Raw genomic sequence first — 142031 nt, 5'->3', positions numbered from 1 at the left:
TGGGCTAAATTGCCATATGCTGATTCTAGTACATTTACAAGGGGACTTTATTACATTAGCTTGATTTAAAAGGATTTGTTTTATTTTATTTTATTTTACTTTTATTTTTTACTTCCATTCCTTTTACTAGAAAGAAACCAAAAGGCCCTACTGTTATCCCAGTTTGGTGCTGGCACACCACCAATGGAGTGGTAACTGTGGGAATCAGATATGATGTTTGCAAAATGGAAGAGGCAGAGATGCTATTTACATTTTATCTAGCTCTTGGAATATGCATGGTTTGAAAGAAGCCATTGATATAATTTTATAGTACAGCTGGTAGAATTTATTTTCAATAAATTTGATTTTCATTAATATATGCAGTTAAACTGAAACCATGTTTTTGTGCATTTCAATGAACTTCTCGGTGGGATTGTTTCTGATGTTTAGCATGGTTTCACCTGTCTTTTCCAGAGAAAAGAATGAAAGTGAGAAAAAGAGAGGAAGACTGTGGAAGTGAAAACTCCACCATTCTCAGTTTGAAAATGAATCGCTTCTTTGCAACTTAGCCTTACTAAAACATTCAGAACTTTTTTTTTTTTTTTTTTTTTTTTTTTTTTTTTTAATTCAAATACAGAAAACACATTCTGGAGCCTTATAAGTCACCATCATTGCTATCATCATCAGTTCATCAGCTAGCCTACTAATTAAGCAGCTTTGGGATTTTTTTTCCCTCTTTCAGTGTATACTATTTCCCAAGTCATTCATTAGGGTTAAATGCCAGACAGCTTGTCATCTGAGATTTGAGTCACGTCATATTTGAGGACTGGTGTTTGCTATGTAATTCTATTGCACTAGAAGATAACTTCTCCAAGTTTATCTTAACCCTAACTTAGACTTCACGGTCACAGAGTGATTAGCTTTTGCGGCATTGGTACTGACAGGAAATCAAGTAGCCCTGAAATTTAGCCTTACCATATCTTCACCTCAGTCATTTTGGGAATGAAATGGTGACTGCACAAATAGGACACCAGAGAGTTTGTGCACACAAACACATTGTGTTACATAATGTGTGTAACATTTATTCGGATATATCGTGTATTATAAAATGTCAGCACTGTGTAATGGCTTTACTCACCATCACCAGCAGTAGGGAGGTGAGGAGGATTGTATGCCTTAGCAGCAAGGAAGGCAGAGCATAACCTGGCTTAGCAGAAATTCGGTAGTAGCCCTTTCACAGGAGGTGCCATGAACAGACGACCACAGTGCAGCCAGCACTGCAGAAAGAGGCCCGTTATCCTCTGTAATCCACCACCTTGGTGAGGATCCTCTATCCATAGAATAAGGCCTGAAGCACTGGTGGAAAAGAAAAGTTTCAAGTCTTTCTTCTTCTTTGCACCGGGCCAAGTATATTAAGAAGTAAAACTGCAGACTCTCGTGAGAAAGGATTCGGGCTTATTATTATTTTTTTAACTGCAGAGCTGTACAAATATAAAATGAATGCTCCAAGTTGTTACTTATTCTGTGGTTCCACCTAAAAGGTGTAAGATTCTTTCCAAATGAAAGTGGAAAGCATTGACTTTTTCCCCAAAAGCCAGTATTACCAGGTATAATGATTATTATTTTTCTGTTTTGTAGACCTTCACCTTAGTTATGTACTCCCTCATACCACAGGACCACTGTCAGAGCATGATCTGGATCATTTTTGTATTGGAGAGTCAGGTAAGTTTATGATATGAGTATGCAAGCTCAATATAAACTTACTCTAGGTACAGAATATATGAGGAGTGTGATGCCTTCACCTCACAGCACTAGGTCACTGTGACACCAGGTCATGGGGCAGATAAGATAAGCAGTGTATTATTCCCAGGGAAGGAGCAAATAATACATTGCCAGTTCAAACAACAGGCATTGACTTTACCCTTGAAAAAATGCAAAATCACCTACCAGTATGTAATCAATGACTTTGACTTCCAAAGATTCAAGGGTCTAATCATATAAAAATGAAAACATGATTTTGTTTTTAAGTTAATATGAAAGTTAATTCAGTAATAAATTGAGCACCATATGTTTTGTTATTTTGAAAGAAAGTTGCTACATGCTTATTTCTGCTATAGCATATATTAATCATAATCCCATTCTCTATATAAAAGAGTTTTAGGTTAGAATATTAAACGGAGCACTGATGTGCATATCTATTTATCAAGCAAGCACATACCATCTACAGTGCTATGTTTCCACATTGCTCATAAATGGCATAGGACAAAACTAACTCTTGAATATACCTTTGGATAAGACTATGAAGAATTAATTGTTTTTCTTTCCAATATAAGAAATGAGGTCTGAACAAATTCCTATATCTAGGAGGTGTAGGATCTAGATGTGGATCCAGGTCTGCAATTTACAGTTGACTGTTTTTCTTCTACTTTAAACAAATGCATTTCTCCCATCTTGCGGAAAATTTCCTGCCCACTTGACTTTGTGTTGGAACAATTCTGACTTTTTGTGATGAAGACTGGCCTTTGCTGCAGAAGAATTTTACATGGCCAGAATGATACAAATTTCATTCTGTAGCATGGTGCGTGCAGCCTTAATGTTTAACAGCTCAAATTCTATTTTCAAGGCTTTTTAATCTGAATACAGGCAAAAGCTAAAGGCAGATTCTGGCTCACTACCCTCTGTATCCCATACTGAAGTTAATGGGATCTGTTCACTGACTTTAACTGGAACTACATATAGTATTACTGACACTAATTTGCTCTTTGAGTAATCTCTATAACTTTATTGCTAACACTCTAGGAATAAAATAGTTCTCAATATGAATAGGGCTTGAAAAATTTGCTGTATCATATCTGAGAGCATTTTTAAAAGTTCTTTAAGACTTTATTTCAGAAACCATCCAGTTTCTTAACTACATATTTTTTTTCAGTAATACTTAAATTCATTTCCTTTTGCTCATCTCCGGAGAAAACACTACGAAGATTACTATTTCCTTGGTGTGTAAAGGCAAATCACAGGGAAAGCAACTTCTGATTCTAATTTTCAAGCAATTCCTGCATTGATCAGCAAATAACGTTGGTATCAAAACTGAAATGAGACATAATTATTCAATTCTTTAGTTCTTCAGGGAAGGCATTGGAATAAAGCCAGCCAGAGAGATACCCTACACAGTTTCTATAGTTTTGTCCTGTTGGCTTTCCTTCCTCCTCTGGCCAGTTAGTTGTGATTCACTCACAGGCCAATGGTTTCTTCTGGGAGAAACTCATGTAGCTTAGTTAAAGCACATGGAATTGGGTCAGTTTACTTCAGCTGAATATCCAACCCAATATTTTAATGTTTTAAATTAGGAAGATGTTGGTTGATATTACCTTTTATTTTTCTAGTGGTTTTCTAAAAACAACTAAATTCCTTTGAACTGATTATTAGTGTCTGAACCCTCTAATTGTTCCAGAGAGCTCATGCTGAAAAATCCAAAGAAACGCAAGAGAAATCACACAAATATTGTCAAGTACATGCTTCCAACATTTATAACATTTTCCCCAGAGTTTTTGGACACTGTGATAGTAAAAACAAGGAATGGTGGAAGTAACAGTAAGTAGAAATTTGGCATCATTTAAAGTCAGAGTTAGGACCTGTCCTACAGCCAGTAAAACTATTTGGATCCATACATCTGTGAGCTTTCTGAAGTAAATTCGTCAACTTTACAACTCCACTGTATACGCATACCCTTAATAAATAAGTACAGCATATAAATATCACAGTATAATAAAAATATCCATTTAAACACATATATTTATTTTAACACCTAAGTAGTTATAAAAACATCCTGTACCACTTTGTCTGAGGACCACTAGCAATTTTCTATAGCGCAGGTACCTGTGGCTGCTGCCTAATGTGCAGTTAAAGCAGAACTGCCAGTTAACAGAACCAAAGAGTCTTAACATATTTTTTTTGTGTATGTATGAAGCTCACATCTCTCTCTTAGCGAAACTGTCACTTCAGAAACATCAATGATTTTTTGAAATCTAGCCATGTTTTGGTTCTGTGGACAGCTTCTGGGTTTACCCAGTGTGCCTAAGCCATTGTTTTAATAGATTATAGCGGTGTCATTGTTGAACTTAGAGTCAAAAGATATTATCATTTTAGGTAGAAGAGTTGGTACTAAATAATTCAGTGTCTTTCTGGAAGGTAACGGCCCTATAACCTCTTAGTTCTCCTCATCAACCAGTCTACAAAGAAATTTTGCTAGGAGGAGCTGTGGAGAAGTGTGGGAATAGCTCGTCTTCCAGGCATAGAAGTAACTGCTGGTAACAACAAAGGGAAATTAAAATACGAGACACACAGCTGTAAAAGAAAATATGCTCTACATGAAAGCACATCAGCAGCTCCATCTATAAATTTCCATTCACCCAACATGTTGAGAAATGTATAGAAAAAGATAAAAGGGAGTGACAGCAGTGCATGTACCAAGACTTAGGCAATGTCTGAGGAGAGAGTAACAAATGCTCTGTCTTAATGAAGCATGGAAAAGAAACTGATCTTGGAGTACAGTTTGAAAAGCCAGGCCAGTCACCTGGGAAACAAGGGAAAAAAGGAAACACAAGCAAATAGGCTATCAGCTTGAGCCTCACAAAGCATTCACTAAATAAAACTTCCATATACATACAAGTTAGTGGTTAATAGGCTCTAAAATTACAGAACAGTCTACACTATACGTGGAACCACATATCAAAGAAGGTAATTACTGAAGCAGCCAGTTCAAAGTATATTGAAATGAAGAACATTAAAGGTGTTTCTGGAAATGTCTCAGACTCAAAGGAACAGTTTAGTGATAGTCTTAAAATAATCTGCCTTTTCACCTTGAAATCAGAGCAAATGGGAGTATGCTGCCAAATAACAAGTAAATTGCCTCTTACTCACGGGAAGGGCAACACCTCTACACAGATCTTCAAAGAGGACCTGGATTAAGTCCCCAAACCTTTGCTGTGAGAAATAAGGTGCCAAGAACCACCAACAAAGGCAAAACGAGGCAGGGTGTTTCTTCAAAAGCAGTGGGACGGACCATCATGGAAGTTGCCTTGAATGGCTTGCAAGGAAATGGTAGTACAAGGGGGAGAAAAAGGGTCCATGAGAGCTGAGTGAGAGAGCAGGTTCAGGTAAGCTGCCAGATTTTTCAGTTGTTCAGCCAGAGTGCACCTTCACTAAAGAGCACAGAGGGAAACTCTCAGGAAGCCGACAACATCTTCAGATTGATCTGGAGAGTAGGGAAGAGACAGCAGTGCTCCCAGGGAGGGAACCATTTGATTTCTAATCATAGCATTTTGCCCTCACTGTCATTCATTTCACTCTGGAGCCTTATAAGAGCTTCGACCCAAACCAGGTGTTTTTGTTCCACTAATGATGTTTAATTGGAAACCTATTATTTTTATAAAGAGACTCTCAGATGTCCTCAGTAGGCAGACTGAAATAGTGTGAGGAACAAAGGGGTTTAAACTGAAACACACAGGTGTTATTTTGTCGATTGTATTACCTCAGCATTAAGCAGTTTATTTTTGGCTCTCTGTCTTGTGAAAAATGATTTGGATTAGCCCATGTAAACAAAAGAAGATATGGAGCACTTAGACAAATCAAATAAATACACAACAAAAACTACTTTAGAGTAGTTTTGAGAATAATTTGAGAATAATTTGAAGCAACACAATAAAATATTTATATACTGATATCTATATCTATCTATATATATAGATATAGAGAGATTTACACTTCTCCAATTTGAAGCCCATTTAAAATTCTTCAGAGGAGAAGGCTTGAAGTCTGGAGCAAGTGTACAATGCAGTAAAAAAAGGAACCAAAAATAAACTTTTTCTCTTTGATCCCTCCCTGCATCCCTCTGAACAATATAACAGCTCCAGGTATTCTCTTTTTCTTAATCCTGCACTTCTGGAGGACCTTGATATACCCTGTTTTTCCCAACTGACTTTTCTCTCTTATCCAGAACAGGTATTGTAACATCGCTTACCATTTTCAGCCTATCTCTTTACGGCATTATAGACACAGTGACTCTGTCCCAAACTCAAAGCTAAATGAGAAGCATAATTCAACAATATCCCTCAGATGGTTCCTTTATATCTTAACCAAGTCATGCTGTAGTTCTCCAAGCTGCAAGTAATTTGCTACACAGAGACTTAAATTGTCCTAACTATGAACAAGACTGAACAAAACCAGAGAGAGAGGAGTACTCCTCAGCTGTCTAGAGGATGCAGAGGGAACTCTGCTTAAAACACCCTTTAGGTGCTGCTGCCTCCTCCTGCAGCGCGCTGACTACACCACCAGTCAGATTTTAACCTTGCCCCTTCCCTTCCCTCCTTTATACACTCAAAGATATGGGAGCCACTAACTTCCCAAACCTCTCGCAAAACTGTACTTGTGTTTACCATAGACATTGCTAGCACACAAATAAACCAAAAAAGCAGAACTGTCTGTATGAAACCATCTCTGTCTTCTTTGCGTGCATGCCAATTACCAGGTATGTTAATGGCACCCTAGCAGAATGTAAATGCCTGTCACTAGAAATACGTTGTGTTTATCCCATAGGGACTCCAAATGGGAAAAAACCCAACTTCATTCCAGCATTTCAGCATTAAGAATCAAGAGAAAGTGAGAAATGGCAAATATATAAGAAGACAGTCCAAGGACCTGATTCTCTTGTGGCAGCATGCAACTTAATTCACATGCTGTGGTGGGAGGAAAGAGCTGCAAGTGGGGATACAGGGGGAGAGAAGTGAACACTGACTTACGAGCTCCAAGTGCCTTGCTCTTACAAATAAGCCTTGCTGTTTATGTGTGAAGTACCAAAGACAACAACACTTAAGGCATATCTGCTTGGAGGAGGTTAACAGGAAAGCCATCTCTCCACATTTCTGTTTCTTTCTATATTTCATTAGGTAAGAGCTCTCTAGCAACAATTTATCTTAACCTCATTAGCAGTCTCTGGCAACTGCTTTCTCTCCAGCTTTGCTTCCCCCAAATGTTCATGATCAAGAAAGGCAGAGTTCACAGTTTACTCTTTCCTGATTTTATTCTTTTTTTTTTTTATGAAAGCCTGCAGTATGTAATGAATGATTGCTGCCATGAGCACACTGCAAAGTGTCTATGTGACGATTATGTGAGAGGTTCAGAGTCTTTCACGTTCCATAGTAAAGAAGTGAGCCTTTGGGGCACCTCAAAAAGTTTTAAAACACTTGATTTCATTCAGGGAAGAATCAAAGTGTTGCAGTAGAAGAAATTGTCTTTACACACATAAAAAATGAGGTTTCTAAAGGGATCTTTTAGTTAGATGACAGAAAACCTGCATTTTGTAATACCGCAGGGGTTCTTTTAATAAGTCACTGAAAAGTTCCATTTGACGAGTTAAACCTTGAATTTTTTTCATACTTATTATAGCCAAGGAGGTGCTAACTTAATACAATGGGCAAAGGAGTGTTATCACAATACAATAGAGCAGACAGAGTTAGTACAATACTGGGCAATAAGGGATCTCACTTTAATGAGTGAGAGAAGCAGTGTCTCCAACATAAGAAGCATGTTTCAGAAAAGAGAAAAGAAATGTGTTTGGTTTGCTACTGGTCATTTTATAGCTGCAATTGTAACCCAGTGGAATGACCTCAAGATACTTAAGATTCTTCCATAAAAAGCGGAAGATCATTTCAAAGGTTCATAGGCCAAAAGAGACCATTATGACATCTAAACTAGGGTCCTCAATAAAACAGGCTATAAATTTTTGCACAATGTTGCCTCTATCTAACCTGGTAAACTGGAATTATATCAGTAGCATTAAGCTGGGGTTTAATTTGGCCCTGTGTTGCTCATATTGATGCACAGTGAGGACCACAGAAGTGTTTAACAAGCCTGTTGAGAGAGTTACTTCTAGCTCCCATTTAACTGTATTTGACAGCAATTCGCATAAATTAAGAACATGTCTGCAATCACTTTTTATTCTTTGGGCTTTTGGTATCCATTTCCATGACCTTTATTATACTCATGGCCCCCCAAGTCACTCTCTTCCATTTATATTCACTTCCCAGCTCATGCTCAAATTTCAAGTCTACAGCCAGCATCAGGATTGTCCTACTGAAAGCATGAAATAGAGGCGTATTTTGCTAGAAGATTATTCTCATCCACCACATCACTGTAAAGCACAATGTGGGCAAAGGCTTCTCAAAAGAAATTCATACAATGTGCTATATGTAAATATCCACGGGTATTCAGCAAACTAAACTCTGCAAATTTATGTGACCTACTTTTTCAGATTGTTTAGCACCTAATAGCATCCCTGCTGCCAATCAAACAGCAACTGCAAATATAATGTATGCCCTTGATCTGAGAAGAACCGAACTGTCTATGGATAACTTGAATAATACTTGGGCAAGGTGTAGGAGAAAATAAGATGGGTAAGAGTTCAATTTTACAGCACTGTTGTATATATGAATGCTTTGCTGGGGAAAAAGTGCTGCTCATTCCCTTGATAAGTGGCCAGTGAAGTATGTGGGGTGGAATGGTGACATTGAGCATAATTGTAATATACAGAGATACAATTTGGGATCACTTAAATATTCATGTGACAGGCATCTGAAAGTCCAAGTAGCACCTTTCCTGAGTGATTACTAAAAAGCCCTAATACAAAGCTTCCTACAAAACAGTGACATGCTTGAAAATACCTGTCAGCAATCATAATGTATGATGCACTAGCTTTTCTGATGTAGATATGAAAAGGAGGCAAGCAAAGTGCTGTTGGAGTTACTTAATGAAGTACTGTTTAAGGAGGAGTGTGCTTACTTCTGGACCTGAATTTTTAAACAATTTGAATAGTTTCATGTTGAGGGAAGAGGGCATTCTTATCTAGCACAGAAAAGCTCCTCAGTAGTGTTTAAGCTTGAATTCAGCCATGACAAAACACAGCAAAGTTAGAAACATCACTAGAACTGTATAACCCTTTTGGCTTCAGTAAGACCCAATTTATAGGTACTAAGAAAAAGAAACTGTGAAATATTTCTGAGTTCTGATTGCTAAATAGCCTGCAGGAGTCAAAAAGCTGGTCTTATGGTTAAGGCAATGAATATGGCCTAAGAAGTGGTTTCAATTTACAGTTCCATGTTGCTCCTGGACAAATTGCTCTTAATATAAAATGTGGACAGTATGTTATCCCTATAGGACTATAAAGTTTTAAGACAGGGAAAATCTCTCACTAGGTGAAGACTCAGCATCTACCTCAAAGGAATATCTTTCTTGACTGAGACATGGAGGTACCCCTATATTAGAAACACAAACTAACAACAAAAACAAATATTTCTGTCTCTTCCTCACCTCCCCTGGATGCTGGAATTTCTCTCAGATGTGAGATTAGATACATGGATTGTCTTCTGCACCTGGCTTACTTGTGATGTTGAGGGCACGCAATACTTACTTGTTAAAGGCAAGGAGGGTTGGTAAAGAAGAAAATGAACCAGAAAGGGAAGGAAAGGTAGAAAGGAGGAGGAACGCATGGAAGAAAACAAGCTGGTCAAGATATTCTAGTGGGCTGCAAGTGAACAGCAGTTGCTCCTGAAGGCACTGTTGGGATAAAGGAAGAGCTTTGGGTGAGCGATGCTTGAATCAATGCTACTGAAACACAAGATGAAGTGCTAGCAAAATAGAGAGAAAAAGGCTTATGTGAATCCCATAGGCAGCAGAGATCTTTTGATCAGCAGGGTGAAAGGTATTCCCTTGTCTACATGTTTACAAGCCAGGAACAAACACGGGTTTCGCAGGTCTTCTAATGTCAGTAAGGATCAATGCTTATCCCAAATGATTTCTGCTTCATAGTTTGGCAACAGCTAGATCACAAGGTTCTCAGGGAATTAAAAAATGTTATGTCTTCACCTGAAAAATAATCCAGCTATTGGAGTAATGACTATGGGAAAAAACTGATTATTAAGGCAAGCATCCACAGTTCCAAAAGAGTGCAAAAGAGTGCATATCAAACCACAAGGATCAGAGCACCCTTTTTTCTAGTCAGCACTCAGTGCAAAAACTAGCCCTTGCTCTGAATTGTCTTCTTATGCCTGTTTGATACTTCATGTAGACTTCACCATCCTACTTTTCTAGTCCTTTTCTTTTCTTTCGCAGATCCCTGTGTCCACAATACTGCTCTGCTTTGGGACATAAGCTGACACATGGAATAAGGGTGAATGGTTTCAGTAGATGTAAATGCTTTCTATTCACTGTGCTGAAGGCAGAGGGCACAGGTTAAAGAATGAACTTCCCCCACTTCAGCCTTATTCTGTCCCCTTTTTAAGGGGCATTTGGGGTGTAATGTGCTGGAAAGACATGTTACAGATGGATAAAGCATGGTGAGAAGTTGTTTTTATCTGCCTCTAATTAGACATAGAAAGGACAGCAGTTTCTGGACATTAGGGGGAAGGTTTGTTTGGGAGGGGGGTTTGAAACTCAGTCACATATTTTTTTTGTATAACAGCTTACAAAAGACAGTGTATTCTAAGACTGAGTGAGTGTCTATGATCTGCCCTGGAAAGGGCCTATGAGATGAAGGTTGCTGGTGAAGACAGTTTCAGATTATGCTTGAAAGGACTGGCAAGAATGGAGGAGGCAATATTTAGCTTGGCCCTTAACCTTGGAGAACTCAAAACTGACCACCCGATTTCTGTTCCTTAGCTCCTTCTGCAGAAGAACAATAGGTGATACCATTTCACCATGGAAATTCAACACAGTAATTATTACACTCCTGTGCTTTTGGTGGACGACAGCAACTTTCTTATCTTTATACAGGCAGATACATTTATTGTTAAGGGAATCCAGCATCCCATTAAGTGCTTCTCTACTCAAATAGCTCTGATATTGTTCTGTCTTAAAGATGTGAGGCATGCTTTTTTGTGAAAGCATGTATAAAAGACCTATAACACCAAAGACAACTTTTCTTGCTTCTTATCCTTTAAAGGCTTTGCAAAATGTTCCTATTTAATAACAGTTATCTTTATGTAGTAGCTGAATCTTTTCATAAGCTAATAGTTGTAAAGCACTACTTTGCTTAATGATACTATTTTCCCAATAAAAAACAGGGCTAATGGGTGTCAAATGTGAAAGCAATATTCCTGCAATTTATCACTTAAGCCTTCTTTCACTCTTTTGGGGTGAATTGTTGTATTTTTAAAGGGGGATTGATTGCCTTGAGTGAATTCTTTTATTCTTCTACATTAACAATTCATGAATGAAGCCAATAGCTGCAACACAATCTTCAGTTCCTTGTCCCACCAATAACCTCAGCTGTGTCCTGGAGGGTAAACTCACACTGCATCAATCAACCGTCTTCGTGGTCTGTAGCACAGACGTGAACTGTGGCTTACACTATGTTCTTGTTTGCTCTCTTGACTTCTGGCAGTTGGGAACTGCACAAAAATGAATTAACTGTTACAAAGTTTCCTGGCATGCTGTATTTTACATGATTGGAAAGCTACATTACAAGAAAGAACAAAGAATACAGATATTTACTCTGAGGTTCATAACCAAATGTCAATGGTCAATAATCCTCCTACACCTTTCTTTTCTGCTGTCCCTCTGTCCCTGCCATTGTTAAATGATGGGCAAGTCCAGTTAAACTAAGAAAGATTCTAGGAGAACAAAAAGATCTCCATAAAGGGACATTTTAGACTACTTGTTAAAAAAAAAACAAAAAAAAAAAACCCAAAACCAAAATACCCCAACCAAACTATAAAACTGAACTGAGGAAGGCACAAGCCAGCAGTTTAAGAATACATTAAGACTGCACCTGCAAATGAATTCACTGCACTTCTTTCCATGAGCAAACTCTGTGCTTCTATTCCCACATGACAAGTAAACACGTGAAGTTGGGCAGGCAGACATCCAAATACCTGAACTGAGCATAGCTATGTGCCTACAAAACTTGCGCACAGAAAGTGGAAGCTGTGATTATGGTCTTCACCGTAACTTGTGAAGTCAGAGCTGTTGCAGAGGCAGACTAATCGAAGTGTTTATGGAAATAGCTGGCTTTGAATCACTGATAAAACTCATTTCTAGCATGTCCATCTCCTCTCTGCTGCTGCCTTCTTTCCTGAAAGCCATTTTTGCTCAGACACAATTACCTCCTTTACCTTGTTTTTTGGCCTAAAGTGCCCAGATCAGCATGTTTGTGCATATGTGTGTGTGGAGACCGTCCTCTCAGGCACCTGCCTTTCTCGTCGTGGCTCTCTCCAGGCTGACTCAGAAATCCCTGCCACCAAGGGCACATCTACATGCAGATGTTTGGGCATGTGTGCGGATCTCACTCTGAAAGGGAAGGAAAAGCTGAGGAAAATGTGTTGTTGAGGTACCCTGTACCCCATAACAATGCTCCAATATACTTCTCCTGAATGGGGACGATGTTGGGCAGCACACCCTAGGCTGTACTAGAGTAGGTTCTATTTAAGAGTATTCTCTTTGACTTTATGGACACCTGAGCACATTTACCTACTCAGCACAGCATTATTAGTGTCACTGCACAAGAGGTCGCTTCTAAAATGTGATTTTCAGCTCATTTATACCAGATCTGTACTAATTTAAAACTACTATGTTTTAGTGCATGTCTTAAAAAAAAAAAAAAAAGACACAGATATGCACACATACTGCCTAGTTATGATTTTTCAGGTTTCTGGATTTTGACATACGCTGCTAATTCCTTTCATCAGACAATTCTTTCACACCCAGCTTCACGATGGCACTTAGTATGCCTGATTACATTGCTTTGTACAGCAAAAAAATGATCTCATTTACTAAAAAATTCTTAATGCTTTCATTAGAAATAACATTTTTGATTATCAAAAACTAATAAAACTTAAAGTGCTACTTTTTTTCTCAGAGAAACAATGAATGAAGAAGCAAATAAGTGGCGCACCCTTGTCATTGAAGCTATATTTAAAAGAAACTGTTATGGCTTCAGTTCTGAAGCATTTGATCTTCTTGGGATAGATGAGATATACAAAAGATATTTATTTGCAGACTGTAAGATAACAAGCAGTACAACTGAAAACATAAAACCTGAGATGACTGAGATGACTCTTCTCACAAATGATCTTAAGAGAAGAGGAGCAGGTATGAAGAAAAGAACAAAATTAAAGAGGCAGAGAAAGGAATGATAGACATGCAGGTTATATGAATAAACAGCTAAGAAAAGACCTGTGGACATAATTGATTTTTTTGATTCACCACTGCCACTTCTTAAAAATGCCCAAATAATTTGATGTCCACCTGAATCTCATTTTTTTTTTTTCCTTCAGAATTATCCACAATTGAAACAAAATTGCTTGGGGTTAAATAAAGGTGTTTCATTTTCCTGATTTTTTTAAAACTTTGATCTGAGGTATTTTCTGAGACTTTAAAAAGTAAAATAAGAAGACCTTGAAAACAAGGTGTTGAAGTCACAGGGATATAAGCAGCACTCACAAAATCAAAGAAAAAGATGAAAAAGTTATGATGGTGCCATTCACAAAATGGAGCAGGAATGAGCTTCAAGATGCGGAAAATCTTGGCTCAGATTTCACCTCTATCAAAGATGCAGCACAGATGTTAACTTCGGTCTCCTCTCCTGCCCCCAAGCCACTTAATCAGATAAACATTCAACAAGATTTTGATGATGTGCTCATTAGTTAGCAGTTTGTAAAATAACATTTACAGATCTGAGCTGAGATCAGGGCCCCATGTATGCTAGACAGCATTCAATAGACAGCCTGACTCCACACTGCTGACGGAGAAGATCTGCACCCTGTTTCTAAGCAGTGGGAGAGATGTTGAAAGGCTAAAAGTTTCTCATCTGTCCAAAGCAGTCCCTAGAACTGAGCTCAGAAATCCCAAGTCCTGGTTCAGAGGCTCTTCTGAAAAATACTCCATAATATGCACTATAAAGACTCTCTCTGATGTCCCTGCACCTCTTTGCTCTGTGAACTACTGGTGCTGAGGCTCCAGGAAAGCGCGGACCACATAACCTTGATTGACAAAACATTTTACGCAGACAAGGGCAAGGTAAACTTCCCCAGACTAGTCTGCAGTGTCATAAATGTTTCCAGGACTGACGATTCCCTCCAGAGGCAGACCCATGCTTCGTTGTCCTTGCTGCATACAAACTAATGTTAAGTCACTCAACAGCACAATTGAGTGCGTGTGCTGTGGTGTGACCTCCTGTTTTGTGACATCCATGAGTGAAATGTTCTGTGGTAGTGGCTGTCTGAAAATTATCTGGTACATGAATTTTTACTTTGATTTCACTAAAACCCAATCAATAAGGGCACAGAAGTTTAGTCTTCTCATATACCTGCTCTGTGAATAAAGTGAATTAAATATTTGCACAGCTTTTTCTGATTCATTTTGAAGGGTCTGACCAGCAACTGGAACATGCCAGTGGCTAGAGGGAGGGGACTACTGACAACCAGCATTGCATGTGCATGAACTGCAAAAATCACTACTTTTCCTGAATATTCCTAGAGAGAAAAGAAAATCAATCAAAAAAGAATGCATACTTAGAAAAAAATCTTGAAAGATTCATTTGGCATAACTTAGTATTCTACTCTTTGATGCTGGACACCTAGTGAACATGTAGTTCTGATTAAAGAATTATAGACAGATGTTCAGCTAAGTGTATATCTTAGCGGTACCTAAATTTGCAGAGGAACTTGTTGAAAAAGTTCTCTGCATAAAATACTAATAAAAGTATTATAGGGAAAATTGTTTTTTCTTATAAACAGAAGAACCATAAGCCAATCTGATTACTTTTTAATTATGGAAATATTAGACAGAAAAATAAAACAATTGTTCATCGTGTCATGTAATAAGAAAACTGGGCGAAATCAAAAGAGCAGGTAGCAGTTTCAAAACAAAAGGAGATACTTCTGTACTGTATATGTCATTAAGCTCTGGGGCGCCTTGTCACAAGATGTTGTGGCTATTGAAATTTTACATAAATTCAAAAAGCAACTGGAAAGTTTCTGAAACAAATATCCATTAAGACTATTAAATTCAGAGTTACCACAACTGGCTCAAAAAAGACCCAATGCCTCTGGTGGTGGCACTGAGAAAATACCATGTATGCTTTTTATTTTCTTAACCTCATTCCTAGATATCCTCTTTTAGTTAGTGTCACAGACAGGACATGTGGCTAGATGAATAATAACAGTACTGCCTAGGTGAGGCAGTACTATTATTATTCTGAGAGGTTATGTTATTGTTCTTAAAACATTGTTCTGCTAAAACAAAGCAACAAGAGAAATACATTCTCATAAGAAAAAACTGGCTGTAAAAAAAGCTCTAGGAGTTGCAGAGGAGATTTTGCAAAAGAGCTCCTAGTCTTTTTAAATACCAGGCACAGTATTTATGATTTGGTTTGCAATGGTTTACACAGGACTGAACACACAAAATGACTGAGAGTGGAGACCATAGCATTTAAATGAGGTATTAGGATGTTCACTAAATTGATACATATGTTGCATCAGGAACATGTGACAGTAACTCCTTCTCTTGTCCAACTTTTTATCCTGACAAAAAAGTGGGTAAAGGCTACTTTTATTTCCTTCTGCTCATGTTTTTTACTGTTTTAGTGAGAAACAGACATTTGATTAAAACAGTAATCTAATTTCCAGCTACAGAAGTAATGCGAGATGCTTGAGTGTTCAATAGGAGACTGTTATGTGGTCTCAGGCACTAAAACGGGTTGAGGCTCTGTTTTAAAATCCTTCATCTTTTCTCCAGTTCTCTTATTTTGCTCCTATCTTTTTCCCTTCTTCTCCTTTCCAGCTTTCCACAATTATAGAAGTAAATGATTTCAATATGATGCAAAAGAGTAAATAAACCCTTACCCTGCAATTGTTCTAGGCACTGTAAAAGAGCAAATAGTCATTTTGACAGGTAGACAGGAGACAGGTCAAAGTGATCTACTAAAAGTCTGCCTTCAAGAAAGGTCAGCAATGTAAGTAAAGCTTCTTTCCCCTTTCTTTTGTCTCTTTTCATTTTATTTTCTCTTTAAATTTCAGGGTGACCCAAGAGCATTCACAGATACTGAGCTAAAATAATCAGTGACTTTGCTCATAGCATAGCTGCTTGATTTCTAAGGCAGGTGTTCCAGAAGTTTATTATCTTTTCTGTATGTGTTTTTTTTTTTTTTTTAAAGCAGAAGTATGAGATCCCCTTGCTTTTACATAAAGCTGTAGAAAGATCATTGTCACTATAAAAAAAAAACACAATAAAATACACTTTGAACAGTAACTTCTTTGAGAATTATAAAGGAAGAGACTGTAATCAGTTTTTTTTCCAAAAATCACTGTAGCTTGGACACTGAAATGGGAAAAGCCAGATTCACTAACTTTTATCTTCTGCTTCTCACTGCTGCAGGGAGAGCACCAATGCTCTGGAAGGAGAGTCCAAAGGTCCATGTTTTGAAAGAATGATCCAGAGCCCTACAACATGGATGGTAGCTTAAAAACTTATGCAAATACTGCAAAAATATTTATATATACATATAAACACATTACATGTATAAAAATATATTTGTGTATATGTGTATATATGCATAATCATACTAATTTATACATGTGTATATAAATACACATCTAAATCTATGTATATACACTAATTTATATAAAAATGTCTATATATACATATGTAATTCATAAATTTTTGATTATTCTTAAGTACCTTCTGCTTTGTAAGCCTTTTTTGGACACAATGTTTTCAAGCTTTTTCCCCTCCCCAGGCTGTGAAGATTAGGGTTCCTAATGAAAGCTGGCACCATCCTGCAGTCCTTTGTTTCCAGCAACTGCCCTGTTTTAGGACAACTGCCAATGTGGGGACAAGGGGCAGCCAGGATGTTTGTTCTGGCGCTTCAGGGGCCTTGTACGGTTCATGGGGGGAGGCAATGAGAGCTGAGGCAGCAGCGAGCTGGGTCCTTGCATCAGAGCCCTGGAAGTGGGATGGCGGCCAGGGGTCCTGCAGCCCCTCAGACCTGGGCAGCCGTGAAGGAGAAGGACAGCATCCGAGCAGCCTGATGGCCTGGTCCTGGCCACCACCCATTACAGACATGATGGGGACGAGGTCCGTTTCTTCCGCAGTGCCCTCCTTACTGAGCGAAGCCAACGGAGGGAAGCCGCTCCGCCGATCCCACAGCACGAAGGGGTGCCTGCAGCACGCAGCAGCAGGCTCACGCTGCCTTATCCACACAAGCAAGAACACCGACGCCGCGCGGGTGCACTGACGCGTTCAAGGACACACCAGCAACGCACATTGCAGACCCTTTTATGTTGGTAGCTAGAGACTATGCGTTTGCTTGTGTTATTGTTTCTCATACTAGCTAGATTAAACTAACAAGGGTAATTCTAGGACAGGCTACAATTACACTTTCTTTATGCTGTGTAGACATGCCCTTTGACTATTTGATTGCAACTGGCTTTGGATCAGGGCCCTCAGCCAAAGCTGTGTCGCTAGCATAACATGCAACACTCCCTGCAGAGCCTCCAAGTATAAGCCATCACCTCTCTGATCTAAAATACACATAATTGCAATGAGCTGGGAGATCCTCCAGCATTTCACAGCACATAGAAGAGATTTATTAACAAAGATTTTCTGTTTGCAGATACAGAAATACACTGAAGGCCAAATTCTTAGCTTGTGCGAAGCAGTGAAACTCAATATATGAGGAAGGTATGATCCTCTGGTGTAAGAGCACATGCCAAGACACACCATTTCTTTGTACCTCTTGGTAATTCTTTGAAGGTAATTCCACCAAAGGAATTAAAAACTACAACAAAGTGATTGTGGCTTTGCAGTCCAGTTTAGGTTAAACCAATTTCCGTCCTTCTCCCTCCCAAAAAACTGATTTGGACATTGCATATTCTACTAATAGATAAGCTTGGGTCCTTCTTCTAACATACAGCATCATGGCAAACTCTTATTAGTAAGGCATACAAATGTCACAACCACAGTTGTGAGTTTTCGGAAAAATCATGGCTAACACTAGCTCAGTGACCAGAGAAGTATGGGGGGTATCTCACCTTCAGGTGCAGCATGGGGATGTCTGGATCAGCATCAGAAATCTCTGCCTTTGGCTCTTCCCTGCTGCACAAGCCAGGGGACATCGTAGTTTGACCCTAATGGTACTGGGGGTGGGTCTGTCAGTGGTGTACTTCAGCTAGCAGCGGCACTGAACCTCGTGGGAGTGATCAGCATCAAAAACATCAATCCCCAAAACGCCTCTCAAAAGCAATGGCCCTGTCAACCTCCACATAATCTGACTCATCTTTCACACTAGCTTTGTACAAGTATCAACCTGTTACTTTCACTAGGGTCAACATCACACTCACTAAAAAGGGAACCGGACACAATGAATAGGTCCGGGTCAGGCATGGTACAGTATTTACAGCATTCTCCCCTGCCCCTTCCAGCAGTTATAGTGCAAATGCATTTTATGTGAGTGATCTTGTTAGACAAGCAAAACCCCGAAAGTGCAAGAGGGCATGATGAGTAGACTTGCACAGAGGATCTTCTAGCATTGGCTAGGCCTTGACTGGGCAGCGCATTTAAACACCAGGTTAAATCCTGTTTAAGTGCAGTGCCCCACAGAAGTTTTCCAGCAGTGCTCTTAGTGTGTGCAGAAAAAGGAAACAGAATGAAGTCAGTTCTTGTTTTTTTCTCCCTCTTTCTGCTAACTACTCTCAGAAACCTTACCCTCATTTTTTGACACTGAGGTGAATTCTGCGCAGACTTAGAGGGGAATATTTTTTCCCTTGTCTAACCAAACGTCACATTCCCTGCTGCTACACCACCAACACGTGTTTGGCTTTTGGTGGCCCCTGCGGAAAGGTAAGCGTGCTCGGACAAGGCAGAGGACGCGGGCAGCGACGCTAACGCCGGGTGCGCACAGAGCGGCAGCCGCAGCCCGCGGACGCGACCGTGCAGCCGCGCGCCGCCCTGTGGTGCCGGCGCACCCTCCTCGGCGCGGCCCCCGCGGGCGCGCTGACGGGGCCGGGCTCCGCCACGCCGCCGGACCGGTCCCTTGCGGGCGGCCCCCGGCAGGTGGCAGCCGGGCACCGCCGCTCCCGCGGAAGCGCCGCCCAGGCCGGGCCCGCCGGGGGGGGAAGGGGCGCAAGCAGCGGCCGCCGCAGCCCTGGGCCCGGCACGGGCACGCGCCGGCTGCGCACGTTAACGGCCGCGGCGGTGGTTCGAGAGGCTTCGCCGCCGTGTCCCGGCGGGGGGGAGGGGGTGTCACAGGGGCGCACATGTGCCCCCCGCCAGCCTTCCGGGAAACGCAGCTCGAAACGTGTGCGCTGTCCTTGGGGTGGATCTCGCCGCACTAAGGGGATATATGTGCACACTGTGACTGCTGTTAGTGTTAATGGGAATTACGTGTGTAAATCCCCAGATGCCAGTGTACAAAGATGAGAGCGTCCCCGTAAGGGTCTGAAATATGCATTTGAATTAAGCCTGACTGTTGGGAAACTCATAATGCTGTGGCTGTTTTTATAAATTTATACTTACTAGGACTTAAGTTTCACCTGAAACAACAGCGCCCGAAGTGTTATTTGTTCCAGCAAATTATTTTGTTAGATGTGATAATCAGTTCACAGCGGGACAGCAAGAGGCTACTCAGATTGTTGACAATTCTGGGCCTCATCCAGCCTCTGAAGCGGCTCCAAAGGCAGCGGAGGGCCCCGGCAGCTCCTCCGTGGCCACAGCTGGGATGGGTCTGGCAGGCGGCAGTGGTGCCCTGGGACCCCCCCCTCTCCCAGGGGGCAGAGCTAAGGCTCTGCCAACCAACCCCCCAAGACACACAGGCTTACGGGGCACGCTGCTGGTCCCCACTCCTCTCTATTCTACCAAGGGGATAAGATTTTTTTTCCTCGTGAGCTAACTGCCTAAGACAAAGGCCGAGGTGGAGGAGGAGCTGCAGATCCATTCTCCTGGACTCACTGGTCTGCTTTGTAGTTTATTTTACCTAAGGGTATGCCTTCTGTTAACATCACCTTTGGATTAGGAAGGTGCCTTTCATATGAGCTGTGGTGCCAAATTTCAGATCAGATTTAATCCTGAGGTATCCTTTTCCTCTCTGGGTGGCAAGTTTTCTCCCAGGGTTGCGAGGAGTGTGAGGCCCTGCCGCAAGCCTCAGGCGCAGCCAGTGGTGCCTGGCCAGTGGGGGCAGGGATGCCGTGGGAGCAGGGGGAATACCTCAACTAGGAAATGGGCCCAAAGAAGCCACTTCTGTAGCCTCAGCCTGGCCTATGCCACCTTCACCAACTGTCCTTACTGTACAGCACAATGTCACGAAAACACAGAGGACTGGGAAGCGACCAGCTCCATGCACGAGTGTGGTAGGGAGGGACACTTCCCTCGCATAGGGCTCAGCTGCAGTCATGGCAGGAGTGCCTGTGAAACAGCCCCTCCCAGCCTCCCACACTGTCACATTTCCTCCTCCTTCCTTTTTCTTTCATCTCAATGCCTTGGCTCCCCTTGATTAGCCTACCAGAGAGCAGCCGTGGGCACTCTTTAATCCTGTACAGTCCCAGGGATAGGCAGATGCAGACCCTTTGCGTGTAACACTGGCCTAGATTTAAATGCCGCTCATAGAGACAGCGAGTTGCTTTATTCTGAATGATTCCTTAATCTGTTGAAGTAATTTGGAATCATGCAGTTAATTATTTTAAATGCCAATCTCCTAGTTTGAGCTGGGTGTGACTCCAACAAATTCATTTTTGAATCTTGTAATAGAATAGAAGTATTTTCAGTCCTCAAAAAAAAAAAAACAAAAAAACAAAAAAAAACCCCAAAAAACAAAGCTACAGCACCATCACTGTGTTCTTTGCAATGATTTGTTTCACTGATAGATCAAATAAGCTGTTGACAGTGGTTGACTGCAACTGACAACCTTTTCTAATAAGATTAAAAAAATTGTACATTTTATTGATTACAAGGCAAACTGAGTTTTTGTCTCTTTAAATTTTTTATTTGCTACAAAATGGAGGACTTATGCCTTTGAAATTGCAGCTCACCATGACATTACAATGAATTATAATCCTAACCTATTCATGCTTCCTCAAAGGCCTAACCCATTTGCCTGCCTAGTGAGCATGTTGTAAAATGCCCTGCATTTACATATATATTTTCAGGAGCTTTTTTATTCAAGAACTGCAGCAGACTTGAGAAAGGGAAAGGGGCTGAATGGGCAAGAGTTATTGAGATGCTGGAATTTTAAGAGACTTTATCATCACAAGTTATGAGCTTGAGGCAGACATTTTTGGATAAGGTTCTTAGTTTCTCCTTACACAGGAGGTGAAGTTTTTAATCCCTTCTGGCTCTGAGGATCAGTGTTCCTGAACAACCTGGGAATGAAGCTCATCTTGCCAAAATAAATCTAACAGAATCTAGATCAATATTTAGGGTCAGATCTAGATGCCTGAGGTACCTCAAACAGCACTTTAAATGGTAGGCCACCAAAATCACGCCCCCCCCCCCCCCCAAAATCTACTCTCAGCATCTCTCTAGCAAACCTAAATACCTCCCTGCCAGATCTTAATTTCTGCAGGTGCTTTCAGCAACATTTGTGCATCTGTGCAAAGCGGAGCCATTACATGGGGATCTTGACAGAGGTTATGGTGATGGAGCATCTGAACTGTGCCTGAGGTCTTCCCAGGGCATCATTCAAAGGGGGAGTCCAGGGAACACCTACAGCCACCAGGACAGAGCTCCTCAGAAATGAAGTTGTGTCAGCTTTGCTCTTCTAAAATAGCTAAAAAAGGAAAGACAGGAGGACAGAGCTGTTGCTTGTTCTTTCTATAATCTGGTGGTAAAGCACTCAGCACAAGAAAGACCCCTTCAACCCTTTCTTCAGCTCAAGCAGGTTGAGCCCCACGTCATTTGCCTATCCTGTGACTGTTCAAACCACTCAGCAGTAGGCACTGTCCCTTCCCCCTGCCATGTCTATGCAGAAGAGAAAGCTGGAGCCCTTTCTTGAATCTGGCTCTGCAGCTGAGTTGCTGGGATACTGGGAGCAAGGAATCCCGAGTTCTGGTCTCTAGTCTTGGGGCTATTTCTGTTCTTTTTTCCTCCCCATTTCCAAAATCTTGGAAGGAGTTATCAGAATACAGGCTTCCACCTCCTGGCTCTATGTGCTTCCAAAGTGAGAGGAATTCATGCCCTTTTTAGACCCTTGAATTTACAGTTTTGGTAGCAGAGATTTGTCACGAGAACATGCCCTACTCTGAGTCCTAGCTAATTGACCAGCAAATACTTCTGAGAAATAAGAGATGTAGATCTGAGTCCCTACAGGATATGGAGCATGCCCAACCCAGATTCACTGCTCCCAGCTCCTAGGCACTTCTATGCATGTGGATCAGTGTCCCCATAGCTGTTGGCAGTGAATTCAAAAGAGGGCACCCTTACTCTAGTACTGAACAACTGGATACAGGTTCCACCTTTTAGGAATGCTTGATCCAGCATGTATTACTGTAGCTATCTGCAGCTTTCCTGGCAATCACCTCTGCTCCAATAGGGCAGATCTATCCCCATGTGCCTCCTTTTTCCGCCTCGTTCTTATATATAGGAAAAATAGGATAATATGTCAGATACTATACCACCCTGAAAAACATAGTTCTGCACTGAGTCGTTTATCCAAATGGCCCTTCACAAGTTGTCATCTTCAGGCTCCTTTAGTAAAGGTGGTGGTGGTGGTGGGGGAAATCACACAGATGCACACAGCAGGTGACAAAGGAAACTCTATATTGAAAAATCTCCATTTCCGAGTGCTTTAGGATGAGCTGTGTACAGATAATTGATCAGCAGCTCTTGCTAAATGGCAAGGCATTGTGACCAGATGCCACCAACCGCGGGGCTCTCATCTCCCAGTTACTTCCACCACCGTGCCGAGACCAGCCTCCAGAACAGCATCTGGTCTGTTAGTGTCGTTCTAGTGGTTTGGAAAGCGGATCTAAAATGCAGCTCTCTAAAGTGGCAGTCACTTAATTCCAATGTCTCCAAGAGTGGCAACTGATTGATTAAACCCATAGTTTGGCATTTATATACATTACTTTTTTTTTTTTTAAATTAGTGTCTGAAGTGGCTTACTGACCCTGAATCTCAGACCACTGATTTCATTGCCAATGTTTGGGCTTAGGAAACTCTGTGGTCAAAAATGTTGGCCCAAGTACATGGTTTATTATCAGGTAACAGCCATTCATTCCCAAAGAGGATCAGTTAAGAGAAACTTGCAGTGCAATAGTTCATGCTATCTCTTCCCTACAGGGATTGAAAGTCCTTTGGTTTCCTGTTTGTTGATGGGGTGCTTTTACCAGTGCTCAAGTCAGTCAAAGGAGAAGAAAAGAAAAAAAAAAAAGAAAAGAAAAAAGAACTTCATAGAAATATTGCATTCTTTCCTAGAGTGGAGGCAAAGCAAATATAAGTTTAAAGTAAACAGTCTCTAGCAGCAGATCTTTCCCCCTTTTACTGCGTGAGTTAAAATGCCCTTCAGCCAGCAGAAGAGAAGGAAAGTTCTGCCAGGAAAAAAGTTATTTGAAAGAGTTTAAACTTTTGTTTGCTTTGCCACACACACAAAAAAGGGGAGAAGAGAGCCCCTTTCTTCCAACTGACTTTAGTGCTAGATGGGGGCAGGGAGGGAGGGGGAATGTATTTCTCATTATCAACTGATATAAGGCCAGCAGAAGTAAGGCAAATTTCCTCATGGTCATGCCTTTTTGCTCAACCATGATCTGTAAGAACATTATAAAAGATAAAACAGGACTGCCCTGTTCACCTAGGACATGCATACTGTAGTGAAAAAACACAGGTGTCTCTGATCATTCCACTGATATGAACTAGCAAAGAGCTACCAGAGCCAAAAGATAGCATCGTTTTATTCTAATAAATCTGCTGAATAAGTCTTTTTTCTTCTAAACCCCTGTCCCTTTTGTGAAGAAGACAAAAGTTGCATTCTGATTTCATTCACACTGCTGTAAATCTGAAGTAACTGTAAGTCTACTGGAAGAGAGCTTTTTTTTAAAAAAAAAAAAGCTCTGTAGTTGCATAGAATAGAGATTCTAACTGAAAAATAAAGCAGTCTCAAAACAACCATCACCTTTTGTGAAAAATGTTCTCATTTTCAAGCAGTTCTAATGTTTCCATTTAAAACAGACTTCTTGATCAGAAGTTAATAAAAGAATGTCATGTGAAATGTACAGAACACTTTATAAAACATATAGGAATAATAGGGTTGTGTCCTGAAGATGTTAACACACAGAATAAGAAACAGAAAAGAGGCAAAGAAAGATAAAAGGAGATTTCTAGTAATATATAAGCAAAGTGGGATAAAGCTGAATAGCAGTTGGATTAGTGCAACATGAGTTTGTTTTTAAAGTACATCCATTCTCTGCACTTCCACCTTCTCCCCGTCTGCCCGACTGCCCTGACCTTGTTCCTCCCCATTTCAAAAGAGCCGTCCCTCCTCATTTCCCTTTTGACCTGCATTCCTCACTGCTGGCTGTAATGTGGCGATAAAGATACCAGTAAACCCAGCCAGCTTGCCTAAGATCAGAAGATATGGAGGGTGATGTTAGCAAATTAACTGATTGGTATAAAACAAAAGGGGGGAAAAAGTTGTCAGGAAGCTGAGAACTTTTGAACCCATTTAGACAAATAAGTGACAGAGGAGCAGGCTTGTCTGTCACAAGAATATAGTTTGCAAGAGCCAAACCAAACTATGGAAACTAGAACAATCAGATGGAGTCTCCAAAGCAGCCCCTCTTAGGGGAGTAGAGCTGTTTAAGAAATAGGAGTTCCTGCCTTTCAGGAGGCAGGACACATGGGCCACATTCTGCTGCATTCCCACTCATCGCAAGCCTGCACTTACTATCTTCTATTTGCCCCAGGCTTGGACTGGGCAAAGAGACAGTGAAGCCTCTTTGCACACTCCCCTTATGATTACACTTTGAAGGGCCATAGACTGGTAAAGAACATGTGCTACACTGAAAATAGTTGCTATAAGACCTTGAGATATGCACAGTCTCGTTTATTTAACAATGTTAACTGGCATTCCTGCTTTTCCATCAGCACTAAGAGGGTTAATACCTTCCTCCTGGGCTGGCCTCCAGAGATTCTGCTCCCTGTGGCTCCAGATGGCTTTCAGAAATCTCTAAAGTTTTGCTGCCCTCATTAGTGACAGATGTGGTAGTTATAATTTGGAATTTAGGTCCACTAAAGCATTGTGAAATCCCAGGAACCTGCAGAAGAACTCTTAAATGCATCAGTAGTATAGATCACAGAAAACATGCTTTCTTGTAATGCTGAACAAGAGACTTTATTACTAACATCATCATTTTCCTTTTCCTCCCTCCATTTTATCTCAGTCTTCATGTGCAGTCTTCCCTTAGAGCCTCCTACTTTGCGTTTCGTGGCTATCCTAAAGCAGCTGCCCACAAACTGTCACAGTTTTACTGCTTACAATGATGGGCACATTGGTAACAAGCCTCATGGTGTTTTCTCCCTTTGGGCTGAACCTTGCGTGCCCTCTGCCATCACTGCCTGCACAGCATGTGCCTCCTACTACAGGAGGTGCTCCTTTCCCTGTACAGCTGAACCCATACTCTAACTCTAGATTGGTGTCAACCTTGTTATTTCAGTAAACTTCATCAAGCACCCAAAGTATCCAGAACCAGAATCGGGCTCAACCACTGCTCTTGTTGTGAAGGTGGACCAAATTTTTCATAACCTCCTTATGGTGCATTTGTGAACCACAGTCACAGAAAGCTTTGGTTATAAACTCCCATTTACTCTTCCTGCTATAAAAAGGGGAGATGCAAATCATGAGTGCTCCCTTGGAGGGGATGTTTGCTTTCACAACCATCATCCGCCAACCTGATGGGTAAAGCCTCAGAAGTCAGCTTGTGTTGGCACTATACAAGGCCTGGAGAAGATGCCATCGCTTCATTGTCATTATGCAAAGCCCTTCACCAGGAGCCATTGTGCGTGGAAGAGACACCATACAACTGTCGCTTGTAACACCCTCCTTCAGTATTGCTTGAACTGTGGTATGAGGGAGGAGGCCTAAAATAACCATTCAACAGTCATTTCTGAAAGGGCTTGAAGTAGATGGTATGTGGAGAATCTAACTCTGTGGTCACTCAGGTAGTTCAGATAAACATTGACTGCTTGAAAGGACAGCTTACTTAAAAAAACAAAACAAAAGAGTTTATGTTCCTTTTGTACACTGTATATAAATACAGAATATATTTCTGTTCAACCTTCTCATTGCAGACACAGAACAAGTGCAGAGAAGAGTGTATCTGAGATGGATGCACCCTAAGGTTGTCAGACCCAGAAGAAAGCTATTCTTTTGTGGCTTAAGACATAAGTATTCCATGCACACATGCAATTTCTTTCTAAAAAAGCAATAGTTTTAAAAAAGAAAAAACAAGCATGATCGTTCAAACCACATGACAGTATAAGCAAATCTCATAGGCTTACATGGTTTCATGGAAGCTGAGCAGAACCACAGGACCTTTTCCCCTTCCTCTGTTATTGCAAACTTTTTCCTGCTGTTTCTGCAGGATTATGCTGTCTGATTCAGTAGCCTGTATTATTTGCAGCCTAGAAGTGTTGCATACAAATCATTCATTAAAAAAGTAACATATAGGATATCATTGAGAGTTGCTTTAAAAGATTTTGTTGATGCCTTTTCAATTTTGTTTAGCTTTAGGGGAGACATCCTTGCAAACTGCTACCATTTGATGATCTCTCATCTTCCCAATAATCCACAAATCTGTTTGTTGGTTTTTTCCCCCCCTTTAAATGCCTCCTCACACTCATCATTGCTCTTTTCTTTTGTCAAGTTCAGTTATTCAGACAGAGAATAAAGTGGTTCTCTAGATGACAGCTCTCCACTATCCATTTTGTCCCAGAATTTTTTTTTCCCCCTATGGAAATCTCACATATTGGAGTTAGCAGATGTTTGCGCCTTTGTTTTGTTACTTGCCAAGCATCACCATTTTACCTTTGTATCCCAGTTACCTCCCTTTCTGCCTCCCTGTTGCAGCATTGAGATCATTTTCTCACCTAGAAGTCAGATGTTGCGTGCCAGTCTCCCTAGCTGTGTGATTAGACTGCAGGCTGGAGAGCAACTTCATGTACATTGTGAATGGCAGGTATGAGGTAGAGAAGGGAAGAGTGTACAGATATGTGTCCTCATTAGTGCCTGCCAAAGGAGGGCATGCACGTATATCGTCATGGATACATGTCTCTACCCCATCCTTGCAGGGTGGGCTGTATACATCCCTGCTTTTGAGGGTAGTGAGTCAGACCCTGAAGTTTATACAAGTTAAGTATAAGTAACAAGTATAAGTATATACGAGTAAGGGCATTAAGTGCTGATTACAACAAAGCAAAGAAAGAGCTGAGCATAAGAAGGAGGGTTGTCACTCACTGGGACATGCACTGTAATTGCAATGAGATTATATTTTGCTTTTCACTGCTTCCATGCAACTCACCAACTGAAGAGATGTGTATAAGCAGTCTCTCCCTTAACTGGCATATATACTAAATGTGTTACAGCTGCTACTAATTTCATTTAGAGCCTAACTCCTTGATGACAGAAGCCATGAATTGCACACAGGAGTTTGATGAATCCTAGCCCCATACTTGCACATGCTATTTCTGCAGCTCTCGAGTACTCCAGCATGGAATGTATTTTCAGCTAACGAAGTGTGACCTGATCTTTCATCACCAGCATAAATGAGTTATTACTAATGTGGTTAAGGTGGGCATTTATAAGCATGTTGAGGCAGGGCAGGGGAAACATGTACATTAAGGAAGACAGGGATGAAATCAGCACTGGCTCACAGGTGGTAAGACAACCAACTTTGATTTCACCTTTCCAAAACAGAGTTCATAACATCAGTGAAAGAAAAACAACTAAAACAATTTCACTATTGATAATGAGCAGGAAAGCCAGGGCTTGGAATCATGAGTTTAGGCAAATCTATTATTACTGCAAATTGGCATACTAAGACCGCAATCAGGCAAGACTTGCACATATGCTTAACTTTATGCACATGAGCAATTTCATTAAGGCCAATAGTGCATAAAACTGAGTAAATGCATGAGTGTTTGTAAGACTGGGACTTAAACACAAGGGATAGAAAACAAATTTACTGTATCATCAACAATTATTTCTGAAACCCATCAGAAACCAAGGTGATGCCAGAAGTCTGGATAGTGTAGAAACATTCAAAGAGAAAGAGGAATGGGATTTTGAAGATTACTGCCTTTAACTCAATCCGTTAGTCCCCATAATAGTCAGTCAAGCATGCGTAAAAACCATCCCTACCCAGATTAAAAATATAACTGATTTATGGGTATTAGAGACAAAGTAATTCCCACAACATTTTATAAAATAAGCTGTGTTGCCTCTTAAAAAAGAAAACAGAAACAACAACAACAAACCAACAACAAAAGACCCAAACATTAGCATGAGATTTCAAACTTGTAAAGAAGAACTGGTTATAATGAACTTGTATTTGACGAAATTATTCAAGTGTCTTACAAAAGTCTTACAAAATCAGTTTAAATGATGTTAGGTTTATGTGAATTCAGAGTTGACTGCAGCATTTATATGAATAGTTATGATAAATACAAAGGATTTCTTTGGAGGGAGGTACTGCAGTAAAGACTGATGGCTAGTCTTAGAGCTAGTTTTAATTAGAATATTCAGCAATTCTTCAGAAAACAGAACTCTCTTATGTTATGAAACCTGATTAAAATCTACTATTTCCTTAGGAATCTGAAAGAATAAATGCAATAAAATTTGAGTACTTACCAGCAAGATGAGAAAAAACAGAGAACTGTAAAAACAACTTCTGTAGAAACACAGCTTCTGCCATATTTAAAGGAACAGCTCTGGTAGAGGAATTCTGGGAAAAGGGCAACCAACCCTACAGTGTGAAGGTGTAAAATTCAGGCCTCCTCCCCCAAAGTTAGGTCTTACTGTCATAAATAGAAATAGTCAGAAAGCATATTTATATTTTGTGATCATTTATGTGTTTTTGGCTTATTTTTGGTTCCAGATTGCAGAAAAAAAATAGTGTGTTCTCTGCTCAGTAGTTTTACTGTTACTTTTTGTTGCTTTTTTTGTACTTTCTGTTCTTTTTGCTCAGTAAAATTGCTGCTGTCAATTTTGCTGTGTAAGAGTAAAGTTGACAGAATTATGGTACATTCAACAAGTCACATCTTTCAGCTTGTTTTGAAGCAGCAGTCCCAGGACCTCCAGGTACCACATGGCAGGATATCTAATTCTTGGCAAAGTCTGGATATTGAAAGGACTCTTGGTTCTTGGTTCATTTTTGGGGGGAGAGTTGCCATGGAGATACAGAGTCTGAAAAAGGCAGTATGGTCCCTTACTCTGCTGCAGTCTATGTGGATGGGCTGCCCTCAGCAATGGCCCAGGGAAGCTGAGCTGGCAGGAAGCCAGGCAACTTGTGAAAATACTTATGCACATTTGCACTCAGTGTTTTGCTTGTGGTTAAATGGAGTATCATCATTGATGACCAGCTGTTTTCAAGTCTGCATCTTTCCTAAAGGCTTAATTTTATATAAAAATAGCTTTGGAGGATGACTTTGGTGAGGTGGCATCTTCGCTTCTATAATCTTACAGCCCTGCATGTCCTGAATGTATTAGAACAGAGGGAAAACAGTAAAACAGGCTGGAGTGGGAAGTTGGCTGGGACCCCTTCCTCCTCCTCCTCCCACTATCTCTTTGCCCAGAGGAAAGAAGATTTGAATATTCTTCACAGATTAAGTTTTGGCTTTTTTATCTCATCTATAGGGATTTCAAAGAAGGAACTTGGACTTTTTACATGACTAACTGGCATCTGGCAAGAGTGTGATTTGGAATTGGGCTTTAAAGACTATCATGGTAAAGGTGTAAAAAATAGTACTATTGGTGAGAAAAGTAATTGTGGAACTGTGGCAGCTGGCAAAGCCAACATTGCAAGTATTTGGTCATTTTGCCTAATGTCACCATGTGCAACATTGCTTTTTATGGCTGGTCTAAAAGATGCACAACTTTGCAAATTCCTGGCTTCTGGGCATCGACATGTTCTGAAGTGAAGGACTGTGACCTGGTTACCCTATTTTGAGGCTGAAGAGCAGTGTTGGGTAATTAGTAAATTAAATAAACAGAGGATTGAGAGATTTCCTATGTAGACAGCAAATTTCACTGCAGATACTTGCCAGTATGAGAAGAGCTATTGACAGTGGGTAAAACTGTGTGCCCATAGAGAACAGTTCATCGATACAAAATTGTCTCTGTGTGTATGTGTGTATTACACAGAATGTGATCACCTGGAACTGGGATTTAGGAGGGCCAAGCAGAGAATCTGCAAATATAACTTTGCCCAAGTAAGCAACATTTGCATCCAGAACAAACAACTGACTCTACAGTTACTATTGTACATGCTAAAGCCTGTGACTACCAAGCATGTTTAAGTGGAAGAATAAATGGATTTACTACAGTGTTGCCTTTTATAAGACAACTGGAGACTAGAAAAAAACCTGAAATGAATTTGAACAGTATTTATGTTGGTGGCAATACCTACGTGTCTCATCCCAGTAAGTAAAGGCTTACAGAGGATCTGTGCATCAGCACAGCTCTGGCAGACCGAAATGCCCAAATCTTTGATGACTGTGATGATAATTAACTCCTAAAAGTTGCAGCTTCTCTGAAATGCACTTCCAATTCTTTGAGGAAATAATTATTTCTGAATAAACCAGTCTTTCTTAATCGAGACCTTGTTTATTATATTGTGAAGCACACCTTGAAATGCAACACTGAACACAAATTTCTCTTTGATTGGTTTAATGGAAACAATTTCTCTGTTCAGCAAGCACTTGCTTTCAGAGTGAAACCTTAACATTTTATTTTTATCTGTCTTGTCAATCACTGATTATTTTTCTCCTGCTGGCCCCACCTGGAGATGACATATACCTCTCAAAAGCATGTAATCAGAAAAGATGTGGAGCAAAGTTTTTGTTTTCCAAATCAGTCAACTAGCTACCAGATGATCTGACAAATAGGTCACAGATTTCTTTCTGGAAAAACAGTTTGTTCAGCTCATGCATGGCACTTGAGTACAAATTTCTTTAGCAAAATGATAACCAATGCCCAACTGCCATTTTTCCAATTTGATATTTCATAGAGTCATAGAATCATAGAATAATTCAGGCTGGAAGGGTGCTCAGAGGGTCATCTTATCCACCTTCCCGCTCAAAGCTATGAGACCAGGATGCTGAGGGCTTCATCCAGTTGGACCTTAAAACCTTCCAAAAATGGAACTGCACAGTCTCTCTGGGCAACTGTTTCCAATCCTTGAACATCTTTAAATTGAAAAAGTATCCCACTGGAACCTCTCTTTTTTTTTCAATTTCTGTACATTGTCTCTCATTCTCCTTTTTTCTGGTGGATTCAGGCTTATGTTACTAAGGGCTGTGACAAACAAACCCTTTTATTTCCCTTCAGTATTTCTACTTGCATACAGAAGGCAATTACAAGATTCTTCAGGCTCTAAGTCAATGAATCGAAACAAAATTTTTCTGCTCCTTATGTGCTGTATTAAAAGATGAACACTCATCTTTGCATGTACAGAAAACAGAGTTTCAATGAAGATCTGACCCAGAGACCAGAGCACAGCTCTTGTGTAAAAGGTGTTCTTTCATTAAAAGACTGTTGTAACCTAAACGCTTTATGATATATTCTCTTTCCAAGGAACTTTCTCAGTCTCACTGAACATGCTGAAGTCATTATACAGTTACTGGAGATACTTCTTTGTCCAGACAGCCTTACTATAGGTTATATTTCTGCAGGAGATTAAAAATGATGTATTCGTAGATATCCTTCTAAATATACTCTTTTAAGTAATATATAGCTGCATTTTCCCAAAGAAAATATAACAAATAATTCATGGCAAATAATATATAACTGTGAGAACATTTACCACTGTATTTATTTAAATGAAGGGAAACATACTGAAATACAACAGCTAAGCATTTCAGTTTATTCACATATTTTACAATCAGAGGACCAACAGCAATGATTTCTTTCAAAAAAAAGAAAAAGAAAAAAAATCCACTTGTGGTTTCCAAAATTTGACAGATACATGGAATATACTTAATAAAGCATGTCTCTGCACTGCATACTATGAAAGCCTTGTGTATATGGAAAAAAGATAAAATCAAAATAAACTTGACCATTACTAAAAAAAAAAGTTTCCTTTAATATAAATAAAATTCATAATGCTTTATTTCAACAGGCAAAACAACAGTGGGATTTATTAACAACTACATATTTACAGTGTTTCACTGATAAAAATACTGGGCTTCATCTGAGATCCTAGACACTTCCTGAGAAGGCAACGTGGACTGTGGATTGCTCAGCACTTCACACAAGCTAGGTGCTAAAAGGATGAAATTATAGCATACTTTTAAAGTGAATAAGATGGCAAAGTTGTAACTGCTGATGCAACATGTTTTTACCCTGATCCTGCAAAACTTGCACCACAAATAGTCCCTTTGATTTCAGTAGATCTACATATGCTCCTAAGGTTAAACAAACGGTAAGTGTTTCAAAATCAGGAACCTGGGAGGAAGACAACTGCTTGACTCAAAGATGCTGTGAATAGAGAAAACTGCTGTAATTACAATTTTACATGGAATGGAGGCACATGACCTTGAATTTACATTAGTATTCTTCTACATAGGTGATGTCTACTACTTTGCTTTAATTTGATCCTAAAAGGTCTGGATTATAAATATCTCTATCAAGTGACAAACTTGTGAAAGCATCTCCTTCCCACAGCCTCCAAAATCATAGTGCCAGTTGAGCAGATCTCAGTCTATTTGGCAATTAAATAAAATAAGAACCAGATTTTTTTCAAAATATTCACAAAATAATCTTTCACTTACAAAATGGCTGTCCCACCATTCTTGTATCAAACCTGACATCAGTTCTTTAGATCTAAACAGTTCCTTAAAAGTTATAAAAATAAAGAATTGATTAATATACAAATATATATTTCAGAGTGATAAGAGAATAATATTAAACAAATTCCTTTTTTAAGCTACTTTAAATTAAAAGAAGTGTTTTCAAAAGTCTGGGATGAAGCAGATCTTTATCTATCAGCTCTTTAATGGAACCCATTCCCTGCAGATGGCCATATACAACTTAATGTCAGAAGCTCATTACTACAAAAAGACAGTGGGCATGTTTCCACTAGCAAAGCAATTCATAAAATTTACTGTGCCAGTTGGATTCTCGTATCTCTCTTTCAAGGACTGCAGATATTTCTAATACTAGAAACAAAACCTAAGTCATAAAAAATCTTGTACTCTTTTAGAAATTTACTCCTTTCTCTGGTCTGCATTAGTATTTGATTTCCAATAATCCAGTTTGTTCTGTATATTGTTTGTGTGCAGCATAATATAAATGCTCTGCATGAATGCACATGTATGTACAAAACCAGTCAGTTATTCAGTTAAGAGATATGCCTGCTCACTGGGTCATTTCATACTTTCATAATGCCATATTTTTCTGTAATAACCATAACAACTGCCATATTTTTCTGTAATAACCATAACAACATCATGTAGGTTGCTTCCTTCTTCCACTGAGATGCTCGTACAGGTTTTACTTCTGTTTATCTTAAGCAGCCAAAACAGCAAGGAACATTTTTGAACAATCTATAATACTCTTCCTGAATCTGAAATAAAAATATTGAATTCAAACATGAAATAGATTTATTAATAGGTCTATATATGTTTTAATTCATTTTCTACTGCTCCATCTACTTAATTTTTTAAGGTAGGGATGCTTTTGACTTTAAGACAGGATACTGCAGAATGTGTTGTCTCAGAATAGCATGAATCCTGCCTCTAACTGCAAAGACTGAAATTAAGTTTTATTACACCTATGGTGTTATTTTATCAGGTTAATGACACTATAATCAGTTTTACAGTCTTTTAAAACATTATTTACTGTTTCATATATTGTTTTTAAAACCTGGAGAAAATATCTGAGATGGGAAGAATCCGGGCAGAAGTTCTGTCTCTGCTGAAGTCAATAGTAAAATTTCCTCTGTTCCCTCCTGACCCCCCATCAGTGGCACAGGGATTTCTGCCCTTGCTCTGATACAACATTCGGGCCATAAGCTGCCCCCTTCAGACCCCAGGCCTGGGCCCTGCTTGTGTGATTACGTGTGACCATCTGCCTAAATCATTTCCCACAAGGAATGGGACACTTACCTTTCTAGACAACACACAAAGAAATATGAAGATGAACATCCCTTGAAATGCATTGAAGATTGTAAAAAGATACGCAGTAACCACTGATCCCTGGACCACATGGAGGACCCCGAAGATCCAGGTAGCCCCAAGAAGGAACAGGAGAGCAAGAGCACCTCGGGCACAGGACCTAGTCAGGAGGGAAACACTGCAAACAACTTGCAGACACATGCTATTTTCTGTCCTTAACTGCTTTGAATGAGGAATGCTGCACAGGCAAGTTTTTCCAGCTGCAAAGGCCTGAGAAGTGCAAGTGCATGGCCTGTGCTTTAGGGTGTGCTGTAACACTGTGGCACGAGTAAGCTCACATAATCACTGCAGAACAGCACAGGAGTAAAACTGGAGGACCTTAAAACACTGGCTTCTTTAATCTTCAGATATGTTTTCTCTGGTGTACTGCAGCACCATATGATTTGATTTAAATCTACTGTTAGTGTAATTCCCCAAGGAAAAACATATGTCTGTTATGAAGTATTCCCCCCACTTCTCCTCCTCCCCCTTCTCCTCCTCAAAAAATAACCCAGAAAAATGTACAGTGTGCTCTTAGGTCAGTCCATGCGCATGACATCAAAGGGTTCCCAGCTGCCTCTCAGGTTCACTGCAGAAGATGGTGCCAATTGTAAAACTAGACTTTGTTTCTTTCATTCATTCTGTCTCTAAAAAATATTTTTGTTTTTAGAACACAAATGCTCTCAAGTATTTCCTGGGTCAGTGTATTGATGCTTTAAAATTGTATGAACTGATTTGCTATGATTTTTTTCCTAACATGCTGTAGAGCCCTGCTCACAGACTTGAGCAAATTACAGCATGTTGTCTTGGAAATGAAACCACTGATTACTTTCTTATTCATTCTTAGCCCAGTCATTGCAGGACTTCTTTTGAGCAGGAGACATTTTTAGCACTGTTCCTCTGAAAATGAATAATTTTCGACTTCATTAAAACCACCTCACCACATGAAGCTACGAAGGGTGAGGAATAAGAGAAAGTAATCAATCAAACAATTGCTAAATCCTAACTATAAATCTAGTGCAATGCATTGAAACTGCAGGAGTGTTCCTAAGCAACACAAACAGTAAGTTGTTTTCAATGTTCCCTGTAGTACACTTCAGCTTTTCCTGCACAAACGGTTTTCAAGGTCCCTATAAATCAGTTTTAAAGAGAGTGAGTTGATGGAAAAATCATAGCAGCATGCAAAGTAAAAATCTTGGAGAGACCCCCCCCCCCCTCCCCCAACTGCCACAGAGGAACAATGTCCTACTGTAGTCTTTTTACAAATAATGTGAATCACTAAGAAATCACTTTGATTTTGTTATCAGTGTATTACTATACACTTTGTAACTTCACAACAAATATTTTTGGTCCCAGTTCAGGCACAAGTTTTGAAACCTGCTTTGGCTTGCATAGAGGCTACAGAAAGTACTTAAGTAGAAAGGAAAATTACTTCTTTAACCTTCCCATTAGTCTTTACCCTCTTGTTGATAAGGGGCCACACAACCTCACTGCTCACTGCATAAGGCACTGTTTAGTGGGAATAAAGATTACAAAATCTAGCCCCAAATTAATATAAAGGATAGGATGACAGAAAAATCTTTCCTTTTCTAAAAATCTTCCAAAAGAAAAAAAATATTTTTGAATAATCACTTTCATCTCTGGCTCTATTTAAACTTATGGAAGAAGAGAATTTGTATTAAAGGGCAAACTTACCTTATATTTTCATAACAACTAACTTCTGGCTTTAACATTGCAGTGTGTCGAAATACTTTATAAATAATCACTCCGAAAGCCAGCAAATTAACCTGGGGGGAATGAAGAAAGGATATTCTTTTTTAGTTCAAACCAGGGTGCTTTTGAATTTCAATAACTGATACACATTTAAATGGAACAAGTCAGATAAGGTTTCTGTGTATATGAAACCAAGAGAATCCAGTGCCGGGAGGGGAAAAAAAAACCTTTCTGATCCACTTCTATTAAAAAAATATGAGTCCTGTAATAAACATTGATCAAACAGGGCTGTAACTCTACCTTATCTCAACAGTATCACTACCAACAGTCTGCAAATGTTTATTGATTTTATTGGTAAATCTCTTCTATTTCCTGCTGAGATTTTTTTCTCCAAGTAGAGATCTTTAAAAAAAGAGAAAAGAAAAGAAGAGAAAGGAAAAGAAAGGATAAGAAAAGAGCAAAGAAGAGGAAAGAACAAAAAGAGAAAAGGAGAAAACCAAAAAAGCCCTTCCCCCATGGATTTTCTATTATACTATATCACGTAGATCTTGACAAAATGTATGTCTTCTGTTGCTGAATAACATTAATAACATCGTATGCTCTGATGTCTTTTGGGTGTGAGAACTTTCAAGTGGTAGAAAAACTTTGAGGTTTACACAAAGAAAATTTTAAAAAATAACTTTGGTTGAAAGGTTCTTTGCAGAGTATTCTCTCTTACATTTTATGTTTGTTTCATAGGTGAATAATTTAGGGTTTTTTTAAACCTACCTTATAGTGGCACCATTACATTTGAGTTTGAAACATAAAAATACAACTAAAGGAAGCAGTTTTGCAAATGATGCTCAGTTATGGTTCTGTTTGCTTGGATAGGCTTCACTGACCTTTCATTGAAATTTCTACTGCATTCCTTATACAATAAGGATGGACTTTTTTTCTGCCTTTGAAAAATTTCTTACTTTGCTTTGCAGCATTTAGCATCAGCATCTAACAAATGAACCAAACTCTAGCTGGATTTCTTCCATTCTATTTGTAGATTCTTGGTTGTAATACCTTACTTGGTACCTGTGGGCTTACAGCTGTCTTTCCCAACTTGTTTCTCCAGAAAGACTGTGGAGTTTTCCTCCCTCCTCCTTTTTCTTGAAAGAAAAAAACAAACCTCCCCCCACAAATGAAAACAAAAGCCTGCTACAAAAGTGCACCATCACTTAAAAAATCACTTTAATTTGTTAACATTTGTTATGTATGTCCTCAGAACACTTTTGTTAGGTTTTGGGGGGGAGTATCTGATATTAAATGCAGGCTTTGCTTTAATTAGCTGCATGCTCATACTTTAGTACAGCATAATGTATTTACAATTTGATAAGACAGGAGACAGAGCTGATTAGTAGTTTAGGGAATTAATCCTTCACTGAATACCTTGTACTTGCACTGATCGTGAGAGCTATTCTGAAGCTCCTTATATTTAAAATTGTAATCTATAATATCTCCTAAACCAGCAATTTTTCAAAGTTAATTATAAGTCAGTCAGCAGTTGTAGGTAATTATATGCAGACTTACTTTTTATCTTATATTTGTTGGTGAATAATATATCAAATAACTCAGTGCATACACTGTAATCTGCATAACCCACCTCATGTACTTATTAAAATAATCTGCAAAAGGTAGGGTGAAATGTGATCAAAGTATCATGAGCATGGAGAATGCACACAGTTCCTGCTTTAGAAGGATCCAGCAAAATCGCAGCACAAACCCTGTGGCCGATCTTCCCTCTGCCAACTCGTAACAAAAATCATTAGTGTCAGCGATCGCCTTCCTGTTGCCCTTAATGGGCTCTGTGTAAAGCTCTGGGGCCAAACCCCATCCGTTACCGCGTGCCCAGGTGATAGCTGCAGAACTGGCGAGGATTCGTTGAACGGAGATGGGACAGGCCAAAAGGGGCCACCAGCAGCGGGCGCATCTGGGGCTTTGGGGTAGAGGTCTCCGTTTCACTCCCTTCCAGTGGGACTCTGTTGCCCAAATACTATTTACACAGTTGTACAGGATAATAGGATTTGGCCCTGTGCATTAAAGTAATACCCATTAATGATGATCTTTTCATTCATCAGTTCACTCTAATGGGAATAATCTGTATGTATCAAGGGAACGGGAGAGGTTAACATTGGCTTCTTGGAGTCGGCTGTCAGAACACAATTATTGTACAATATGTCTCAGGTAGCCTCACAGGAGGTAGTGTTACAGGGTAATGAGGGTGAGCTTAACTTCTGAAATACCCAGTCATTTCCAAGATTTATTAAAGTCTTAAGTAGGTTTTTGCCCCATTTTGAAGCACTGCATTAATAAAATATAGCAAAGTGCATAGACTGCCTTTATACAATGTTCAGTGTCTCAAAACAGTAGCTTTTAGGCAATTTACCATATTTTTTTTCTTTTCAGCCTAAGATAGAACCCCCTGATTTTGTGTTTTGGAGGACCTCAAATAGGAAACAACAAAATATTTGTCTTGTGATGCTGAAAATCCAGCAAAACTTGAGGGAAAACAATAACATGAACTCATGGGCAAATCCAGGAGAAAAAATTGTTGTTGACAATCTGTGAGGTGTGGTCTTTGGAGAAAGCTGGTAATCTAATAAGTATCCTGGGCTTAAAACCCTGTGTTTCTGCCTGTTCCTGCATGTTCTGTAGTATGAGCATACTAATAGCCCCAACTACGTCTGGGGAATGTAAAGTAAAAAGTTCACGTTGGACAGCTGGACTGAGTAGGAATGAAAGGGAAATGGCCTTTTATCAGTATCAGCAAAGAGCCATACACATCATTTAAATGGATAGGAGGGGAGGTCAAAGCACCCAAAATACCTGGCACCAGATATCGCTTCAGGCATTTGCATTTGTATCCAAAACTGAGCTTCAAATGAATATATATGGAGGTAGCAGGCTATAGAAAACATCTGAAATATAGACAGCCACCAGGAATTCTGGATCCCAAATCTTCCAGCTGGAACATACTGTAGGAGTTCTGGATGAGAGATACCGAGACATCTAAAATGGCTCTCGCTGCAAGCTATAGCCAAATATTGTGTTTTATGCTGAGTTCGATTGTAAACTTTTGTTTTTGTTTTTGTAATTAAAGCGCGGTCTTAAGATCTTGTTGAATAAACCTTTGATGACATTATAATTAAGCCTGCCTTAAGGTGACAGGCAAGGTGAATGAGAATGAAATGACAAACATAAGGTAAGCTGTCTCCAGAGAGGCAGCAAACTGGAACAGAGAAACATGTGCAGGCAACTGTGAAACGAAGTTTGGGGCAGGCTTTCCACAAGCCTGGAAAGAGCCAGTCTGGGGACTGCTGCTGCCACGTGCCGGCTTTGGGGAGAAGTTACCTGTATAATGAGCAGAGCCACTCTGCAGCTTGGGGCAAACCCAAAGCAGGAGACGTTGTGGAACAGCCACAGTTTTATCAAGTGAATAATGATGTTATGGCATGACACGCTAAAGTCTTGTGCCTTTGTTTTCAGGGTTATTACATGGCTGAGTAGTTAGAGAAACTGCTGCATGTCCTGAGAGGCGGTTCTCTAGAAGCCTAATAGGCTAAAGGGGAATTGCATTGATTCCAAGACCTGAACTGAATCCTGCTTTTTTTAAACAAACAACCCCAAACTGCTACTAGGTAAACAGTAAACTCAATTCTTATTATTTCACAAAGAAAAAAAACCCTCTGACTTTCTCATTTCAAGCCAATTCTGTGAGGTGCTGAGCAACCTCAGCCCTCTTGAGATTTCAGCGGGAGTCAGGTTTCACTCAGAGTGCTCAGGTGCACTACAGGACTAATTTTAGTAATTACTCTATTCCTTTCTTTTAAGTGGTTAATCAAAGACAAGGGCTGATATAGGAACAGCCTCCGTTCATAGTATCTTTACGGAATCATTTCTCCTTAAAGATATTTGTAGAAGTATTTTTAGCTTTCCTAAATTCTAGCAGTGTTTTGGTATATTTATGAGCAAATGACAGGAAAGTAAAAGTACGTTTAAGCAAAATAGACATTCAATAATTGTAATTATTAGGATCCCATGAAATTAAGATTTTGTAGATATAGGTAGCTACATTTATGTTTCTGTGTAACCCAGAATAACCTCGAGCAAGCCACAAATCCTGATGAGCTAGGTTTTGCTGTACATCCCTGACTGACTTTAAGGGGAAGATGGTAGATGTCCAGCACACCTCTCTCTGAGAGATCATCTGTATGGAGGACCAGGAGGATTTAGGACATTGGAGTAACTTCTGGCCCCAATAAGCCACTGTCATACTTATACAGAATAGTGGTCTCCAGAGATTCAGAGGCAAGAATGGACACTGTCATGGGTTTCACTCTCCAGATTAGCATTTACTAAACATACATCGTGGATGTATGCTGTGATAGAGGAGGATAGTCAAATTTTCCTGAGGTTGTATTTCAGGGATCTCCATGGTACAGTTCCTGTGTTTATGACTGTGGTCTTGGTGGCTCAAAGCTGCCAGGAAAGGTACAAGTCCTAGGGTCAGATCTGGTCCAGAGCCACCAGTTGGACAGCATTGGTCTGGATAATTTCCTCTTGTCCATAAGAGAGAAAAAGTGACTGCAAATTCACAGAAGTTTCCTGGTGCTTACCTAATCACCGTGTCAGCAGTAAGGAGGTTTTGCCAAAGGGATTAGCATGGGCAGCTCTGTTCAATACAGCACACACACATGCATTTTGGGGCAGCATGGGAAAACCTGTATGTAGTGGTAACATACCCCTCTCCCGAGCTAGGATGACTGCCCTGTAAACCTGGATGCTGAGGCCTTCCTCCCTCTGTGTGGATTCTCCCAGGGCTGCAGAGCAGAGCAATGCTGCCCATGTGGGCTCCCCTAATGTAGGGAAACTCTCCAACTAAAGGCACGGGTAGAGCAAAGATACTGCTGTTTTGGCTTTTCTACTATCAGTTCTGGGACCATCACAGTAGAATTTCATTCATCCACACTTTGTAGAAGGAAATAGTAGACCTGTATACATATCAATCCGTAACAATATTTCCTAGGTCCTTTTTGCTAAGATGAGGATCCAGAAGAGCACTGAAAACCAGTCTCATCTATTGTCTAAACAAATTATGAACTTGCTTGTTGATCACTAACTGTATTTTGCAAACTAAGTAATAACATAAAAATGAGCACGTAGGTCCTAAAATGCTAAATGTTTCAAGCTGTTGGAATTCTGCTAATAGCACATTGCTTAGCAACTGCTAAATTTTAAATAGGTCCTTAATTCCACTGTTAAAATGTACGTATTTTACATACTGGTAGAATAACTTAATGTTCTATCCTCAAGTAAATATGAGTACTTCACACTGCATGAAACATTTTCTGTGTAGGTACAGAATGATAGTTATTTTTAGTTGAGCACTGAATGGTATGAAATACACAAAATTTTATAAAACATGCAAAATATCTACCTGCAAATAAAAATATTTGCACTCATGTTGAAGAGTTGTAGTTTCTTTCATAATTAATTACAATTAAACTGTACGATACTGAGTGAAGTGATATACCATCATTTTGCTCCATCAAGATAGCTGACAGCTGTCAAATTTTGCCACTGACAAACCTTTCTTTCCTTTCTCCTTTTCTTTTTTTTTTTTTTTTTTTTTTTTTTTTTTTTTTTAAGTGATACACAAGAGCATTTGAATGAACAGAGGGAGATGATCCATTTTTCATGATGTTAGCTCAGTTAGCACCTGGACATTTGGTAAAATGAAACAGATAAGGACAAGAGGTGCTCAAGAAATTTTGTGTAAACATTTTTTGTTGAAAAATATCAGTACATCAAAGCTGAACATTCACTGTTTTAGCTTATACTTTCATCAGGAAATGCTTCCTGACTGGGATGGCTTTTCTGGTTAAAACCAGAAAGGACACTCACTTCTGAACACTGAAAATCCCACTAGCATGTTGGAGGCATGGGCACACTTCTCTGTTGTACTTAATATTCAGGCTAGGATATGGCCCTTAGTTTCTGCAGTCCCTGTACCAGCTATTCACTGGTATCGCTTCAGCAGCCCTGCTGGATCTGTTCCATTCTGTATAATTAATTAAATATTCACTGGAGCAGGGAGATCTGGATCTCCCACACCCCCGAGTTTCTCAGGCCAGACTATCTAAACACAATTCCTTTTTTAACCGTGAAGTAATTGTTTAATATGAGACTGAGTTTTTGAGGCTATTTCAAGTACATATGTATTTATAGAATGAAAAAGGAATTGGTAACTTCACATACAATATTCTTGTGTAAAAGATACACTCTAGGTTTTCAAAAGTTATTAAAACACTTTAAACACGAGCCTTTTAAGGCTCTCTAGTGTTACAAAGGAGAGCTAGTATAAGAAAGAAGCAGCTAATTCTAAAGATTCAGACATACTAGTTCTGATTCAGTCTGAGCACTTTACATTCAAACTTCAAAAATGAAGCCCCCAAATCATTCCCTTTTCCTTTCTTGGTCTCTGTCTCAATAATTGATGAAACCATCTATATGCTGATGTCAGATCTCACAAAAAAGAATGAGAAAATTTCTCCTGCTGCTCTCTTAGGCATATACTTGAATTTTTTACATATATCATATTGAATTTGGCTCTTTCAAAAAATGTCTGAAGTTCAGAGCAGCTGTATCAGCATCAGTCTTTACAATGACCCTCATTATGAGTGTTTGAATTAATGAGCTTGTGATGGTCTGAATTCTGCCACAAAGAGCAATAGCTTTCTGTCTTTCTGTCGGGCTGGCTCATGGCAGGGTAAAGTGACAACATTCAGTGGGTCATCGTTATTTCAGTCAGGGGAGAACAGAGTTAAGCTATTAACAATACAACAGTTTAAGCTTCAAAATGAAAATATATGCCATATTAATTGCATGAAATTGGACACAAGCTGGCAGTCAAACAGTCTGGGTTTGTCTCCTGACTGATTTATCTCATTATCATGTCCCCAGTGAATATACTTTCTCAAATGCTTAGGTATACAACAGCAGTCTTATCTAGGAGTGGAAAGTATAAAAAAAACATTAAAAAACCCCTTTAGGCTGTTTCGGGGGAAATATTTTCAATAATACAGGATTAGATTTTTATGATTCTGTGATTTTAATAATTTCACTGGTTTAAAAGTGAAAACATAGCTAAATGAGTTTATATCAGACCCTGTCTCAGGAAATACATATTTTTCACATAGAGTTGTTCTTTTTACATGAATACATGAATATTTCAAAGTTGTTCTTTTAAATACCTCAAGCTATAGATTTAGACTCAATTTAATAACTAAGCAGTTTTCTTTATATTTTAGAACATTTATAGGAAGCTATAAATAAATAAATAAATGGAGTTTCTATATTTTTCATCAGAACAAACAGCTTCTCAGTCATTCTGGATTCAATCCTGTTTCTCACTGGATTGCAAAGCTAAACACAGACTGACCTAAATATCTTTATTTAACCTCAGTTCTGCAGCCAGGGGCAGGAGGGATGAGCCAGTAGAGAGTTGTATCTGATTCTGGCCATAAACTTTAGGCCAACTGGATGCAGTGGTCTGACTTGGGTCTATCTGGATCCCAGTATAATTAATTACTAGATATATGCTTCTGCTTTTCTAAGAAGCTTTTGAGAAGGTGTATTTACTTGGGAGATGGTAATGACATCAATCAGTCTGTGTGATGCACCACTTCCAGGTACACACTACATGCTAGGTTTCTTTGCAAGTTATCTTCACCTGGTAAAGAAGAGTAAAATAGTTGTATATTATCTTCCAGGGCAACCAACCTCAGTGAATATTCCCTGACAATCTAACAGGAGGGAGGGAGCACCAACAGCACAACTGAGATGCTGAGATGTTGAGTCTGACAACAGGCTGTATTCGCTGGTTTGGAGGTGTGAATAGATGGCAGAAAGCTATCCATGCCCTCCACAGGTCAGCAAACCCACAGATAATGTGTCTGAGCATTTGACCCTTTGCTTTTTAGAAATATGCATGATTCTGCCTGAGGACATGGTCACAGAATCACACAGTGCGGCTTCTGATCATGCTCTGAAGGCCCCAAAAAGCTCTTTTAACAACCAGGGAAGATTTCCAAAGAGAATATTCATATGCAATCACTGCTGCAAATATGAACTTACTTCCCTAAATGCCTGTAAGAGATGAATCAAAGGAGCAGTAGAAGAGTGGAAGAAAATGCATATTTGAGAGAGAAAATACATTCATCACTCATCATCAGTCTATGTTAACTGTCTGAAGCAAATCTATGGATTCCTTTCAGTGAAAAATTTAGAGTAAATGTAAGTGTTTATAGTGAGGGTGTTCATAGTAGGCAATACAGCAAATCACCAAGAGCATATTAAGCAATAAAAATGAAGAAGATGACTCGTTCAGATAGTTATGGCTTTCCTGAAAAAAGCCACTGGGGCTGAACACACATGGATCCACTAAAATAGTGGGCACAGTTTATCTCATTAGAAAAGAAGAAGGATGATGGGAACATTGACCTGGTCCGAGCTGTGGGATGTCTCAGGAAATCTGCACAGGCAGCTGGCACCTGCATGTGCTCTTCACCTTGCCTTTAGCAGCCAGTCCATATTCCCTCACGATCTCTTTCTGCTCGCTTCACCTTTGACGATGGAGGACATTTGACTGTTCAAGTCTAACGTCCTATCAGCAAATCTAAGGGCATGGTAGCATAGAGGGGGCAAGGAGAACTTTTTACAAGCTTTTTCCTATAACACTACTAGTTGAGCTGATGCTTTTTACCTTTATAAGGAAAATCCCACAAGAATGTTTGGCCTTATGTTGTTCCTATTTCTATGTAATAACATAGCAGCAGGTGATTTCCATTTGGTAGACTAACGGCCTCTTTTTCCAAATTTTTCCAGGGACTTTGGAACAGGGGCATTAATGACAGTTTTCAAGAGCAGAGGAAAGGAAGGAAAAACCTTACTTTTGTGTCAAAGTCCTGGTCTTGCTGAGAAACCGCATCCATTCATATGGCAGTATGGAAGCTCTGGCTTGGAGATTAAAGCTGATTTTGTCCACAAAATGGGGCTAGTACTTTCAGACTTAGTGATTATTTAGCACAGCAGGTACTGTTGGTTGCTGAACAACATTGCGGCTTGAACTAATCTGTTTCAGCCAAAGTTGCAGACTCAGTCTTCAACTGCCACTGTGTAATTAATTATTTTCACCTTATCCGCAATGGCAAAAGCAATGCAATGGAGACACCTCTAACTGAAGTCACAGAGTGGCTAATGAAAAGGGGACTATTATTCTTTCATAAAGAAAAATAAAGCTATTGCTGCCCTGCAGGAAATTTATTTCCACTAGAAAGGCAGACTGAGGAACAAGAGTAGATGTAAAAAATGGGTAAACCAGCTTATTTTCTGAAAAATTTACACTAAACAGTAGAGAGTGTACTTTGCACAGCTATCTAAGAAACATAACTAGATATCTACCACAAATAACCTATAGGGAAAGAAAAGAACTTCCCAAAGACTAAATATTAAATAAAAAGTGTGAGATGGTGGTAAAGTTCATTATGACAGAGCTGGAGGTCAAGGGACTTTTTCAATAGTATTCCTCAGAAAGCAAGAGCAATGAACATGAACTTCTGTATCAAAGAACAGCAATAATGATGTGAACAAGCCTTCAGAGACAGTGTACCTCATTACGGCAGTGTGGTGTGACTGGCTTCAGAGGGGCTGCCTTTTTTTTTTTTTTTTTTTTTTTAATGGGAGCAATGGGCTGTTAGATCACGCTCAATATTGAAGTCTGGGAAAGTGTAAAACTTTTGCTTAAACTCTTTGAATATCTACTTTTTTACAAGATAGATGTTCGGTCTGAATGGCCTAGATTACAGTATTAAGTACATGAAATTTGTGTGTGTGTGAGAAAACAGCAGAGTAATGGATTTGCCTGGAAATTTTTCCGCATTGATTGCAGCAGTATTACTAATCCTGAATCAACCTAAATGTACAGAACTGAATAAGTATTAGAGCTGTCCAATAAGATTTGATGAATGCACTATTCCATTAATTTTACCTTTTTTGTTGAATAAATTATTTGACAAATAATGGTAAAATTCATCAAATAAATTATCTGATGAATATATTTTTTAAGTAATAGACTAGCTCTAATGAATATGCAGGCAGTTTCTTAATGAAAAGCATTACTCTACTGTTAGCCTGCTTTCATCACTCATATGTCACTTTTTTTGTATTGTGCAACTGCAATCTGTACATATTATTCATTCACCCATTCATTTATACATGGGAAGTTCAAAACAGTATGGTTAATCAATCACTGCAATTCTTAGAATATTTTTTGCTTTACACTTGATTATTCATTACATTCCCATGCTGGAATGCTTAACAAAAAGAACCTGGCTTTTCTAAGGACACATCTCCCGAGAATTATTCTTGGCTTGTATGTTCCAAGTCAAGTTTACAAGAATGCTCTGCAAATTGCAGGGTCCATTTATAAGCCATTTTTGTAGTTGCAAACACTACAATTACCAATTGTTTCAAGAAACTGGAGCCTGAATCCAAGCCAGACTCCTTCAAGGTCCCTGGAAACACGTATTAGAGGAGTAAAACAAGGAAGAGCATACAGTAGCAATCTTCTCACTGTACAGCACTAGGATGTTTGGATAAAAGGCACAGACAGGATTATTTGGATGGTGTGCAATTTTGGAAATGTTCCAGTGTCAAAGAGCAAGTCTATATTTTGTTATTATAGAGGTGGTCTCAATAAATGGTACTGGTAGATTTACACGACAATTTGCACCTGTTAACGTTGCCTTCCAAGGCCTGGTTCCTCACAGAGGATATACCAATTTCATAGTAGCAGTGACAGTGGGTAGAATAGTCAAGTGTCTATCAATACTGTAAAGGTGCAAATCGTGTTATTCTGGTCCCCTTTGAACTTGTTCCACAAAGCTTAACTAAACAGACTTAATAAGTGAACGTCCTGGGAGAGAGATGTATTAAAGGATCCTCTATAGCTGCACTTGGAGTAGCAGTGATCCTCCTCTGAATTTTCCTTTCAGTGCCTTGTAGACTTTGGGTAAGTACAGTGTTAATAGTTTTATAGCCAATTGGGCATCTACTATATGGTCTATAGGTGTCCTTCACAGTAGGTATGAAAGAAGGGACTTAACCTATGTTCACTGAACTCAAAAGACAAAGATCCCGCTAACTTCAGCGGTGCAGAATGAAGCCCTTACGTAGGTCTGGGCCCTCTGCACACAGAGCTGCCTGCTGTGTCAGAGGTGTGGGGGCCCTGGCAGAAGGCCTGGGCAGCGGGAGGGCGTTGGTGCTTGGCTAGCACTACACACTCATCAAAGCCGCAACTGCATTACTCTGCGCACAAATGGTTATTTCCGTTCTACACGCTTGCTATTACAGAGAGATTATTATTGTAAGAGTGTATTACAAAAGAAAAGAAAATGTTCTAGGGATTTTTTTCATTTTTCATACCTTTTATCTCTGGACCTTATATTTGTATTTGCCTCAATCAGGCATGGGTTGTGGTATGTGTGAATGTTTGTCCCTTAAAGCCTGTGCTAAACTCACTTTTCTATTAAAAAGTTTAAATACTTGTTATAAATAATTTCTCCATCCTTGTATGCTTTGATCTGATCTACTGCATAGTTTTAGCTAAAATGGTTGTGGTTCTAAAGATTACAAGTATTAGGAGGAGGAAATAAGTTGTGGAAATTATCTTGAGCTTGCAGCTTGCTTTACAAAGGTTTAAAATGCCTTTTCTTTGCTAACTCAATCTTAAGAGCTTCTGACCCACTCCTTTTCATGTACAGTCACCAGTCTAATAATAATAATAATTTTTAGATGGGATCAATAAGGCCACTGCTTTACTCTTAAGAATGCTAATAGAACCTTAACATTAATAAGCAAACACCTTCAGAAGTAGTCTTACTCCTTAGGCAATCAGAGAACTTAGTTTGTACTCCTGATAAACACTTGAGTTTTTTATGCTTCACTATTATTACTGGAGATTTAAAGCCCAAGGATGTGTTTGAAACAATGTGCCTAGAGGCAGAGAATCCACTGGTACAGAACCTGTTCTGTTCCCAATCATTTACATGCTGTCTCAAAGGCATATTACGATATAATCCAAACCACAAGTCTCTCAGGGCCCCATTCACAGAAACTGAAAGCACCATTCGGGTACATGGGCTTTTGTGCTGACAATGAATTTAATATTTTTGTGCAAGAATCAGATTTGTGGTGAGCTGCTCTCCAGAGATTTGGTATCCAAACTCTCCAGGCTATCTTGGAAAACCTGCAAACTCAATGCCATTCATACATGAAGCTCAGGATCAAAGACAAGCTTGAAGCTGGCAGGGTTTGTAGTTTAGTATATAAGGGTTGCAGTGCTCGATTATCTGGTTATCCCAGAACAATATATAACATTTCCTTTCCAGAATGCCTAATTAGGATAATTTTTTGCTTCAAAATTTTGCTTGGAAAGACATAGGTTTCTGTAATTAAAGTCTTCCTGATTAGCACTGCTTTGGAAAGAGATTAAACTTTCTCATATTGCTCATCTAATACACTAAATAGGAGGGCTGGACAATGAAAATAAAATTAATGCCTCCAGCATGCCTTCTGCAGAGCGGACATTTAGCACCAACTTCATCTTCTAAAGTCAATACCTGTTTTCATGAGGTTTGCCATATTTTCCTTGGACAATAATCTGGACAGAGTGTAAGCAAATTAACTAGCTCCCTGCACCCTTTGAAAACTTCTCTTGCATTTCATGCTTCAATTTGCTATCAGCCCATCGGAACAAACAATCCGCGCTCCCAGAAAATCACACAGCAGCCTAACCAGCGCACCAAAAGCGGAGCGTGTTTCCTCCTGCATGCAGCAGTGCCTCTGCGGATGATTATGAAGAGACAATGATCAACGTATGAAAATATTCTGAAAACAAATTATCACAAAATGCTTTCATAACAAAAATAAATATAGCAAAACAACTGCAGGGCCATTTCCTGTCCAGCTATAGCCACACTGTGTAGCTTCACTTAGGCAAAGTAACTGGAAAGTAGAAGGAACTGGCTGGCTGTTACTCTCTTTGTAGGAGGAGTTCATTGGTGCACTGGGCCTGTATCAACTTCTGTCACCTCCCCTTTTTCCTCCAATTCTAGGAGACTGCCTGCTGGAGGATGTGGAGTGCTCAAAGAACAGCTATGGGCCTCAGAGCCTGGCTTGTAGGATGCACCTCTGCAGCCAGCGAGACATATATCAAAGCCAGTGCAGACCTGCTCTGCCTTTGTACTGTCTGCCTGAGATCCTGCATCAAGCACAACTCAGCTGGACCTGAAAACACGATTACTGATAAATTGTGGCCATTTTGTATATTTTGATAACAAAGCTTTCCTATACTAACAATGCAGTAATGCATTTCACCTGAAGGTGGATGAGGTATAGGGAAAACAAAAACCAAAAAGTCCCAGCCCTGCAAGTTGCCTTCATGGAAGAAAGAGATAGGGTGCAAAGAGCAAACAGGAAATCTGCACATAAACCCAAGATATCGAAGAATCTTCTGGTAGAGAATGGTCTTTCCCCATTACTTACTGTCACTGCAGTAGCCTGTCAGCTGAAAAGACCACTTGACCCTAGGACTGCTCCCCAGGGAGCTGGTGGAGGTGGCAGCAGCTTGCCTCGCTCCAGGTCAGCTGGGCTGAGGTGGTGAGGTATCATGCTGTGGTGGCACCAGACAGGCTGCTCCCAGCCTGTCCCCAATCTATAGTAGGAATTTGGGATAGAACTGAACCAAAATTATACCTGATACTTTATTCAACTCTGAAATGGCTAATCTGCTCAAATAAAACTGTTTTGTTGTCACCTTGCCTGCATTCGGCACTGCTACTTTTTCCTGTTAGAAATCCTCACATTTACCACCAAATAGCTAAAAAAGCAACAAAGGAGTATAACTGACTTGACCAGAGATGTCACGAGGCCTCACCATTGTACCTTCTTCTCTTGTTAGCTCCAGCTATTGCCAGATCACTGTCAACCTAGTCATACACAATAACGCCCATTACAGTTGGAATGGTTTGTTAAACTTTATAGCACTTAGAAATGCTCTTGAGGCACCAAAAATGTCTTGCTTTAGAAAGGAACATATAATACCTGCCAAATTTGCAGGTTTGAAACCACTTCCAATAAGAATTAAAAAGGCCCTCTTCACAGCTAAAATAGGGCTATCAATACTTGACTTGTCTGCCCATGTGAAATAGCGGGTTCTTTTCTCTGACGTCGCAATTTAGTTTAAAATAGCTTTGATGATGACAGGGTACACAAGAATGATAAAACCATAAAGATGACAGTCTAATCTTACAAAGATGACCGATCACTGATAAGAGATTAAGTCACACAACATTTGAAAAACCAGATTATCTGTCTGCTGGGATAGTGTCTGTGTACACCTCCTACCGAGCCATGCTGAGATGCCAATGACATACGAAGATGCTGCTTCTTAAAAACTAAAAACGCTTCACAAAATTTCTCAAACCATGGGGTTAAAAGCAAGCAAGCAAGCAAGAAAAAAGCTCTGATCTGACATAGACTTTTTTTGTCAAAGTTCATTTTTCAGACTAGTGAAGTATTTAGATGTACAGCATATAAATAATTTAGAGACACTATAAAAGGGTCTAAATTAGCCAATTCTGCCCTATAATTAGCGCTCACAGCTATGCTGGCAATGGGTGGGTGATTATTAAACACCTTTTATTATCGGTTTTATGTACTACAATAAAAAAGGAAAATTATACTTACAAGAATTATTAGACATGCTGGTCCTATAAAACTCCATATAAAGTTATTCTTTGTGCTGAGCCAACATCTGAAAAGTAAACAGCACAAAATGTCTTGAAATACGCCAGACTGCTGTGACTACTGCATCCTTATATATGCCCCTGATTGGGACACAGAAATAGCAACTTACACTTCTGTAGTGCCGTAATACTTGTATCCCAGTGCGGCAGAGATTCCAACTACCACAGCTGGACTGACGTAGCCAAAGACGTAGAAATTCTTGTGTAAAAATCCCTTGTTGTAGATGACTCCCACGACTATAAGGTAGAGGTGAATGCCTTCAATGCACATCCATGCAAAAGCAGCTAGAAGGAAATAATGGAGTAACCCAGCAGTGATTGAACAGAAGAGCTAGAAAGTCAATCAGAGAAAGCAAGAATCATAATTCTATTAATAAGTCTCTATTAATATTACAGCATATGCAAAGCAATTGAGTGATGGTAAAGCAGTGGCCCAACAGCCCAGACATAAGCCTGGTTGACAAGAATTTGGCCTATACATATAAGCACCCTTGTTCATTACTGTTTTCTGTAGCAACTGGTAAAATAAACAGACCACATTCAACTTTTAAAATCAGGACACATGTTGGTGTATGCCTTCCCAGATAAACTGCATAAATAAATTGACAGCGTTGATCCTGTAGTTGCAGCTGAGTAGTCTATAGGCTTTGCTGACTTAGACAAAGTGTATTTTTATGATTTTAATAACAACACGAAATGGCAGAGCAAGCAATCATTTTAAAAGAACTTTTTTACTACAAAATATTTAAAAAATTATATTCCTCAGTTAATCAATACTGGAGTGCTGTCTCAGGGATTGCAGCTGATATTTTTTCAAGTAATTTAAAACCCTATTCAGCCATTTATAGTAGCTTTTTGATAAACTATGCATAATTTAATTTCCTAAAACTAATCTGAAACATAATAATATTAAATATTTCACATTTGTGTATTATGTTTCACCACAGAAGGAGCAAGTTTTCCATAAACATTGATTAATGAAGTTTTCTCACAACAGTTAGAGGTCTAAAGAGATTACTTCGACCCCTTCTCAGATTTAGCCGTATTTGGTGGAGTACACAGAATGTTAACTGGTGGTTTAGGGCAAAATGTGAAGAATGCCATGTTACTCTGAAACTGGAGGTACAATTTAGTTAGGCAGAATGTATCTCGGAGGACTATAGTCTTCCTTGAGATGCCAGGATCAACAGTCCTACTTGTATGAAAAGTGACAGAAAGAGATCAAGACCTTATATTTAGACCTGAAAGGTCTTCCAGCCAACAGTTTAGTGTCTGATTTTTAAGGAAATCATCATCCACAGAGCCACCAACGTTGCTTCCTGCAGCATGCAAATACGAAAAGTGGAAACATCAAACACATTGAGGCAACAGTCTCAGTTAAAGTGACAAAGCTCAAGTGAAATCAATGGAACAGAGTCAATTTAGATCAGTTAAGAAGATGGTCCCACATTTTAAATACGGCAAGCTCAGATGACCATTTTATGTCTCCCATTGCTAGACTAGGAAGTCAGTGTCACTAGAATATTCATACTGACACTAGGAAATACTGCAGAGAGTTGGAATAGGGTATCTTACACTGGCTATTTACTTTACAACACAAAATCAAGATGCAACAAGTAAAAATTACCCACCTTATTATTGTTCATATTAATTCCAACCAGAAAAATAAGTTCTGCCAGGAAAAGGCTGCAGCAGAGGTTTTTGTGAATTGTCGTTCTAGTGCTTTGAATTTCACTGAAGAACCAGAATGTAAAAATGCACATGGAGAGGCAAATCAACGAAATAATTATTCCTAGCTGTGTGATTCTTGTAAGAATGTTATAATTTGTAACACCCTGGGGGAAAATTATAATATAATATTTAAAAGAATAGCTCTGTACCTTCTCAAGAAAGACTTCATTTTATAATACAGTTCTTTTCTTCTTTTGTACAATATATTAATCAAAACTGTTTGTGGAGTTTCAGTGCAAATGTACACTTTGCATAATCTAAAAAGTATTGTTTTTTGTGAGGCAGATATAATTCTAGGGGAAATTAGCAATGAACTGTATACATTACTGCTTCTGTATTTTGTGATGTGTTATTTCTTAGCAAAACTTTGTATTAACATTAATATCTCCTAATATGATTTTAAAAATCGGATCATTTTAGTGAATGACAAATACAGTGGCAGTAGGACATATATTAATCTGACACGAACATTTTCTAATATAAAAGGATGTATCGCAGCACTGACTTAGATAAGCTAAACTGAATAACCGCCTTACCGAATTTGCAACATGATCAAAACAAGACATTGAAATACCAATCCCTTCAAACAAATGCTAGTTCCAGATATGTGATGTGAACATTCTCTAAAAAACAGAGACTATTTTTACTGATTGAGTGTACGTATTTTCTGTGTAGGAACATGGCTACATTTGCTGCTTGATATTCTCTAAAAGAATCTCTGAAATATGTGACGACACATCAGCGTAAGGGCAGGATTCAGCTGACCCTAAAATGTATCTAAGTATTTTTCCTAAATAAAGGAGCAGAGATTATCTTGCTCCCCTCCTCCCTTTTAAAAATAACTGCATAAATACCTACAAAAGTCTTAAATTTGAACCGAAAACTTAGGATGCTATTTAGCAACCAGGAAACAGCCTCTCTCAGCGTGAAATTCACAGTGTGGGAGAACTGTCTCCATACGGTATATTCATGCTAATATTTGGCTTGCTGTCAATTCTGATACCTTAAATAGCTGCCTTCTGAGGCAGGATCCCAGCTCCTGCAGGTCCCCACATAGATCCTGGAAATCTATGGGGCCTCTTACTGTAGGAAAGACATAAACTGAGTGGTTATTTTCACAATTCTGTGGTGGTCGTGAGGGTCCATGCTTTAGTGGTCATAAACTCCATTCTGCTTACTGTTGCTATATGCTTTTCTGCTACTGCTAGTGCAAACTCTCAGGAGAGAATTTAAGGGGATTTTTAGATGCCAAGGTAAGACAAATGGGTGACAAAGTTTTGTGAGAGAGAAATTCTGGGCCATATGGTTGCTGACCACCAACGAATGCCAATTAAATCCCATGGTAGTCTTAAAGTGGAATTTAAAATTAAAAGCAATGCACCAAAAATAAGCACAACAGACTGTGTATTTGGAACAAGATCCTTTGCTGCATCGCTGCTCTGTAATACTGCAGAAAGGACATAAGGAGATTCAAACACATATGGGAGGAATTTTGTTTGGCCTGTGCACAATAAATTGTGTGTTTGCTGAACAAGATAAAAGGACACAACCTAAAGGGGGAAAAGTATATTCAGTTGCACTGAAATAAAAACACAACCGATGAAGATGGAAGAAAGTATTAGGTAAAACACTAAATTAAAATAGCACTTACAACAGAGCCACCTGAGGACATCAAAACAGCAAAATGAGTCAGATGATTGCATTTGCATGAGATGTGAGTGGTGTTGGAATGTGTCAGCTCACAGCCTTCTGTAGCCCAGTTGCCATTCATTGTGTCTGCTGAGTAGTTCCAAAATGCACATTTAATATCTTTATCTGCAGTCTGGAACAGAAACAAGATGTTTTACTGATGGCAAAAGGCAGGATATTTCCCATCTAGAGACCTTTCTTACACTAGCCAGAACAATTCATTAAAAATTGCATGTTTCCATTGGAAGGCTGGGAAACAAAAAGCACATTCTGCAAGGCCTATTCCAAGCAATTAAAACATGGCTCGGGATCGAAAACTTTATTCACACAGCTAACATCCAACCGAACATGCAGGCTAATCGGATTACTGAACCCTTTTGGCACTCACAGAAGTTGGAATTTTTTAGCTACTGAAAACATTGTTATATATACCCATGCACCTGCTCAAAATGGACTAAACCTCAAGGTTACAGCCACATTGCCTACTCTGCTCATAGCCCCTTCCAACTGAATGATTCAAAAATTAAGACTTATCCTGTGCATCTTATGAAGTAATCTGGGAGAAAGCCAGGGTCATATCACGCCTGGTATATCAGGTGCGATGAGCACAATGAATAAGACCACTAATGTTGTTTATCACTGACAGTGGTTACAAATATTAGCCAGAGATCAGGTCCCTGCTGTATTAGATGATGTATAAATATATGCGAATATAGATAAAGGTGATCTCTATCTCCAGTATCACAAGATGTGACAAATTTACAAGATGGATAACCAAGGTTAGCTTGGCACTGTTCCACTGCCCACCTCCTTACGCAGAATCACTTTGTTGACATTTCAGATCAGATCTTTGTGGCATGTAACATCTTCACACACAAGTGAAGCCAAGAAAATCTAGTTTGTACACCGGAAGCAAAACTCTCGGTTTTAAAGTAACATTTACAAATTTCAGAAATAACAAAGTTGTTATACTGTAGGTTCTGCTATTACTTCTTTGCTGCAGATAGTGCATAACTTGAAATGTTTTTTCATCTTTTTAGGTAGGTAGTTTTAACCCTCTGATACAAAGTATTTGAAAACCCACCTAAATTCAGAATAGTCAGGATACTGTGATATTCTCTGATTCAAGTAACATTTTATTCATACAGCAACCCAGCGAAGATGTAATTGTTGCCCTTCCTTTACTCTAGAAGCACTTTTCAGCGGTATCGTATTTAATGTATTGCACTTATGGTGCCACATTTCAGATTGTCATTTTTTTTCTCTAATTAGATTAAACTCACATCAGCAAACAATAGAATTATGTTTCAACATATCATACACTGCAGGTATGGTTACATCACATAAAATAATTAGCTACTGTTTTCCTTTTATTTCAAGTTGATAATTAAAAAAAAACCTTACCTTGGCATACTTTAAGGTAAATGTTATTTTCTCAAGCTCATAGAGCGTAGGTGGATTTGAGCTAATTGCAACAGCTATAACTGATGAGCTCACTGTCTGTCTCTGTTCTGAACTATCTTTCGAGGAGCGGTTTTTAGGCGATGAAAGCAAAGGACCAATATTGCTATACCGCAGAAAGACAACTGCAACAGTGCCTATCAATCAAACAGACCATGTTTAGTAGTTTGTGGGTTTTTTATAGAAGAACAAAATTGAAGACATTAAGGAAACAATAAACAATAGACATTGTTACTGCTATTGCATAAAATATGCAAAACAGATGGAATCTTTGTGGAATACTTATAAAAATGTTTTAGAGACAATGAAATATAGCTTTATTTAAAACAATGTAACTGCCATTAGAATTAAAAATGTGTGTTCACACTGGAAATTCTAATTAGATATATGCATACATATTTTTTCTAGAGCAATGTATGCTTGCTGCTGTACTGCAGTTGGCTGCACATGTGGTGTCAGGTCTCGTAAACTAAAATGGCTAAGATCTGAGGTAAATACTTGGCCTCTCTAAAGTACATGGCTTACTTTAAGCTCAGTTACTGGAGCCAGAATGGAATACATGTAGGGAAAGAGAAAGAAAAGATAGTTTAGGATGTAGTGCTGACTTGAAAAAATGCAATTTTTTTTCCCTTATAAAGGTTTAAGGTTAATTGATAGGTGGTTGGATTAACCACCAATTAGCTGGATGGTTAAGATTTAAAAAAATATTTTCTGTGTTTTCCAGATTAGGTTGGTTAATTTTGGAGCTGTTTTTACACTCAGATTAATTTTTTTCAGTGAAGGAATGATGACAGCTGTAGGCCATTTTGGTAACGCTCTGAAGTCCAAGCCAAGATCTGGCCTCTGTTGTTTTTGGTACTGAGGAATACATGTTCTTGCCTCAATGACCCACTTTCTAAACAGAGAAGATTCACCAATTTTTGGAGGAGCAGTGACACAGAGAGATGAAGGAGCCAGTCCAGAGTCACAGGGAAGATCTATGGCTGAGAAAAGGATAAAGCCAAGTCTCTTTGGTGCCAGTATCCAGTGTTTAAACCGGATAAAAATAATTTAGATAAGAGCATGATGCCTCTCAAAGTTCTCCATATGTTTTCATCTGGGTGCTTCTCATCTTGGAAAACAAGAAATTATACTGGGAAACAACCCATGGTTGTCAGTCTAAGGTGGCACAGCCCTCTATGAGGGGATTTCACATTAAAGATACTTGTCTTCTATCTACTGATATCAGTGTTCCCTGTCCCTGTCGTTTCCTCGTCCCAAAGGGTGCTAGGCAATACATTTCGCCAGAGCTGCAATGGATGACTGGTCCAACACACACCTGGTATGACCTAAGATGTATCTACTGTTCTGACATTTTTGGTTTGCAGGAGACAAATATGGTGATGGGAAACAGGGAGCTTATTCTTTTATACCTCAGTTCATTCCTGTGGGCCTTGTGGTCAGTCTAGATGATCTATTATATCTGGCTTATCTCTGGATTTTAATGACTTAATGTAATAGAGCTACCAGATATATACCTATCAGGAACAGTGTCGATATTTTTTGTGAGACAGTTTAGGTTTGCAGATGTAATCTTTGCTATATTAATGCCTTTATGACATATTGTTCAACACAGATAAAAAAGGGCTGTATTCAGGTAAAAATAGGTAAAATCAGAGGCACTGAAACACTGAACCTCTGGCTCACTGCACCACTGGAAATAAGAATAGAAATATTAGTGCTGAGACAATAAAGGGGTAGGTGAAGCGGTGATAAAAAATGCCTTGACTCCTCTGTAGTTAGCAGGACTGCAGCTCGCTTTGACTGCAAACTGCACATTTTATTTTTACTAGTGGGTATAGATCTAGCACAGGTCTATCCAAGGTGTTTATTAACCCCCCTACACTCTAATCATTTTTTCTTACCATTAGGATTAGATTCCTCTTTCTTTTTTGGAGAGATCTTTATATAATCTCCTCCCATGTATACATGAGGGTGAATGTGTTTCATGTGGTGTGAATCAAAAGCAAAAATCTTGAGTGCTGCAAAAGAAGAAAAATACTGTACAAATCACAGCTCCATTACAATCTAACATAATTTACGGTTGGGTTAATAAATGTGCTACTGGATTGCATAATTACTGTAAATTTCAAGAATATATCATTGTGCCAAATATTTTGAGAAAAATGCTATTAATATAGCATGTGTGCTTAAACCTCTAGATTTTGTTATTTTCATGCATACATTTTGCTCTCATACTTTTTACTCTTTCCATGAAAAATATAGTCTTTTATTTACCTTGCATTAAATTAGGCATTGGAAAGAATAATGTAGGTTACTTCGGGAAGAGCTATTGCTTTATTAAAAATGCATTTCTGAAAGGGACCACAAATCACAATTACAAAAAGCAAAGGATAAAATTCTCTACTGAATAGTAGCATTTGATAAAAGCCAATTTTTGAAAAGTGTATTTTTTATAGTTATCTATCCATGCTACCAAGTGCACATTGCACCATGAAATAATGATGTGTGTTGTCAAAAAGCAAACAAGCAAGCATCACCCCTCAGGACAAAAAATACATTAGAGGACACTGAGCTCTTTACTTGGTTCATTATAGTGCTGAGTTTCAATCACCCACGATGGGAACAAAAAAAGTCAATCAGGCCTTTTTTTAAAAACAAAACAAAACAGCAACAAACAAATCTAAAACTTGACTGATGGAGGAGTATCACTAAGCTAGACCATCTGCATTGCTTATAGCACAGCACACAAAAATAATATGAGCTATTCAATAGACCAGCTGTCAGAAAATGTTTGTCAGGCCATAAGAAATTGTTTTTGTAGCTGTAGTTTTGAAAAGCTTGTAGTTTGAGAACTTGCACCATAAAAAACAGTGAGAGAGAGAGGTGATTCCGTAGGTCTTGTGACAAAATAGATATGTGGGACACATATTTACCCCATGGAGAATATGTTCGTGCTGAGCAGTAATAGCAAAAGAAGATAAAAAATAGTGCTGGGGCCAGGTTTGGAAAAGAACTCTTGGAAGTTCAAATTTTGCAACAAAACTCAGCCAAAAAGGGTCAACCTTTTGAAACAGAGATTCCTTCCCATTCTCATTATTGGATTTTTTTCTTTTTTTGTGTGTGTTTTTGAGTCGCCTTCCTTCTGACTGGTGTCTCTACTGCCACTGATGGCACCACTAGGCTTCTCTTTCTTCTCCACCTTTAAGGTCTCAGCTTCATGTCCACAACAGTGTGTTCCTCCTTCAGAGAGGAAGGGGGAAGAAGAGGGACTTTTTGAGGAGCTCCTCCCACCATTCTGGATCTGCTGCAAACGCAGAAGTACTCTGAACTACAATAAATCCGCTTTTAATAATCTGAATTTCTGACATGGAACAAATCCCTATTTTTCCATCAGTTTTGCTAATTTAATTTCAGAAAGCTGAGGAAGGAAGAGATGGCTTGATTTTCCTCAGGACCAAAGGAAGAATCTTTCTCATCAGCTGGTCTTATAAAATGGCAAATTGATAGGAATAGCAGAGCTAGTGAAGGACTGGACTGAATTTAAAATAAGGAATCAGGTCAGAGAGAGTTTGGGTACATTTGGAAGAACAAAAATGAATGAGTGGTGATTGCCAAAGGAATCAGCAATGCTTTAGTAGAGTAGGATTTTCAAAAATGGTTGTTACTAGTCTTACACTGCTCCCAGTGAAGGAATGGTAAACCTATTACTGTCATAGGAAAACTGGTAGGAGTTGGTGTGAAGACACCAGTATGCAGGGAGATGGTAAGGAAGCAAAATGGTGCAGTGGAGACTACCCATTTGTCCTCTGCTGTAATTTCTCTGAAAACCAGAAATTTCTCTGAAAATAAGGCCACACAAGATCAGACTCACAAGGTTCAGTCTCATTCAGACTTCATTTACAATGCTTTCACTGAACCAAAAAAAGCCAAAAAAGATTTATAGCGCAAATCTGATTTTTGTTCTGTTGCTGTTTTATGCATATAAGATTCATAGGATATTTTTACGTATGTAAGAGGATTCACTATGACAGTGTGGCTATAATGAGCGACTGAAAGAGAATCTGAAAGGACAGCTTCCCACAGCCTCTCTTTAGTTTTCTCTGGGCTCAAATGTTCAATATTCAACAACCAGGATACCTACACTGAAAGTCAGGTGTTAGTTATGAAACTTGTACAAATTAACACCTGTGTGTTTTATATAACACCATTTCTACTCTGTATAATTGTGCTGAAAAACTCTTCATTGTAATTCACATCTCAATTATTCCTTAGATTAATTTTACCTTACCTACGTCACTTGCATTAGCATCTAGCTGTGTTGTCTTTTTGATGTTCTGTGACATGAGAAGCGTTGCTTGTTCTGCAGTATGCATCAGTTTAGTCAGACTCGTTCTTTGGTTATCTACAGGCAGAGCTTCCCAGACTGTAATTTTGTCTTTTTGTAAAAAATTGTTCACAGTGTTAACCAAAACCTGTAAATAAAAGAATATTTTTAAGCATTAGAGTCATACATTATTTGTAAAAGAAGAAAAAACCCAGAATTTTAAGGCTTGATCCACTCACATTAATAGTTGTATTACGAAGTGTTTCGTTGTCAGGAACTGAGTAATGCATGGTATTCAGTGAAGAATAAGATAATGCTTCTACATATGAAATCACATCTACAGGTAAAAGTGGTCCTAAAGTATTCTTACTAATTTCTTGCAGCATCTCCAACGGTGTTTTTAAATGACTAATCTGAAAAATACAAATCACAAGTAAAGCCACAAACAATTTCTATAAGTAGAAGAGGAAATCCAATGCAAATGAGTGATTTCCATGAATTAACAATAACATACTACCTTTTGAGATGTTTATGCATAAAAAGATGTACTATTTAGCTGAACAGGTCTACCTGTAAAGTAATGGTGTTTCCCAAGGAGAAGAGACATGAATGATAAGACTCTAGCGAACAACTATGGTAAAAAAAAGAAGTTGTGCTATCATTTATGCAGTTTTTTATTTTTATTTTTTTAACTTCTGCAGCTCAATTTTATTTATCATAATGCTGCAGAATGGACTAGTAAATGTTCAGCAACATATTTTGCAAAAATAATTAAATATCAATAATACAGCAACTCAATTGACTCTTTAGAGTCAATTTTAGTTGTGGTGGGAGCAGATGGGCAGTATTTGTTTATTTTGTTTGGATTTTTTGGCAAATGCAGCTTATAAAGCATGTAGATTAGTGCAGCCCTACTGCATATTTCACCCTTACTGCTTAAAGTTTATGAACTACTAAATTTACGTACATAAAGTAAGTAGTATAAAAAGTAATAGGCTAAAGAAGGTGAGATGTAGATGAAGCACTCGGCCTAGATTGTGGGTTTCAATGTCATGGCTGAATTAGATAAGAATTCATACTTCCTAATGCTGAAATCTCATGAGATTTTATCCATCCAAAAAAACTGAGCAGTTGATTTGGTAGGATACGTAGTCTCTACTGCTGAACAGCTATTGTAGGTTTTGCTTCATCTTTGATTGCATCTGAATAGAACTACAAGCCAGACTAATAAATGGGCTAAAATTTGACACACTATTATTTACATAAAATTGATGTATTTTGATTTATTATTTTGATTTATTACTTTGATGTAAATTTAGTTCAACAACATATTAAAAAAAAAAAAAAGATCCTGTTGCAGTATTCACCACATCTTTGGATGCAAACATGATAAGCAAGTTAATATAATGCATTATATTGTGCCTTAACATAGAAAGCATGTTAATATAATGTATATCGTACACTGGGTAAACAAAAGCTTTTAAATTAAAATCTTTCTGAATCTGGTAATTTAGGCAAGCTGCTTAATATAAAATGCAAACATATACAATTGGTTTTAATTTATTCATGCTTATGTTTCATTTATTCTTCTAAATTAGACATCACTATAGTTGTGGACTAATGAATAGTGAATTCATTGATTTATTTAATTTGCTTCAGGAAATCTCTGCTTCAGATGAAAAAATCTTGAGTCCTGAGTCTTTGGGTCCGTAAGTCTGTGCCACTTTATATACTATGCTTTGAGGATTAAATATACCGGCATGCCAGCATACTATTGCTCCACTTTCTATTTTGTCACTTGTTTACATTACTTTTGTAAGCTTTCTGGCTTTCACTCTGAACAAGCAAATAATTGCACATCAGTAAATGTAGCAATGTATAACTTCGGAAATTACAGAAACAGTTGAGTGATTACCACGCTTCTGAATTTTTCATGCATCACGACTTACTTTGCTAGAAATACAACACACACATTCCCAGCAAGTTATTACCATGATTTGAACACATAACAGATTTCACATAATTTGGAATTATTAAAAAGACTTCTGTAAACATGCTTAAGTTCAATTGTATGCTTGAAGCATTTGTTAGAAGCTCCTTAAGAACTATTATAATTGAAATAAGTTTCAAACAGAACCAATTAAAGGATTTGCAAATTAATCTAAAAACCAATGCTACTTACTCCAGTTAATGTTCTATTAATATGTTCAGTTATACAGTCTTTGTATAACTCACACTTGGCCTTTGGATTTTCTGTAGAAATTAAAAACAAAATGATTATTTTAAGTTTAATTCAATATTCAATATATGCTCATTGTAAGAGCTCTTCTTTAAGTAATTCCCTAAGCCACCAGCATTTTGAATTTATGCACATAAAATGCATCACTCCAACCTCAAACTTCAACTACAAAGACCTTATCTTGACCACAGTTACTGTTTGTACAATACTGAAACACCACTGAACTGGACTAGAGTATTTTTATTATGTTTTTGGTAGAGTTTTACCCCTTTTCTTGGGACTTCTACCAGGGCAGTTATGAGAAGGTTCAAATTTACAGAGAGGCATACACATCTGAACAGCTATGAGGAGGTATCCATTTTTCAGAATGGATTTCATCACATTGTTTAGCAAAAATACATGTATAAAAGCATTCTATTCTGAGGAAATGTAGATGTGACTGCCTTGCCTCTTTTCATGTCTTGCTGATTAATCTAAGTGAAGATAAAGAGACACTAGTGGGTTTCTCAGAAGATGTAGCTCTATAATAACACATAAACCTTTATAATATCATGTACCTTGGCAGGATGTGCCATCATTTGGCTTAAACTGCAATTTTCCTGTGGATGGTTGATAACCTTCCTTACAGGCGCAGTTATACCCTCCATCCACATTTTCACATTTTGCATGATCTCCACAGGCAACAGTTCCTTCTTTGCTGCACTCATCTACATCTGCAAATATCATGAGAAATTGAATTTTTTATTAAGTATTTACAGACTAACACCTTGCTGCTTTGTTGATAATAGCCCTGCACACTGCAAGCAATTTCACAATAAAATTTCATGGAAGAAAAAAAAAAGGCAAAAACTAAAAAGGCAAACTTAATGGCAAAACATCTGCCAATTATATTACTCAGGGATTAGCAGGATAAATCATAATTGATAATATTTTTATACCACCACTTTTATTACTATATAATATTGCATTGTTCATGTTTTAAAAGCATGAGTTTAAATATTAATTCTATCATAACAAAATACTCGGCATGATGCAAATCATCTGAAATCCATTTTCCAGAGATTAGACTAAATAGATTTTCTCAGCCTTACTATTCAGTTAGAAAAGAGAAAGAAAACTGCAGCCTTTTCTTTTAAGTCACAGTTTTAAAAAGATGCTTCAAAAGATCATTCTGTCCATCTGGTTAATCTGAGATTTAAGCTCTGTGCCCTTTAAAGTGCTTGGCATGTCTTTTTTTTTAATCCACAGTTAAATTACATTGGCCTAAAATAGCTTTTGTCCTTCTAAATAATTTGCTGTTAGGTAGATTGGTTCAGTAACTGGGTGGGGCACAGTCTAGGAGTAAAAATGATGAATTCCAGTAAAGGAATTCATGAATTGATCAGTTTAGGTGGGTAGGGCACTAACTCCCTGGCTGGAGTGGGGAACAGTTTGCATAATTTGTTTGGCTCAAGATAGAGATCAAATAACTCAATAGATTCACTGGAGAAAGTAAACTGGGAAAAATACCAAAGAATTTGGAAGAACAGAGTAATGGGCTGTGAAATGCTGTGCTGGAAAGGAGAAAAAACCAGTGAACAGGTTTGGGGTAGGTATACCTGAAAAAAAGAACTGAAGAATGAAGAAATGATTTATGAGTAGATTTAAATGAACAGGATGAAGTGGGATGACAATGAATTTGGGAAAGAAAGAGGAGCAAAAGCAGGCTGGATGCACTGATTATTGGAGGAGAATAGCGAGCTGAGTTGACAGGAGGGCTTTGTGCAGCCAGAAAGGATTTAAGAATAAACAAACAAAAAACAGATATGGGAAGCTGGAAATGCGCCTTTAGCATACAGAATCATTTTTGTACCCTTATTTTGACACAAGATTGTTGGTGGTTTTGGAAATGGGATAAAACAAAAATGAGCCATAATGTACGAGAAATGTGGAAAAGCATGGAGGAACAGAAATACATACTGCGTGCCTGTGGATATATCTAGGGAATATAGAAAGATGTCTGAAGGATGCCTGAGGGCCCCCCTGCATTTTTCGCAGCATTTTTTGATAAATTAAGTAGAATATTCTTTATTAATGGCAAGACAGCCTCCTTACATAATCAAAGCTTTCTTTTTCTTTTTTTTTTAATTGGGGCAACTGTAAATTGCATTTCAACTTTTAATGGAGCATCCCAACAACTTCTGCATCCACACACTTTTTTATTGTTCTACACTTCATTCTCCAGCTTCCTTTCTTCTGCTTACAATGCTAGAGGCTTTCTCAGGGGTCAAGGAGATGGATGAGGTTTCACCACTATCTTTCTCATGCCTCTTTGCCTTACTGAGCAGTGGCTCCAATTTACACCTGAAAAGCTGCATTTTAAATGGGTGTTTCAGAAGCTCCAGTTGAAAAGCAGCTCAGATGCTGGCAAAGTGAAGGCGAGGAGGGGAGGTCGGTCTCAGCCTCACTTGCCACCCCAAACACTGCCATCTCTGCTCTTCATGAGGTTAAATGATTATTATCTGCAATAAGTTGTTAGTTTGTTTCCCTATTTAATGCCCAGAACTGTGGATGTTCTTCCTCAATGAACTGAGGTTTGCATTACCCACATTTTTATAGTTTCTGTGACATCAGTAGTCATAGTCATCGTGTTAACCATATTATACTTCAAGGAATCTGGCAAAAGTGGGAAAAAGGCGGGGGCGGGGGGGAAGTGATATAGTGCTACACACAGGCTAATTCATAATTAAATGCTGTCATTTAAAGACATAAGGCCAAAGTTCATACTCCTGGCATTTAAATAACCTCTCACACCAGTAAACTGTAAAGCTCTTTTTGAAGCAAGTAGGTGCTTCTCAGTGCCCTGTTGTATGACTCAATGTAACACGGTCAAGCTTTGATTGAATTGAAGTGCCAAGGGTGAAAAACATGACAATACCAGTTTGCATAACAAGAACACACATCAGCCTTGTGCCAGAGATTTCTTTGGCCCTGTCAGCTAAACTGAGAAGGACGTATACATCTCAACAAGATATTCAGTACATAGCATAGTACTACAAAGACCAGCAAATGACAACAAGCTTTACTAAAACTTACAATGACTTATAAATACGTAAATATTTGAATACATTCCAGATCATCATTGCTAAGCATCAGGTTGCCATGTGATTTACTGTTGCAAGTATTACGAAATTATTACAATTCGCTTTTCATGAACCTAGTTTGATAAATGATTTTTTTGTCATTATTGGGCATTCATACAAATTACCCTTCTTTTTTGTAATTATGTCACATATTAAGTGTAACAGAGATTGTAATAAGTAGGATTATCCAAAACAACAGCAGAAACTCAAGCACCAAGTCACATCTCTGGCAACAGCATGGCTATTTAAAATCTGATGGAGACACCCTGTTGAGTATATGCAAATAGACTTTCTGCAGTTGAGTTGTCCATATGGAATGAGTCCATATCATGCCTATCTAATTTACAGTTTCCTAGAGAAAAAATCTCCTGGATGACAAAATTAAAAAGCAATATGCCTGATCTTGCAAGGTACTAATCAGCTTCATATCCCTTTTAAATCAATGAGACTTTCAAGGACAGTCAACAATTTGTGGCAGTTACAAGAATGCTCCTTTTAAGTTCCTGCTTTGAAATAATTTGTGCAGTAGCTGTAGTTTTTTGTTTCTTTATTTTTTTGCAATTATTCCTTTTTAAATGAATATGCAATTGTTGGACCACATGCAGACAACAGCTTGTCAGTGCTTTCAGCAATCCAGTTTGACTGGAACTTTGGGGCTGGTATCTTAAACCATCCTTCTTCATCTATGGTGGGAGCAGGACTGGGCTGCCAAAGCTTACAGAGGCCGTCTTCGCAGAGAGGATTCCTGAGCAAAGGTTGAAGGATAGCAGCTTTTTAAACAGAAAAACATTTGCCATAGCTCTGCCAGAAGCCGACCTCTTAGTAAAATATTCAAAACAAATCCTGGAGTTGGACTTTGAAGCTTTTATAATAGCTCTGATCAGAAAATAATATCACCGACACCACTTAGGCTAGTGTGAAAATAGATTTATAACCTTTTATTCTATTTCTGTGCTTTGTCATTCCTCATTTACTGCAGCAGGCGAGGAAATTCCAATTAATATAAAAAGTACTGAGAACAGTTATTATGTTCAGTTTTGCCAATTACTGGATTTTACCTACATCGCTTTGATTCTTCACCAGTCAGTCAAGACAGCTTGATATCTATGTTATACCATCTGCTTATTAGTAGCTTGCAAGTGATTGAAAAGTCCAATTGCAAAGGACTAGCTGTTCCCTCCCAGTGTCTCCATACTGGGGAAGGCAGCAGCATACGAAAAGTAGAAATGAAAAAGGCTAGGAGTGGCACAGCTAAAAAAACCTAGCAGTGTGGCATAATGTTATATCCCATCCACTACAACACTCTCCTGTCACTGAAAAGGATGTGATGGAGAATGGGCGTCGTCCCAGTACTCTCACAAGAAGCTGGGAAAAACCTGGAGACCACTAATAGCCTGTTTCTGGAAAGGGCAGATTGGCATGGATCTCACTTTCATTTCAGAGATGGCCATTTTCATGTTTTAACTCTGTTTATTGGGGCAAAAAAGTAGGTTTGTATTTCACCTTTTTATCTGCAGCAGAACATTCAATAAAATGTGAAGTCTAAGGATAAAACGTGGCTTTTACACAGTAAATAGATTTTAGTATCTCACATTCAGAACAGTAGAAAAATGTCATCTTCTTCAGAATGATCATACCTCTGCATTTTTTCTTCTCCATTTCCTTTCTCTCTCTTTTTGCTTTCTCCTCTTCTACTCTCTTGTTCTACCTCTACCTACATGTTTCATTGCCATCTCTTCCCTAATTTCATCTGATTATACGATGAAATAATGCTGACCCTCAACCCAAGAGTTAACATCTTGGTTGGAGTAAGGGGAAACCGACATTTCCCAGAGCTACTATCTCACTCAGGCTGTATTGGGATCCAGGGTTTTATGAGTTATACTCACTTCACATTTGGAAGATTAATACAACATCTAAAAAGGACAGAAACATGCACATGCATACACACAGAATTTGAAATGGACTCACACACACAACGATATGCCACACTTGCACCACTTGGAAGTCCACATAGGTTTGATGGCATTTGTCTATAAACAAATAGGTTGCATAATGGCACTCTCCACATTTCAACCACTGTATTTTTCAACACTTACTAACATATACATTATACATATATATATATCTCATAATGAAAACTTAAGACTATATAGAATTAGGAAAAAAATCGGACCTATAAACTTGTGTGGGATGGATGCTTGGTAGCTCTGTCCTCTGATTTGTATAGGGTACCTTCCACTATGATTATCATGGCAACTTTGATGTTTGCTTCAGCTATGTATAGCACAACCTGAATATACTAATGACAGATACGTAGAATAAGTCATATCGTCTACCTGTAGCAGCAGATCCACTGAGTACAAAATATTCTATTATGATTATCTGGCAGATAAAGTGGAAAATTAATTGTGGATCAAAAGGTTGTCTTTAGGACTTACTGCTTGGTAAAGTAATGTTTAATGAGAAGAGGTTTAATGAGATGAGAACATGTAAACCTATGTTTAATGAGAAGAGGTAATTTTTATGGGTAATTTTTTATTTCAGTGTGAGTTTTGGAAGCTCTTGGGTCCTCCCATACAGACTTGCAAAAAAAAGAAAAGTGATGAACTAACCCCCACTATAGAATAAAAATGAGTGAATCTGTCCAATAGAGGAAAGAGGGAAATATAAGAAATTAGCAAGGTAATGGTAAAAAGCTAAAGTGACTCAAGGAACAGTCAGAGAAATAACTTTGAAGACAAAACTTCTGAAGCTGAGAAAACATTGTGACTGGTAAAAATCAAAGCTTGGATGAGAATCATGAGAATATTTACAGCTCAGTGTGCTAACAGTCTCAATCCCAGCTAACTTAAGAACGATTTATAGCAGCTGGGTAAAGCAGAGCTCTTTTAGATGGATGTGAGCAATGGGCAAGAAATGTTGATTAGATCACTTTCTGGCTTAATATGCAGCCATTCTGCTGATATTAAGAACAGTAAGAAGAAGAGAGGTTGTCAGCACTCACAAGCTCACAGGAAACATATCTAGAATGAGACACAGCACAAAGGTGTAAAGGGCAATAGATTTATTTCTCATTTTCCCATTCCCTGAGGACTATTGAAACATACAGAGAAAATTACCAGGGGTTTGAGAAAAGAGAAATAGCTACAGTTCTTCCATTCAAAGGAAATCCTAAAGGCTTGCATAGCAGTTCAGAAATAACATTTTTCCCAAGAACTTTTCCTCCCCTGTAATCTTGAACATGATCCATCCAACTGCAGTGGAAATGGAACCTAATGGATGGCACAGAAGGTAGGATAACTGCTGACCTTGCTCATTGCTTTTGATCAAACTTAAAGAATTACCAAAAATATCCAAACCAAAGCCCCCAATCAAAAGATATTTGGAGCATAGGAGGTCAAATGTGTGGATTTTGCTGGTCCAGAAGCACCTGACTGCGCTTTGTCATTCCTCTTTGTTTTGAGAATATGACCACCTTACCGATAGTTCAGGGAAACAGTGGCATAAATGGGTGGATTGAGGATTACTGTTTTAACTTAACTCTACGTTCACTGTCTAAAACTGTGATGTGTGGATTAATACTATTGCATGTGGCGTGAAGATAGAAGCGTTATTGAAATCAATGGCAGCTGCACTGTTTTGAGTGAGAAATGTAGGCTTGAACTGGAATATTAATTCTGTACCAGTCAGGATCACAGGAATTTCATATCCAGACTCCAAACTTCACAGATCCGAAGGTAGCTTACTAGACTGCTAAAATTAACAGAAGCAATAAGAAAAGAGTGACAATGTAAAGCTAGCTGGCAGACATTAATAACTTACCTACACAGGAGGTTCCATCATTAGGTACAAAACTTTGTTGACCATTGCTGGATTTGAAACCAGGCGCACACATGCAGAAGTAACTTCCCACAGTGTTTGTGCAATTGGCATTCTCTCCACAAGGCTGAGTAGCATTTTCACATTCATTATCATCTGTCAAGACATAAATTATAGAGGAATATATTTGCATTTGCCAATTGAAGAAAACAATAAAGTAAAAGCTTAATTTGGCCTTGGATATTTTTTTATTTCTGTAAGTTTAAAATGCTGAGCTAGCACTTTTAGTATTTGCCTACAGAGGTTTCCCATTGACAAGGAAGCAATCAGGTGTTCAGCAGCACTCCTCTGCCCTCATTCTACATGAGTCAACAAACCAGAAGAAAACCGATGGGATACTGAGATGCATGTCTTAATGTGATATTCCTTTGGAAGAAGGAATCAAGTCATGTATATGTTCTGTCATGTTTGTATTTGGTAATCTTTTTGGTGGTCTTCACAAATCTACAGATAAAGAATAGCCCCAAGGACAGGCCTGGGAATTCAGAATTATGGAAAATAGGACCCGAAGGGAAAAAAATCCCCTATTTCATTTCGCAACACCAAAGCAAGATCAGTTTAGCTAAACTGACAGATATTTATCTAGCCTGTTCTCAAAGATGATCTGTGGTATTTCTAAGCATTCCCAGACAACAAACTGTTAGAAAGTTTGTCTTGCTGTCTGGCCCAAATCTTCAAATATGTTATTGTTTTTCTTCTTAAGATCTTTGGGATAACTAATGACAACAAACACATGAACAAGATTCATGGCTTGATCTTTACCTCTCACAGATTGCTGTGTTAGTCATCAATTTTGTATCTACAAAATTACATGATCTCTTTCACAGGACTAATCCCATGTCTCTAATGATACAAGACAGAAGGAGCTATATATGCAGGTTTTAAGATTACTTCCTCTCTGTATGGCCTCTGCATCTGCTCTTTTTGGGAGAGTGAGGATCTGGGTAGTTTGATCAAAGGTCAAATGAAATCATAAACTCATGCATTATACTGTACAGTCAATCTTCTACAATGAGTCAATGAAAATGTTTTCTCTCTAGAATATTCCAAGATCCCTGCAGTCTATTAAATAATTATGATCAAACTTGAGAAAAAAATTCAAAAGCTGCCTTATCCAGAAACTCTGCTTATTAGACTGAGAATAACATTCACAATACTGGTACTTCCATCTTTCCAATAGCCCATTTGTTCCCAAAGCACCCCAAAACTCTGAAGCAAGCAAATCAACTAACAAACCCTCCCAAACAAGTAGACACTCTCTGAGCAGAGGTCTTTATTTTCTTTATTCTGAGAAGGGAAGGGAGTTAAAGGCTTCTTGAAGCCTGCTGGGATTTTATTCTTGTTCTCAAGCAGAAGGTACTCAGGACATGATAAATGACAGAAAAGAATTCTAACAGGGAGAGATATAACAATTTATTGCAAACGACAAACGATTAAGAAGCATGACAGGAAGAAGAAATATGATTTCAGAAAAGACACCCGTGGATGAGTTTCAGAAAGGTGCTTCTGCTTCCTGATGGCTAGTGTTCTCATAAGGTGTTTGCAGAGACAGGATATAGATAACTACAATGTCATGTAAGTTAAGGAAGTGGTAAAAATAAAATACACCAAGCATTGTAAAGTGTAGCAGGAATACATTTCTGCAGTATAACCTACTCTCAACACCCAGAATAACTCTGGCACAGTGCATTTTTCGGATTATACCTCTGATGTGATTTTGCACTTTACTCAGTTAACTCAGACATGCAAATATCAATTCAGAACTGCAACTTTTCTCAGGGGAATTATTTGGGTCAACAGTATCAAATGGATTACACTCATTATAACTAAAATTGAATGTAATTTAATGGGGAATCCAAGTATGAAAGCACTTTGCCAACACATGCCAACAATATTTATTTTACAGCTTTGGTATTCATGAGAAAACAGTGGAGAAGGTGTATGATTTGGATCTTACTTAGAGAATGCCAAGGTAAACCCAGATTAGCTTCAGTGAAATCATGGATGGGGGCAGGGGGAAGTGGTGGGAATCGAAGTTGAGAAGCTGAGCCCAGGAAAATGACCATTTCTGTCTGGCGGGTGGCAGTCTAGGGACCAGGCCTCAGAACATTTTGCAGATCCTTGCAGTGAGTTCTACTTGACTGAATGTCATTTTTTGTGTGTTTGACCATATTGCAATCCCAATTTGCTCTAGGACCCCAGCATTTCATCAAAGAAAAGAGTGGACTATCCTGTGTTAGCTGCTAAGTAAACTTGGTCTTGGGAAGGTATTGTAGTTCCTAGAAAACAATATACATTGACTTTGGAAAGCACATGGGATTGAAGTCATGGAAGACTGGAAATGGAATGACACTGCAAGACTTCATTCAGTGTAGGGACAATAGTAGCTAAGGAGATAAAAGCTACAGGCTTATGCAAATAGAAAACCAAAACTCTTGCTTTTGGTCAGTTTTCTGGGAGTTCAAATAGAAGTATTGCAGTCCTCAAAACCCAGAACTATTACCATTCTCAGGTGGCCCAGAGAGCATTCAGAAGCATTAAAATGACTCATGAGGTGGTCATTAATAACATCTTTAATTTTGCCTAATTAACTTTACTGGGTTACTGTTGGTTTTACACACATTTAGGGTGTCTGTAAAGTTTTTAATGGTGACTACATTATCTTAGAAGGCTTGCCTACCCTGAGAACCTTTAGGAAAGCATTCTGACTCTTTCCTTTTCTGAGAGGAAACAAATCTCTTCTATAGCTAGCTTACAAAACTAGCTTGTTTTCAGTCACCTGGCCTGATGGGCTAAATCGCTTGCAGGGACTTCTCTCACTGATTTTTGTTCCAATGTAGCCTACACATAACAAGTAATAGAATATTTGCTTAGGCTGTTCCACCAAGCAGTGACTTGGGGTCTTTTGTAAGTTGTTTTTTAAACCTAAATAGTGTAGTTGGAAGTAGTGGGATAAAAACAAAAATAGCAATTATGAGTGCGCACCAGATAAAACACAGGGATGAATCTGCATATGGTAAAAGTTAAGCACATGCTTAACTGCTTCATTGGCTCGAAACCAAAGAATTGGGCAGGATTAGCATTTTTAACAGAGAAATGTGATGGTTCATTCTGCAGTGCTCTTGTTAATAACTGTGGATCACTGTTTCTTGTTTCTTTTTCTCTATTTCATAGTTAATACGTTCGTTGTACAACAGCAACAATTAGGCACGGTGCTAGAAGCAGAAGATATGTTCAAACTGTCCCATTTAGGATATCTAGGTAAATGCAATAAAGAAGATAGCCCTTTTTAAATTAAGAAATATGGAAATGCATCAAGTAAATGAAAATTGTATCACATTCAGAAATGGCAGAAATTGTATCCCATTTCACAAAACTGATAATATAGTGCTTAAAACAACAGAAAATTAAATCCAGCACATCTTTACTATGGTATATGATTCCCAGACACCAACTTGCAAGGATACATGGTAAAATAATTTGAAAAACCTCCAGAACATTTAAAAAGAAAAGTAGTAACTTACATAGCAAACACAAGAACAGATATTTTAAAGAGTTAATTTCATAAAGAACCTTCATTTCACTGTTCCCATGGTTTAATATACTGAGAAGACCATGCTGGGGTACAGCTTACTGGATCACAGGTCCAGGGTGATGCTCGCAATGGAAAACTACCAGGTTAGTGAGAAAGGCAAGCGAGGAACAAGTTTTCAAGAAAGAAAGAAGTTCTATATACATTTTTACCAGATGTACTTAAATAATCTGCCTGGCTTCACTTGTAAAAATATTTTACAAGGTCAACAATGATGACAAAAATATCTCTAAGTTCTGTATATAGTCACCACATTGAACTGCTGTGTGAAAAAAAAATCCAATGTGAAGCCCAGGGGTTTAAAGATATTTTCCAACTCTTACATAATTTATAATATTATTGGATTTGTGGTTTAAAGGGAGTCAGGAAAAAAAAAGCAGGATTTAAAGATAGGAAATTTTGTTTCAAATGTTTTTCCACAGATACAGAGAGGATACTTTAAATGACAGCAAGCGTATAATCCACCTGCTTTGTTGCTACCCAACATAATTATGGTACGTGCATTCACTACTGGCAGAGATACTCGTTGAACACTGCAGGCAGTATTTCAGGAATGCATGCTCCTTTGAAGATTTTTTTTTTCTTTTTTCAGTTACTGATGAAAAATTCAGAGACTTTTAGAAACAAGATTGGCCAAATGACAAGGTTAATTATTATGCCTAAATGGTAATGCTGCATTCATATCTATTTGATATACATCTGCTGAATAGCTGATCTGTCTTAAAAACTCTCGTTTTTTAAAACGGCAATTCAGCCATCATATCTGGTTTGCCCTCAAAATCTTATAATTAAAAATCACAATGGGAGGAAACTTATGAATAATGTCATAGGAAATCTGTGTTAAACAGCCTGAAGAAAGGTGGATATAGGGATATGTATGTGGGCACATGTGAATATGGTTAGTGTGTTTACTTGATACAGGTATAAATTAAAACAGATTCTCCATCCTCACCTTGAAAATGCAACTACAATGTATTTTGTATGCAAAAATGCATTTATGGTTAGACAAAATCAATTATTAGTTGCATGTAACCATTTCTCTGGTAGTTTCGAGAAAATGTATGAGGACATTCTAAAACAAAAACATCTGAAGGGCTGATGCACTGCTTTTCAGACTGCTTTTTGAACTGACAGGATGGTATTTCTCTATTAAAACTGCATGCGTTCATTAATCTGGAAACTGAATTTTGTTTTAGAATTGAGCAGCCTGCCTCAGAAGTTCAAACATTAACATAGTCTTCCCCAACCACAGAGGACCATGAATTGGGTCCAGTGTTTGTATACACACTCTTCACATCGGGTAACATTGTTCAATTGTAACATTGTTAGATAAAATCTGTATTGATTTTGTTTTGCATTGATATAAAACATTTTTCTATAAATAACATTCTTTTTAAAAGAAATTTTAAAACATATAAAATGCAAGATGTAGCTCAAAAGAATAATTTGTGGGTGTTAGGACCATGGTGCTATTGCAAAATGGAGGAAACTGGTATGATTTTAGAGGGAAAAAAAGGTATAGACCAAGTTTCTTCCATCATATTCCATATGCTTTCCAAAATGCAACTTTTACCTTGTCATATACCCTGTTATAATATTAGGTGGATATTAAATTATGATCTTTGATAGGAAAATTCTGGGATACCTACAGTTACAAGATAACATCATTCATTATTATGACAGAAGCATGACAGAACTCTTTGAATTATCAATTTTAGATATGGGATTTATTTTGTAATACTGTTTTCATGTTTTACATGAAAAAAATGCCATGAGGGAAACTTTTTATGGTAATGGATTTAGCAAAAAAACTGCCTTGAAGGATTTCCATTGCACTGAGTACATTGCTGCGATAGACTCTGCCATGATATGATGACACGCAATATGAAGAGTTAGTTTGGGGGTGAAACTTGTCATATTAATTCACAGTCACACAGAAGTACTATTTTTTTCTTTTTATAAATTCTGAAGTAAACAATTTCTCCCTTCACCTCACATAACAAACAGATGAGATAGATTGCAATCACCTAAATTAAACAGAGTAATTTGGGTATTTTCAGTCCTCATTGAATAAGATTTTTGTGGAAGTGAAATCTCATATTATAGAATATGTTCTGGGCTCTCTGGCATGCATTGAATTAAACTGATAGCAGCGAGGCTGACGACCTTTACTAAGTGGAAAGGTGATCTGAGGGAAAAACTAGCAATGCTGGACCTGGAGTTTGGTCATTGCAGACAGCCAGCTGGAGGCAACTCACATGGCAGGATAACCCGCGGCTGCAGGCTGCAGCATGCCACCTGCAAAGCCTGCCCTGGAGCCACACAGCTTGGAGGCTCAGTGTGGGGCATCCAGGCTGCTGGCTGCTCTGCAGAGGAGCTGGAATTCCCCAAAATCTTGGATCAAGATCTTCCAGCTAGATCTGCATCTCCCAAGGCTTTCAACTGGGGCCTTGGCTACAGACAGAGCACTCAGGACTTTCATCCTCCTGCCTCTCTGGCAGAGACTGTACTCCTGGTTCCCAACCCAAAATGTTCTATAGATGCTTTGTGGACAGGCTCTGACCTGGATACCCAGGCCAGGCTGGCCAGAAAGGCAGCAGGTTTCCCAGGGCAGCAGAAACCTGCCTGTTCCAGGTGAACTCTTTTGACACCATGACATTTTGGAGAAACATTTTTCATGAATTAAGGACCCCTGACCACAGCTTGAGTTTGACAGCCTGAGTTTTCCCAAAGTCACACCTGAACAAGCATAGCAGTGATTTTTAGAAGTTTAATGCATGTTCGATGTTATTAAGAACCATAAACAACTCATACAGAGGCCATTACTGTATATTAGAATACATTTGCAACTTGTTCTGTTCAGTGTATTCCCCAGATGACATAAAAGGCAGCAATCAAAACAGCAACAATTAATTTTGCCCTGATCCGGGCCTTTTGAAAGCAAGGTTGGAGGCCTCTGGGGCACACCTGTCCATCAAGAATGGCAGTGGCAGCACAGGGCTGGGGACCAGTAGTCTGAGAAGTGGACAGCACTGGGTAGGAAGGAAACGTAGCCAGAGTGGCTGGGGAATACACTGATTCATTGCATCCGGCTGTTCTCTTTCGACAGCAGCCTCTGCTGCCAAAGCTGCTATGGAGCCCCCGGGGGAAACTAAAACTACCCTTCCCTAGTGTAACCCCCATGGGAAAACCGTACTTGAAGTGCCTCACTTAACCCCTCAAAAGCAAGGAAATGAAAGGCTTCCTGTAAAACAAATTCCAGTGCTGCTCGCCCCGCTGTGCTTAGCTTGTCTGGAGGTCTCAGAACAGTGGGTGATCTTACATACATTACTTTCGTGCTGCAGGACTGTGACTCTACAGCCAGAACAGCCTGAGTTAAGAACAGCAATACCATTAACAACTTTGCCTTTCCTTCCTTGCGATCTGTTTCCATTAATGGTAATTTAATACAATTTGTTTATGATTCTCCAAAGATTCAGCATTCAAGTTTGGTCTAAATCAGCATGAAAGAGCAGATGCTTAGACAAACCACCTGAGACTGCAGAACTGGGCTGGAAACCTCATTTAAATATGAATTGCTTTCATAATGGGCCCGATTCGTCTTTGTCCTACGCCAGGGCAGGGGATCATGCAGTTGCTGCATAGGAAATCTTGCCACTGAAGGCTCTGTCTTGCTAGATTTTCATAACTCTCTACCTCCTTGTAAGAGCCCTTTGCAACACCTTCTCTGGATATTTTTACAGCTTGCCAGGAGCTTTTAACTGGTTTGAACTTGAGGGCTCTGCAGCCTAGCTGGGCTCCTAAAAGTCATTGGATCAGCAAATAAATATTTTCTCTCACATTCTTCATAGGCTATGTATATATGTAAAGATGATTTGAGATCAGCAGTTCTTGTGCGTCTGGTTCAGCTAAAGGGTCTCACAAAAAAATTCTAATAGTCCCAGTTTGAGGAAGAGGGCAGAACAGTCCATAAAAGAAGGAGAAGGAAAGGCATGTTCCTATATATTCAAAACACATAGGCTGAGTTTGTTTAGAGACTGGACAAGGTCTGGAAAGGTTGATATATTATCCAAACTGCTTCCCTCATCTCTTCCTAGAATTTTCAGACATTATAAATTAAACATGACAAACATTTATTATTGGGTAAGCACCAGAGATGAGATAGATTGTCATTTGTTTAGCCACACAGAACAAGCTGCCTTTTCAATGCTTGTGTAGTATCAGAAAAAGAAAATCTATAATTTGTGACCAATCATATGCAAGGACTAGAATAAGAATAAAAGAATCTTTAAAAGTGCTAGTCTTGCCCAGAAACAAAGCACTTACCCAGCCCAGCATCTGCAGGAACTTGAGAACAAAAAGGAACAGGGTGCTTGAATGAGGGAAAACAGAGGGAAAGGGGAAAAGCTGCTGAGAGGCCCTGTCATACCTTTTCCCCAGCACTGACTCCCCTCTTTTGCAGAGGCCAGGAGACTACGTGCAACGTAAGGATGGCAGCAATGCCCTCCTCCTGAGAGGAGATCTCAGCAGCACGGTGCACCGGGGGACCAGCTCCACTGAAGATGTCCTGCTGCAATTTTGTGGGGAGCTTTGGGCTGGGTGCGCAAACCCAAAATTAACTATTTGTTATCTGGGTGACCACCCTTCCCTGACTGGACCATGCGGGGAAATGCTGTAAGCAAGATGCCATGAAGATTTACTCCTTCTATTACAGAGGAAAAGTCAGAGCCGATCAGGCATCCCCTGCTGACCTGGATAAGCTGGGTCTCAGGACACCTGTCAAGTGGTGGGTGAAGAGCACAACCCAGAACATCAGAGCTGGGCACGAGGGACCAGGAGCTGCCACTCACTCTTAGGGGAAGCAGCCCGTGACCTCCTAGCACCTGGAGCACTCCAGACTTCCCTTCCCACCTTCCCCCAGGAATTTGACATTAATTCACACCAGCTGAGCACCTGGCTTGATGAGCTGTTAGAGTGCAACCCTAAAGAAGAGGGACTGTAATTGTCAGAGAGAGTGAGGAGTCACAAGTAAAATGAAAAAATTCAAGTTAGGGATGAACTGTTTGAGTGCTTAGCCTGACTTTGGATACAAGGAATGATGACCATATAAATTCTCTGGAAAACAGGACTAGACACACTGAATAGGAGGGGATAAAACAACATCCCATTTACAGCTCAAGTCACATGCAGCTTCCGGTTTAGCCATACAATGAACTCACACAACCCAAAGTTCCCATCTGACAGGATGTGAACAAGTGAGACGTCACCACTCAGATCTAAACATTTTGGTCTCAAGCAAGAGATAAGAATGAGGGAAAACAGCTTAGCAAACAGTTTGATTGGGGGGGGTGGAAACAGGCAACACTTTCCCAAATTTCAAAACAAAAGAGAAAGATATTTATTCAGACTCTGAACAACGCAGCTAGGAAATGCATCACCGCATTATGGCTTATATATGCAAACTGTTGTGGTGCCATCATGGTATGGGTAACAGCAACATGTGAAAAAAGGCCTGAGAGACAACCCAGCTTGAGTCAGGTAGAGGAATGTTACGCATTATCTAATGAGCTTTATCTAACACACTACAAACATGCAGCAAAGGCTTTGATCAGGAATCACAGTTCTATGTTGGGATATGGACTTATCCTTTATTCATACAGGACTAAATCCTGGAATGCTCCTGAGGTCTTCTTAAATGCTACATGGCAACAGAAACACTGCGTTTTGGCTGCGCCAGGGGAGCTGGGATTGGAAGTGCTAAGGTGCCTGCAGAGGATTTTCACTGATCTGCTACAGGAGCTCTCCACTAGAGCACAAAAGACGGTTTCAAATATTTAATGCCAGTGATACTGGGAGGCATGTGAGTTCACTACGCAGTCTCTGTGCGGTGACCAACACGAACAATAATGTACATGGAGCGCTGCAAACATTTATAAAAGAACTGTTCAGATACATAAAGCTAGGTGTTTGCTTAGATGTACTTTTAATTGGAGTTGGCTAGAGGCACTGACTGTCATTTTGTTTGAGTTGGTTCATATTATAGAGTTGAGAGCTAGAAACTGAAATCCAAAAGCTGAATTCTTCCCCAGAGTTGGGAGATAGGTGTGTTTGAACTAGAGGGCAAGTTCAGGTTCATCTCTACCTACTTTTGAAGAAAGAGCTTTTCCTCAGCTGACCTGCTCTGTCACTCCTTGTGGCAGGCTCTGAAATAGCAGGATTGCTTCTGCATTGATTTCTGAGGCAGCAGAGCAACAACATACTCATATTTTGCTTACAGGTGTGAAAAATGTGTTTCTTTAATGGAGCCTGACCTCAAATTCACCAACATCAAAAGAGTGGCTCCCATGAACTTTTGCTTTTACAGACACAGACTTGTGGAGAGAAACCTTGCAAAGAACACAGAGAAAGAATGAAAACCACATTGCTCCTCCTTTCCTCACACCAAACAGATCTAGTTTCCAAGACCCAATCTCAGCATCCTAGTAGGCCCCCTGTGTCAAACTTACTACTCGAGAATGCAATTTAGATGCACCAGTTTCTTGGTTTGCCTCCATTGAAAACACTGAATTAAGGTAAAGTGTAGCTGAATTGGAATATGCTGGATTTGAAATGCCAACAGTATACAGGTATCAATGTTTTCCTCAGTGCTATCAGCAAAAGGGTTTTAGGAACTTCCCTGTTACTAAATAAGTGATTCTCAATTCAGTTTTCTTTTCTTTTTTCTTTTTTTTAAACCAACTCACTTGTTTTCACTAAAACTCATCTTTTAACTGAAAAGTAAAACAGCATATGCACAAGAGAATACTTTTGCTTAAAGGAAAGTGAGCAGCACAGCGGTCCCCTACTGAGAAGGATTCGCTGGTGGAGAACAATGCCTCCTGCCGAAGCGAATATGCAGTCCAAATAAAAGTACCACTTCAACACTGGAACTAGAACGGTATTTTTTCTTTTTTAAACTATAACCAGATAACATCTCCATTGTAATTTCTCACAGACTTCCCATTGCATTTTGCTTACTATAGTGCTGATTCTATACCAGCATTATGAAAGAAGATGTACCAGAAGGTCTGGGAATGAAATCCTAATTATATTATTTAACCCTTCCTTCAGTTTACATAAATGCAATGGTTTCTGCCATATACATGTATCCTCATCTATACTCCCATACACCACTAGCCAGTCTAATAGTATTCAGGAAAGTCAGACTCAGAATTGGTGTTCAGCTCCTAATGCACCCAGTTATTTCCAGTGCTCATTTCTGAAAATTTCATCTGCAGAACTTTGAACTGAAATACATAAGCTTGGTAGGGTGTATTCTGGTATTAGTCTAAATCCAAACTTTCTTTTGCATATTTTAGCAGAAATGTTAAACTGGTCCCTTTAGAGCAAACAGGTCACCACTAGCTGCAAAGAACTTATACACAATCATGCACCAAATCTTAGGATCCATCTGAACTGCACCCAGCACAAGTTAAATGCATCAAAAAAAGCATTATAAACATATCAGGATCACTCTGTCCATGCCTAATGCCCAACGACTCCTTGATGGATGTCCCCTGCAGCCAGTTACACAGGGTCCATCACTCAGAGGTCTTCTTTGCTCTCTGGCTTCTTAAACAATGCCCCATGCAATGGCAAGTGAAATGTAAGGCTGGAAGTCAGAAGGAACGTGAGTTCCTACCTCCCATGTGACAGGACTACCTTCCAGACCTTGAGAAGATGAAAAACTGTGTCGGTTTACATTTACCACTTTAGCTTTGTTTTGGAAAGGAAAAGAAAAACTGAACTCCACCAAAAATATTTTACCGAATTATATAAAATAATTTAAGAGCTTTAGTAGGAAGTCTCTATTTGGGCAAGAAGGACAAATCCATATATAGTAAAGACAACTGCACTTGCTGTTTACTAAAACTCCCTATATATGTTTTTGCATTTGCGGCTTAAAAATAGACGGTACATTGAGAAGTAGAGGTGTCACTGTACATTATCTTCAATAAATTTTGTCTTTTCAAAAATAATTTGCTGTAACATATCTGAAGCAGTATTAAAAACATTTCTTGCTTTTAGCTTTGAGATCTGTATTATGTTCCATTTTGGATTAAAAAAATACAATAAAAGATGTGGTAAAATTGCTTTGAAAGAAGTAATAGCTCAAATAATACGGAAGTCTATAAAACGGTGACTACAGGAGAAGCTTTTTTTTTTTTTTTTTTTTTTTTTTTTACATTGTGGAGCAGTATTCATTGATTTCTGAAACCACAGACTAATTACATTCTGAGTGGAGAAAGTACTTGAAGTAGTCTACTCTGTGCATCAGAGACATTGAGTTCATGATGTACTTTTGTAAAATCCAAGCTATAGTTCTAAGGACAAGAGTAGCTTGATGAAATCTGATTGCCAGTACTACTCAGGAAGTTAGATGAGGGGACCTAATACTAGTCTATGAGATGCATGGACCTATATTGCTCTGTCTAGGTTAATATCAAGGTTAGCTCATTAAAAGAAAATAACTCCAATAGAGAATGGACATCCATATTTTAAATTTTCAATACCTGTTTCATTCACTTTGTCAAATTACTTGTGATCAAATTATATGTGAACTATGCATCTTCTACAGTGACTCACATAGCTTTTACATGACCTGGTGATAAACCGTGTTTTTTATTATCTCTGTTTGTAAGTTATCCCATTTAAATGCTCTGGAATTCAATAGCTTCATTACTGGATAATAGACTAATTCACAAAAGGAAATCATTTCAATCTATAACTGAGAAAAGCCATTAATTACTGGAAAGTGTCCAGTCTCCAAACCTGAAGATATTAAATATGGTCTGGCAAGGAAGAGACAATTAGACTGAGGAATTCTACCCAAAGGGAAAACATGCCAGTGTTGCTTCAGCTAGACTAATGACTTCTACAACAATAACTACTGTAAGTATTTCCAGCTACCGTCAATGCTGCAAGTATTTAACTACATGATGAAAATATCTTAACCGTTACTGACAGTCATATTCTTAGAGTGACCCCAGCAGTACATTTCTGATAACAAAAGTCGCTATGAAAATACCAAACTTTCATTTCTTGTCTTCTGACGTGAATTACAGCTAAATATAGTGATGCTCATGGAATTATGGGTTATAAAAGTCCAGAGAGCCAGATCTACAGTACTGCTCTGGCTCTGTTAAAGGTCTACAGATCTGGGGCTACTTGCAGTCATTTTTTCCTGTGTAATAGCCAAATATTTGAGTGGAATTTGTTTATTTGAAAATTATACAGTGTTCTTCCTTTCTGGTGCAACCTCTTCCAAAATCAGACTGCTGTAAAAAAGAAATTTCCTCTTTCATCCTTCTCTCCTGAGTCTTACAGCTTTGAAGTGATGAGCCTGCATTCTCCTCTTACCAAATGGCCTTGTTAGCTCTTCTTAATGCATACAAGCTAGAAAGCTTTAGTCCCAAATGGTAGAATGAGTGAACCCACTCAGGTCCTTAGCGAATTCTGAATATGAGGGTGACTCACGTCATGCTAAAGTGACTTTACCTTGCTGCCTACACCAACAGCTCTGTTTTTTAATAGTTATTGCATACTAGTTTCAAATATTCTGTTCATGATCAATGTTTTCTGCATAAGCTTGTCATTTTTTACTGAGGTTGTTTACTCTGAGATACAGGGACTAAGGACTTCCTTAGCCCAAAGATTCAAAACATTCTGCTTTTATAGTCAGCAAAAATATGAGAATTGCTTCCATTTTAAAAGAATCTACTGATTGGACAGATGTAATACTTATAATAGGGAACAATGCTGAAACCTGGCACAAGTTAGAATTGAAAACACTTAAGTTTACCCATAGTACAACCTGCCACATAAAGTGTTATTACATGCGTTTTATGACTTGGACTGTTGACAGGCGGGAGCATATAGATAAACTATGTAAAAGCTGTGTATTATTTGGCAATGGGAGATAGGTCTGTACACCACATCGAAGGGCTGTGCAGAGCTCAAAGGCAGATCGTATGGGAAGCAGTAACACTGCCTTAGTCCCCTTCACTAATCAGGCTAATTAGCCATTTAAGCACAGCGGCGATTAGCCTGGTCGTAGTACTTTGCTACCTAGCCACACATCTTTCTGCTGCTCACCCTGCCTTGTCTAGCATTGCACTGGGTCATCTCAGCAGACACTAAGAAACAGAGTTCCAGTTATGAAATGTAGAGAAAAATCTGCTGCTCCTGGTTAAAGTGAGGGGTGTAACTCATGTGCAAAGATGACAGAAGCCACAGAAAAGGAGAACTGCCACAAGGTACTGCATAAAGCAGCATAAAGCATAGCAGATCACTGTAGACTGACACACCTGGGATCTGTCGGGAAGTGAGGTGGCACAGAAGGCCTCACTATGATTATTCCAAGTCATAGTTCAGGTCCACACTCAAATGCAAAAGTTTTCCTTTGGCAGTGCTAAACCTTCCCCCATCCACCCCCCTCCATCACCCTCAAAAATATAGCTTCATTTTAGGTATGAAAATAAATGATCTCAAAGTAAGTGCCTACATCTAAATTCAAGCACTTTGAGAAGTGTCTTGATTTTCAATTTGACTGAACTTCCAGAAGCACTGGATAGATTTCAACAGGATGTTCAGTACCCCTGAAAATTGGGCTGTTTATTGGATATGTGAAGAAGTACTGCAAGCTTCTATTTTGAAAATGTTGTACAAGAAATCGGTTTAGCAAAAGCAATAGTAAAGATTCTATTCTTTTATTTTTAATCCAGGGAAGCTGTTACATCACGTATCAAATGTTTTGTTCATTAAAAAAAGTCATTGCCTTTTGTCCTCCCCTCCTGTCTCTGGATGTACCAGCACAGGCAGTTCTGTAGGATATCCTTCATTTTGCTCTGAAAGTCGCAGATCAGTTTGTAGATCCCAGAATAGTTTGTTGGGAAAGATTCTCTTTTCACAGATTTGTTGTGATCTTCGTATTATAATTAGCATTACTGAAAACCCAAGACATTTTTTTTTAAAGGGGGGTAGGTTTATATTCCATATGTAAATACATACTATGCACAGAGAAAAGTAGCCGTCAGAGGACACTTATTTTCAAATGGTCAAGCTGTTACATATCAAAACACTGGATTAAAACTGAAATTCTTACTCCAGCTGCCTTGTCTCCCAATCAAGCACTGCAAAGTCAACCACCAGGATCTCCTCCAAAGACCTATTGAAAGACCTCAAAAAGGGCACAGCTGGAGCCAGGGGAAAGGCACATAGGGGATGTGACAGCAGCACACAGCATCATGAAATAGGTGACCTCATGCTTTTGAAGGGCTGATTTATCTTACTGGGGCTGACTATTGTTCAGAGGAGGGCTTCTCCAGTCCTCAAATCCATCCAGAAATCTGAATAAACTACCTTAGCACCCCTTTCCTCTTAACTGGTGACATTTATGTTACATCTGCTAGAGGCAACTAAGAGAGTTGCCCTGTAAGTCCCAGGAAAGAAGAATGAAGAATTGTTCAAAGCAGGTCCTCTTTTAGGCCATCAAACAGCAAGATAATGATGGCTTTCTTGTGGAGCAATGAGTTTCTCCAGAACTTCATTTGGTGCCTGTTTTAGCCAAAGGCTGCAGTGTTGTGTTATTTTATGTTTAAACATACCCTACTCTAACAAGCCACTGAAGTATTGATAGTCTTATTTTTATTGCAGACAGTACTTTGATCTAGATGCCAGAAGAGGTCAATACAAGAACTTCAGAGTTAGAGTTGTTTATGTCCAACATACAATGCAAATAAGTGAATGTGGCAAGGACATCCCAGGCAGATTAAATAAGGCCATGTTTTCCTAGCTCTACTTAAAATGTTTTTACCAACCGCTGTGTGAGCAATATCCATGAAATCCAGTGTAATTCCCTTATTTAAGTGCTGCCCCCCCCAAATGTTTCATCAATCACAGCCCAGAAGGGCTGTGGGATAATTGTGACTTGGCGTGCCAACAAAGGGCATCCAGATGTCCTCAGCTTTCTTATCTATACAATGGGCAGCAATGACAGCCATTTTATTAGCTGAGATATTGTTACCCTCATCAGATAAAACAGTGTGTTTTGTTGCTTTGATGTTTTCTGTCATCATAGTGGAGCTGTCTGTTTCAACTGCATATTTAAAGAATGGCTGCAGTGGCAGCTTATGTTCCTTAACAATAACACTGTCTAGAAACATCTCACAACAAGAAGCAAGCAGTGTACTAATTGTACTTTATCAGAAGATAGGAAAAATAAAGAGCTTCTACTGCAGTTATTTCTAGTCACGACATAATTGCAGAGTCATCTTTCTTTCCTACATTTGTTTCCTTGAGGAAAAAGAATCACCAGAAAGTGAGTTCCCTCTGAATGAAAAGCAAATTGAGAAACCACCTAAAAGTGATTTCAACCATCCCTCTTCTCCTGCCTCCACATACAGTATTATTAAGCCACAAAATATTTAATAGATTAAAATAACATTTTTGGATAACTGCTTATATTTAAGGCTTCTTCACAATAACTACAACTATTACAACACTCAGAAATATGTATCTTACTTCCACATGCTTGGTTTGATCATGCAGACCTTGGAGGCTAACAAAAATCTGTCATGCAGAGCAATATGAAAACCCATTTAATTTTCTATTTAAATCCTTCCTGACAGAGTGGACTTTTCTTGAATTCCAAAACAGCAAGCCTGTTAACCAAACCCCAGAGGTGGATAAGTTTGCTTGTCGACATTGGGCTTATCTGACCATACTATCACTTGGGCAATAATTATATGAAGTGCTGTAGACAATTTAATAATTCAACATTTGCCAGCTGCTACTGAACTCTTCCCATCTATACTAAGTATGGGGAAGGGCTATAGACTCTCCAATGGACTGCATGACAAATACGCCCACATCTTTTATCTTGGCAGCACTCTGTTACACTGATTTCTGATGATAGACAATGTTGGCATGATAATAGGAACACCAAAATTAGAGATTGTTGGCCCAGCAGGAAATCTCTGCCTTGGTGGCTACCGGCAAGAGGTTGCCCCTGATAAGAAGAGGTAAAATAGTCAAGTATAAACTGTGTGGGCAAATATAAGCTTCTGATTGTTGACCCCTGTAATGCTACACACATGATATATCTCTGGAAAGCCAGCAGGCAATTAGATTGATGCTGAATCCAATGCTCCTGCCATACTGAACCCCCTCCACTGCTAATTCCCCCACACAAGAGGCGGCTAGTGCCCCCTTTTTCCAGCTCCATACTGCTCTTCTCCAGGCAGAGCCTGCTCCTCCCTTTACATAGGAGTCTCCATTCCTGGTTTTCTGCCTCCATCTGTTCTCCACCACAACCGGTGGAGCACAGCACCTCCCCAGCTGGTGGTCGGGCAGCACCCTTGCTGAGGCACCCTTGCGAGAGCCTCAAGCCTTATGTTCACTTACTGATTTTGCTGCAGACTGTCAAGGGAGCTCTGGGAAATCATTTAACCCACCTTTGTTTCAGATTCCATCTACAAAATCCTTTCTTCTGCCTTGTCTATTTTGATTTAAACAAACCCTAACTCCTAAAGGTCATGTGTGCTTATATAGCAGTTTGGCACATTGATCTTATTTGGGTCTTCTAAGTGTCACTTAGAAGTAAACCAAACAGTGAATCCTAAGAAATGGAATTATCTGAAACCTCCTTTCAAGGAGTACCCTCCAAAATGTTCTTCTATTGAGAGAAGGATGGTGCCAGAATAAGTTGTGAACTTTAGAAAGCTACCTTACCAAGAGACAAAGCTAGAAGGGGAACTCTGGCACAGATTCAGGAGATTTAATATTGAACTTTAATATTGAACATCCTTTTGGGACTCAGGAGAAGCTACACATATTCTGCTCACTTGTTTCTAAGGCCTGAGCTGCTGTTCCCGTTGCCTGGTGCTGGAGATGGTCTGGAAGACCAGAGGGGAGGTATCACAGCCCAGTGAGCAGATGCCCACCCTGCAGTAACTCGGTGAGGAATCACCTCTCTACAAAGCAGACCAAACCCTTCACTAGAACATTTCCCCAAAAGGTGGGGAGAAAGAGGGCAAGACTGCCAGGCAGGACCTGACAACAGAGTTTCTGCAAATCCAGAGGTACTACACTACTTCTCACATAAAATTCCTTGGCCTTCTCATTTGCTTAGGCATCCTGGCTACAACATGTAACAGACCTTCTGAAAGTTAATAAAATAAAAGAATTATATAGTTGTGCCACCTCCTTTTATTGATGCATTTTTTAAATTCTCCTCACAAGACTTTGACATATTGTAAACTAGCAAGAAAGAGACTGGAGACTGGCAAATAGTAACTGAAAGGTCAAGGGCAGAGAATTACTCATTTCATTATCTTTATGTGTTCTTTCAAACAACAGCTGCTGCAACACTTCTGACTTGCAGTTCAGACTAACACCTATTGACAGACTTAGCTCCTGTCTTTTTACTCGTTTCACAAAGAAAGTAACTATGTAAGGTTCCCACCTTGATGGCTTTGTTTAAAAACATGGAAGCACTTATCCTTGCCTGTTTTTTTTTCCTTTTCCCCTTCTGCTACTCATTGCCATGATGTCTGTCCTGTCTGCCTGATGTCCTGAAGCAGGCTGTCAGCAGAAGCCTTAGTCCTCTTTCCCCTCCCTTCCCTTTTAATAGCTGGTTCAAGAAAGAGGTGGCAAATTGGCATATGGAGTACTGAGGCCCAGGAAACTATTCAACTGCAATTGAAATCTGGTGTGTGTCAGGTGTGACAAGTTCTGGGAAAAATCAGAAACTGTCACAAATGAACTGCAATTGCGAGAATCACAGCACAGTGGTGAAAGGGTCTCGTCAATGAACAGAATACTCCTTGGTCATTTATAAAGGATTATTCAATTATCTAATAATTAAACCTTTAGGTAATGAAATATATTTTAAAAGGAGGAGAGGAAAAATCAGCAACAAGGACTTTGCTTTAGCAGATGTAAAACTGACACATCTGCCTCCCTCGATACTAGCAAATTGGCTTTTCAATATGTTTCATTTGTTCTCCTGCCAATTGCCAATCTCTTGTCAATTTACTCTCAAACTTGGAAGAAAATTAAATGGTTTGATGACATATTGGTTTCTGTATTTTATCTTTGAAATGCAAAATATATATTTCAATGATCTTAGAAATGTTCTGCATCTTTGAAATCTTTGCAATTGTAAGATGCTGAGTTTGATCCCCATCTGGAATATAAGGGCATAACTACATCTAACTAAATTAAGCTTTAGCAGTTTATCACAGCTGGTGATCTTGTCCATAGATTTTCCACAGATTAACAAGCAACATGTTCTATATTTATTTAGAAATATGCACTGTAAAAGGGAGTAGCTCCCTATACACTTTAGGCCTCTCTAAAAATACCTATACTAGATGATTGCCTAAAACTGTTTCCTAATGGCCTTATATACTCTAAATGAAACAACACAACTGTCATCACAGCCAATCACACAAGGAAGAAAAATGATAGCAGCATTAACTGCAACAACCACCTGATCTATAAATGTTATTCAAATGATGGAAATGATATGCTGGCTATGCCATAATATCCAGGTTAAAACACCAGGCAGGCCCAATATTCCATGTTATAGGTTGTAATTTATGTACCTATAATTTATACAACATTTATTGAAATGCAGGCTATAAAGGACTGGATAGTGACTGGGGTACTCATTTAATTCCTTGCTCTGTGGTCACTTCCTTAGTCCCAACTTCACAAAAGGATTTTGGCACCAAAAGTGGAACTCTGACAAACGCCTGTATTTCGCTCCTTGATACGCTCGGGAAAGCCTCAGTCCTGCCAGTGATAAGCAGCTCAGTCCGTATTTCTTAGTGATACCTCAATTCAACTGGGAGCTATTTCACAAAGAGATGTGATGCTGTAAACATAACGTGCCTAACATACACCCGTGGGAACCTGCTCGGCACTTAACGCAGCCACAGCCACTGTTATTCAAACACAGAAAGATGAAAAGGAGGAAGAGAAGGAGGTAGTGGCCACGTCCTCTTCACAAGCAGTGCATTAGCACGAGAGTTTCAAGGCAGTTAGAAATGAACCTGCTCTCCCTGCATCCTGCAAAGCACCCAACGACAGGCAGTCTGAGAGGAGAAATGCACCCCATCCCTCCTCCGCCTGGAAAAAGCAATTCAATTGCCCTGAGCCCGTAAGCACATCTCTCTAGCCAGGCAGGTGGCATCTTCACATGGGAGTCTTGATTTCAGGTTCCTGCCCTAGGGATGGCTGATGTATTTTATCCAAGAATTGTTTAAAATAAAATCGTTTGTCATAGAAATGAATGGGAAAAGACTCATTTTCAGAGCCACTGCCACTATGGATGGCCAATATAGATGAAAGTGCTTACATTTAGGCATTCTTGACTAAAAACAATGGCTTCCCTCTCTTTATGCTAAGTTTACCCATCTGTAAAGCAGACACATTACAGTTTACCTAACTCAGAGAAATGGGATAATACAGCTTTGGCAAAAGAAAGGCTCCATCACATTGCTTTACTAGGCATAAAAAGGTAATATGAATATATGATTTTAAATCAACATTAAGATAGTGTAGACTCTGGGACAGTTCTGATATTGCTTTGACTGGATAATGCAATTTATTTTCCAACAGGTCTCTTGCAGTGCTTGATATTCCACAGAGCCAACCTGTGTTACAAGATGTACATAGCTAATCTGCTGAGGAAAGGAATCATAAACAAGACTTTATCCTGCATTATTTTATTCATGAGAGTATTATTCCAATCTGTGAAATCTTGAAATATGGGCTGGATCCTGGGATCATATAGTAATGATGATATATCCCAAGTTGGTCGGCTTTAAACATTCTTTAATTCTAGAGGAGAAGGGTGGTGCACAAGCTTTAAGGCTGTCATATCTGGTTTAAAACTTTATATCATGAGGGTTTTTTGTTTGTTTGAGCTTTTTTTATTTTTTTTGAAAAACGGCACAAGATAAAATCTCAATGTTACATTATTACCTACAGTTTCCTAAGTGACTAGTCCGAGCAGGACAGTAATTGCACTGGCAGCCAGATTCCAGGGTGGAAGTGACAGCAACTGCCTCTTGGCCCATCTTCGGCACAGGAAGCACGCTGTGTGCCGTATGCTGTGAGCGCGGCAAGGAACAGGAATCTCCCCAGTCTGTTTATGTTGTTTTCTTCCAGGAGCTAGACTGAGGTTTTTGTAGTATGTACAAAGTGTCCACACATTCCTTACAAGTCTGCCATCTCAGTAGCATTGTTTTCACAAGGAAATCCTTCGGGATATACAAAAATGAAACTTGTTATTTCTTTGATGAATATATTTTGAAGACCAAGAAGAAGCGTGGGTAGGAGATACAAAGAAGATAGTGAAGATTTGGAGAGCAGTGATAAGACCTGACAGAAAGGAAAACTAGTTTCTTTAAAAGTGGCTACACAGGTGTCATGTCCCAATGTAATTTAACACTACTAATCCACACCATGGCAGTATATATAAATTTGTACTAAAGCTTCATTAGACACCATCCCTGCAAATTATTTTGTGGGGGTGGATCCCAAGGCCCATGAAGACTGACCAGAAGATCTTGCTAGATCATATACTGAGAGCTGTCTCCCATGACAGTCCTGGATACTAAGCCACTGTTAAACGTCTGTCTTGTCACAGATTTGTTCTGTGTGTACTTGAAACTGAACCATGTCACATATTTGGCAGGAAATGTAATCCCTCCACAAAGAGGATTTGATCCTCGGTGTGATCCTGCAGTTCTCAGGCAAGAACAGCTCCTGGTAAAGCCAGTGCAAGTTGAGTTTTGAGTAGGGGACAGGCCCCAAACATGGCACCGTGAGAGCAAAAACTCCTTTCCCCGATGTTCCACAGGGCCCAGATGGCATAAGATGAGATGAATTGCAGATACAAAATGCACAGTCCACAAAAAAAAAGAAGAAAAGCCTACATCTGAATCCATAAGGAGAAACTGGATTTTCAAAAATTGTTTTCCAAAGCCCCCAGTGACATGCCCTCAAGCAAGCAGTAGCACAAGAATTATGAGGCAAAATACAACGCATGGCTCTTGTTGTGAACAGCAACTGACAAAGAAATCACTGAGTGAATGACAAATTGCGGATGCTCCCCTATAGCTGACAGCTCGGGATTCTCCCCGTCAGCCGAACGCCAGATCTTGAGGCTACGTTTGACTTCCCCTCTTCCTTTCTTCTCATGTTCAGCATCTTAAAGCATCACAACAATTCTCCTCCCCCTCCTACAAATAGTCATGCCTTTCTGTCCCTGCACATTGACTTTGTTGCCTAGATTAATGTTAGTACCATCTCTCCTCACAGCCCTCTCAGTACTCTTCCTGTGTTACTCCCACTTGCTGAAGAGTATGTAACTGGAATATATTGCCCCTCTTGCCTTAAAATCCCAGGCGTGAATCTCAGCAATTGCTGGAAGACTTCAAAGAAAAGGGGAAAGAGAGGGAGAGTGAACCTGCAGTTATCTCCTCGTATGACCGTTATCAATCTCCTCTAAAATAATGGAATAAATATTTTGAGCGTAAAAATCATCTGGAACAACAGGGGAACCATGACCAATAAATAGTTTGTATTTTCAAAGAACAGATCATGCCAGACAAATGTAATTGCTTCTTCAATAGTTTCTGGGTTAGTGGATGGAAGGAACAGAGTGGCTGCAATATAGCTGGGCCTTAGTATAGCATTTGATACAGTGGCTCACAAAATCTTATTAGAAAAATAATTTATAATGTCTTGGATAAGAGTGCTGTCATGTGGATTGAAAACTGGCTGAAGGATGTAAACAAAGGATAATGAGTCATGACAAACAGCACTGCACTGAGCTGTGCAGAGGTATCCAGTTGGGTTGCCACAGGAATTGGTGTTAAGCCCAGTTTTATTTTACATATTTATTAATGCTCTGGAAAAAGAGATGAACAGCCTGTGAATTAAATTCACAGATGATACTAAATTACTAGCTGTTGTTAACGCCAATCAGGACAGAGAGACTATACAGAAGCAAAGCAGAGAGGATGGGAATGGGAAGAGTCAATGACCAGATTTACCTATATGAATATGTGAGGGATGGTTTTATGTCCCGACGGATAATAAGGGGAGGCCACTGGCAGACCATCCAAAAACACTTTTCATTTTGTCTATTAAAAGCTGGGGCAGCGAAGTAACAACAAAAGCAGCTAAGACATATTTAATTGTAACATCCTCCAAACAAGACCCCAGAAAAAGCTTCAGTTTCATTTTCTAGTCTCAATAAGTTTTAATGTTTGGAGTTTTCTAAGATTTTGTTTGGTCACATGCTATAGAACAGAACATAGCAATGTAATAGAAAGGCATCTGTCTTCACATCACTATATTTTGTCACTTTGCTGAGCAGAAATCAGTGGTAAGAATCTTGCCATTTTCTTTGTATACCTTGTTTTACGTACAGTATTAACATGAAGACAACACAAGTAGTAAAAACAGACACAAAGGTAATAAGCTCTTTCAGGAATTTGAGTGTCTACAAGTAACTCAACCCCAGGAATTGAATCTGCTTAGAAGCATTAAAACAAAAATAAATTCCCTAGCTATTTGCAGCAGCTCCCTAAATTGAGCCCATGTTACAAAGTCAAAAAGAAGAAATTTTCAGGCACTGTGCTCTGTGAGCTATGGAAAAAAATAGTGAAAGTATTTCATTGTCCTAATCTATTTTAGCGAGGCTTTGTGCTGGGTGCTTAACTATAGCAAAATTTTATTCCTTTATTATCCATTTATGGAACACATTCATATGACGAATTGGATATCGATCTTAATTTTATGAATTTTTTGGATCTGTGATATAAATGTAAGGAATGTTGATAGTTTCAATTTCTTTTAAAGGTAGAGAATATGGTCTATATATTTGTATATATTTATGAGGGAAGTATAGGAGTCTCTCTATACTACTTTATAGTCAGAGAGTAGGAAAATCTAAATAGACTGTATATCTAACCAGACTCTTCAATGAAAATATAATTCTGCCTCTTAAGATAACTACCATGCTCACCATATCACCCAAAATGAAGCCAAGTGAAACAGGAACATCTCTCATAAAAATGCTTCTCAATAATTGCAGCCTGAGCAAAGAATTCCACCAGACCTGAAGCTATTCAGACCTGACTTCCTACATTCTTACGTCTTGAGTTTGCTTGACTTTGGTGACCCTGGAAATGCAAGCTCAAGGTCACATTTTCTCATTGATGGGGCCATTGGAAATTGCTCTTCTGTGTGGACTCTTCAGTATATGTGAGTTTACAATGTAACTTTTTCAATCAGGTTATTTACAACAAAATATTAACTTTGAAAACTTGCTTAAGTACAGTGGAACACAACTGAGTTCAAAAGGTGCGGAGGAGGAACATACTTCAGCATCACACCCAGAGACAACCTTATCACATCAGCTAAAATAAGGCCACCCATTACAGACTTCATTATTCTCTATTCTCCCTCCTGGCTGGTAATGATTGATATGGAAAACGAGAGAAGCAGCAACCTGAGAGGGTGTAAGTAATTCACGTGGAGGTGTGTTTAGGGTGCTCCAAGTTGTGACACAAGACAACTTTTGTCAAGAGAGTGAAAAACCAAGTCCAGCTCCAAGTACAACTCTTGAATGCTTGAGGATTTGACTTCAGGCACTTTGGAAGGTACAGGGTACAGTCCATCAATGCCTGTTATAAGAGATTAAATGATTCAGTCTTTTGAAATATCCGTCACTGTCAGTGGCCATTATTGTTTCATACAAATATTTCCTCAGAGACTACTAAAGGAGCAAAGTTAAAAATTTCCAGGAAATGTTTAGTGGTATCAGTATCCAAGTAAATATAAATTTTGGTTTTATACAAAGTTACCATTTGCATGAGATAAAACACTACTGTTAGGATGTGCTATTTTGCAAGAGAGTATTACATCTCATCAATTTTTTAATGCTGGTGAGAGTAAAATCCATGGGCCTGATTCACATTTGGTGAGAACTGGTATAGCTAATTTGACTTTAGAAAAAGCCTATCAATGATGATAAAAAGTTCAACTGAATTATATTTTTGCTTTTGATTCAAGAATTCAACATCTCTTTTCTGTGGAATATTTGCAGAAATTTTCCTTTCAGCATTTTTTTGTCAGAAGTTAAAACCATATTTGCCAGGAAAAGTTGTGTTGGGCTGGTTTCTGGCAGTGAGATGGCAGCATCTTTATACCTGCACAGAACTGTGATTATCTGACAGACTCACAATACTTTAATTCGGTACTATACTATTTTCCATAGAAGCAATATCCTCAGTGCTAGTTTGAATGCCTAGAATGTTAAGTGTCTGGCTCTGGCTGGATTCTCTACATTTTCAATCCGTGAACACGTAGCACATGGCCCTTGATTACTACTTTTAAATTGATCTGTGTCTGCTATGAAAATATATTGCTTCATAAAAGTCTTTCAGAGTATCAGCTTCCAAATTAATGATTTTTCTCTCAAGCTCTGACTTTGAGAGCTTACAGTACAGAATCACGCAGTCCAACTACTTGAATCAAATTGAAATCCAAACACCATCCATCTGCAATTCAGATCCAAATTCTTTCTGTGTGGTTGGCTCATCACTAGGTAAAGAGCAGCTGTTGTCCTGTTAAAGTGACTGTAAATAATTCTAACTTAATGCTCAGAGAGTGAAATTCACCCTGCTGCACTGGGGACCACTTAATCCCCAGCATGTTTCTGGGCTTGGCCTTCAGCTAGTGGGAACTGCCTAGCTCTTCAGCGATCAATGAAGCTGGGCTACTTTACACCAGCTGAGGGTCAGGCGCTGGGGGAAAGGCAGCACAGAGGTGCCTGTCGGGTGCCCTGGGGCTGTATGCTCCCTCCACCACGGACACGGTTGGAAGGCACTTGCTAGTTACAGAGGGACATGGGGGTCACCACACTGAGCCAGAAACTCTGCCTTGCCATGCTAACTGCCCAGGGCATTTGCACTGCTATGGTCCAGCTCATAGCCAGGAGAGAGGAACACTGAGTGCTGCCTCCTTGTACTGTAACCATCTCTCATTTTTACCCCCAAGGAGCCAGTTACCATGCTTTTTTTGGTTTATATGAGTTCTGTAACAAAAACAGTGCAACACGGAGAAAGATGTGTTTACAGCAGAGATTCAATAAAGTGTCTAAAGGAGGAATTTTCCAATGAAAAGAGATGGCCCTAACCAAGAAGGAAGGTAGTTCTTGTTAAAGCTGCTATATCAGAATAGCAAATGAATCATGATGTGATAGCAGTATTTGAAAGGGTGTTTTGAATGGAGCTGTCAGCAAGTATTTTAATAGCAAGTCTTCGGTTTCTGCTTTATGGGGTTTTTAACCACCAAAAAGAAAACATAAGTAACAAGGAGGAATTTAGGAATTGTTTAGTGTTCGGCTGTTCAAAGGGAAAGAAAGAGCCCTCCACACGCATTGCAGATAATGAAAATTGCCATTATGTTTTTTTCCTCCATTTGCTGATGTTAAACACTGTAATAATGCAAAGTCCTTATGATTTTCTAAATCTCCTCAATAAGGAGGATATTATCTACTTATTTAATTACTGAATCTCCAACGGCAAGGAGCTGTTACCACCAGCAGCTCAAACTCATTCACTCAGTTCCCCTCCCTGATTAAAGGGTCTTTGCAGTATAAAGAAATAAATCAATCAAAAGCCAAAACTGCCAACAGATGACAGAACCAAAAAAAAAAAGGCACTTCAGGGACAGATTTTCAATGGCTCAGCACCCACAACTGGAATTACTCTTTTGAAGCAACTCAGCCCTCCTTTAGGCACCTAGGATAGAGCCAGATAGTTCAGAGTGCCCCACCAATACTTCTTCGGAAAATCCACCCCTAACTGCAGCTATGTGTCCTACAGCTGTTGTGGCTTGCAAAAGTCAACTGCAAGTCATCTTCCTGTGGGAAGAAAGTCATCAGCATCACCCCTTCTGCAGGAAATGTGGCAGTAATATAAGATCATGCTCATCAGTGCTCTTACCATTGTTTACTACGAGGAAAACAGAGGCAGCCAGGTATATCAAAAGAGACTATTTTTACCACATTGCCACTGAAAGGAGCAGTAGCCCTGAACTTTGATTTCTCTTGCAGCACTCAAGACCAGATGTCCATATTGCAGCACAGAGCTGTTACTAGTTTGAATATCAAGCTTAAAATTGAATGCTACTGTCTGTATGGCATTCCTTGGGGGTAAGAAGCCATCGTCAGGTTGCAATTTTCCAAACATTGATCAGGTTAAGGCCAAATCTTGAGCAATAATTCTAGAGCACTTTACAGCTTATAAAAACTGCAATAACTTTCTCTGAAAACAGAAAATACAGCCCAGAGGCCTTTTAGCACATCCATCCCCTCCACAAGAAGAATTTGGTAGTATTAGCATACTACCTATTTATTCAAGAGGATATACAAAAAGTTCAGTTAACAATTCTTTTCTTTGCAGCCCACAGCTGTGTAAATATTATCTCAGACTCTCCTTTGACATCTGACTAAGCTTCAGACCTCTTGTGCAAAGTGGTACAAACTGAACTCAGCATTACTCCAGCCTGCTGTTGTGTCCTGACACACCTAGGCGTGAATATGTAGCTTTTCATGACGGAGCAATGATACTGTGTGACACATGCTTAAAAAGAGACAGTGACCTCATTTTCTCGAGGCAGCTTTACTAAGAAGTTCCTAGATTTTAATCACAGAGCTGTGTATGATGAAAGTTTTGTGGAATCACTGTACCGCAATTTACATGACAACCCCTAAAAAAACAACTGATCACAGCTCTACATCATTTACAACTGCTACACAGTGTCATTTCTAGTTTGATTAGCCCAGATGAAAAGCTGTGTTAAGTTTTAGAAACTTCTTCCCAACTCCACTTTGAAGTCGATATACATTTGAAGGCTATCTGCCTTTCCTATTTTCTCCGTGGTTGTTAAGGAGACGAAATTCTTTCTGTATGCACCAGGTATCCCTTACACAATGGGACAGAAAAATTGACTTTTTTATATTGCACAGTGGGTCATATTTATGAATTGCTGCATGCTCCATCAGAGATCTAAATAATGTAATATTTTGGACAGGTGCAAAGGGCCTGAATAGCTCCAGCTTCCATTGATCTCCCTTCTAAACTTCTTATGGGCTGATTTGGAAAGGTAGAGCTTCCTCCAGATCAATGCAACCCAGCAAAATGATTTATTCAAGACAAAAAGTAAGGAAAAGCCTTCACTGTAGTCTGACTTTCCACTTACTCCCTTCCCCTTACCACAGAGAACTAATGCAAGGTTTGAGTCGCTGAAAATAGATACCTTGGGTAGCTGTCTGGGCCCACAGAGCTTAGCTGAGTTTCTCTTTTAGTTCACGCCAATGTACATGATAGCTGAACTGTACTGAAGATTTTCTCTGGTGTTTGTTTAGCAACTTCCATTTTAAAGAGATCTGTGATGATGAGTTTTATGTGATGCACAGATCGCTGTGGCACTAACTCAGCCTCGCTGACATGCTGGCTGCAAGCTGCGACCCAGGGCACAGGAAGCGTTTGAGCTTGGGAGATGCCCAGAAAGCATTATTATGTTAGGAGGGCTGTGAGGGTCACAGCACAAAAACCTTCCGAGCACATAGCTGGACCCTCACCTAACCTGGAATCAAATAAGAGGAGACAGGGCAAAGGCAGCGGGACGTGACCTGCAGTTCCTCTGTGTACATGGGGCAGGAGTAAACCTGTGGTTTTTAGCTGTTCTTTGGCCTCCTGCTGTATGATGAATTCACCTTTTCTCTTGGTCTTCCTTTGGTGACTTTCTGGGAATGAGGACTGCAATACCTCAGCCTAATTTCACAGTCTTTAAAACTGAGATCCACACACTTTGCAGCAAATAAATATTAAATATATAAACATGCAAGTCACTGCCTATGCTTATGTTCTCCCTCAATGTAACTTATGTAGATTGCCGCCTATGTGTATAGCTTTCATTACAAATAAAACATAAAAGCCAGTGCATATCCTGAAGAGCTATTTTTCTTTATTGCAACAGCATTACATGAAGCCTACTAACATAAACAAAGATTGGACTTGGCTGTTTTTGAACAAATAACCATTTATTGCCAAGGCTTTTCAGGAGCTTTCATTTTCCTTTTTGAAAAACATGATCCTGCGCCAACCTAACAAATGTGTAACATTAAGCAATAAGCAAAATAATGGGACTCCCTGCCACACTGGTTTATAGACAGCTTTAGACTGTCACAGTTGTACAAATCTAAGACAGAAACTCAGTTAAGTAATATAGCCATATTAAATCAAAAACCCACCAGAGGAACCCTGTGGGGCATAGCTGCCGTCTTTCAGCACTACAACTGGCCTTTAAAGGGGGGTGGTGCCCAGCTAGCGCAGTGTGAGGACAGAGGAGTCCACGGGCGGCTTCCTCCTGCCCGGCCCCGCGCCGTCCTCGGGCAGGCTAGCGGAGGGCGCAGGACAGGGCCGTCTCAGCCCGGACGCGCGGTCGCGCACCCAGGGCCGTCACATCGGAGGAGAGGCCCCGTGTCTGCCCCGCGCAGAGCTTCCCGCTGGCTCTGCGCCCCGCACTGCCGCGCGCGGGGGTCTGGCCCTCGGCGGTCACTGAGTGCTGATTCAACCAGGCGCCTCCATTTTGGAGTTATCCTGAATCTCCGAAACTGAGCCCTAAGCACTCACACAACAGCCTGCCCATTAGACAATGAGCAGAGATTATTCGGCTTCCTTGTACCACAGCTAAACAGCAGCTTCCTTCCTGCCAGTGATTATGGCTGTGATTAACTGCACGGTTCAAGGTGAAAGAATAATACGGTTCCAGGCATGTATGGCTTCCTTTAACCTCAGCAAAACACAGTGCCAGATATTTCAATTAGTGTGTACCAAGGTCACAAAATCAATTTCTTATCAGCCAAAAACACACATACTGTAAATTTCGTTTTCAAACCATAATCTCTAAATTAAATCTGTGTACCTAAAAAATGTACAGTGCAAAACTGCAGTCCTTCAGCCCCCTCCTCTGCAGCCCAACAGCATTTCCACAAACATCACCTGGCTTTGTGCTCAATATTTAGAGCACAGTGTTTGGTTAGATTCTAATCTTCTTGGAGAATGTCATTATCTCTTTCTTTGGCAAATAGAGGCCCAAAGTGTCAATTACCTTCTTAAACTCTTTTATACGTACAGGTTGAGCAGGGTTTGATATTCTGTCTGCCAACAGCTCGGTCGGCAATTTTTCACAGTCATACACAGAAAAATTGTGCACCAGCATACCATCCTGGAAAAATTACACATTTCAAATGAGGTTACAGACAACTTCACCACTCCCGGACAGTTTATGCTGGAGGAGAAAAAAAAATCCTAAAGAAAACACTTTTCTACTATTAAACTCTATGAGTTATTGAACAGAGACAAAAGTAAAATGAGTACTGCAGACTGGTATGATATTATATGGAAATCAATGTAGCTGCAGAGAAATGACATCATCCTCTCCTATGTGTATAATTCTTTATGATACTTTCTTTGTTTTGAGGGTAACACTAGCTTCATAGCCCCAAAGGCAGCTGCAGAATCTGACAGCTGTAGGCGCTTTACAATGTGCAGACCTAGATACAGAAGATATCTCCAGGAGTGGAATTTAGGCAAGCTATTTCTTTCCAAAAACACCCAGTCTTTCCTGAACGAAGGCAAATTTGTTCAATTATACAACCAGAGAGTGAGTAAAACAATGACAATTTTGAGACTGCTTTACAATTTTTCATGGAAAAGGTTGCTTTTTATTCACATACCTGCATATACATAGATCCTTGTGTATACATTTGCACACATTTAATATTTGTGCATGAATATACACATGTTCTGGAGATATCTTCCTTCCCTTTTTTTCAGACCAGCAAGTGAGAAGAATGTATTGCTACTGTCGGACCTTTTGGGACCACGTTAGATGCTAGAGATACAGGAGGTGAGTCATCTCTCTGGTAGACACAAAGTAAGCAGACTCTGAGGTAATTAGTTTAAAGCTTCTTGAATGATTTTCCCATATCCTCTAAACATGCAATGCATTGATTGATTTTTAGGGCTGTAAAGCAGGATGAAAAGGGTGTTTTCTCAAGAAGTTAGCATTATTTGGCAACAGTTAAAACACATTTTGAATTAAACAAATAGGAAACCATCCATATGCAGATGATCAGCTTGAAAGTTTGGGTACATTTTTGAGAAAGACAACTAACTCTTTTCTACCACATCATCTACACATATTTTTAAAACTCTTTTTAGATGCAAACAGGACTAATTCAAAAGAGAAACTGGATATGATTAAAGATGTAACAAAAGGAAGTTGTATTTCTTCCTGGCCCGTTCAAAAAATCCATTACTGTATTTTAGTCATGCTCAAAGTACCGTTTCAAGAAAATGTAAACAAAAACCATGAAAAAAAAAGATGGAGCTTTTTTTTTGCCTCAAATCTGTGAGTGTTATGAGTCTATCATAGGCTTGATCCAAGGCTCATTTAAGTCGGGGTCAATCTTAACAAATGACTGTAGTGGGCTCTCTCTCTGGCCCAGGTAAACAATGTTTTCTGCCAGTAGAAGGAGAGCTAGCCCTCTGAAGATTTTTCTCTCTCTCATTGAAGTGAGAAACTGGGAGGGATTTTTTTGTGTGAGTGAGCAAACAGGGTAAGGCAATTGGAGTAAGACAGCCTCCTCTGTGTCTTATTTAGCATGATCATTTTATTACTTCAAGCATTCTGTGCTGCTTTCCATCTGACTAATGTTCTCATGTGTAACTTGGTACTGTTGCAAGGGACTCTCCCCTTTCAAACTCCTGGTCGACTCTTAAAAGCTTGAACGAGAATATACTTGCAATAGTAGCTAGTTACCATAAGCAATCCCAGTTAGTTATAAAAAGTAAAGTCAGCTTTACGAATTCTGTTTTGACTAACACTGTTATCAAAGAGTATAAAAATTTTCAGGAACATAAACATAGCTCAGTAGTTTGCAACTGGAAGGCAACCGTGCAGCAGCTGGGTAGTATACAATAGTCTACATACTCCACAGCCATCAAACCCTTCCCAAGATCAGAGAAAAGCGTAACATCTTGCATGGAAAAGGCAAAAGCCACACAAACAAAAAAAGATTCCACGTGAAAAAAAGTGGCCACAAAAACTTTAACTCCCCAAATAGCCAGGAACCTCCTACATTAGCATGTATATTAACACCCACATGTTCCCTGGGGAAGTGGACACACATCCACGCTGTAGAAAATGTCAAATCCTCCAGGCTAATTTGTCCAGGCCTTTCAATTCAATAATTTGCCTGTAGGCTTAATCCTGAATGTGTGATCAAGATACCTCAACTGGGCAAGATACCCTCAACTGGGTAGCAAAGGTTTTCTTTCAGTGTCACTAGTAGCACCATCACACAGTTAGCAATCAATCCCTGCACTTCAGGAAAAGGTGAAAATATTCAGCTACATTATGGCCAACAAAGAGGTGACAGGGGAGAAGGCTTTCTGTATGCTGAAGAGGAACCCTGAAGGCATGGACTTAATTAAATATAACACACAGTCATGCACCAAACAGGATGGTGCCGCATTACACCTCTCAGGAGTACCAAAAGTCAGACACATAAATCTAAAGTTCTAATTCTGAATTCAAAGATCACTTCTGCTCCTTCACACAGCCCGCGCTCTGGATTTACCACGCTCCAGCTGGAAACCATGTGAAAGGTAACACAGAATTTGGAGGTAAAACAGCAGAGACTGGGAGACGTGGTGGAGGAGGAAGAGGAGAAAGGGCAAGGAAGAGTGAGAGGAGAGCGCAGAGGCTACGAGGAGCGTGTCAAAAGGGCTGGGAAGCAGGATCTGCTCTGACCCCCTGCACAGCATATCCCAAGGTTTCCATTCGGTCACCCACTGTGTTGAGCCCAGTTATTTGTGTTTGGCTAAGGCATATCTTCCTCCTGCTGTGTTATGCTAGAGCAGCTGCAATTTGCCTTTTTATAGCCTATGGTAACTGATATCAGTGAAATGAATTTAGGAAGTGTGTGGGTTGGATCTTCCATATCAGTGATTTCAGACTGTTTGGTGAACACAGAAGTGACATCCAGTGATGTATGCCTGTTGGTAACAAAAAAATTCTCCTCTGGTGAACCAGCATTTAGATTAGATTGTTTGCTATTGAAGTACACTTCTTGATAGAATGCAATGATTATACCCAGTGGTTTTATAGGGTCAGGCTAATTTGAAAGGTAAAATCTCCCTCAAAACTGTATACCTATTGGGGACTGTAGAACGGCAATGAGGACACAAGTGAATCAGAACAAATTCCATGACTGCAGTAAAAGTTGATGGTGGCACACAGTGACATCACCTTTGAGCAAAAAGCTGGTGTCTCACAGGAAAGCTCCTTTTGAGAGCTGGCAAAAGCCAGAGAGTTGGTACTGGGACCTCCACTAAAACACAAAAATGTTTGTGTTCAGATTTCCAGTAGGCTATCAATTTGATTCATCTGAGTTTACATAAATTACCTTGCTATCTAACAGGGATTCTATGTTTTGATATAAAGCATCACTTTGCACTGATGTATTTTTTGCTTCTGGAAAGGATAAGACCTACTGCATTGCACTTTAGAAAGAAAGTCATCGCCCTGCTTCAGTGATAAGTCGCTCTGATCGCCTAAGTCCCTGCTCACTACTTCTAGAAGAGCTGTGACTATATTGCAAGTAAGACTGATTCATTTTGGAAGTATAATTTGCAAGTGACATTTACAAGAGAATATTGTGCAAGGATATCTGGGCGGTGATACTGTGTTCAGACTTTTCCTGCTTGCCTGCCTGCCCTCCTGGAACAAACAGCACTGCTTCATTTTCCTGCTGTATTTTACAAAGTTAAAGTAAACACTGTGATCACACTGTTTACTTTAATTTCCCGCAGTGTGCCAGCAAAGCAGTAAATTGGCAGTCAGCAATCAAGAAGCAGCCAGTATTGAAATAGCAGAGCTGCTTGGGAAAGCATCAGTGATGCCAGCCCATTTTTCTCTCTGTTTTAAAAATAAAATATTGGCTTCCATGAAGTTTTACTTCCGCCCCAATCTTCTCTAAAGGATCAGAAATTTTGTTTGTTTCCTTTTTTTTTTTTTTTGGAAAGAAAGCTGAGAATACGAGCAACACCTAATTTATATGGCTGACTGTTCTTTTTAGTTTGGAAACCAATTTTGTTTATTGAAGCAAAAGGTCACCCTTTTTGTATAAAGAAATGGATTTACAAAAGTGGCAAATATATGCTATTTATCTGTACAAAATCCATGGCATGCTTGCATAAGAGGAAGCTAACTTGTCTATAAATCAGTCTTATTTGGTTATATTTTTATCTTTATGCCAAGAACTCTAGCTGTGCAATTTCAATTAGGAGTATGATAATGTGAGGCTAAAGCCTCATGCATTATATTCAGAATATGCATCTGCCCCAAAATGGAGTCCTACAAGGAAAACAGTTATAGTTTCAGAGGCCAGTCTCACTCGTCTTACATTACATAAAACAAGAAATATAAATAGAAAACAAGAAGTAAGAAGAACGTGATAGTATTTTGTACCTCTGAGGTGTAAAGCTTGACAAGGTGACTCATTTATGGCTTTCTGGAGGGTATTATACAGAAGGAATTTATTACTATGTAAGTTATAGTTCCAATACATAAAAGAGTCCAGATCTTGCAGTCAGTTACTCTCCTGACCATGTGCATTCCTGCACATATTCTTGCTGAAGACAATGAGATTATGAAGAGGATTAGCTTTTTGTTAGACTGGCCAAAGTATGCCTTTGGAAAGTCCAAAACATGACCTAATTTAAAGTGGTTGAAATCTTGTGGGAAAGACTGTAAGTGGATAATTATTTTAAAAGCCATGACTTTGACACCAGGAAATTAAATTCATATCTATATGTCTTTATCTATACACAGCAAATCCAATAATCTTGACTCTCTGCAGTCACTTAGCCAGCTGGCAAAGGGAGCAAAGTAAAAACTAACAAACCCCATTCCTAAGCTATGCTGACATCAGTGATTCATGATTCATCAATAATGGTGCTAGGAAGTAAATGTAACAGGACATTATTGCCTTTTGCAGCACAATAAACTCAAGGGAAAAAGTCTAAGTGTATCACATTGAAAAGGCAGAGCTAGCAGAGAAATAACTTTTACAAGTATTTAGGAGGTGTTACAGGTAAGCAAAAGTAGAGACACAAATGTAAACCTTTTAAATAAATTGAGAATGTCCCTTTAAATAAAAGTGGGCCATTTTCCACCTATCTAAGCTTAATAGAACTAAACTGGAAACTAACATTTTTTGATGTTCAGTGTTTTTACAAGGAGAAAATCATGCTGGCAAAAAAGAACTTTAGCTGCTTGTTCTAGAAAAAAACCCTTAAAAATAACCATAACTGTGGTTTAATTGGATATCAGGATAAGCACAATGAAGAATAAGATAGTTCTACTCTATGCAAAATTATTAATGTCAGTGACAGTAATTATGACTCTTACAACCTATCTAAATAACAAAAAGGGCAAACACGTACACATAATGTACCATTTAGAAAATGCCTGTATTAGCACATAATTGACGATCTCCTTTGAAGGTGACTGGACTATCATTGTAAAAGCCTAAGATTATTAACTGAAGAAAAATGGGTAGCTATCTCGAGAATAGTAGATATACCTGCTGCATTCCCCATACAGAACAGCAAGATCTAATACATCATTAAGCAACCGAAGCTTTGCTTTCCTTTTTTTTAGCTTTAAACTACTTATGATAGGGTTTAGACTATATTTCTAATCCTTTTTAGAGCCTACCCAATTAAAATTCAGGTAACTTGTTTATGCTATTAGAGGACTACTGCATGATATTAATAATGCACTGTCTAACAAGCTGCCCTAGAGAAATGTAGGCTCTCTTTCAGAGACAGCAGCCACATAGTTCTAACACAAGCTTTGCTACTTAGCTGGAGGGTAAATGACTTCGGTGGTTGTTGAGGTACTTCACCAGAAAAAATGTTGGTGTCCTGACCTGAGGCTTGCTTCAAATCATTGCCGCTAAAGTGCAGAGCATTGCAAATACAGCTAGAAGCTGCTTTGCCTGAACTGACATTGGAATTTTTTTTAAAGATTCGGTTTCCAAACACTTAGTATAACTCTTAATAAACAATTAATTGATTCTCAGGCTTCGTGAATGAGTGAAATGTCTGTTTTACTGCACAGAATTATCTTTAAATAACCAATAAATGTCTTTATGATTTTGAAAGTAGAATTCCCTAAGAAAATATGGAAGACAAAAAAGTAAAAACAATTAAAAAAAAGAATATGAAGGGTAAGATAAATCCCTCCTCATGGAATAAGGTCAGTGAAAGACAGCACAGTTATCTTCACTGTAAGTTTAATTGATGATTCATAACCACAACTTTCTAGAAAAGTGCTGAAAGAGAATATGCAGTGGATTCATGATTATGGAATGTAACTAAATGTTGGTTTGACTAGTTGCAGGTTACACTAAAAACTGACTTGGTTTTCCTCTTTGCATTATTCACAAGTGTAGGCACTTGATTCTGCAAACATCCACTTAACTTAGAAATCAACCAGCTTACTCATGGTAATAAAATTGAATTAGTGCAAATATTAGTGTAGCAAAGGCCACTTCTTCTTCTTCTCATTTAACCTGTTCAATAGATGAATAAAGACTGACCTATATTTATGGCATCATTACCATTATATTCAAGAAATACATTTAGTGACTATATGACACATACCATGTACAAGGAGAGGCTGAGACAACTGGGTTTGTTCAGGCCTAAGAAGAGGAATCAAAGGTGAGATCTTATTGCTGTCTACAGCTATCTAATGGGGGGTTTTAGGGAGGATGAAGCCAGACTATTCTTGGAAATGCACAGTGGAAAGTGCAAATGAGAAGCATAAGTTGCAAGCTGCAACAAGAGAAACTCCAACTAGATATTAGAAAAAAGTTTTCAAAATGAGGGTAGTCAAACACTGGAATGAGGGCCCAGAGGGCTCTGTAATTGCCATCCTTGGAGACAGTCAAAACTCAGGCAGACAAGGCGCTGAACAACCTTATCTAAGTTGGACCTGCTTTGAGTGGGGGGCTGGACCAGATGACCTCCAGAGGTCACTTCCAAACTAAATTAATTCTATGATTTTATGATTACATATTGCTTATTATTTGGGCCAGCTGTATTTCTCACTAAACATTCCCAGCTCATAAAAAGAGAAGGCAGCTTTCCTAAGAAAAGGTCTTTGTATTCTAAATTTTCCCAAAACAAACACACTTCTAGTCATACCATGACAAATAAACTATGAAAACCCAAACTAAAGGTGGACAGCTTAGCTGTGCTCATATCAGACTGAAGTGCCTGTTATTGCTTAATTTCCCAAGATGCATGAGACACAAACTCTGACCAAACAGCTGGTTTGTATTCATAAGTACGACTCAGGACACTGAAAACTGATAAGATTCATATGAATTTCAGTCTGCCTGCAGCTGGGCATAGCTATGTCTACCAGAGGAGATAAGTATTAGCACTATTCATAGTGGAGGATGACTCAAAAATGATGTCAGGAAAAATATCCTTTGCTTTGGATGGAAGGTAACAGTATCCAGGGCCAGACCCCTCCACAGGATTTCTAGCATATTTCTCTTGCAAGCAGCTGTAGTGAAAAAAAGAACATTGGCTTCACATGTGGGCATTTCCCCATGGAGCACAGACCTGCTCCATCTTCTAAAGCAGCCTGGGAGCTGTATTTTTTGGTCACAATTAGCTGTTGGGAAAAGTTGCCTAGCGGTGTGTGCATGTGGAAGAAAGGTGAGGGCTGTGAAGTGGCAGTCGTGCCAACCCCAAGCTTCAAAAGTCCTGAGTCACAAGATAAATTGCTGAAGCTAAATCAGAGAACATATATCAGCATCTGGCATGGAAAAGGAAAGCAACTGAAGCTGGAAAACAGGTCCAAAACAAATGAGATGTGGTGCATGGTATGCTATATTAAAATTCTAGTTCGAGACTGAGATGTAGAGTTGCTCAAAAGTTGGTGAGACCTTAGGTTTTGGCTTTGAGAGCGTGTTAATCTAAGGTGTTATTATGACAGAAAGTTTAATCCTTGAGCTAATGGGCTCTCGAGTAAGTTTTTCAAGCAAGCACATAACAGAAATGCATATAGGTAAAATCTGTTTACCGTAACAGAATGATATGCCATTTCCTGTATATCCTTGGGTGCAATAGCAGCCTTGTGTTCCTCCCTGGACTTCACATCGGGCATCTTTATGGCATGTCATGTTGCAGCTTGCGGAAGCGTTGCCATAGTCCAGCAGACTGGACATAAGAACTGAAACGAAGGAAAATCATGCTTGTTTGTTCATTTAAAAACTTCATACCAGATTCTGAAATCAGATCTGGGCAAAAGGTATCTCAGAAATCAGGGCAGAAATCAGGTAAACTTAACATCATCACAGTGCCAGATGTATGACACAATGGGTCAAGTGCCACCAACTACAAGGACTTACTGGTTAAGACTACCCAGGGGCTAGAAACAGAAGACATCAGAAATGAAGAACTTGTGTCTATGTTCAAGAAGTATAAAATTGGTGAACAATGTAGAAGTTACTCAGTGGTCTGGGGAAATCATTTTAAAGGCTTTTAAAGCCTCTAGTACTTTCCAGTGAATAAAGCAGAGGCATTTATTTGCAGTCTGAATTATGTATGGAGTGTAATCCAAACAGCCCTACACATATCAAGTGTACACATATCAAATAAGGGTACACATATCAAGTGTACATATTTCAAATACCGAAGAGGGTTCCCCCGATCAGATTTTTTATTTTTTATAACCATTTCCATACATATGTCACTAACACATATTCATGGTCTGAGAAGATTAGATTGGCATAGCGCAACATTTACAGTATTAAGATGTAAAAACTTCTCCAAATTATTTAAAGGTAATGTCTTAAAAATACCATTTTCATGTTATGAAAGTACTGCCTTCTTTTTTCTGTCCACTGAACGATTCCCAAATGATATAAGTGCTAGTTGTATAAATGTATATAGTTTTCAGTACAAAGAAGAAAGAAGTAATCTTTCCCTTTGAGAAAAATACAAGCTCGCTGAATAATTATACACACCCTATACTATGTTACAAATGAGGCAGCTAATTCAGAAGGGAAAGTAAGTTTCTGACTTTGTACTTTATAAATTGATTGCAAGACAATGAAAGTTATAGAACACAAAGTTGCTTTTGCATGTTGTTTTCCCCTGCAGTTCTGCTGCTCCCTACCCAAATATTATTTTGGATATTTGCTAGCCTAGTATTACAATTACAGGTTTCATTGCTTCAGGATATCTCAGTGAGGTGTTGTTTTCTTGGACAAATAAAAATTTCATGAAAAATTCAAAAGAGTAAAAATTACACACAATTTTTAACAATTATATATAATCCAAATCAATTCAGGTCTCACCAAGTTTCATCTTCTCCCTCTGTTTTCGAGAGTGGAGACCATCTTTCAGAGATTAAAACAGAAACCTGTGGCAATCTAACGCCACTTTAGTGTTCATAACAAATCAAATCGAAAAATCTCCTGAGCAGAGAGAGAGAAAAAAACCCACAATGGTTCTGGTTTTACGGAACAGAACTCACAATGAGATAAAAATTGGTGTTTGTGGGATTTGGCTTTGGGACGACCGTAATGGTGGGATTTCCAAATCCAGTAGCAGCACTGATCACATCTCTGGGAAGCTTTCAGTCCGTCATACCTAGAAGTTTTCCACCCATCTCCAACGCACTCACTTCTCTCCGGCCCCTGCACCGTCATCCCCATAGGTCATTTTGCCAGACCCCTCTCCCTTTCCACTTGCCACTTGCTCCCTGGGGAAGGAGATTTCACCTACCTAGGAATGGAAGCAGTTTCATTGGTGATGCTGTTGCTGTGCGGTGCCTGGTGCAGAGCCCGTGTGTCACAGGAAAAAACTCTCTGCCTTAAAATGTATGAGCATGTGCAAAATATGCGCACATGCCTATCAGGAAAGCAAAGTCCGGTGTAGCCGCTGCCCTTACACAGCCCCTTGTCCTGAGCTTCACGTTTCCAAAAGCTCCTAAGAGGCTCCCAAGCGGGACAGGGAGGGTCAAGAGGGGGCTGAGGATCTGCTCTTCTGGCGAGTAGGAAATAAATGAGAAAGGAATAAATGAGAAAGCAAAAGGGAGGCAACAGCCTGTGTCGTGTAAAGGCTTGTAAAGTCAGAGCCTGAGTCCTGTAAAATCAGAGAAGATTCATGGGTGAGGGGGTTGGAGAAGCATGGGTTAAAGGAGCTGCTTGGGAGAGTGCCCCGGTCGGAGGGAGGATGAGTATCGCAGATGAAGGAGGACCGTGGGTGGCTGGGGCAGCCAGCAGGCCTGGGGCACTGAGCAGACCAGGGAGCGCTCACCACCGGGGAGGGAGGGAAAGGTTGGATGGGGAAGGCGTGAGCCACAGGAGGAACAAAGGAGGCTGGAGCAAAGGGATGGTGGAGCAAATCCGGGAGGATGAGGAAGAGGTGAAAGAGATTGGTAACCAGCTCAGGATTTACGAGCTTAGAGGTAACAGGCTACATGCTTCCTTCCACCTTTTCCTGGTGAGGTCAGTATACGTGAGCCCCAAGACTCATTTTTTTAGAGATAATCCTGGCTGACTGCAATTGTTCTTTCTACCACTTTCTTCATTTTTGAGAGAGATCCTAATTGCAGCCAAGCTATATTGCTTTAAGGGCAACAGCCTGTGAGGAGGTACAGGAAATCCACTGAACTCTGCTTTGTGAGGAAAACAAAGACGTATAGATAGGGCATAAAGAGGCAGGAAGGCAATTGTATCGCCGGGAATCTCAGGAGCAGAAGGAGCCTGAGTTTCTATGAATTCATGTGACTGAAACAGGGTGTTATGCAATAAGACATATTCAATACAGCCACTTTGGCAAAGTGTTTGGCATGCCCTTTGGGTTAAACATGAGAACAATTGCATCCTTATTAAAGCATCCCAATCAATGGGACTTCAGCATGCACTTATACTACCCATGGACATGGCAATATTTTTTCTGATCTTGTTATGAATGATGTGCATGCCATAATTTCCCAGCATCCTAGAGATGACGACTCACATACCGGTGTTATAAAACTGTAGCACTGATGTGTGCCCGTCTTAACAGACAGAAGCAGAGGGACATGCACAAACATGCATATTCCTGGAAGACTGGAAAATATCTCTAAACTAAATGAAATGGACATGAGGATATGGAATGTCACTGTGATTAAAATATTGTATGTCTGACTGGAAAGTTCTCAAGTTGGGTTTTTGCTAGTGAACTGATGGGAACGCATGAGCCTGCTCTTAGAAATTATCAATGGATGTGGGCATGGCAATATTTTTTCTTATGTTGTTATGAACAACGTGTATACCGTGACTTTCCAGCTTCCTGGCGATGGCTACTGACTGGAGCTGAATGTGTTAACCCCTGCTCAGACTGGGGAGTGGTGAGGCATGTAGAAATAGCACGTAGGTGTCTGGTTGGCAAAAAGTATTATCTAGCACCTTGGCAAAGAGAGAGGAAGCTCCAGTAACCGGATGTTAATTTTCGATGAACCACAGAATAATGAACAAAGAGTCCAGGTGTAAGAAGACTGTTTTTCCCTTGTTTGAGTTTGCAAAGGGGGGAGGTCTTAAAGGGGAAGAGAGGAAGAAGTTAGGAGTTAGTTTGTTTTGTTAAGTTTTCCTGTAATCTAACACAGAGAGGCACAGAGGAACAGAAAGTCAGATGAACTGTGAGGAGCTTTGATCTGCACGTCCTGTCCTTCACGTTGACATGCACTGTATCGTCGTGTGTCTATACTAACTTAGAGATCCTGCCACTGAGTTTCAGCTGACTAATAAGGGCTTGCTTTGGAAAGCCTATAATGCTGAAATTATATCTCATTGCCCTATGTCTTCTTACACCCCACAATCAAGCAAAGAGAGGTTCAATACTAAGCAAGTGGAGACAGTAAGAAGTTACAACCTAAATTTCTGGTCTTAGAGTTGAAGGTATGTTTTTGAAAAGTCAGTGGTGTACACTGCAGTTTCACGTAGACGTCAGCTTTCTTCAAGGGGTGCTCAGAGAGACTGGTTGAGGAGCAGTTTCTTGAATCGTAGTATTAGTAAATTTATAATGAAAACTTTAATTCTTTTTCTGATTCAAGGCACACAAAAGAAATCATGGATGATTCAGACTGAAACAAAATCTCACTCTAAGAAGGCAAATGCCTTCTTTCTGTTTTGCTGGAATATCCCACGATAAATTGTTTTTATCAGTCAAAGGCACAAACCTACCAAGGGACTATGCCAGACAGGCCCAGATGCTCTCTAGCTGGGACGGTACTGCTGAACTATTCTACTCATAGGTATAATGGACAACATGAAAGAAGGATCATAGGTCTAATTGGTAAACGATTTAACTTACGAATGGCAATGGGTGAGCAGGGAGCACATAAAGAAGGAAGACAAGGAAGAATGGAGCAAGAAAGACAGAACAAGGAAGGTTAGGTCAAGAAGGAACTCTGGGTGATAAAAGGAGCTTAGATCAGATTTAGAAGGTAATAGGGAGACAGTGAAGAAGGGGGATTTAGGAATATCTTAATGAGATCTCGATACCAGGAGCAGTGGATTATTTTTGCATTAGAGTACTTTAAAAACTGGCTAATGGGAGTGTCAGTTAGAGGCTGAAGACAGCAAGGTCGCAGTAGTCATGGATGTGGAGAAGGATGGACTTGACAAAGATTATATGAGGAGAATGAAGAGGAAAAGAAAGATTTCTAAGACGTTTTGGAGATTAGACCAGGCGGATTTACTGATAATATCTACTGGCCTATAGGGATAAGGAGTTACACAAGAAGAAATGAGCAGGTGAACACATGAGAGTGCAGACACTTTCAAATTTGTGCTGTCAAAATTTTCAAAATACGTTGAGAAAAAAATATTGAGGTGTCATAAAAGTGTAGTATTGATAAGTGCCTGTCTTTATAGACTGAGAGGAGGGACACGCACAAACATGCATATTTCTGGAAAACTGGAGAATATCTCTAAACTAAATAAAATGGGCATGGGAATGTCAGGCCTGAAGAATCAATCTATCCCTGTTTGCCTTGAAATAAAGAAGCATTAAAAGTAAGTGGTTTGTGCAAACACTCCTAAAGATGGCTTTCCGTTATTACACATGGAAAGCAGAGCCCAAATTCTACACTTAAAAGTGTTGTTCATTTTATGAATGGACCTATTTGTCTTTCCAAGACTGAAGGTAGGAGGGCTTGAGTAAATGAACATGCACAGGTTAATGTACTTGTCTTCAAACCACACGTTTTTTATTACTGATCACTGTGATTACAATATCTTATGTCTGACTATAGAATTCTGAAGTTGGGTTTTTGCTGATGAGCTGATAGGAAGATATCAGACTGCTCTGAGAAATTACTGGCTATTTTCCAAGCCTTGCATCACAAAGAAATGTATTTATTCACAAAGGTTTTAAAGGTAACTGGGATGCTGATTGTGCAGACAATGCTATGAAGCTAACACCCACAACTGATGAGGGAGGGAAGTTAACACTTCCTAGAGCTCAGTCTTAGGTGGCTTTCAAAAGACAAATATAGAGCAACTGTTTTCATTTCAGGAACAGCCTGCAATACCAAAAAAAAGAGCAAAAACTGAACAAAGCTAATATAAGGTGCATTATTTCCTTCAAATGAACATAAACACCATCTACTGTAATAAAGACAAATATATTCCTCTGATGTGATCACAGTTGGACTGCTAGCTGGATATCTACCAAAGTCTCACCACATTTACAGCTATATATTACAGCAGGGATAAACAAGGGCAGTATATCAGGATATGTATTTTTCAAATTAAAAGTTAAATATGCCAGTAGAAACTCTTCAAGAGCCAAAAGGTGTTGTCTCATGGACATCTTGCAAATGTACCTGCTAAAGGTTGCTGAGCCCTCTTTTAGACCACTATGAATCACCCAGGGAGCAGGTGGTGGGAGTGTGTATCAGACAGAGAGATCCCGAAAACTCCAGGTAAGGTTCTCCAGCCTCCTTGGTGCTCAGCTCCACATATATTCAGCATCATCAGGCTCCTGTATCTCAGCTATAAAACAGTATGCTCCAATATAATCCACTCGCGTATACAGAACCAGCCAATGCACATGCATGCACACACTCAGATATTTATGTATATCACATAAGCATGCATATGTATCTATTACTGAACTGGGCTGATGAATATTTAGTGTCAATAATAAAAAGATGATCCCGATCATCCTTTCAGCCTTTGCTTTTCTTGAAAAAGGACTGTTCATTTGAATCACCAAGTCTTCTGCCAAAAAGAAAATGGGATGAAAAACAGACTGGGGATGCACGAATGTCCTGGATAAAGATTTTTCTCTGATGCTTTTTTTTTAAATATCAAATTAATTCATCAGTTCCAAACCAAATCCTATCACTTCAAGAATTTAGATGGTCTTTATGGTACTTCAGAAATGTTTCATTTGTCCCAGTCACTAGCGCAATTATGGGTTTTTTTCTAGTCAATAAAATCTGGATACAATTGAAAATGCAGTTAATGTCAGATCAAAATAATGTATTTCCATGGTTAGTTAAAATTATTTTCAAGTAAAAAATCCAGGGAAAACATTTTTAGAACATAGCCTAGTCTATCATAGAACAGCCTACCTCAGAGGACTCTACTGCAAAACTAGTGTTAGCATCTGTTTTATAACTGCCTCACCTCACCTTCCTGTCTGAGTGCCTCACGAATCCATATCATTTTATGTGCAAACATCATATTCCATCTGAGCATACAGGGCTGAATATACCTCTTGGGATGATGTAACTCTAGGCAATTCTGAAGCAATAAACACACAAACACACATAAACATATGCATGCACACATCCTACTAAATCTGTGTAGCTATGTCCATCTGAAGGAGATTGCACATTTCAGTTTAGGGATCCAGTATCTTTCTGCTCTTTGCTTTACCTTGGGTGAAGTCATGAAATGAGGGAATTTAAAGAGAATGTAATGTTTGTGAAAGCCAGATTAACAGCCCTGAAACTGGGCTGTGCTTCCGCATCTGTTCTAATATGGAAGAGAGGTACAGCCTGGATATAAAGATCCTCACAGCTAAATGTTGTCAGGGATAAAGTAATTGGTTTCCACATCTATTTATGATCTTCTGGGACTGGTCATACTGGAATAGTTCTAATGATATTCACATTTCTTCAGAAGGAATAGAGTGAACCCCATGAATAATTACAGCAACGAACTGTGATATTACCAGTTGCTACTAATCCATACTCATTCTAAACCAGAGTATTAGAAGTTAAGGGCTCTTACAGTGAGGTGCTAATATGTTAACCACCAGATTCCCAAACTCAGGTATCAAAGATAGATACAAGAAGGCCACAATTACCTTTTCTTTGTTATACTTACATGGGAGAAGAGTTCTGACACTTGTTGTTATTCTCACATACAGTTCTAGACATGAAGTAGTGACAATCACTGTTTTAACCTGTCCAGGTCTTCACCCTCACAACACCACAGTCCAGTATTCTACACAGGCCAATATTCCACAAAGCCACCCTGGCTTTTCCCTCTTCAGATAACGTGCTGCAAAAAAAGAGTTAAACTATGATATAGATTTCAGTCTTTACTGAATTAACTTCCATGCCTTTCGAGGAATGAATAGATCCTAAGCAAGGATCTCAGGATTTGGTCCTACACGTCCTAGAAGTCTCAAACTGTGATGGAGATGCAAGCCCACTGGGAGCGGAGCAGAAGGTGTGACCAGATAGATGTCGGTGGGACAGGAATTGAGAAGAGACTGGTCAGATGAGATGTGTGCAATACTGGGATAGAAGATGCTGTTTTCCATCCTCTGAGATTCTCACAAATGTCTCAGTTAACAATTCCTAGTAGCCATGGGCTGCTGCTTTTGTGCTCTGTCCCCCTTCTCACAGTCCCACCATGACCAGAGCCCTCTTCCTGCCTTTCTTCCCCTTGCCCCCATTCCTGCCTCAGCCACCTCCTCCCAGCTGCATCTCTTCCTCTTTCCTCCTAGTGACTCCTCAGGAATTTGTGCACTTCCTAAAGTGAGAACTCTTGCAAAAGGAAAAATGCCTGAGGACTGTGGCTGGGGAACAAAATAATACTCAGGAGAGGAAAATACTGGATGACCATTTAGGACTAAGAGTGCAAAGTTCATCCTATGAACTGCCAACAGTGCTACAAGTCAAAACAAAACACCTTCACTAAAAACGACGACTGCATCATCATTGACTTCTTACATTATCCCTTCCTCTGCAGAAGGTTGTCTGGGATGTACGAGCTAAGAAACCTCTTATTCTGCAATGTTCGTTCTCTGGGATATCATCCCCTTCACTCCAGGTTTTAGGAGCATGATGGTTCACAGGGAAGCTGTAAAGTTTAGAGAAAAGTTGTCTCCAGCCCACAGAGCACAAGTGAAGTCACTCCACTCAATGACAGCAATGACAAGTAGAGAGAAGAGCAGAAGGAACTGGAGGGACAGATCTTCAGGCTTGCCTGCTGTTATTAGTCTGATTGCTTTTCTAGCATCCCAGCCAGTTGTCAAACCATGTCCTGCGTGTAGCTTGACTCCAGTACCTCAGCAGAGAGTTTGTAGCAGCTGCAGAGAAGTTCAATCTTTGTTCCTGCCTGGGACATGATTTAGAGCCATATTGTACCACACTCCTTCCTGCTAGGGGCTCATCTTGCCATAGTGTTAAGGCACTGACTGAGTTGAGCTCTGTCAAGTCCTGCTGAAGCAGTTTAAATTTACAGTCTGTAGTATGCTGGCTCGACCCTCTCTTAGAGACCACCACTACAATAATTTGTCTCAGTTGCTTTTGTGAAAAGCCTACCATCTTAGCTTAAACTCAGTTATTCATTGCTAAATCTTTTTGTTTATTCTCTAATCCTAACTGCTGGATTGTGGCATGTCTTGAAGAAATTCGGAGTATGCCCATCACCAAGTTACGTATTATCTTGTAAGCCACTGGTGCTCTTTTGACTCTGAAAGTAAACAGTGTTTAACCTACATCCTTGAGGCCACTTATCACACATCACATGTGTCTGCCCTTTTCTCTGGGCTTTTTCCATTTTGACTGTGTCCTTTCAGAGTTGCCTTTTAGCTTGATTGGATTGAATTCAGTCCTCAAGATGAGAAAGTAATTATGTTGGTCAAATCTAGTGATTTTTCCCCCCTGTTTACACCTTTGCATAGAGATGTAGAAGCCACATTTCTTACTTTAGGCCTACTTAATGCTAGGACTGAAGTAATCCTTCTAATTTGGACTCAGCCTCACCGAGGAGTAAACTGCATCCTTCTTTCCTTCCTCACTTCTGCTGGATAGTACATCCATGCCAACACCAGGATCTCTCCCAGAGAGGTTACAGCTAATTCACACCCCAACAATATGTACAAGTAATTCAAATGATTTCTTCCAATGTTCATTTTCTTGTACTTGTCTGCACTGAACTTCATCTGGTATCTTGTTACTCAGTCATACAGGTTTTATTAGCTCCTCCTGAAATTCCTTACTTTGCTGCTTGGTTTATATTAACTTAAATAATCGTGTATTGTCAGCAAATTTCAGCACCTTGTTATTCATCCCATTTCCCGTATCATTAAATATGAGTGGTGAGCAAATATCGGAGGAAATTATTCATGAATATTCATTTGAAGTTAAAAGCAAATTCCATTTTGACAGCAGTCATGACTATTCCTTGTTCACTTTCTGCAAACAGTTGAGAGCTAAAGATTTGCTGGTGCAAATGCATGCACAAAATTCACATTTTACTCCATATACAAATAGTATAAAATTTATTCCCAAACAAAATTCAACTTGTGTGTTTACATGCCAATCTCCCATTCCAGAGATAGGGCGATATCTCTAAATGGGGGATAGAGCCTCAGAAACTAAGAGTATATTTTGGAAGACCTCTCCCTTTCTCATGCAGAGAGAATCCAATACAAGCTGGGTAAGGAGACAACTGCATTTCTGACCCATCACATTCACCATCTGTACGAGGTTCCACCCAATGCCAAGCAAAGATCTGTAGTCCTGTTCAGTCCTTGGTGCCTGTACTGGCTTCTGAGCAATCCTGTATTTCCAGCTATACTGGATTATAAATTGGCTCTTTTCCATCTATACTGTCACTCTGTTCAGTCCCATCCAATATGGGATTACAGACTCAGCATGTTTGGCTGTATGGATGCTACCTGATAACAGTTCAGGTACCATTCACAGCTCCTCTCGATAAGGTGACCAACCACTGTTCCCTCTAGCAACTGCACGGTCACATGAACCCTTATGCAGGCAACTAGACTTTAAGGGGCCCTGCCAATCTTACACATTTCAAGTAGTAAAAAGTCTTCCTCACTCATATAGCAGAGGTTATACTGCTTACGTTCAGCAGAGCTTCTATTTAAATGTGACCCCATGTATTATAAAACAAAGTCATGACATATGTCATAAATCGGGGTCAGAAAAGATTATAATAACAATTAAGAACTGGTCCAGTCTGCTATCACTTATGTTATGCATCACACAGAGGCCATAACCTAGATCAAAGTTATCTTCAAAATCCAGATAAACGCAAGAAAGGGAAAACAGAGAAGCAAAGCCTGTGAATAAGGAAGAGAATTGGAAAACTGTGATACAATACATGGGAAACATTGCTACAGCAGAGAGATTAAATAGGTTTGATTTTTGTACACCTAAAAAAGTTGAATGGAGGTACCTGGTGAGCAGTTTGATATGATTCTCCCTATCCTTTATTCTTTATCATTTTTAAGGAAGTTAAAAAACATTTTTAAGTGTTAAGTGCATATATAAGGACAAGTAGTGTCTTCAGTCCCTTCAGTAAGTTCAGATCTAGGCTCCATATAAAGCTCTGCCTGAACACGGTGTCAAAGTTCACACACATGCATCCACACAAGACTGGCCTTTTGGGCGATCAGCCTACATTGTTTTTAGGTCTGTTCTACACATTAGGATAATGACCAAACCAGAATGGAAAATAGTCTATAATAATCAAAAAGCAACAAGAAATAGGTATTTGACAGTTTATGTAAGCGCTCAGGTAGGCCACAGCAGTTACTGAATAAATTCCCTGCCTGCAACTCTCAAACTAAAGTTAGAGTTGTGCTTATGCAGAGCTATAGACTTGTTTTTTAAATATGATGAGTGTATTCACATACAGATTGAGCTGGCTCCATCGAAGACTTTACTTAATAATTCTGATGTTTTCAGATGAACTATTTTAAATACTTCCAATAAATAGTGCTGCTCTATGTATGTGACATAATCAGTGCTGATTATACCATACGATACAGCTTTCTTCATAAGGCTGCAGGAAAGGAGATGTGCAGATATTCATATGCAACTTCCTTTATAGAAATGACTGCATTTAAAGTGAAAGGAAATTAAAATGGGATTCCATTGTTTAGATGAGAAAGTGCAAAAGTTCATGCCTAAATTAATATAATTCTGATTTTGACCTTTAGACAAAGCACTTAAGGGCTTTTCAGTAATGATATCATATTTACTTGGTGCTTATGCCTAGTTTCCATTTTTAATTATTTAGTGAATAAGACAATTACTGTTTTATTGTTTTATAAGTATATGCATTACACACTATATATGTTATAACCTTTAACCTCAACACAGTTGCTTTAAATCAAGTGATGATATGATATCCTGGATTTCAGATCACAAACAGCTTGCCCACAGCATTTATGGCCCTGATTTGGGCACACGAAAGGATGTTTGTGAGAAGCTCCATTGTGTCCCAGGGAACTACAGGGATGTGTAAAATGCACATGTAAATTTGCTCTTCTATATTTCATATTGTTTGCCAATCTCCATTCTTTAAAATTCTCCCCTAGGTATCTCAAATTATCTTTTATTTCAGCATTTTCAAAGCCTCCCTGTGAAGAAGAGGGTTTCCTTGGAGATTTTGAGACGATTTTGAGCTTACTGAAGTCAAGGGAACTATGCTGCTTTATGCAAGTTGAGGACCTAGTTTGATAGTCTCATCTTTGTGAATACAGAGTGGAATGAATTTATTCAAACTTATGAAAGCCACATGAATAACTTTGAACAATTCTGTTGTATCCCCTCTGCGTTTGCAAGAGTGTAATTTAGCAGACTGAAATTAATTTTTCTTCCCTGATTATGTTTTCAACAGACACTGGAAAGGTTGATGAGTACAATATAGTTTTAAATGATGTGCCTTGTTTATGCTTTTTTCTTTATGATCCATTACTATAGGATTTGAGTGGAACCATATGATTATAGTCTTAGGTTGTCATGCAAATGGACTCATTTTGTTCCATTTCCCATTCCCCTTACTGTCCTTGTCAATGCGATGGATAAATCTTGCTCTGTGTTCTGTTCCTCATAGACTTGTAAGGCTGTCATCAGAGTGGATTAATCTTCTGCCTGTGTTATCACAAAATTCTCTGTCCTAACAATGACTTATCACTGAATTTAAAGCCTGATATACTTTATACTAAATCTGTAGCCTTAGTCCTGCAACAAAAATTGTAATGAGAGCTAAAACTGGTACAAAACTAATCCATTCTTATCACAGTCTTTGAATTGTAATTTCATGGCTTTCCTTGAATACAGCATTTTATTGAACAAAACCAAGAGCGAACATCGTAGAATAACATACTTGAAATTTCAATTTTAAAAGTCACCTTAAGTAAACTTCCAAATAGTTTAATTAAGTGACCATTACTATAGTACAGATTATTGCCAGAACAAATAGCATACGAGCAGTTCCTTTGGTAAAAGCTGGGATGTGGACAAACTATTACTTGACAGGATATAAAAACAACATTAAAAATAATGATAATGGTGGGACTTAGATCTAGAATAATACAAATTTTAGAGTTACAGCTTCCACATCTAATCCCTTAACTCTCCCCTTCATGCTTCGCTGTTGCATGTTTTTTAACCTGATCTGTGATTGTTATGCATGCTTGTAATTTATTCTTTTCTTAGGGTTCTCAGAGTGGTCTACATTATGGGAAAAAGATGCTTTAAGCATTTCATTAAAATATATTTTTATGTGTGTACTCAAGATGCTAGATGAAATGAGAAATATTTAGTATTTCTTGCTCTCCAATTTAATGTATAAAAGACCAGAAGAAACTGATTTAAGCTACAGTGGAATTAAATAAAGTCTTCTAAACTTTAAGCTGTCTTGATATTTTATTATCATATTAGGCTTGTCTACATGGTAATTTTAGAAGGAACGAAAGAAGCCAGTGCACTGACTAGACTATGTTAAACTGAAGTAAGTGCTTCCACACTATTTCCTTATGTTGATTTACAGAAATTCCCTTGTTAACCATTTCATTTACAGATTCTGTTTGCTTGACTTAATAGTTGGCAATTTTGCCTAGGAACCCAGCACAAACTTTTGCATGTCAGCCCTGTGATTTTTCTCACAGTGCTTTATGGGACGCCTCCTAGAACTGGCAGGAGGCCTGAGACTCGCGGTATTAAACTGCTGTGATTCTTCTCCCACGATTCATCTATGTTTTGCCAGCTCCATTTCTTAACTGCCATGAGAGCAGCCTGGAAGACACACTGCTCACTTACAGCAGTCTTTAATATAAACAGGATAATGTCTTGTATTGGCACTCATACAGTCAGATGGATTTGGCTTTGTAGCTTTGGAGGAGTAGCATTATGGCTTCAGGAGAAGGAAATCTAAGGATGAAGTAAAAAAGCATTTTTTTTTCCCTTGGAGGGATTTCTCTGCAAATGCTTTCACAAAGTACAACATTGCTTCTTTACTTGGCGAGCTCTGAGTGCCTGATGGGATGCGTTCCGGGGAAGAAAGGCAGCACTGAAGAATTTTAGGCTGGAGAAGGTAATGATCCTGCCAAACTGTTTGACGCTCATTGGAAGTGACAGAACACCACGTGAAAGCCCTCTTCATCCCCCAAACGTAAAGGGGTGGGATAGATACCCTTGTTGCCTACAATGCTGAAGGAAGAAAAACTTGACAGGTAGCAGCAACAAGCAGGGAGTATCCCAAGTAGGTCAAATATTCCCTACAGACATTAAGCAAATTCACCTAGGACTAGATGACACAGTGCTGCCAGTGAAGAAGAGAGCAGCGCCTCAGAAATGGAAGGATCACCTGATTATAGGGACAATGCTAAGGATAAAACCTGTCTTCAAACGAGCATACTAGAACAAGCAGTTTGCTTTGCCGTAAGTTCTCTTTATGACACCCACACCCACAGATCCCACTTTGCAGCCACAGTGCAAAGTACATTTTAAAAATTAATAAAATTTGTCAAGAATTGTTCCTCATCCAAACATTAGCCCATTATTACCCACATCTGTACCTTTTGGTTTGTCTTCTCATATCTGAGATCAAAAAGATCTTGTTTAAATGAAGGCAGAGATCTTGGGGGCGGGCTGCCCTGTAGAACAGGATATTGCAGGGAAATCTAACAGTCTAGCTTTAAGCTTGTGATGTTGCTATGATTTCATATTGGACATACTGGAAAGAATAGGAGATATCTGCTAAGCAATGAGAAGAATTCACCTAATGCCCAAGAAGCTGGCAGTGGATGGCAGGCAGCACTTTGGTCCCCAAAGCTCCCCCCATGCTAATGTATTGAAATATAGCTCAATATAGGGACACAGAGTCCATTCCTGGCTTTTACAGGCTCCACAGCACAGTTTCAGGAATGACTGTGCATAAAGAGTTCCTGCCTGGTCGCTTTGTCATATAATTTACGATCGCTGTTAAAAATCTTGTCCTGGTTAGACCTTAACATATATGCAGAAAGGATGGTTTGCTTTTTTCTCCCCTCTATGGTACCTTGAGAGCCTGTTAGCTTTTTTGGGTGCACATTGGGTTAGTTAGAGCAATTTGTGAGAAACTTTCCACCACACCATATGCATGTGTTGGTAGACCTGCTTGCCAACATACTCTCCATTTCCCAATAAGATGGGCAGGTTTTGGGAGCCCTGACAGAGGCTTGTTTGTATCCTATCTTCAGTCACTATCACCAAGCATTTTTCCTTTGACTTGGCATTGGGAACAGGAGGAGGAATTACCATCTCAGTGTTGTTTACTCCGACAGCATCTTGTAGACATTTGCATTTGTGACACTCCTCCAGATGGGACTGAGCATGCAGCTCTTTGAGTCCCAGAGCTCTACAGATGTCCAGATGGAAGACTAGGGAAAGCAGAAATCAGTGTGTAATTGGGTAAGTGATAGACCTGCTGCAAAACAGCATTACCTCAGTCTTAAGGAGGATTAATTACAAAAGACCTAAAATGCCAATAAATTCACTTTAAAAAGTTATGTGTGGATTCAAGCACTTTAAGTCAAAGATGCTAGAGTTAATTCAACATAACGTGCCTACATAAATAAGCAAGTGTTGCAAGATATTAGGCACTTTATATATCACACAAATGGAAACGTCTGAGTTATTTCTTGTAAATGGGTATTTTAAAGGAAGAAACTGATTTCCCTCCCCCTCCTCCATCAGAGATAGTCTTTCTAAAGCAGACTGCAACCTCTAGTTTTGGCTCACATACAGCACCCATTGCTGAATACTGCATGTGAATTTTGATCCCAAAGTGCTGATAAAATACAGCTGATTTCTCAGCTTAGGCTGACAAGATTTGTTGATGCTTAAAAAAAATAACATCTCAAGTGACAAGCCCTCAAGATTTCAAAGGAAGCCTAAGAGAGTTGTGTTCAATCAGAAGGTAACAGAGATGCTCTTACTGACATATCGTTGCAGTCTCAATGGAGCAAAAGAACCTGAGGAGGGGGGAAAGTGCTACTGATCAGGTGAACATGAAAACTTTCTTTGCGAGTGCTAATTGGAATGCAAATCTTTGTATCATAAAAAACCTTAACTATGAATAGAGCACTGGAGTTTAATTGATTAAATCTGTCACTTTCTAAAAAGGCAGAAGCTGCATACTCTGATATGCTTGATTCTCAGTTTTATTAATAGGTATATGGTGCAGGTATATACCTGCTTAGAGATGTAGGTATAATATACTGCATATTTGTACACTTAAATGAATTTCCCTATGAAAGGCACACAGGAAGGTTACTGATTCAGAAGGTGAGCCAGTATATGCACTAGCATTATAGTCATCAGCTGAACTGCAAAGGCAGCAAAGGTACACAACAACATGATGGGACTGGCAACATCTGAATATCCTTGTAGCATAGAGGTTTGACATTATTCCGTGAAATGAATTATAATAAAACTTATTATGCAATTAAACCATAAGCTTATGAAATAGGAGAAAATCAAAGAGAATGAAAAAAATTGCTACCTTAGGCTACATGTCATTTTAACGTCATTGCCAAATAAATTCTAGTGCTAATATAATGATATTTTTCCAAATTTTCTGCTGTAGGAAGCTAACAAGTTTGTGAATCATGCTCTGAATTATGTGCTCACCTTGGGATGTGTGTGGTAGAGTGTATGGGTGTATGTGCGTAGAGAGAACATTGGCCCATCTGTACCACACTTATCAGTATGCAACATGACATCTTCCCCCACAGCTGTTTTTTCATTATAACCCAACTGGGTTATTTTCAAAAATCATATCCAGTAAGTCACTCTACAGATGTTCACCTTCACCCTAGGAATCCCCTCCCTACTCCCTCAGAGTAAATATCTTTTTCTCAAATCCTGGACCAACATATTTATTAGAACATGAACTGGAACTTTTCAAAATTACGGTAATTAATGGAAAAGTCAGTAAAATCCTTATTACCCAAAGCCAAGTATAAAATTTGGGAATGAAGTGTCATTACAAAATTATGGCATAAATTAAAGCTGAACTAGGATGTATTTGTTAATCTTCCCTCAACCTGCAACTAAAAAAAAAAAAAAAAAGAAAAAAAGAAGAGACTTCATGATCCCATAATCCAAAATAACAAAACCCAGGTACATAATGCAATACATGTAGATTCATTAATATGGCTGCCATATGACTTATGTTTTATTACTGGAATAATATTTAATAGATTATGCTTGCATGTTGTATTGCATACCTGGTCTCACATTATAGCTCAGAGATTTATTCTTTAAAGAAAAGAATATGAAAAGAGGAAATAAAAAAAGTAAATCAGTAGGCTTATGTTTGTACTCTGTGTATAACCACATGAAGCTTTTCTGATTTTCCAGCAATTCCACAAAGCTTGAAATAGTTCCAAAAACTTGGGTCAGAATGAGAAAGCATAAACTGCTTGAAAACAGAATGTACCATTTAAAAATTAAAACAGTGAAAGAAAAAAAGATCTTCATGTAGAAAAGCCTTTTCAATTTTAAGTACTGCAATATCAAGATATTGCATCAGAGCAAAACATTTTGACCTCTGTTTCAGTTTTTCTTTTCTTTTCTATCCATCTCTTCTTGACACAAACAATTCCATGAAACTGAAACAGAACCAAGGAAAGATTCATTGCCACCAAATCACTGTTTTCCAACAAAATTTGACCTACCTCTAGCTTTCTCCTGATACTTGGAGAGGGGATGAGTCTATTCATGAGTTTTTCAAGTTTATTTGTCATGTTTTTCGAGAAAGAATGGTTAAGATGGAAGTGCTAGCATCAATATATTTGATAGCTCATGGAGAGATCACTTGCTGCCATTAAAGCTGTTGGCTAATAACAGCATAAATTGACCTTGCATAGGGTCCTCCTCCTAAGAGTAAGAAACTGTTATGTTTCGAGAGACGAAATAAAAGGTAAGCGACTCATAGGATACTCATCCCTCAGGGCTGTGTGGGGGCCGGGAAGGTCCAGTGGGCTTGGTGTGCCCCAGCCCTGAAGCCTCCGCTGGGTGCATGGGGACAGGGCAACAAGGGGATGCTTCCAGTCAGGTTTCAGGGCCGAAGCCACCAAACCCAGCATTTCTCACTGCGCTTAATGAAGCCCTTTGTGGCAATTAGAGTGGATCTGCCTTTGGGGGAAATCTGAGTGAAGGTGGCTGGTGGCAAACCTCCCTGCTCGCCCCTCTTCTTAAGGCGACTCACTTTTGGCAGTGGATAGACAAATTAGAAATGTGAAATATAAATTGCACCTCTCGGTTTAGGTGAATCTGTGCCTGAAACTTGTATAGTGTGAGTTTGTTCAAAATGTCATAACAGCCAACTTCAGGGCTCAGAACATTCCAGTAGAGGAGCAGAGAGTATAAATATTGCTATTTAATTAACATTATACAATATGTTTCCTATACAAGCTGACATAACTGTCTATATTTCAAGTGATAGGTTTATATAGTGATGGTTGGAAACCAGCAGATTTACTGCAAATAATAGCATAAATAAACTTTTCCAAACCAACACAGGTAACACAAACAAACGATTATGTCTGCTGTCTGAAATGCAGCAAAAAGCAAAGTTGTGGCAGGTGTGACACCTGATAGCTAAATTGAAATTTATAGAATGCATATGGCAGAATTTCATTTTTCTTTTTCATTTAGTGATGAAAAACTAGATGACAGACAGTGTAAAATGAAAACAGATGAAATGAATTTCCACATGGGTCCTGCCAAGTTTCATTTTCTCCACAAGTTCTTCGAAAGCCCAGAATCTATTCCCACGTGCATGGCTAGAATTTGCAGATTCTGCGATTTACCTCTTCATTCTGCCATCTGACAGTTTGCCAAGTCCTGTGTGTTACAGAGCGATTGCGAAGACAAGTCTGTTTATTATGGTACCAAGATCTTTCTGTCAGGCTTGATAGCCTAATTTTTATATATATAGTATAAATAAAATATAATAATATATAAATATATATATACACACACTTATATATTAGATATAAAACTTTTTGAAGTCAGAGTCATTATAATGCTTTTTCTGATGAAAGCAGAAAGACTGGATAATAAATGAAGTGTAATGGAAATTTGATATGAGTTTTTAAATGTGTGCTGAGGTAAAAGGTGAATCTAGTTAACTAAGGAACAGATCCTTTTACTCGTGAGATATGAAACAAGATTCTCTGTGGAATAAGTTTCAGACAGGCATGGAGAATTTATTTTTAATCAGCTTTAAAATACAGTCTATAATAAGCATGCCCTTAGGCAGTTATTCTGTGCATGCCATCGTAAAAAGAAAAAAAAGGGGAAAAAAAGCTTACAACGGGGCTTAAGAAAAATGGTCAACTGAACGCCAGTGTTTTTCAATCTGTACTTGTCCTTGTCCCCACTGAGGATTTCTGCATCATGTTTTCATCAGGAGGGTCTGGCAAAGCCACTCAGTAGGCACCACATGTTGGGATCCACAAAAGTCAATATAGAGTATATGAAGGCAATTTTTAAAGGCTAACATGTGAAACATTAAAAATCCGTGCTGTATTAACCACGTATAATCTGACCAACTCCACAGTTCAAATGTTTCAAACACAGCAGATATTATGGTATATTTCACAATAAGGTAAAATGACCTTTAAGACTGAAGATGGATTCTTTCGGGAAGTTCTTTACAATATGATTTATTAAGCACATCAAATAAAAATAACAGGTCTTCTCATAACAGAGAAACACACTTATGAAAGAAAACAATGGGGCAGTGATATTGTGGGCTAAATGAAGGGAATTAAGCTTATAGGGGGAAAAGTTCTAATTTTATGTCTTTGGTACAAAGTATAAGAAAATTATCAGATTGTTTCATTTTCAGAGCATCATGTAATTTGATTCCAGTTTTGTAATTATGACATACCAGTTCCAAAAGTATTAAGTGTCTCGTTGAAGACAACATAATTCACCTAACAGTAAAATTATTTTGGTTAAAGCTTTATATACACCTCTTGGACAGCTAATGGGCCCTAGTGCTAGAAGAAAACCACCTTTGATGGAGTTCTTATGCACTGAAGTTATCCCACTGAAGTCAAGGTGGCCAGTCTGGGAAAAAAATCAAGTGAAAAACAGTGACACATGTGACAACCTAGCCAGAAAAGATGAAAGACGAGAAGTATTTGTGTTTTGGCTGGGGAGCTGGGAACCTGAAGAACAGAGAGATTCGGGGACACACCAAGGTTATGCAGGAAGTCTTTAGCAAGGCAGGATCTAAATGCACATCTTGGGAGTCCTAGAGGGCACAATATCCCCTCATTTTGAAGCTAAGTACTCTGTCTAATTCAGTGCAATCTTCCAAAACAATTATAGCCTAAAGCACACACACAGTATCCTTGAAAACAATTAGCATGCAGTTTGTATACAATTCTTAGAACAATTATCCTCTCTGTACACTAGCATGAAATCAATAATAAATAAATAGTTAGGCAAGAGAAATCAGCAATGGGCAGGAAATACTAAAGCTGGAAAATCTTCACCAAAAACTCCATCAGAGAATGAAAGCAGCCATTCCTACCGTCATCCCTACCAACTTCTCACTGGATTAATGAGGCCAAAGAATCAAAACATAAGCCTACTCAGAAATGATCTCAGTTCCTGTATAAATACATACAAAATGCCTTAAATTAGATATACTTTGTAAGTCTGCCATAGGAATAACATATTTCACAGTTTCTTTCTTAGTTACTTTGAGATCTATGAAAATCGCTGTTAAAACTTTTGCTCTGATGTAAAGTCACAAACACTTTTCATTATTTAGCATGTTAATGTTGGAGATTTTGTATCTAAAGAGTTTCAACTAAAACTTTAAAACCCTTCTTCAAAACAGAAGTATATTAAGTACAGAAAAGATTTGCATAAAGCATCTTAAGACAAAGACAGAGAGAGAGAGAGACAGAGAGAGAGAGTTTATAAAAGCCCCTAATACACCTGAAATAGCGGCTAGGAGTCAAGAACTGAGGGAAGAAAATAAGATGCTTAAAAATATAATGAACTCATGTGTGCTGTACTAGTAAAGAAAATTAAGAAGAGAATTTTCAAAAATGTCCAGGGAAAAGAAAAACAAAAGAAAAAGTAAGATCTCTGAATAATAGAGAAGAGAAACAACTACCGAGGACTTGGACATGGCAAAATTCCTATACAAATACTTTTCTTCAGCCTTTCAGCAGGAAAGAATTGGGAACAGGGATGTACTGGGAGCAACAATGAAAAATGTAAAGCTAATCTACAGTAAAGAAAGTGTAAACATATACTTAAGAAAAATTAACAAAAGAAGACTGCAGGATCTGAAGGGCTGTGTCCTTGGGGCCTGAGGAATTGGCCAAGGAACTAGCAAAGACGTCAGCAGAAATAGCTGACAGGTTTTGCAGCCTGGGCTCTGGTACCCAAATGTTGAACAAAACGTAGAGCTCTGGTTTAAATGGAGAGGGAAGGATGAGTGACCTGGACACTTAAACTTTTAACCTGGCTTTTGTTCCAGGTGAAGAATTTGAAAGGATCACAGAGGAATTAATTTATGAGAACTGATGGAGTGGAAGGCAGCTCACCAGAGTTCGCCTGGGTTTGCTGAGCTCAGGCTAACATTACTGATTGGCTCTTTCCACATATTAAATTGGGCAAAAAAGGATGAGGCAAAATTAATCTGGACTTCAGCAAGATATTTTGATGTAGCTGCAAACAGAAGAGTCACTGAGATAATGGAGATGAATTGCTGGCTCAAGATGATATGGTGGATGGTGATTAGTTTTCAGGTAGAGTATTATCAGGCTGAGTCATGGTCCAGCTCGGCCAACATTGTACAACATAATCTCTAATCATTTTAAGGCAGTGATTAATTTGGTCTTGATCAAATCTGCTGTTGGAATTGGAAGCAGTAATAAATAATTATTTCTTAAAAGTTGATGTTATATATATTAAATTATTCTGAGGAGGATTCTGGGTCTTGACTGGGCAGCAGTTAAACGAGCTCTTATGTCAAGAAATGGAAAGGGTCGTGAGTCAGAATTTATAAATCAAATTTTTAAGTATTATTTAGAAAATGATTATAAAGATAGCGATGGAGCAAAAGCAGTGGATTAAGTACCAGAAAAAGACACATAATAAAGCCATTGAAAAACCAGTTTTGTCTGGAATAAATACATACAGACATTTCTTTCCTATCTGTGCCTATTGTATAGTAATCTCTACCTATGCAAGCTGAGTACAAAATGCTACCAAACATGAGTGGTTGCAGTTTCTCACCACTTCCAGAAGTGTGGCAGACTGCTTGAAAAACAGGGTGGGAGCATCCGATCAATAACATTCCTGATCAAGAGAAAAGCTTCAAAGCAATTATAAATTGCCTCAGTTATATTTAGAGCAACATGAACTATGCATTTTATGTGCAAGTGGATTTTTTTTGTAAATGACAAAGAAAGAAGTGCTTCATGAAATGAAAATTCAACATGAAATGCAGCTTTCCCTAATCTAGGTGAAATTTAGCCTTCCTTCTCCACACTAATCTCTCCAACAATTCCACTCTTCCTTCTAGTAACACCTTTCCACACAGCCCATCCTTTATCCTCCATTACACTGCCCAGGTTGGGATTTTGAGAAGACCAAAGTGTATAACCACTGGGGGAGTCAAAAAAAATTAATTTGTGCTTGTGTAGAGGAAAAGTTGAACATTTCCTCTTGCCGTACCCTGATGCCGTCACTGCTGCTGTGGTTTCCAGGTGCTTCTCCTCAGGTGAGGAGTGACCTCCTGACCTGTTGGTCTCACATCTTCACCGGCCACCATTTTGGTGTGCTTTTTGGTGCATCCCCCGGGAGCAGTAGGTAATGGCTCACAGGGGTCACTGATCACTGTATGAACACTCTGAACCTGCCTTACAATCTCACAACTCGATTGGTTTGGCAGGGGGTACAACCCTTCAAAACCACAAATACTGGCAGTAGCAAAATTATGCTGATTAGACTCAACATGCACATACAGAAATCCGTTGTTCTGGTTCCAGTCCAGGTCTGCTGAAACTGGAATACTAATTTTTGTTGTTGTCTTATGTTGCCTTGATTTTTCCTTTGAATATAGAGAATCTTATATTCCCATCCCTCTAACAGGGTGTGTTTTTACTTTTTCCTGTCTCCTCTGCCTAGCAGGAAACCACACCATCCTCTCTGTACTTAGTGTAAAAAGAGATTAAAGGGTAAACACTGCAGATTTGGCTAATCTTTTGCCATGACTTATATTCTCAGAGGTTGCTACTTGACAGTAGGTACCATTTCTAGAGTGTTTCTCCCTGCTTTTTTAGTGTCTTTTCTCCAGGAAAATGAAGAATAACAACATTTGCTTTTGGAGTATCTGCCATCCTGACAACAGAAGAGAAAGAAAGCAAGCTGGCTTTATTTTAGCGAATTAGCCATATGCCTGACATCAGTGGGAGATGTGCCCCGGTGAGAGAAAAGAATAGCCCCTCATTTTATATAGATCTTTGCCAGGTTACTGGCTTGGCTTCCGCTTTGCACACAGAACTTTTATAGACTCTTATAGGTTTGTCTGAACTTTCTGTATGTTTACTCTGATAAATACCAGGCCAGCTGAGAAAAAGAGGGAACATTAACCTATCCCTGTCTACATAGAAGGGAACCATAATATAATATATTACAATATAATGTTAAAAAATGGAATAACATAATATAAACATAATATCACAACAGAGTATTTTATAGTACAGTTGATAAGCTCCAAAACAGGGTGATGTTCCACATTTCTCAACACAATTTAAAGACAGAAACAGCTCCTTCTCCTACCTTTCAAAACCAAGAGTCCAAAGATTCTGATCCCAGAAGCACTCGTGCACATGTTTAACTTCTCCGGCTAATAGTAATCACTCATTTCCACTGGCTTCATCGCCTACTTAAAGCTGAGTGTAAGTCCAAAGAATTCACAAGGCCAGAAATATGAGTCAAGGTTTACACAGAGAGAACTGAGGTCCAAAGGGATTAAGTGAGTTGCCAGGAAGTGACTATATATCAGAAGTAAAATTGAATTCAGACCTCTGAGACCCAGCTATCCAACTAAATCACAAGAGTACATTTCCTCTATTTAAGCTTCAGATAAAAAGTGAGATTGAAGAAAAAATTAATTGCAATTTGTTTTGAAACATTTTTCCTCCATTTTTGGGCCAGATTATGCCAGATTTGAAAAGTAATGTATTTTCCTACATACAGACCTATCAGATTCAGAAGGGTAAATGCCCATGTAAAGTGCCAGTGGCAGACTGATTTTCTGTTTTTCTTCTCCCCAAAAATATTTCCTAAAATAATCTAAATTTTTTTTGTTTATATCTCAGCTAGACAATAGTTTGAAACACCCATACCTGTTTCTATTTAGTTGGTATCACAATGTAACTATGATTTTATTACCATATTTTTTGTTGTCTGGGTTTTTGATTTCAAGGGGTTGATCAAAATTGATGTGGTCTCCCTACCCAATGGCATTTATTTTGGTTATAAGATTAGAAATGTAAATTTGCAATAAAGGAAGAAAATAGGAAGCTGTTTTTAATGAATATTTTACACATGACTAATTAACAGAATCCCCTACAGGAATTCGGAAGTAATAAGAAATTGACTGAAAATAAATTAAAAATTAATAAAGGGGTCTCCAAACAACTTTGTTTATGAGCATTACCAGTTGCATTCTTAGTTATGAATATTTCAAGCTGCTTTGCTATTCAGGATGTTTTATTCTTGGAGTGTTCATAATTTTAGAGGTGATTAGACAAAAAAAGAAAAACAACACAAAACAAAATGTCTTGAAATGATAAAACATACCTGGGGAAAACTTGCTAATGTACAAATAATGGCTTAATATCCATTGTTTTTATCTAATAATACCTACAGTATGATGTTCCTCTTAATCTTCAGCCTCTAAATGGAGTGAACAGAAATGCTCACTACTTCAATTCAGTGAGAAAAATGAAAAACTTTTGCAAGACACTATCTTGAGAAAGAAAAACTGCAGACACTCAGCTGAGCATAACCATTAATAATTGTTAGCTGAACCCAGGAAGAGGCTTTGGGCTGTGCAGGGACGGGTGCAGCAGATCGAGCTGGCCCAGCTGCAGCTGGTGGGTGGGTGCAATGGCACAACCAGGGTGCCAGGCAGCCACGTACAAAACCTGCTCAAACATACGATGCTGATGGCAGAAAGTGCCTACTACCTGCTTAGCTATTCTTTTCCCATTTTCTCTAGTAAGTCAAATGCACCTCAAAATGCATTGAAAGACAATGGGACAATTGTTTTTTTTTCCCCTTGTTCAAAGCATATCTTCATTTTTATCAGTTTGGCACAACTGTTGCTGAGGAAATAAGCCCACATGAATTCCAGATGTTTTCATATGCCTGTGAAATATTTTTGCTTAAAAGATTGCTAGCAAAATAAAGTGAAGTGATGAGAATTCAGTGGTATTGCCTCAGCTGATGGAAAAACTTCCTCAGAGAACTTAGACTAAACCAGCCAGCAACTTTAGCTGTGAAAGATCAGAACCATAAACTGGAAAGAAGAGGAAACAAATGGTCTCCTGTTGTTATTTATTATCAGTCCACTTCGTTGTTAGATGGTCTGAGTGTAGAGGATCACCTAGGTATCCTAATGCCAAGACAGATTACAGCAAAAATAAAGTAAAATAATTAGGATGAAATCAGTCCTTACCCCCCAAAATATCAAAAACCAAAATCAAATCATGGCAGACTTTGGAGAGCTGGTCAGTTCTTCCTCTCTGAACTTTAAGGAATGAAATCTCTTCTCTGGTCATATGCTATCACTGGGAGCTAAGGTCCAAGAAAGCTAGACAGAAGAGTGGTTTTTTTTTTTTTTTTTTTTTTTTTTTTTTTCCAAGTAATGGTACTTCCTGAAGTTATCAAATATTTATAGAAAAATTACTTGGGGACATATCTTAAGAAGTAAAGAACCAATACATTTTAGTGTAATCCGTGAAGGCCACATGAATTAAGTTCCCTTAATGGGAACTTGGAGCTCACTGACTAGAATATAATGACCGCTGTAGTGTTTGTCTGAATTTATCATCCCCCAGAGTTAGTGGTAGTAAAAACAAAACAAACAAACAAAAAAGAAAAGATTCAGTCACATACAATCCCTCCTCCTCCCCATCTTAATGTAGGAAATTATAATTCTTTACATCAGTGCCACCATTTCTCTGTAAAACAGAACTAAAACATCTTACCCAGCTAAATCCCAATAACATGTTTGGGCATATATCAATCTCATTTCTCCTTGGCAGTCCAAAGAGCCACGTCTCTCAGTGGGTGCACAGCACTAATGTTTGATGGCTCTCTTCAAAGGATGTATCTGAGAAGAGGTATGTCATTTCAGCTCCCCCTGCCAAGGTGTGTAGATTAATAACAAGGGAGGATGCTGCTACTTCCCCTGAGAAAATTACCTTGATAGAAAACAAGATTAAAAAAAACATATGAAAAAGCAATTCCACCTTCTTTCAATTCACTAATTGCTTTTACACTTTTGCTGCCACCTGAGAAGTTTAAGGTAGCTTAAATCATGAATTAGCATATAGGGTGTGAGTTCCTTCCTGAGAAAAAAACCTGCAGATCCCTTAAGAATAAAGAAAAGTTTGACTCCATCGTGGTCAAGAGCAAAACTTTCATTGAAGTCAGTAAGACCCCATTACATTTCATGCACAGCAGTGCTCAGCCCATTTCAAGTTTCTGCCCACCTGGAACTTCTTCATGAACATGGATGAAGACAATATACTTCCCTGATCAACAGCATAGACTGATCAGTTTTGTTTAAGCTTTCTAAAATAAGACAAGAACTTTCCTGTGTCTCTCAGGATGAGGCATACAGTCATCATAGCCATTTTGCAATAAAAGTTTGGCCTTAGGCACGTTCAGATGAAATCTGGGAAGCTCCAAAGCCTCTGAATTCCTATCTGAGCATCACAAACTTCAGATATCACCTGTCTGTAGTTTAAAATAACACTAGGTACACTTGAAAATCCAAGGAATTGACTCCAAGTCTGAAGACAGCAACCAGTCTCTAATCTCTTTTTCCACTTCCCTCATCTAACAAAGAACTAACTAAAGGTTCAAATAATTTTCACCAGTCTATAAATGTGATGTGTTTCTTAGAAAATGTAACCGATTACAATGATTTAGCTATCACTAAAAGCTTTTAATTAAAACCTAAAATATTTCTTCATTGTAAAAATAAATTACAATTTTTGAGGTTTTATTGATAAGGCTACTTATTAAGGACTTCTGAGCTGATTTGCTTTTTTGAAGATAAGCTCCAGAACAACATTTGTTGGGTATTCATTATAATTCTCCACAGCCTCTAAATCATTTTTTTCCTTCCTAATGGAAATATGGAAATATATATATATTTTTAAGTAGGAAATCATCTTGGGTGTTTCTGACTGGTTCACAAAGACAGAAACAAAAAATGGTTGAAATTTAAACACGGATAGCTGCCAGCGAAACATTGGGAAGAACTCCAACTATTGGCAAGAACTTTTTATTGAAAGAAATAACACTCATCTTCTTGTTGGGAATTAACGCCTGTAGCTGCAGTAGGAGAGGAGCAGTGTGGCAAGAGCTCACCAGGAGTGCAGTGTAACCATCAGTATTAATAGGGCTGTGATGCTAGAAGGGTCTGCAGGTAGTAAATGAACAGCTGGGGAACAGTTTGATTCACAGATGCTTCAATATTGCTCGAAAGGCCTGTGGTGAAATTCATGGATGTTTTACAAATAACAAATCCATAGCTATTCCAGCTGTGTATAGTCAAGTTGCAAATAATAGTTTGAGGGTCTATGCCAATTTTCCCCAGAGCTACGACATATTGGACTGGATCACTAGACAGCTCTACAATACATTTTCCTCGACAGGAGTGGTGGAAGGGAGGGAGGACTGGCAGACAGGAGGACAGGTGAACGGCGGTGCAGCCTCTCCTCTCCACCCTTGTAGCATCCTGGACCATACGTGGTTCATGTCGCATGGCAGGGAAGTGCTGAATTCAGCTATGGCTTTACACAGTTAACTGTCAGATTATAAAAATGCCTAACATCAAATATTTCAAACCATCATATCAAGGAAGCAAACTTTTCCTTTAGTTAAAGGAAAGGCCAAATGAAAGATCAAATACAATTCCTGATTTACACTTTGAGAGAGTCCTTTAAAAACAAAAGAGCAATTTGTATATACTTTCTAAGGTTTTGATGTATAAACTCCTGAGAAAACTTGGCAAAACTTTCTCATAAGAAACAGAGCAGCAAGCGAAAACCATACTGGTCAGGTTGTATTGTTTAGTCCAAGAGAACTGAGAACAAAGAGAACCAAAAGTGAAAAGTAAATGAAATTTTTGAAGTCTTTCAGGTGTAACTTCCTGAGGTTCACATCTTACAATAAGCCTGCATGGCAGATATTACAGGGTCAGCCCCTATACTTTTCATTTATAAAACAGGAACAAGTAGGTTATCAATGCAAGTAGGGCTCTCCAACTTTGACACATGTAATTTACTTCCTATTCACAAACACCTAACTATTGAAACATACAGAATTTCATATAACTTTTAAAGTAAGGAATAGTTTAGAATCACATTACAGAAATAATTTGCACTAGCCATTGTGGAAATGTTTACAAAACTATAATTGCAATGTTCTCTTGAAGAACTTATAAAATGCTACAAAATGCTGCAAAATTGGCTTATGAGAACATATTAACCATACATTCACCAAGCCATACACCATGGGAGCAACATAAAAAAAATAAAAATAAGAAATAGCAGTGATTTGAAAAGCAGAAGTCTGCTGATGTATAAAAAGCTAGAGATTATCAAAAACAGATTGAAAAATGTGTTTAATTGACATTTCTAGCATCTGTTTTACTTTCATCTTCAATTAGGAGCCAAATCCAAAGAAAAGAAATGTTTTGGCACTGGGCCAGGTTAAAATTTTGGCTATAGTTCATTTTTATCAAGTGCAATTTTACTCATTTCTATATATTTATTTATTTTTGTAGCATAGTGTTTTTGTAGCATATTTTTGTCCTCCATATGTGGTTGAATTTTATATAAGGATTATGCATTAGTATTTCTATTAAAAGCTATAGAAATGGCATGAAAATCTGGCATACTTTCCCCTTTTCCCTTGCTCCCCCAGAACAAGAGTAATTTATGGCAATTATTTGGACCCATTGTCTACCCAAAGCATAGAGAGTCTTGAGTCCTAGCCCAAGCAACAATCAGAAATAATTAAGCAGTCTTTTGTGTCACTACATCAGCAGAACTCTGTCTACAACAAAACAACCCAAATTTCTAACCCTTAATTGCTTTATCTTTCTGCAGACACTCTCTACCCTGACTTCTGCCCTTTCCCCAGACTTTCGACTTGCATGCTGTTACGATCAACAGCTCAGGTTATTTAGACATGGGAAGTACTTTATCTTATTCTAGCTGGTTTTGTAAAACCTAGTCTGCTTACAGACATTTCTGTTTAAACTTCTGGAGATGCAGGGTGTGTACCACTACTGAACACAGCTATGGCCATATGGGAATGTGGATCCCGAAAGGCTCTCATTAGAAATAACTACCAACTGTTTGGGGCTTTACAGATCAAAATTCATGCCTTAAATCAATTCAGGAGCCACTAAGCAACCAGTGCATATTATCTAATTACCACCGGGAAGCCTAACTAAACAGGCAGCCTGCTGTATACAACAGCTTAAATATGATCCAGCTAAGATATAGCCCTATATAGGGTTTGTTGCAGAAACTGAGGTTGAGATCACAGAAACAGGATCCCTGTTTGAAAAGAAAAGATCGTAAGCTGTGAGCAGGTGCCAACCAATTTTTGTCTTTAATGAAGGTACTGTGACAAGGATAGAGCTCTAAAATAAAACCAACCATTCACTGTAGCAGTAAGTTCAAATAAGCTGTATTTTATTGCTTATTTTCCTTGTTGCATTACCTGGGGACTGTAATGTAATTTGCTAGTGCCACCTGCCCTATTCAAATACATTAAAATAAGGATTCTTTGCTGTTTTGCAAAGAATACAGCCACTTTGTCCTTTGATCTCAAACTTTTATTAAAAATCATGTTTGGGTGTTTGATTTGTTTTTACAGTAAGTAGGCAGACTGTTTTGCAGTGGGTTTCCATAATCAGATATTCACTTCTATCATTTGCTTTTAAATAAAGTATAAAGTGTTGGCATGGAGAAAAAGTACAAAGCTATTTTAAAATGAAGCATACTGGTTAAAAATGAATAAATATGTTCAAATAATGAATCTGACTATAAAAGAAGCTAATATCTACATTCCAATGCAGGCAATGTCTGAAGAACATAAACATTTACCTTAAGTTTCTATTTAACTCTTCTGAAAGGTATTCTCAGAAGCAGAAAAACAGAAATAATAGTACACCTTTTTCATTCTCCCTTTCTGTTTTATATATATGTGTATATTTATACCAAAGATATATACTACTGCTGGTGTTCTTTCTGAAAGCTTAACTCTGATTCAAACCTCCACCCTAAGGCCTGGGAAACTGAATTACCTCATCTCGGTATTTTCAACAAATGGTATTTCTGCATTCACAGGAGCTGAATCCGAGGAATTAAACTGAGATTTCTTTACTAGGGAGGAATGGAGGATGTAGAACAACTTGGGAAATCAATTAAGAAAGCGGCAACATTCATTAGGTGAAACCTCCCACTCTGCACTCAGGCAGTTGGCCCAGCCTTCGCCTCCCTGCGTGCTCCTGTGACCTTGGAGACGTCTGGCTCCCGAACCCTCCAAAACCACTCACACCCTGTTGTCCTGGGCTGGCAGGATTCAAAATTTGGGGAAGTCCACCCCACCACATGTAACTGAAACAGACATGAGATTTCACCAACTCTAACTTTGCCTCTTGCTTTCTACAGAAATACCAGCGGACACCTCCTTCCCTGGGCCTGCTTCTCTCTTTGCTCATCAACAAGTGGCAACCGAGTTTGAGGTAAAGGGTTTGCCCCTGTCCTCCCTGGGACCATCCCACTGTCAGTACCATATTAGTGAGCTCCCTGTGAGAGAGAATTAAGCCCCAAAGTTGCTTTCATGCAAGACCTGCAGGCATCCACGTGCATCAGATCTGGGCTAGAGTAGGTAGCGTGCTGCTCAAGTCCCTTCCTTTCTTCCACAACATCAAAGAATTTCTTCTTTATTTTCTATATGAGCAGTCCTTGAAACTGTTCCTCCATCCCCTAAAAACTGTATCAGGAATCCATTAGACTGTTGTGTGAAATTAGTTGGGCATCAAACTGAAAAGGCTACTTTGAAAGTCTTTCCTACTCTGAAGATGGCTTTACACCTAGATTGACCTGTAGCAATAGTGAAGACCCTGAGAAACTGTGTAATGGACCATCTTATAAATGGAAACTTGCCATCAGGAAAGTTTGTACTTCATTGACCAGCTGAGATGAGAAAAGAGATCTGTAAGTGCAATTCTGAAAGCCAAGGGAATTATTATAGATTTTGTTTACCTGAAGCAGAATGTAAAGCATCTGCATTTCTCAACACTATGAAGCTGAATATAAATATTCAGCAAACCATTGAAATACTGCCCCAAAAATCTATAGCAAAAACCTCAGACACAAGAAAGACCTAAGCATTCAACTATTACAAGCATTGCTGAACTGATACATGTTGTAGCAAAACCAACTTGCATTTCACAAAAAAGGGTGAATTTCCTTTTGCATAAATGTTGCCAGTTCTACAGTTACAGAGTACACATAAATGCTATATACTTGCCAACATGAATTATGATATTGGACATATACAGCAGTCAAGCAGAAAATTATCAGAAGAAACAAAAGAATTGCATGTAAAACTTGTATAAATGATAAGATTGGTTTTCTTGGGCAGTAGTATCCTGTGTACAGCACCTTATCAAGTAGAAATCTCTCCTCACTGGTGAATGGTACATTCAGGGAGGAAGGAGGGCAGTAAAATTGAGCACTGTAAATACACTGAATGGATTCATTTATAATGATGTGTTGCTAATGACTCCCAAGTTAAGGTTGGATTGAGATTTGCATTTAAATCAAGGTTGAAATCCCCTTGTTTCACAGTTTAATAGTTGAATAGTCTCTAAATTTGGCACAGTAAATTTCAGAGGACAATTTTCCTTGCTATTTTCTTTAGTAAATATTTACCACATCGTTATTAAATATTTGCAGAGGAAGCAGTTTTTCTTTTGCATCCCACTTTCTTGTGTTTTACAGTCCTCAAGCCCAGGAAACTTTACAAATATATAAGTGCATATATGTGTATGTACATACCTTACCTGCCTTCATTTATCATTTACTTGGTAACTTATGGTCAACATAGAGCATTTCAGAAATTCTGAATGAAGTACAGACAACTATTTTCCTGAGCCAGGCAACCTACTGGAGCTGTACTTACAGGAGAGCCTTCATCCAGGCTCTTATTCTGAATAAGATAATTCCTTTGTCCCCCAGGCTCACCAGCCCTTTATTTTTGTGTGGAACTGAGCAACCCATCACATACATAATATTATTATTTTTGTATTAAAGCTTGCTGTTACAATCATGCATTTTTATGATTGCCTACTTTGATCCATAAAAATGGAGCAATGACAACAGTTATAGAGAACTAACACTCTGTTATGTTATAGAACACGCATAGCAAGGTGACAGAATGACCCACAGCTAATCACGACGACTAGAAAATTATATGGTAAAATTGGATAGAATCTGAGTCAATTATGCAGTCCATTCATTCCTCCTCTGAAGCTTTTCCTTGCAGACCTGTGACTAGTCTCAGAACTTCTTCGCTTACATCCCTTTTTTATTCTAATGGTCAAACTCCCAGCTGCAAGATAGTCCCTAACCAATGGGCTTCATCACTTTAATATGAGCTGAGTTTCCTTTGTACTAAACCAGAAGAGATTCACCACAGTCAAGCCAGGTAAGAGGTGAGGAGCTGAGTTCAGAATTAGACTAAATTAAGAAATCTCAGGTTTATGGTGAGGAGGTTTAAGGATGATGCCAGAGAGGGAAATAGTAAGTCAAATGCCAGCAGAATACTGGATAACTTCACAGCTTATTTACTTGCCTTTCACGGCTTGCATTAGTCCAATATTAGTCCAAGTCTAATAAACCCATGCATGAAATAAATATTTTCTGTATGGACTTCATACAGTATAGCAGATATTTTGTTTGATGTATAATATTACAATTGGATTATGAATTAAGTGTGGAATTTCCCTTTGATTAAGCAGAGCTGGATCAGCAAAGGAACAAACTTGGGTCAGAGAGCATGTGGAAAGACATAATGCAGCTCTTGAGAAGTGTAGCAACCAGCAAAAATGAAAGTAGCATCTAAAGAGGGCAACAAAAAGTTCATGACATCACAGGCAGAGGGAGAAAGGCAGCCTCTAAAGAGCAGCGAAGCCAGGGTGCAAGAAAGGGTTGCCACATCCTGACCACTGAAAAGCCGTACTCTGGAGGGGTATTCCTGTGTGTCCATCATCTTTTCTCCAGTTCATCCAGTGTTCTTCTGTGTGAAAGACCCATTTTTTTCAAATACATAAAAGGACATGGAGAGATAAAAGCTAGATTCAGGAAGTTATGCTGCCCAGCTAATGACCCTTTCTTTGTCAAAATTCCTAAATGTGAAATCCCAAAGAGAACAAATTCAGTCTCTCATCTTCTGTTTCCCTTCCTCCTTTTGTTCATGTTGCTGTCAGTCTCTTTGACACATTCTCCTTCAAACACTCCCTATCAACTCTAATACTTCCCAAGAAGGAGACTCTTTTATGTTCTTCATCCTCGTGGAGACACCATACATTTCCTCAGGTCAGTGAACAACTTTCCCTCTGAACATTCAACCTGACAAATAAATTACGCTCAGACTTCAGAAGAAAAGAATACATCTGTGACCAAGATCAAACAAAAAAACATACTAACAGTGTATGATTCACCATAGGCCCTTTACTTGTTTCAATGTTACTGGGAATATAGATTATCAGTGTTCACTAACCTAAATATTTTTGTGCTTTTAAAATCAAATAGAACTTTTAAGATATCTATTATCTCTAACCTACAAAGCCTTTGATTTTGCATCATAGCTTCCACTGTTATAACAGGACATAAAGAAAAGCTGCTAAGCCAAGCATAGCGCAAAATGAGTAACAGGTGTAAATTATCCATCTGGGAGTCCTAACTGGCTGCATAAGAGTCAACTCTGGTGCACTGTATAAAGCATGTGAGCCCAAACAACGAGGCGGTGCTGCAGGTCAAGGGAAGGGAATGGAAAGCAAGCAACTCTTGCAGAAGAGACAGCTGATACAGGCTAGACAGCATCGTAGACAGATGAAGTCATGAACGCTTGAACCAGAATTGTAAATAAATATTTCCATGAGTACTTTACTTAAAATTTTCAGTGGAAACATTTGAAAATTGTTATGGTTGCAGTGATGATTGCAATATAGGTCTGCCTTGAATCATTTATTTGGGTAAGGGCTCACACTTTCATTCCAGTCCTGCATCAAATACCAAAGGGATGGCTAAAATGAATAAATGTTGTGCACTTGTCTTAATACTTGAAGGATGATATAGGACCATAAAGGGCATGGAAGGCATAAGTAGGAAAATAACAATATGAACTTAAAAGACTAGAGTGAGTTATATGTGGGACTTTTGCAACCTGATAAATATTTCACTGTGGTGTGTACAGTTTACCCAACTACTGCATAGTATGTATAGGTGAAGAAATAGCAGTTAGGAGGAGATAGGAAATTCTCTATGAAATACAGGGCAGTCAGTGTCTCTTCCGAAGCAGAGAGAAATTAAAAAAAACAAACAAAAAAAAAACGCAGATGTCATCTTTCATAGTCTCATAC

At 39.0% G+C, this 142031-nt stretch overlaps 1 protein-coding gene across 3 annotated transcripts; it reads right to left on the bottom strand.

Moving 5' to 3' along the window:
* Nucleotides 1-32067: 32067 nt before the first annotated feature.
* ADGRL4 (adhesion G protein-coupled receptor L4) lies at nt 32068-131035 on the bottom strand. Of its 3 annotated transcripts, none has more exons than XM_064516023.1 (16): nt 130901-131034; nt 107339-107488; nt 69382-69534; nt 62992-63147; nt 62378-62448; nt 60435-60608; nt 60160-60343; nt 57773-57889; nt 55812-56005; nt 54370-54540; nt 52619-52822; nt 51098-51318; nt 50929-50995; nt 36076-36167; nt 34333-34501; nt 32068-33791 (listed from the first exon to the last, which is right to left on the bottom strand). In XM_064516023.1, exons 1-16 carry the CDS (start codon nt 130950-130952, stop codon nt 33729-33731), a joined length of 2238 nt encoding a protein of 745 aa, XP_064372093.1. In that variant the 5' UTR covers nt 130953-131034; the 3' UTR covers nt 32068-33728. The 3 variants fall into 3 exon arrangements, with proteins under 3 accessions (XP_064372093.1, XP_025962298.1, XP_064372094.1); XM_026106513.2 differs by lacking the exon at nt 130901-131034 and adding an exon at nt 109048-109603; XM_064516024.1 differs by lacking the exon at nt 52619-52822 and having other exon boundaries at nt 130901-131035.
* Between the last annotated feature and the right edge of the window lie 10996 nt (nt 131036-142031).

The sequence above is a fragment of the Dromaius novaehollandiae genome, chromosome 8 (genome assembly GCF_036370855.1).
Source record: "Dromaius novaehollandiae isolate bDroNov1 chromosome 8, bDroNov1.hap1, whole genome shotgun sequence".
Lineage (NCBI taxonomy): Eukaryota > Metazoa > Chordata > Aves > Casuariiformes > Dromaiidae > Dromaius > Dromaius novaehollandiae.
Note: the sequence above shows the minus strand (reverse complement) of the source record. Positions and strands in the feature narration are given on the sequence as shown.

Bases quoted from the DNA above. Each gene is read 5' to 3' on its own strand.
- ADGRL4 (XM_064516023.1), bottom strand. From the start codon at position 130,952: ATGTGCACGAGTGCTTCTGGGATCAGAATCTTTGGACTCTTGGTTTTG. The intron at 69,535-107,338 runs GTAAACAGATTT...ATGTCTTGACAG, and splicing joins TGGCATATCATTCTGTTACG to ATGATAATGAATGTGAAAAT. The intron at 36,168-50,928 runs GTAAGTATAATT...CATTCCCCCCAG, and splicing joins CAGCATGTCTAATAATTCTT to GTTAATTTGCTGGCTTTCGG.